Source organism: Zophobas morio, unplaced genomic scaffold, assembly GCF_036711695.1.
Source record: "Zophobas morio isolate AGI-343-1 ecotype UQ-CSIRO unplaced genomic scaffold, CSIRO_AGI_Zmor_V1 ptg000012l, whole genome shotgun sequence".
Taxonomy (NCBI): domain Eukaryota; kingdom Metazoa; phylum Arthropoda; class Insecta; order Coleoptera; family Tenebrionidae; genus Zophobas; species Zophobas morio.
In genome coordinates, this window is record NW_026972117.1 from 3,430,023 (window position 1) to 3,560,857 (window position 130,835).

The window sequence follows — 130,835 nt, forward strand, 5'->3', positions numbered from 1 at the left end:
ATAAATCGAAATTAAACTGAAACTGCTCATCTTTTGTGGAAGTAGATGCAACAGATTCATGTATGGTCTGCTGTTTAATTTTAGAAACTTCAAACATTTTCTTCCTTTCTACATGAAGAGTCGTTCTGACATGTTGCGTCACGTTATATTTTTATCACTTTGAATCTAAAACAACGTACATATACAGGATTAACAAAGGAAAATAGATAAAAAAAAAATTACTGGGCTTACGGTTTTCACACAAGCTCTGCAGAATATTTTGTTGTTTTCTAATTTTAATTCTGGAAAATCCCTTATCCACTCATCCGGCGTCGATTTTACTTTCGGCATTCTTTTAAAATATTAGTAATATTACCAAAAAGAACTCAACATGTAACAAGGGAGAACCACGTATAACACTGTACTACGACAGATGCGATAGACTGATGGTTGTGAAATAAACGGTTCATTTACTTAGAAGTTTCCATTAGAAAAATTTTAAGGTAGGTAGTTGGGTACAATAATCCTTTTTTCTAGAAAATCTTCAACGGTCTTGCCGCAAAATGCCGAAAAAAAAACATCTGGTTAAAAGCTTTAATTCATTATCAATTCAGTAAAACTATTTTAGGCATTTTCTTTTTAAATCATGTCGCAATGATCTGTGAATCTGTCACAATGACAAATTATCTATGCTGACAAAATTCAAAATATTGCGTCTAATAATTCTGATCTAATAAATGAAGTAGAAAAGTGGCAATTCAGCTCGAAGCAAACGTCAATCAGACTACTGACAGACAAAAAACTAAATCATCAAATCAGTTTATGCAACTCAAAGAAAAAATATCAACACGTTGGATATAGTGGAAATCAGTCTCCGGAATTTTTTTGTTATAGTGGGGCTATCCAAGGCTCCAATTTGATTCCACTCTTGTTTATTATATTTTTCAATGATATACATAAATACGTTAGTTGTAAGTTTTATATTTATGCAGATGATTTGAAGATTATTAACGTTATAAATTCTTATCCTGATTGCATTAAGTTACAAGACAGCGTTGACTCGTTTACTGATTACTGTGCTAGAAATAATCTTCACATCAATTCCTCAAAATATAAAATAATGTCGATAACTAGAAAGGTTCAAACAAATAATTTTTATTATAATATGAGTGGTAAAATATTAGAACGTTGTGAGCAATTTAGGGAACTTTACTACCCAAATTTTCTAAATACTTGTTTTTCAAAACATTTGGACATTAATTACCCTCAAATCCATTGTACCCAAAAATGTTTATTAAGTCTTGTAAATGAAACCTCTTTAATGACTTTGTTATTCACTATTATCTGTCTTAACGAGCGCGGAAAACCTTCTCACTCAACAAAATAAAATACCTTCCTCTATTTTTTGCTAGCCTGGCTGAGTAAGCACGAAAATATTCACTTTCGTGACTAAAATAACAATAGAAAAGTGACGTTTTCCACGGCACTTGTTAATTCCAGATAATTAGATAATTATAGATTTCATAACCGAGCACACTATCTGTACTAAAAATGCGCCAATTTCCGCCCCCGAAGCCATTAAATTCGGCGCTTTTCCAGCATCCTGCCGCCGACTGAATTTCCCCGTCAGCAGCGCAGCGAGTGCAATCGCCTTTGCCTCCGCCGTTCCTTTCTTCGGCAGTGGGTGGTGGGGTGGCTGTGGCCGTCGGAGGCAGATCTGCGACGACGAATCACCGCCGTTTGCCCACCACTCCGGCAGTGGGTGCTTTGGACGGCCGCCGGAACAGCAGTCGGTAGCCGACATCACAGAGGTGAGAACGCTTACCACTGCGGCTTGCAACTCGTATTCTGCGCGAACACCCAGTGCTAGTGATGTGACACTCTGTGCGAACGCCGTCTTTTTCTTTCGTTTCTTTCGTTGGATTTTTGAGGATTTCTTTGCCTGGCCGGCCGTCGACTTTCGTTTCGGCTTTTCGAGATTTTCCGGTGAGTAGGACTGAGTAGGTGGTGGTTGGCGGCGACTAGTGACGGCGACGACGGGCTGTTGTCTTTGTCGGAAATGCACGCAATTGTTGCATAATTTGTGGCTAAATTGTATGCAGCGGCTTTTATTTAACCCGATTTCGTGCGTCATTGTCGGCGGTACACGTGTTTACGGGATTTGGAGACGCGGTTTTGGGTTGGTAAAGGCGGATTTGGGGGCAACTTGTTGCTGATACAAGAGGGTTGAATTAAAATACACGCACTTTGTTTGCGAAGTGTATTAATATCGGGTTAAAAATCGTTTATTTCGAGCTTGTAGAACTACACCATTAGTGCTGTCTCATTATCATATTATTTTACCATTAACTAGTTTATGTTACAAACCTGAAAACGTTACAAAGAAACCAAATTGTTGTGTTATTAGTGTATTAAATTATCAGTGTGATGTAATGGACACCGAGATTAGTTTTCGCGTCGGTTTCACCCACAGTCAAAAATTTTTTTACAATAGTTATGAGATAACTTATTTTTTTCTTACATACACTTTTGACACTCAAATCAAAAAACTAAAACTAACAATAGTAATATTTTTGAAAATTTTGTTTACGTGCATTTTAATGCTAATAAATTCATTAAGAGCTTGAAAAGGAACAAATAGCATGAATAGCAAATACATTTCATTGCATAATTAACTCATAGGTGTTTGTTGTTGATTTAAAACGAAATTATTGGTCAAATTTATCATGGCTAGCTCTCGATATTTCTACGTCGGTGTACTACCGAAATTTTACAATCTGTGTGTATATTTTTTTTTTGTCAAATATGTGTTACATTTTGTTGTGAACTTTGTATCTTCTGAAAATAGCTTATTGGAGTATCTCCTGAACGCCTGGTATGTGTTATTGGATATGTTTATCAAGCACTGTTCTTATATAATTTCAAAACAGGAAAAATATTGATTACAAGCTTCTTATTTATTGACAATTATAGCTTTAAATTTTTAATGAAATTGTCTCAGTTAAGATAACTTAATTTTACATAGTTTTAATTTTATTTACCATTGTATGCATAAAAAATTTTTGATTTTTCCTAATTACATATCTCGATTTATACAACTTGGTTTCATATTTTTGACACTATTTGATGTTCGAATCCATATCTGACTAAGAAAGCAAATTTTTATTTTTTAAAACTAAACTTCGTCTTCTCAACGAATTTTTGTTTCACAATACACTGACAAAAAATTTGGGGTAGATTATAGAAAGACAATTTTTGAGTAAATTTTGACAGAATTTTTTAATTTAATTGTGTTGTTGACAGTTTTTAAGTACATACTTTGATTTGGAATATTTATTGACAACGTTAACAGCCCGTCAATTATCCATTTTATATACAGGGTGTTTGATCGATATGTACATTTGACCAATACCTAAATATTAAGTAGAAAATTCATGCACCGTTCAGACTTTTGGAGATTCAACTTTAATAAATTCCAACAGACAACAAATTCCTAATTTTTAGGATATCGATATTTTCAGTTTATAAATTTTACCTCTATTTTTTTTTGTTAGATATTTTTAATTTTCTTTACAATTATATGTAGCCTAAATTTTTGATTTTTCATTATTATCACGTTTGATAAAATTTAGTTTCATCATCAGGGGCTCCTAGATTTATGATTTTCACAATGTTTTAGAATCTCCGGGGTTCATATAGTGTTATGATTTTCAAAATGTTTTAAAGAAGCTCAGCGGTTCCTAGTATTATGATTTTCACAATGTTTTAAGAAATCTCTGGGGCATCTAGTGTTATGTTTTTCAAAGTGTTTTAAAGAATTTCAGGGGCTCCTATAGTGTTCATCGAGAGACAAAATCTGTTATTTAGAACTGTACATTTTACCAATAAATATTAAGTAGAAAATTCATGCACCGTTCAGACTTTTGGAGGTTCAACTTTAATAAATTCTGACCAACAACAAATCCCTAATTTTTAAGATATCGAAATTTTCAGTTTATAAATTTTACCTTTTTTTTTTTGTTAGATATTTTTAATTTTCTTTACAATTATATGTAGCCAAAATTTTTGATTTTTCATTATTATCTCGTTAGATAAAATTTAGTTTCATCATCAGAGGCTCCTAGATTTATGATTATCACAATGTTTTAAAGAATTTCAGGGGCCCCTAGTGTTACGATTTTCACAATGTTTAAAGAATCTGAGGGGCTCCTAATAGTGTTATGAATTTCACAAGGTTTTAAAAATCTCAGACGCTCCTAGTGTTACGATTTTCACAATGTTTAAGTATCTCAGGGGCCCCTAGTGTTACGATTTTCTAAATGTTTTAAAGAATTTCAGGGGCTCCTATAGTGCTCAACAAGACACAAAATCTGTTATTTAGAACTGTACATTTTACCAATAAATATTAATTAGAAAATTCATGCACCGTTCAGACTTTCGAAGGTTCAACTTTAATAAATTGTGACAAACAACAAATCCCTAATTTTTAAGATATCGAAATTTTCAGTTTATAAATTTTACCTATTTTTTTTTGTTAGATATTTTTAATTTTCTTTACAATTATATTTAGCCAAAATTTTTGATTTTTCATAATTATCTCGTTTGATAAAATTTAGTTTCATCATCAGGGGCTCCTCGAGTTATGATTTTCACAATGTTTTAAAGAATCTCACGGGCTCCTAGTGTTATTATTTTCAAAATGTTTTAAGAATCTCAGGGGCCCCTAGTGTTATGATTTGCAAAATGTTTTAAAGAATCTCAGGGGCTCCTAGTATTATGATTTTCACAATGTTTTAAAGAATCTCAGGGGTCCTAGTCTTATGAACTTCAAAATGTTTAAAGAATCTCAGGGGCGCCTAGTGTTACGATTTTCACAATGTTTTAAAGAATCTCAGGTTTTTTTAGTGTTATTTATGATTTTCACAATGTTTTAAAGAATCTCAGGGGCTCCTAGTGTTATGAATTTCACAATGTTTTAAAGAATCTCAGGGGCTCATTGTGTTACGATTTTCACAATGTTTTAAAGAATATCAGGGACTCCTAGTGTTACGATTTTCACAATGTTTTAAAGAATCTCAGGGGCGTTTAGTGTAACGATTTTCTCAATGTTTTAAAGAATCTCAGGGGCTCCTTGTGTTACGATTTTCACAATGTTTTAAAGAATCTCAGGGGCTCCTAGTGTTACGATTTTCACATTGTTTTAAAGAATCTCAGGGGCTCCTAGTGTTATGATTTTTACAATGTTTTAAAGAATCTCAGGGGCTCCTAGTGTTATGATTTTCACAATGTTTTAAAGAATCTCAGGGGCGTTTAGTGTAACGATTTTCTCAATGTTTTAAAGAATCTCAGGCGTTCCTAGTGTTATACGATTTTCAAAATATTTTAAAGAATCTCAGGGGCGTTTAGTGTAACGATTTTCTCAATGTTTTAAAGAATCTCAGGCGTTCCTAGTGTTATACGATTTTCAAAATGTTTTAAAGAATCTCAGGGGCGTTTAATGTAACGATTTTCTCAATGTTTTAAAGAATCTCAGGCGTTCCTAGTGTTATACGATTTTCACAATGTTTTAAAGAATCCCAGGGGCTCCTAGTGTTACGATTTTCACAATGTTTTAAAGAATCTCAGGGGCGTTTAGTGTAACGATTTTCCAAATGTTTTAAAGAATCTCAGGGGTTCCTAGTGTTACGACTTTCACAATGTTTTAAAGAATCTCAGGGGCTCTAGTGTTACTATTTTCACAATGTTTTAAAGAATCTCAAAGGCTCCTAATTTTATTATTTCCACAATGTTTTAAAGAATCTCAGGGGCTCCTTGTGTTACGATTTTCACAATGTTTTAAAGAATATCAGGGGCTCCTAGTGTTACGATTTTCACAATGTTTTAAAGAATCTCAGGGGCGTTTAGTGTAACGATTTTCTCAATGTTTTAAAGAATCTCAGGGGCCCCTAGTGTTATGATTTTGACAATGTTTTAAAGAATGCCAGGGGCTCCTAGTGTTATGATTTTCAAAATGTTTTAAAGAATCTCAAGGGGTTTTAGTGTTACTATTTTCACAATGTTTTAAAGAATCTCAGGAGCTCCTAGTGTTATGATTTTCACAATGTTTTAAAGAATCTCAGGGGCTCCTAGTGTTACGATTTTCACAATGTTTTAAAGAATCTCAGGGGCGTTTAGTGTAACGATTTTCCAAATGTTTTAAAGAATCTCAGGGGTTCCTAGTGTTACGATTTTCACAATGTTTTAAAGAATCTCAGGGGCTCTAGTGTTACTATTTTCACAATGTTTTAAAGAATCTCAAAGGCTCCTAATTTTATTATTTCCACAATGTTTTAAAGAATCTCAGGGGCTCCTTGTGTTACGATTTTCACAATGTTTTAAAGAATATCAGGGGCTCCTAGTGTTACGATTTTCACAATGTTTTAAAGAATCTCAGGGGCGTTTAGTGTAACGATTTTCTCAATGTTTTAAAGAATCTCAGGGGCCCCTAGTGTTATGATTTTGACAATGTTTTAAAGAATGTCAGGCGCTCCTAGTGGTATGATTTTCAAAATGTTTTAAAGAATCTCAAGGGGTTTTAGTGTTACTATTTTCAGTGTTTTAAAGAATCTCAGGGGCTCCTAGTGTTACGATTTTCACAATGTTTTAAAGTACCTCAGGGGCCCCTAGTGTTACGATTTTCACAATATTTTAAAGAATCTCAGGGGTTCCTAGTGTTATGATTTTCACAATGTTTTAAAGAATCTCAGGGGCTCCTAGTGTTACGATTTTCACAATGTTTTTAAAAATCTTAGGGGCTCCTATAGTGTTCAACAAGAGACGAAATCTGTTATTTAGAACTGTACATTTGACCAATGAATATTAAGTAGAAAATTCATGCACCGTTCAGACTTTTAGAAGTTCAACTTTAATAAATTGCGACAAACAACAACTTCCTAATTTTTAAGATATCAATATTTTCAGTTTATAAATTCTACCTATTTTTTTGTTAGATATTTTTAATTTTTTTTTACAATTATATGTAATTTTTCATAATTATCTCGTTTGATAAAATTTAGTTTCATATTTTTTTGCAGTGTTCTTGACGACGTCAACTGATCGTCAATTTATACATTTGATATACAGGGTGTTCGATTGCTTATCGAAATAGTGTCAAAATTACCACTTGTGTACAACCAAAAAAACCGACTTCGCTTGTTTCGTTTTTTCTTTTTAGTGACATATTTAAATGTGACATTTAACATATTTAAAATCTGGTGTTGACATACTTGATTGTCAAACTAACATTTATTACACCAATGAATGTCATTTTTTTACATTTTACCTACAAACGGGTGTTCGTTTGGTGAGTGATCAACTACCAAAGCTAATTTTTATTTTTAAAAACTGTTATTTTTGTCTTTAACCATTTTTTCATTCAACAAGAGACAAAATCTGCTATTTAGAACTGTACATTTGACTAATAAATATTAAGTAGAAAATTTGTGCTTGGTTCAGAATTCCTAATTTGTGCTTATTGACGAAGAAGTGGCAAAATTTAGTATGCGTTTGACGGAATTGTTCTCAAACTAAAAAAAAAGGAAAAGTTTACAGTTCGTAGGAGTGTGAACAGGAAATGCACATATGTTGTTGTTGCATAATTTGCACTTTAAATTGTATACAATAACAATTATGGAACCTATTTTCGTGCGTCACTATATTTTCCGTTCTGAGTTCATTGGTAATCCACGTGTTTTGACGTTGTATTTTTTTAAATCAAACAACACAATATAATAATATAAAAACTTAAGTAGGTACTTAGTGTTGTTATTTCCCATGAATTAATTTCGGGGTATTCTTAAAATAAATTAACAATAATATGACTTAGATTTTGGTCAAACCCCTCTGAAAACCTTCCTCCAGCGCCGCCTCTGCCTTCCGCCATTTTATTCCATCATCACGCTGTTAGCACAGACTGCCAACTCCACATCCCGATAAAAATTAGGCTCCGAAGGTGTGGACAATTGGATTTTATGTCAATATCCAAGTTAAATAGTTTTATCTCTATGTTTTGCTTAAACAGTTGCTTCTCTTGCACATAATAATTTATTAGAAATTGACACAGAAGGTGCGAGGAAGCCCCGCCACGACCTTAAAAAGGAAGAGGAAATAACTCGCAATTGAATAGACCTCCCAAAGGACCCTTCAGCGCGTCGTAATTTCGGGTTTCGGCTTACAGCAACCCGACACCGCATAACCCAATTAAGAAAAAATCGTGGAAAAACGCGCGTTCGTCGCATGCGCCTCCAACGCAGCTTGCGCAAGGTTAAATAAAATGGATAAATTACAAAATAATTACTTTAATTTGCAATAATTAATACGATTAGTTGTCGCAAGACCCAATGGAATTATGTAACGGATAATTTCTGCCGCGACCAAAATAACGCGCGTACAATGCATCGCAAAAGCGTGGAGCGCGCTCTCGACAAACTCGTTCTTATTAATTTCGCCGATTTTATTTAAGATAACGAAAATTCCCCGATTAATCCAGCCTGAATTTGAATACGGTCGATCGCTTAGGTTTTTTCCATGTCCCGTTTGCTCTAACTACGCGGCGTTTTACCATATTTTTTCTCTTCTCGCAGCGGTACCACCTAATCTCGAATTATCTACATATTTGGTTTAAGGCGAAAATATTGAACGGGTTTGAGCAAGTCATGAGTCCAATTCTCCTATTATAATACTACAACACTATGTCAATGATCTTTGAGAATGGGTGTAGATACGATCTGGCTACCGGTCCTTTGATTGTTTGTATCTAGAAGTCGTTAAATACTAATAACTGCTTTGTCTGCGTATGACATACTTATCATTAGGTACTAATCACTTCTGGTGCAGTAATTAAAGAAACTGGACACAGGTGGTCCAGCCGAAGCACGGGTTAATGAAGGAGATGAAAAAGTAATTAGCGAGGAGTGGGATGATTTATTGGGGCTTTTCGAACGGTCATCGCTGGGTTATTATTGGTACACAAAAAAAGGATTTTTAGTCGAGCGGAACCGACCCAAGTTTAAATTTTCAAAATGGTTTTTAATTTTTTGATTTTTAAGACAATCGTTTCATGGTTTTACCCAACTTACTTTGACTAACTGTTTCGGCTTTCTCTGCAGTTTTATTTTCTCTAATACATACTTAATATTCGACAAACAACTGCTAGGATTCAAGAGAAAGAAAAAAGACACAAATTCAAATCAGGTCATTACGTGAACCTTGTGCTTTAATCAAAGACACTCACGGCTAATCGGTAATTAAATCTAGTAATTAGCGATTCAAGAAGGAAATTTTGTGGGAAGTGGATTTGCAACTTGTTTTCATTTTACGATCAAAATCGAAACTTATGGACTCTAGAATTTTTAAAAAGAGGATGGTTTTCGTCCAGAATTTAATACAAATTAAAATTTCTGCAATTTTTTTGTTTTTGGGATACTTTTGGACCGAGTGCTTGTAAATTTTGTAATACAGTAACTGAATTTTATTTTTTTAGTTACTATTCAAATGTCCATCTTTCTTTACCTAATTTCTTGAAAAAATCTTAAAATTTGCAATATTCTACGGACTAAAAAAATTACCACAATTTTTAACATGTTTTTTTGAAACAAAATTTTAATATTTTTGGTCTTCAGAAGCAGTTTCGAAATGATTTTCTACTTTTTTTTTGTAAAATTTCAGTTTATACATTTTTCTCAAAATTATTTTTTTGATTTCTTATAAATGTTATTGTTTTTAGTTTTATTTCATATTAATTAAATTTGTTCTATTTGTATGAAAATTCCGTATTGTATTTTCGTTCTTGAACAACCACTACACCTGAGTGAAATTTAACATAATTATTTTTGAGCAACTATTTGGACGTGTTTTAGTCTAATTATAAAATTATTATTATAAAAAAAATCAAAATTCATAAAATGATAGTCCCTACAATAATTCCTAAGTGTATACATATGAAGTTTCAAAAGTTTACGTCTAGAATTTACTACACAACGCTCGTAGATACGTTGCAATGCATCATAAGTACGTCCTTCATTCCATATAGTGAAATCTCAATACTAATGTTTAATTTCTTGTAAATTCTTTCTGTTTTTAGGATTATTTTTCTTCTAATGTTTCTTTATTCTGTAATACTGTAGCTAAATTTTATTTATTCAGTTACTGTTTAAATTAGGCATTTCTGAAAATGAAAAAAAAATGCACATAAAATTTCAATGTCTTTTCGTCTATTAAATTTAACCATTTTCGGTGATTTTTTTTCTAAATCTTCGATATTTTTTAGTAAATTATAATTTCTTCAGAAGTACTTTCAAAATGAGTCTTTCTTTATATTGCTTTTTTTTTCTAAAATTTTACTTTTTATACTTTTTTCAAAACAATTTTTTCCACCGAAGATTCGATCATCTGTTTTTGAAAAAGTTTGAAACAATCCCATGGTCCTTAATGTTTTGTTTTTGGGAAAGTTTGCAAGAATCTCAGAGATCTCGAGTGTTCTGTTTTGAAAGAGTCGCAAGGGCTTCGGGTGTTTTGTTTTGAAAATGTTTAAAAGAATATCAAGGGTTCATAATATTATGATTTTCAAAATGTTTTAAAGAATCTCAGGGCACCTGGTGTTTCGTTTTTGAAAATGTCTAATGTTTGAAATAATCTTCCTTTCTAGTGTTTTGATTTTCAAAAGTTTTTAAAGAATCTCAGCGGCTCCCTTGTGTTATGATTTTCAAAATGTTTTAAAGAATCTCAAGGGATCCTAGTGTTATAATTTTTAAAATGTTTTAAAGAATCTCAAGGGATCCTAGTGTTATGATCTTCAAAATGCTTTAAAGAATCTCAGGGACCCCTAGTGTTATGATTTTCAAAATGTTTTAAAGAATCCCAGGGGCTCCTAGTGCTATGATTTTCAAAATGTTTTAAAGAATCACAAGGGATCCTAGTGTTATGATTTTTAAAATGTTTTAAAGAATCTCAAGGGATTCTAGTGTTATGATCTTCAAAATGCTTTAAAGAATCTCAGGGGCTCCTAGTGCTATGATTTTCAAAATGTTTTAAAGAATCTCAGGGGCCCTTAGTGTTACGATTTTCACAATGTTTTAAAGAATCTCAGGGGTCTTAGTATTATGAATTTCAAAATGTTTAAAGAATCTCAGGGGCTTCTAGTGTTATGAATTTCAAAATGTTTTACAGAATCTCAGGGGCTCCTAGTGTTATGATTTTCAAAATGTTTTAAAGAAACTCAGGGGCTCCTAGTCTTATGAATTTCAAAATGTTTAAAGAATCTCGGGGGCTTCTAGTGTTATGAATTTCAAAATATTTTAAAGAATGTCAGGGGCTTCTACTGTTATGATTTTCAAAATGTTTTCAAGAATGTCAGGGGCTCCTAGTGTTATGAATTTCAAAATGTTTTAAGAATCTCAGGAGCTCTTAATGTTATGAATTTCAAAATGTTTAAAGAATCTCAGGGGCTTCTAGTGTTATGAATTTCAAAATGTTTTAAAGAATGTCAGGGGCTCCTACTGTTATGATTTTCAAAATGTTTTAAGAATCGCAGGAGCTCCTAGTGTTATGAATTTCAAATGTTTTAAAGAATGTCAGGGGCTCCTAGTGTTATGAATTTCAAAATGTTTTAAGAATCTCAGGAGCTCCTAGTGTTATGAATTTCAAAATGTTTTAAGAATCTCAGGAGCTCCTAGTGTTATAAATTTCAAAATGCTTTAAGAATCGCAGGAGCTCCTAGTGTTATGAATTTCAAAATGTTTAAAGAATCTCAGGGCTTCTATTGTTATGATTTTCAAAATGTTTTAAGGAATCTCAGGGGCTGTTAGTATCATGATTTTTACAATGTTTTAAGAATCTCAGGGGCTTCTAGTGTTATGATTTTCACAATGTTTTAAGTAATCTCAGGGGCCCCTAGTGTTATGCTTTTCAAAGTGTTTTAAAGTATCTGAGGGGCTCCTATAGTGTTCGCAAGAGACAAAATCTGTTATTTAGAACTGTACATTTGACCAATAAATATTAAGTAAAAAATTCATGCACCGTTCAGACTTTTAGAGGTTCAACTTTAATTAATTCCGACAAACAACAAATTCCTAATTCTTAAGATATCGATATTTTCAGTTTATAAATTTTACCTATTTTTTTGTTAGATATTTTTAATTTTCTTTACAATTATATGTAATTTTTCATAATTATCTCGTTTGATAAAATTTAGTTTCATCATCAGGTAGGAGCCCCTGGTAGGAGTTATGATTTTCACAATGTTTTAAAGAATCTCAGCGGCTTTTAGTGTTATGATTTTCACAATGTTTTAAAGAATCTCAGGGGCTCCTATAGTGTTATAATTTCGAAAATGTTTTAAAGAATATCAGGGGCTCCTAGTGTTACGATGTTCACAATGTTTTAAAGAATCTCAGGGGCTTTCAGTGTTATGATTTTTAAAGTGTTTTAAAGAATCTCAGGGGCTTCTAGTGTTATGAATTTCAAAATATTTTAAAGAATGTCAGGGGCTTCTACTGTTATGATTTTCAAAATGTTTTAAGAATCTCAGGAGCTCCTAGAGTTATGAATTTCAAATGTTTTAAAGAATGTCAGGGGCTCCTAGTGTTATCAATTTCAAAATGTTTAAAGAATCTCAGGGGCTTCTAATGTTATGAATTTCAAAATATTTTAAAGAATGTCAGGGGCTTCTACTGTTATGATTTTCAAAATGTTTTAAGAATCTCAGGAGCTCCTAGTGTTATGAATTTCAAATGTTTTAAAGAATGTCAGGGGCTCTTAGTGTTATCAATTTCAAAATGTTTTAAGAATCTCAGGAGCTCTTAGTGTAATGAATTTCAAAATGTTTAAAGAATCTCAGGGGCTTCTAGTGTTATGAATTTCAAAATATTTTAAAGAGTGTCAGAGCCTTCTACTGTTATGATTTTCAAAATGTTTTAAGAATCTCAGGAGCTCCTAGTGTTATGAATTTCAAATATTTTAAAGAATGTCAGGGCCTTCTAGTGTTATGAATTTCAAAATGTTTTAAGAATCTCAGGAGCTCCTAGTGTTATGAATTTCAAAATGTTTAAAGAATCTCAGGGGCTTCTAGTGTTATGATTTTCAAAATGTTTTAAAGAATCTCAGAGGCTCCTAGTGTTATGATTTGCAAAATGTTTTAATGAATCAGAGTAAGTTCAAACAGTCTCAAGACTCCCTGGTGCTTTTTTAAGTCTGAATAAATTTCAAAGGTTCCTTTTTGATAAAATTTAAAAGAATATCAGAAGGTCCTAGTGTTTTGATTTTCAAAATGTTTTAAAGAATTTCCGGAGACACTGGTATTTTATTTTTGAAAAGTTTACAAGAATCTCAACGACCTCTGGTGTTTTGTTTCTGAAACAGTTTGAAAAAGTGCGAAATCATAATGTGGCCACCTTGAGCTCCTGATTTATCACCACTTTGTCTGGTTTTTACCTAATGGTGTACTTTTTGCCATTTGATCATCAAACCTGTACAATAAATGAAGACAAAATGTTGACGTTATTCACTCCATCAAACCGAGCCTAACCCAGTCGTTAACCGACCCGCTGAACATTTTCACTTTTGCGCAATCCCGCACTCCATCATCCGCCCTAGTCCTCCGTCACAAACCTCACTCTCGTCGTTAAACGCCGCCCAGTGTCGTACTTTTCCTAAGCCGGACAATAAATTCCGATATTTTTCTAATCTTCAAAGTAATCGACGCTGTCACGTTTAATAATTGTTGTCATCTATCAAACGTGACGCACCGAGCAAGAAATTGCGTCGTGCCTACACCATGCAGCAATATCGCGACTTTCATCCGCACCTGACAGCCCGGGCGAATTTTACATGTCCTAATAGGAAATTCGAAATGTCAGCTGGATTATGCTGTGCTGGGATTTCGTCATGTCGCGCAGCGGAAATTCCGAAATTTTCGGCCCGATCGACGGACGCCTCGAAGAGTTATGTAGGCATTTCGGTAATAATTATTGCTCTCAGCGATTTACTTAATTAAAGTTAAATGCAAATTTCCAGTCGAACTCCATCCTAAAATTTAATGGTCTTAATTATGTTTATACTGCTGGTGTTATTATTTATGGTCGACAGTGTGTTAATAATGCAAATTTGGGAGGCGTTTGGCGGCGGGCTGTCAATCAGAGGAGTGAGAGGGGCTTGGGAGGATGGGTGGGTGTGGGTGATGTGGTTTAGAGATATTTTCGAAGATTTTTCGAAGTAATGGAGCTTCAAAATTCATTATTTAAAAAAAAAGGCGTGTTGTAAGTTAGAAAACCAGTTATTCATTACTAATACCGTTTTCCAAAAAACTATTTTCGCGGTTTCCTTTAATTATTATTTAACCTCATTGAGAGCTTCAAACATTGTTTTTTGTTTATTTCGTTATTCTTCAGTTCCACTCCTGTTTTTTCACTTTTCTCGGAAGTGAATCACTTTCTGGGAAATTTTCTGATACATTGTTTTTCTTAGAAATTTTTACGTTTTTCAAACTTCAAAAAGCTCGGACCGCTAAAATTTTATTGCAATAAATATTTGCATATATTTTACATAATTTTAATACAGCGCCTTTTCCTGTCGAATTAATTCTTTTATAATGACTGCTTTCCGAACTTTATGTTTCATATTGTCCTTGATTTTATTCCTAATTATAAAATTGTCCAGTTCCTCTGACTAATCTTTCTTTCAATTCAATGCTGTCATCTTTAGAAATCTATTCAAAGCTCCTATTTTATGGCACTTGTTAAAAAATCCAAAACATTGAGGACTGTGAGAACCTCAGGAAATTTGAAGATTTCGAGAAATTTCATAATTTTGAAAATTTTTATTTTTCCAAAAATATGAAACTCTTTAAGCACTTTAGAAACTTCAAGACTTTAATAATTTTGAGATTTTTGTGAATATCGAGAATTTCGAAAACTGAGAATTTTAGACCCTCGAGATTGTAAGAACATTAAAATCTTTAGGAATTTTAAAGACTTGAGACTTTTGACTTCAATATTCAAAAACTTTAAGGGCTTTGAGAATTTTGAGAAGTTTAAAAACGACTTGAACTTTAAAATCTTTAAGAAGTTTAAAAGCTTTAAGTCCTTTAAGAACTTTAACAACTTTAAAAACCTCAATAATTTTGAAATCTATGATCAACTTCACGAATTATGAAAGCACTTTAAAGAATTGAAGAATTTTGAGATTTTAAGAACCTTAAAACTTTGAGATTTTTGGCAACTTTGGGAATTTTGACACCTTTGACCGCAACATTTCAAAAACTTTAGGAACTTTAAGAATGATTTCAACTTTAAAATCTTTAAAAACTTTATAAGAGTTTTAAGAACTTTAACAACTATGAAAACATTGAGAATTTTGGGAACTTCGAAACTTCAAGAACTTCGAGAATTTAGAAGATTTCGAGAACCTTGTTAAATTTGAAAACTTTGATTATTTCAAAAATATGAAGAACTTTAAAGACTTTGAGAACTTTAAGAACATTAAAAATTTGGAGATTTTTGTGAACTTTGAAAACGTCGAGAACTGCGAGAACTCCGAGAATTTCTAAATCTTTGAGACTTTTAGACCCTTGAGAGCGTTAAAAACGATTTTAAGAACATTAAAAGCTTTAAGAATTTTAAAAACCTTGAGACCTAGAAATTCCAGAACTTCTAGAACTGTTCGAGAACTTTGAGAATGTTGAGAACTTTAAAAACGACTTGAATTCTAAGAGCTTTAGGAACTTGAAGAAACTTAACAACATTAAAAACTTTAACAGCCTTAAAAAGTATAAAAACGTTGAAAACTGGCAATTTTTTAAACTTTGAGAAACTCGAGAATTTGGACACTTTGAGAACGTCGAAAATTTCGAAGTTTTCGAAAAGTTTGATAACTTTGCAATCGATGATCATTTCAATAATATGAAAAACTTTAAGCACTTGAAGGACTTTGAGAACTTTAACTCCTTTAAAAGCTTTCAGATTTTTGTGACCTTTGAGAACGTCTCGAGAACTTCGAAAGCTTATCGAGGACTTTGAGAATTTTGAAAAGTTTAATAAAGACTTTCAAATCTTTAAGAAATTTAAGAAAAACATTGAGAACATTGAGAATTTTGAAATCTTCGAGAACCTCAAAAATTTCGAGAACTTTGAGAACGTCACGAATTTCAAAGATTTCGAGAACTTTTATAATTTTGAAATCTATGATCAAATTCATGAGATTGAAAAACTAAGCACTTTTAGGACTTTAGGAACCTTAAAACTTTGAGATTTTTGTGAACGTTGAGAATTTGACACTATGACTTCAACATTTCAAAAACTGTAAAAATTTTGGGAACTTTGGGAAGGACTAACTTTAAAAGTTCTAGGAACTTCTAGGAAAAAGTTTTAAGAATTTTATTAATCTGAGAATTTTGGGAACTTCGGAAACTTCAAGGACTTGGAGAACCTTGATAAATTTGAAAACTGTGATCATTTCAAAAATAGGAGAAACTTTAAACACCTTTAAAAACTTTATGAACTTTAAAAATTTAGAGATTTTTGAGAACTTTGAACACGTTGAGAACTCTGAGAGTTTCGAGGATTTTGAAAGCTTTGAGAATTTTGAGAACTTTGGGAACTTTAAAATTTTTGAGAATTTTAAGACTCTTGAAAATTTCAAAATTTTACGACTTTAAAAATGTTAAAATCCTTAAGAACTTTGAAAACTTTCAGACATCAATGAACTTTGAGAACTTGAGAAATTCGAAAACGTTTCAAGAATTTGAGAATTTTGAGAAATTAAAAAAGACTTATAATAATAATAATAATAATAGTGCTTTATTACGCCGAAAGATATAAAGGCATTACATAAAGTACATAACAAAATATTAACATAACAATTCATATTAACATAATAGTAACAATTTGCGACATTCTTTCTTGAAGGCGTTGAGGGAGATACCAAAAAACTCTAAAGTGTTGCATTCGTTAGCAATCATCAAAACGCTATTTAGAGGCGAATGTAATGCATAATTCGTTTTATGAACTGGTATAAAAAACAGCCTAGGCGTACGAACCTTACGGATTGACACATTAAGACCTACCAACGCTAGCAATATGGGGGCTTCAATTAAACCATTTAATAATTTAAAAAGAAAACATAGTTTGTGATACTTACGACGATTTTCTAGTGTATGTACTGACAGATAAGATGCAACAAGGTCTGTATCTGCTAACACAATACCATCACCACACAACTTATATTTGACATATTTTAAAAGTTTGACTTGGACAGCTTCAATTCGGCTTATGTGAGTGATATAAAACGGTGACCAGTTGACACAATTGAATTCCAATATCGATCGGACTAACGAATAGTATAATATCAGAATGGTTCTGATGTTACTGAAGTTCACCGTCCACCGCTTTAAACACCCCAAAAGTTTTCTACCTCTAGAAACAACATATTCACAGTGACTGACGAAAGATAATTTAGTGTCTAAATAGATACCCAAATCCTTGGCATTGCTAACTATGTCTAGGGGCGTATTTTCTAGTAGGTACAATGGAACTGAGGGACGACTTTTGCGACTAAAGCACATTGCTTTGCATTTTTTAATGTTAAGAGACATATGATTGAGTTTACACCAATCGTTAAGACATATAAGATCATTTGTCAAAGTATTTATGTCATACATGGAATCAATCTTCTTATATAACTTCAAGTCATCTGCATACAGTAAGGAATTTGAGTTGAAATTCAAGCAGATATCGTTAATGAAGATATTAAATAAAAGTGGTCCTATAACCGAGCCTTGAGGAACTCCAGATGTTGATTCGTAGGTAGATGACTTGAACTTCATTAATTGTACAAAATGTAGACGATGACTGATATAAGATTGAATCCATGAAAGTAAAGGATCACGAACGCCGTAGAGTAGAAGTTTGTGTATCAAAATGGTGTGATCAACAGAATCAAACGCCTTGTGGAAGTCTGTGTAGATGCAGTGAATTTCCGAACCGTCCTCAATTGCATTAAAAATATCATTTATGTATACAAAGAGATTAGATTCAGTTGATCTACCAGAACAAAAACCATGTTGTGACACACTGATTACGTTTCTAAAAGAATCACTTATGAAACTGGACACAATGTTTTCAAAGATTTTCGATAGAACTGAAATTATACTAATCGGTCGATAGTTTTCAATGTCTTGCTTATTGCCAGATTTAAAGATTGGTACCACACGTGCAGATTTCCACAAGTCAGGAAATTTTCCCGAACTTATTGAAATAGAGAAAATTCGTGTTAGTGGTATAACCAATGAATCTCTGCAGTTATAAAAAAAATGTTGGAGGTAACTCATCTGGCCCAGCACCCTTGTTTAAGTTTAGAGCATTAAGTTCTCTTGCTACCAAATCTTCCGTGATATGCACAGAGCTGATGTCAACAAATGAGTCAATTGTGTAAGGATAGTTATAATTACTACTACTGCTGGTATTATTAGTATATACGGAAGAAAAAAAACTGGCAAACGTATCAACTATGTTTTGAAACCCGCAAACATCAATACTTTTATAAATCATTGTATTTGAAAAGTCGCAACTGTTTTTTACACTCTTAATAAAATTCCAAAAATGTTTTGGGTTAGAGTTGATTTGAGATTCGGTGTTCTTAATAAATTTGTTGTAACAGCAAGCGATTTCTTGTTTACATTTGGCTCTAATTAAACTGAAATTATAATAGTCTCTGATATCACGGCTTATTTTATAACGACGATGTAATTTGTTCTTCTCAATCACTAACTTTCTAGTTTCATGGCTAAACCAAGAGGGAAAATTTTTACTTTTAGATTTCCGGATTGGTATAAAATTATCACAAATGAAATATAAACACTGGTAAAAGTCATCTACAATATCACATATGTCATTATCGCTACTAATAAAATCCCAGTTAAAGTTAAACAGGAAAGAATTGATGGCATTATAATCACAGTTTCTGAAATCACGATAGGTATCACAAAATGTATCACCGTAATAATTACAGTTACAGTCAGATATCACAAATTTAAGAGGTGGATGAAACTTATCCACCTTTACAAACTCACCAGTACGACTTACAGTAAGACTATCACAGTTGGAAAAACAAAGGTCAAGAATATTATTATTGCAGTTGGCAATATTGTTAAATTGACAAAGATCGCATGACGCAAAATTGTAGCATATAAGAGTCTCTTTTTCTGATTTAATATTAGTTGGAGTCAAACCTATTGTCTCATCATCTTGAATCCATTGTATGCCAGGCAGATTGAAGTCTCCTAGAACAAAAATCGTATCGGCCAAGTTGTTGTAACATATAGTTTTGAGATTGCCAACATAATCGGCATAGACAGCAAGTGAAACGTCTGGTGGGAGATAAACAGCACTGAAAATAAAAAATCTGCTGTTGACTTGCAACCTAATCCATATATCTTCGACTGAAGAAGGGATGTACAATTTGCTGGATAAAAGATTTTTCCTAACTGCTATCAGGACACCACCACCTATAGATTTTTCACTATTGTTTGATGAACGGTCATTCCTGTACACGACATATCGGTTATCAATAAATTCACTATCATCGATGTCTGGATGAAGCCATGTTTCTACAAAAATAATGACATCAAAGTTCTCACTCAAGCACGATACATAACAATCGGTCAGTTTTGTTCGCATACCGCGCACATTTTGAAAATACACCGTTAGATGGTCTATGTTATGGTTTCTTCTTCTACTGCGTCTAGAAAATTTTTGCGTTCCTTAGAAACTGAAAAGTCATCCTTATTTTTTGATGGGAAAAATCTGCGAACTACCACCCCTTGAGGCCAGATTTGAGGATTCAATATATCGTTAGATTTAGACTGAGGAATACTAAGTTTAAAAGAGCTATAACTTCCCCCTTTAGAGGGTAACTTTGAACATTTGAAATTTTGGAGATTAATCTCTGATTTCAGACATTCTTCCACTTGACTCGACGTCATGTCAGGATCAATTCGGCCAATATAGAAATGGTGCATTTTTTCTACGCCCCGGAGAGATGACGAAGTAGCGGGTTTGACCCCATTGATAATTTTAGGTTTCCTGTCTGCAAAATTCTGTTTTTTTCGTTGATATCTTGGGAAAGTGAAAGTATTCTTATCATTAACAGGAGAACCTTCCACAGATAAGACACTTGCTTTTTCAATCCTTTTATCAATCAAGTCTGCTGTTTTATCACCAACTACAGTTTTTCCTGGAGAAATATCGTTAGAAGGAATTTCAGTGCTGTTCCCGGATTTGATGAAGTGCTGCTGATTACATGCCGAAAGATGCTGAGTCACATGAGAATAGGACACACCTGGAACGCTGACTTTGTTAGAGCTTGTTAGCAACTTTATTAGGTCAATATTGGTCGATTTGACGGCATCCAGTTCCTCTCGAATTCTAGTTATTTCATCAAACAGGACCGAAGTTTCATGCTGCACAATATTTTTGACTATAGCGCCAAATGCATCACTTTTTAAGAACTTGATAACGACGTCACTGTCATCTTGCGTATCTTGCGTTTGTTTGCAACAAATAACTTGCTCACTATTTAAAACAATTACATTTAAACGTTCAACACACTTCGGATGAAACACTCTTTCACAATTTACACATTTAGGCCCCTTCACGGCTTTGACTCTACAGTGTAGACATACAAGAGCGTTAGAAGACATGTTCACGGGCGAACGGATGAACCCGTAATGTTGAACTTTAAAATATTTAAAAAATTTCAAATCATTGAAACTTTCACAGTTTTTAAAGCTTAGAGAACTTCAGGAACTTCCAGTAGCTCGAGAAATTTGAAAACGTTGAAATTTTCGAATATTTCGAGAATTTTGACAATTTTGAAATTTATGATCATTTAAAAAATATGAAAAACTTTAAAGAACTGTAAAAACTTGAGATTTTTGTGAACCTTGAAAACGTTGAGAACTCTGAGAATTTCGAGGATTTTGAAAGCTTTGAGAATTTTGAGAACTAAAATCTTTGAGAATTTTAAGACTCTTGAAAATTTCAAAATTTTACGACTTTAAAAATATTAAAATCCTTAAGAACTTTGAAAACTTTCAGATATTAATGAACTTTGAGAACTTGAGAAATTCGAAAACGTTTCGAGAATTTAAGAATTTTGAGAAATTAAAAAAGACTTGAACTTTAAAATATTTAAAAAATTTCAAATCATTGAAACTCTCACAGTTTTTAAAGCTTAGAGAACTTCAGGAACTTCCAGTAGCTCGAGAAATTTGAAAGCGTTGAAATTTTCGAATATTTCGAGAATTTTGACAATTTTGAAATTTATGATCATTTAAAAAATATGAAAAACTTTAAAGAACTGTAAAAACTTGAGATTTTTGTGAACTTTGAAAACGTTGAGAACTCTGAGAATTTCGAGGATTTTGAAAGCTTTGAGAATTTTGAGAACTTTGCGAACTTTAAAATCTTTGAGAATTTTAAAACTCTTGAAAATTTCAGAATTTTACGACTTTAAAAATGTTAAAATCCTTAAGAACTTTGAAAACTTTCAGACATCAGTGAAATTTGAGAACTTGAGAAATTCGAAAACGTTTCGAGAATTTGAGAATTTTGAGAAATTAAAAAAGACTCAAACTTTAAAATATTTAAAAAATTTAAAATCATTGAAACTCTAACAGTTTTTAAAGCTTAGAGAACCTCAAGAACTTCGAGAAGATCGAGAAATTTGAAAACGTTGAAATTTTCGAATATTTCGAGAATTTTGACAATTTTGAAATTTATGATCATTTAAAAAATATGAAAAACTTTAATAAACTGTAAAAACTTGAGATTTTTGTGAACTTTGAAAACGTTGAGAACTCTGAGAATTTCGAGGATTTTGAAAGCTTTGAGAATTTTGAGAACTTTGAGAACTTTAAAATCTTTGAGAATTTTAAGACACTTGAAAATTTCAAAATTTTACGACTTTAAAAATAATGTTAAAATCCTTAAGAACTTTGAAAACTTTCAGATATCAGTCAATTTTGAGAACTTGAGAAATTCGAAAACGTTTCGAGAATTTGAGAATTTTGAGAAATTAAAAAAGACCTAAACTTTAAAATATTTAAAAAATTTATAAATCATTGAAACTCTCACAGTTTTTAAAGCTTAGAGAACTTCAGGAACTTCCAGTAGCTCGAGAAATTTGAAAACGTTGAAATTTTCGAATATATCGAGAATTTTGACAATTTTGAAATTTATGATCATTTAAAAAATATGAAAAACTTTAAAGAACTGTAAAAACTTGAGATTTTTGTGAACTTTAAAAATGTCGAGAACATCGAGAATTTCAAGAACTTTGAGAACTTTAAAAATGATTTGAAGTTTAAAATCACTAAGAGCTTTAAGAACTTTATGAACATTTAGAACTTTAAGAACTTTAAAAGCTTTGAGATTTTGGTAGCTTTGAAAATTTTGGAAACATTATCAATTTTTTGAAATTAATGATCATTTCAAAAATATGAAAAAAAGGTAAGAACTTTAAACACTTTGAGATTTTTCTGAACTTTGAGAACGTCGAGAACTTCGAGAATTTCGAAAATTTTGAGGATTTCGGAAGCTTTGCGAGTTTTGAGAACTCTGATCTTTTCGAAAATTTCAAAAAACTTCAAAAACTTCAAGAGAATATCGACAACTTCAAAGCTTTACGATTATAAAATTGTTAATAATAAAATCTTTAAGAACTTTAAAAACTTTCAGGTATCTTTGAACTTTGAGAACTTTCATGAATTTGAAAACTTTGATCATTTTAAAATTAGGACAAAGGACTTTAAAGACTAACAACTTTAAGAACTTTAAAAGCTTTGAGATTTTTGTGAACTTTGAGGACGTCGAAAACTTTGAGTATTTTGAGAACATTGGGAACGTTTACAACTCTAAGAACGTCAAAATCTTTAAGAAGTTTAAGACCGTAAAAATTTCGAAAATTTTTCGAGAACATTGAGAATTTCTTGTTTAAAAAAAAGCCCAAGTGGTGCGTTAGGCAACCAGTTATTCATGAAAAATCCCGTTTCCAAATAAACTGGTAATTTTCCGGAAAATGATTTTCCTATTCACTGTATTCGCAGTTTCCTTTAATTTTTAACCTCATTTAACAAATATTTGCATACATTTTAATATCGAATCAATTCTTTTATAATTGCTTTCCAAACTTTTTGATCAAAAATTCTCCAGCTCATTTCTCTCCCAAGCTCTAACTTTATCCCACTCGTTTAAAAAACCCCTTACTCCACACCTCGCGACACTTTACCCACGCCAGACGCTCCAAAACCAAAACAAGTACCAAAACGTCCACATCATCACTCACCTGTCACCTTTGTTTCTTTTTCTCCCTCTTGTTGACCCGTCCCGCATAATCCAGCATTTAATCTCCCATCGCCGTCCAAATAATTTCCAATGTAAATCTCCCCTTTGGACCGCTCTGTTTATCCTCAAACACTCAATTAAAGAAAAATCAATAGCCCGTCTCGACCAATTAGGAAATTAGCTAATTCCTCCACGAAAAAACCGGCGCACCTCAAGGGCCCGCTCAAGCCCCCTCGCTTTTCGTGGGTGGCGGCCGCGGCCGCCCAGGATTGATATCGGCGAAATGAAGTCATAAATATGGATTCCGATGGCCGACGCGCTCAAATCGTTCCCAGGATAGGAACTCGTATCGGCTTCTAGATCATCATAATAAATCAATATTTCGTGTTAAATTGACTACGGCTACCTACACGGTTACTACACTTTCGAGTTAATTACTACCACTAATAAATACAGAAATAAAAGAGTGCAGTTAACGCTCGGTTTGGATTGTAGGTAGGCTCTGGCATGATTTAATGGTGGTAATTCCGTGGGTTCGGCGCTCGAATTGTGGCGGGAAGTGAAAGTGGATTGGGTCGAAATTCGCGACGGAGTTGCTTGGCAGCGTTAGGTGACGTCAGCGGTGTCTTGGTGGGGATGATCACACACGATATAATTAAAGAAATGGATCTGTTGTTGTAGTTCATTTAATTTTTTTACCATTGATTATGAAATATTAAAAACGATGGACAGAAAACCGAACTGTTTAAATATTCCACACAAGAAACTTTTTCGCCCCATCCCCTCTGAATTTTTCACCGCCATCGATCCCATCACCTATTTATCGCGTCAGCTCCTGTCGATCGAGGGTGCGAATTAAATACTTAACCACCTCAGCCACCGTTCTGAATAACCAAATAGCATTAAATTTTCATCGAGTGGCTAAAAACCCATAAATTACCCATGACCTAGCCGCTAGCGCCCATTACCATTCCGTCAAAGCAAACACTTTTACGCGCATTTCACAGTCGTGATGGTAAGATTTATGCAGAGGGTTTTCCTAATCGCGCAAGGGTTACCTGGAATTCGAGATTACCATTCAAATGAAAATAAACGTCTTGGTTTTAAACTTGAACTTTTGCAACACTGCATAAATGTCGGGTGATCAATCTTCGATCTGATAAATATTAATTAATCGGTGCGGAGGTGGGTCGTGCTTGGAGAAAAATGGTTTATGGAGGTTCGCGAGCCCCACAAGGTGCGGTATTTGAATAAAGTTGTATGTTTTAACGTGTGTACTTTTCATATAGTAATGGCTTCTAGAGTATTAGCGTGCTTGTTCGGTCAATAGTGTTTTTTCGTTGTCTTTACATTATTTCGGTTGAGTTTTACCCTTGTCACGGGAGCTGGCAATTCGAGGGAACGGGGGATTAAATATTTGCGCGTTTGGCGATGGGAGAAAAATGATTGGCACACCTGTGTTGGTTGGCGGAGTTGTGCTGGTCGACAAAGCCCGGAGGAAAGTAAAAAAAAATGAAAATCAATATTTTAGTCAAACATAATGGTTTAGATAGTCAATAAAAAATTTATAAAGTTGTTTGCGTTGCTTCTTTATCTTGTTTTGTGAATATACGCAATTTGTGTCAATCGTGCATCAAGGTGCATCGGTATTTTGTTAAAAAAATTGGAAAGTTTTGGTATTTGTCATTAAATCTTTGTTAGAAGGCAGGCAACAATTTGTGATTTGTGGTGAATTTAAATCAAATAGGTGTGGTGTTAAGAGTGGTGTGAGAAAAGGGTCAAACCTAGATCCACTGCTATTCGATATATTTTATAATGACGTTGTGAAACATTTGAACTGTAAGGCATTATAAAAAGTCTTGAAGATTGCATCGCGCTGTAAAATAGTCTGGATAGCTTACTGAGTCAACTGGTGTGAAAATAACGAGCTAAATGTTTAATTTGTTCCTCAATTTTTAGATTTCTAGAGTTCTCAATTTTCAATGATCGGGTTTTCCAATTTTTAGATTTTTCAATTTTTCATTTCTTCAATTTTTCGACTTGCAATTTTTGGACTTACAATTTTTCAAAAATTTTAGGAAATTTAGAACTTTGAAATCTTTAGAACTTTAGGAACGTTTAGGACTTTAAAACATTGAGAACTTGAGAATTTTGGGAGCTTCGAAAACTTCAAGAACTTCGAGGATCTCAGAAATTGTTGAGAATTTTGAAGATTTCGAGAACATTGTCAATTTTGAAATTTATGATCATTTCAAATTATGAAAAACTTAAGGAACTTTAAAAACTTTGAGATTTTTGTGAACTTTGAGAATGTCGAGGACTTCAAGACGTCGAGAACCTCAAGAATTTAGAGAACTTTGGGAACGTTGAGAATTTCGAATGTTTCCAGAACTTTGTTAATCTTGAAATCTATGACCATTTCAAAAACATGAAAAACTTTAAGCCCTTTAAAAACTTGAGATTTTCGTGAACTTTGAAAACGTCGAGAACTTATAAAACTAAAATTTCCAGTTTTTCGAAGGCTTTGAGAATTTTGAGAACTTTGATTATTCAAAAAATTTCAAAAATTTTTAGAATTAGTTACCATTAAAAACGTCGAAAACATCGAGAATTTCAAGAACTTTGAGAAGTTTGACACCTTTGACATCAACATTTCAAAAATTTTAGAAACTTTAAAACCTTGAGTACTTTAAAAATGACTAAAATCTTTAAGAGTTTTAAGAACTTTAGGAACTTTAAAAACATTGAGAACTTGACAATTTCGAAGATTTCGAGAACTTTGGCAATTTTGAAATTTATGATCATTTCAAAAATACGAAAAATTTTAAGCACTTTAAGAACTTTAAACACTTTGAGATTTTTGTGAACTTTGAGAACTTCGAGAATTATGAAAGTTTGGAGGATTTTGATATTTTTTTTTAGTTTTTGGTTTTTCAGTGTTCTAATTTTACAGGTTTTTGTTTTGTATGTGAAAATTTAAAATGTTTCGATTTGCAAGTTTTCGTTTCTGATGTTACATTTTTTTTTTATTTTTGTATGTAATTTTTTTCAATATTTGGACTTCTCAATTTTTCGATTTCTTAATATTTAATTTCTCGATTTTTCGAGCTTTCAGTGTTACAGTTTCCCGACTTTAGAATTTTGAGGATTCTTTAATTTTTCGATTTTTCAATTTTTGAGTTTTCCAATTTTTCATTTCTTGAATTTTTGATTTATAATTTTTCGATTCCGCATTTAATTTTCTTTTTTTTTAATTTTTCGGTTTTCCACTATTCTGTTGTTTTTTAATTTTTCGACTTGCAGTTTTTGGACTTTTTCATTTCCGCGTTTAGTTTTCTTTTTTTTAATTTTTCCGTTTCTCTGTTTTTATATCTGAAATTTTTGAATTTTTGGATTTTTGAATTTTTCGAATTTCAATTTGTAAATTACTCGTTATATAATTTTTGAATTTTTCCATCTCTCAGTGTTACAGTTTTCGACTTTACAAATTTGACGATTCCTTAATATTTCGGTTTAACAATTTTTTGAGTTTTCCAATTTTTCTATTCAATTGGTTTGCTCTTCTTTCAGATTTTTGGATTAATTTTTTTTTTTGAGTTATAAGTTTCTCGATTTTTCGTTTTTTAGTGTTTCAGTTGTTCGATTTGCAATTTTAGATTTTCCACGTTTTCGATTTGGCAATTTTTCGTTTTTTCAGTATTCCAATTTTTCAAATTTTGTCGATTTTTTAGTTTTTAGAATTTTAATTTTTTGTATATATTTTGAATATTTTGAATAAAAAAAAATGGAAAAATTACGAAGTATAAAAATGTAAACTTTGGAAGATCTAAAAATTGAAAATCAAAATGTTGAAAATTGAAGAAACGAAAAATTGAAAAATCGAAGAATCAAAAATTAATAAACTTAAACATCCATAAAGTGGAAAATCGAAAAAACGGAATATATTAAATTCAAAATATTGAAAATTAAAAAAATCTAATAATGGAGAAATCCAAACATTGTAAAATTGAAAAATTAAAATATCAAAGTTTGACAATAGCGATTTTTCATATTTAGTATACATATAAAAAATTATAAATTTTTCTATTTTTCAATGTGGAATTTTTCAATTTTTAAACTTTTCGTTTCTGATTTTTCGTTTCTGCTTTTAATTTTCTTTTTTTCAATTTTTCGGTTTCTCAACGTCCTGATTTTAGGGTTTTGTTGTTTTTCTATGTGAAAACTTCAAATTTTTGAATTTTTCAATTTTTCGATTTGCAATTTTTCCATTCCTCGATATTTAATTTTTCAATTTTTCGATTTCTCAATATTTAATGTTTCGGTTTTTCGAGCTTTCAATGTTACAGTTTCTCGATTTTCCAATTTTGACAATTTTTTAATCTTTCGATTTTTCAATTTGTCATTTCTTCGATTTTTCGATTTTCAATTTTTCGCTCCCGCTTTTAATTTTCTTTTTTTTTAATTTTTCGGTTTTTCAGTGTTTTGATTTTACAGTTTTTCTGTTTTTATATGTGAAATTTTTCACTTTTTGGATTTTTCAGTTTTTCGATTCCTCGACATTTAATTATTCAATTTTTCAACTTTCAATTTTTCGATTTTTCGAGCTTCCAATGTTTCAGTTTCCCAACTTCACAATTTTGACGATTTTGAATCTTCCCATTTTACAAATTTGGGGTTTTTCAGTTTTTCAATTTTTTTTCCGTTTTTCAATGTTATGATTTTACTTTTTTTTTGTTTTTGCATGTGAAATGTTCCAATTTTTGGATTTTTCAATTTTTCGATTTTTCAATATTCTGATTTTACAGTTTTTCTGTTTTTGTATCTGAAATTTTTCAATTTCCGGATTTTTCAGTTTTTCGAATCCTCGATATTTAATTTTTCAGTGTGTTTCGACTTTCCAATTTTGACGGTTCTCTATGTACTTTTTCGATTTCACAATTTTTGGGTTTTCCAATTTTTCGAGTCGATTCCTTTTTCCTTCTTCCAAATTTTTGGATTCACTAAATTTTTTCGAATTTTAAGTTTCTCGATTTTTTGTTTTTCAGTGTTTCAGCTTTTCGTTTCTGGAGTCGTGCGATTGGCAATTTTTCGATTTTTTTTTGCAATTTTTGTGGATTTTTTAGTTTTTAGATTTTAAATTTTTTGGCTTGTCAGTGTTTCGAATTTTCAGCTTTTCAAATCAAAAAATTAGAAAAAGTGCGAAGTATAAATGTAAACTTGAAAAAATCTAAAACTTGGAATTTAAGAAGTTGAAAAATTGTAGAAAAAAAATCGAAAAATCCAAGGATCAAAAATTGTGAAACTTAAAAATCGAAGAAGTGGAAAATTAAAAAAACGGGATATATTAAAAGTAAAATCGAAATATTTTAAATTAAAAAAAATTAAACTAGGAAAAAATAAAAAATCAAAGTTGATAATTGCCATTTTTCAATTTTTCATTTTTTATTTCTTCAATTTTTATTAACATATAAAAAAAATTTTTTTTCTTTTCTTCAATGTGAAATTTTTCAATTTTAATTTTTTTAATTTTTCATTTGTAATTTTTCGGTTTTCACTTATTTTTGGATTTCTCAATATGTAATTTTTCGATTTTTCGAGCTATCAGTGTTACAGTTTCCCCACTTTACAATTTCTACGATTCTTTAATTTTTCGGTTTGCAATTTTGCGTTTCATCTTTTAATTGTCTTTTTTTTCAATTTTTCTGGTTTTCAATGTTCGGATTCTAGAGTTGTGTTTTGCTATGTGGAATTTTTAAATTTTTTAATTTTTCAATTTTTCTGTTTGCAATTCTCGATTTTTAGTTTTTCAATACTTCAGTTTTTTGTTTCTTCAGTTCTTCGATTTCCAATCTTTCGATTTTCCACTTTTTCATATTTTCAGTTTTTTGGTTTAAATTTTTTTCCGATTTTTTGGTTTTTCGATTTTTCAACTTTTCGGAAAAAATGTAAAAATTAGAAAATTGTAAAGTCGAAAAATCGAAAAATGAAAAAACGAAAAAGTATTAATTTAGCGATATAATTTGAAAAATAAGCACTTTTCGGAAATAATTAATGTAAATGTAGTAAGTAATCATACAAACATGTATGTATCCATGAAAACAATTTATATTTCGCTATTAGTTTCTAAGGATGTTTATAATTTTTGAAATTTTTGAAGTTGGAGAAAAAACAATAAGTGGAAAATTTTGATTTAGCTAACTCCAACTGTTTAATTAAAACGAATGATAATTTTACGATTTCGAGAAAGTACCACTAAATTTTCTAAAACTATCTATATGAACGATTAAAATTGCAGAAACCTTAGAAAAACTTTAGTAAAATTCTCTTTCACAACGTCGACAACACCACAAACTCGAAATTTGAATATATTGTAGCAATAAATCCGACCATCTAAGCTTTTGCCAAAACTTCTCCGTGACATTTCACTCAGCAACCCGTCCGTCAAAATCCGGCCCATGCCCGCGACTGGATTTTTCTGCGTGCCGGTAATTAGTCTATGTTTATCCATACGGGTCAAAGTCGTCCACGTGACGCAAGAGGCCTGAATAACGTGTCCATTTTGGGCTAGAGGCCGTTTCACGGTCCGAAAATCGCGTCGTCCCTCGCCCCCCGGCTCACGTCGCTCGAGCAATGAACAACAAAAAGCAAAAGCCGGCGAGTAAGTTGAAGTATTTGCCTTTGGTAGTACACATCCACACGGTCAACATGTCGAAACAACCTTCCTAGGTCGAGTCGAGCCGCTAGCACCTAAGCAAACACACCACATAAACATTTATGGTAAGAGCTAGTAACGTTTAGCATGCTAATGACTCGAAGGAGTGAAGTGTGTACCGCGCCAGTGTGGGAGGTCATATTTTTATTTCGACACGTTTATAGCTTGTCCTGTTACACCCACTTTTTATATTTTTAATCAATTCAATTTATCGGGCGTTTTTTCGCGGCCGCGTTAATTAGACGCTTTGGCGAATTTCATTAATTAAGCACCGGAGGAAAGCGCACTTACGTAACTTGTTTTCGATTCACTTGGGCTATATTTAAAGGAAAATCGTATTTTCGGCTTCTATTCTATTTAAATCAAGCTATGACACATTTTGTTTCGCGGTCTTTAGCTGCAATTTATCTGACGGGGAATTCGCGAAAGCTTAGACACTAGTGAGCTTTCGAGTGAAAGCTCGACGTTGCGAAAAAGTCACGTGGACGGTCATTAGAGCCGGTGTTGAAAGCGGCCCGAAACTAGAACGGTAATTTGTAGCTTATTCAGAAGTCCGGCGGTGAATGATTTCGCCGATCATAACAATAACTAACATGAATGGGCGGATGCGGTCGAGAGAAATCGATTTGCGCACGAATGTCATTCAACACTTTTTTACATTTCGGATTTTTTACCACAAATTCGAAGGTTCAGAAGCTGAATCATACGAGAATCTTCAGCGTGGTGTACCTATGTATATTTTTGGAAACTGTTTTTCGATCTTCGTTGAAAGATATTTTCCGGAAAAAATCTGTCAACTGTGAGATTTATGAACATTCTTAATTATTTGATTTTTCTATTTATTATTATATTGAAATTATATAACACCATTGAAAACCTTTGGAAGGAAAATCAACTAACTTAATGGCGATGTATTTAAAAATGAAAGCATTTTAACTTCAAAATTGAACGACAACTTGATCACTTTTTCAGTTGAATGCTGGTTAAAAAATTTCGGCATTTTCAAAAATTTAGTACCTATTTTGGCTTATAACTGCCTATTAAATTGCAACATTAGTGACTTAGTTTGATAAATCCTTAAATTTTAGAAAGTCAGAATTTCAACAAATTGCAAAAATTAATTTAAAAGAAATTAAATTTTTTTAAATTCGTAACGTTAACTGTATTTTTTGAATAACACGATATTCAAAAACATGTTTTTTATTTCTTGTGGAGAAATAACGATTTTGCAATTAAGCTGCGTTCCCTTAGCTCACGACGAATAAAAAAATCATCACAATTGAGACTGGGCGGGTGGGCGGGGCTTACATTTTGCCTATTTTCTTAATTTGTGTAGTCATCTTTTCACAACAAGAAAGTTAAAACATATTTAAAATGGTGAATTTGTATAGGAAAATATCGATTTTGCAATTACGCTCCGCCCCTCGGTCTGACAACGAATGAAAAATTCGCCACAATTGATGGGGCTTAGATTTTGCTTTTTTTTTCCTTAATATAGGTATGTCATCTGCCAAAATTCGTCTTATCTTGGCAAGTACTAGCCCCGCCCACCCACCCTCTATTTTCTTAGAAGGTATGTCATCTGCCAAAATTAGTTTTATCTTGGCAAGTACTAGCCCCGCCCACCCGCCCTTTATTTTCTGAGAAGGTATGTTATCTGCCAAAATCAATCTTATCTTAGCAACTACTAAGCCCGCCCACCCGCCTCTTATTTATTTGGTATGTCATTTCTCAAAATCAGTTTTACCTTGGCAAATATAATACTTATATTTTGTCTTTTTTTTTTCATACATAGCCATCTTTTCACAACAAGAAACTTAAAACCTGGTTAAAATGGTACATTTTTGCAAGAAAATGTGGATTTTGTAATTATGAGGACGAGCCTAAATGCAAAATCGATATTTCCTTATACAAATTTTCCATTTTAAACCTGTTTTAAGTTTCATGTTACGAAAAGATGTCTACAAATATTAAAACAAAAAACCAAAATGTCCGCCCACCCGCCCTATCTCAATTGTGATGATTTTTTTTATTCGCCATGAACCAAGGGGGCGGAGTTTAACTGCAAAATACTTATTTCTTTACAAGAAATAAAAAATTCGTTTTGAGGATTGTTCAAAGAATACTATGTATATTAAGAAAAAATTAAAACCAAAGATTAAACTCCACCCATATCTACCCCGATCTAAATAACTAGTAATGAAGTTTTCATTCGTTGGCAGACCGAGGGGCGGAGCCTACCATTTTAAACGTGTTTTAGGTTTCTAAGAATTAAAAAAGATCATTACAATTGAGATGGGGTGGGTGGGCGGGGCTTATATTTTGCCATTGTTCTTAATATACGTAGTATTCTTTGAAGAACATGATACTCAAAACATGGTTTTAATTTCTCGTATAGAAATAGGGATTTTGCAGTTAAGCTCCGCCCCCTTGGTTCATGGCATATAAAAAAATCATTACAATTGAGACTGGGTGGGCGGGCGGGCCTATATTATGCCTTTTTGTTCTAATATGCGTAGACTTCTTTTCAAAACATGAAACTTAAAACATGTTTAAATTGGAAGGAAATTGCAAAACCCATATTTCCTTACAAAAATGTACTATTTTAAACATGTTTTAAGTTTCTTGTTGTGAAAAGATGGCTATGTATATTAAGAAATAAAAAAGGGCAAATATAAGCTCCGCCCACCCACCCTGTCTCAATTCTGATGATTTTTTTTATTCGTCGTAAGCCGAGGGGTGGAGCTTACTTGTAAAACCCTGATTTTTCTACGAGAAATTACCATGTGAAATATGTTTTTAAGTAATCGTGTTAAACAAAGAAAACCGAAAAAGAAGCCCCACCCATCCGTCTCGACCTCAGTCGTGATGAATTTTTCATTCGTTGTCAGACCGAGAGGCGGAGCCTCATTGCAAAATCGGTATTTCCCTATACAAATTTACCATTTTAAACATGTGTTGTTAAGTTGTGAAAAGATGACTACACATATTAAGCAAAAGAGGCAAGATGTAAGCCCCGCCCACCCGCCCTATCTCAATTGTGATGATTCTTTTTTATTCGCCGTGAACCAAGGGGGCGGAGTTTAACTGAAAAATACTAATACGATGTATATTAAGAAATGAAAATAGAGAAATTGCGAAGTATAAATGCAAACTTTGGAAAATCTAGTAATTGGAAATTAAGAACTTGAAGAATTGAAAAATTCAGAAATCGAAGTATCAAAAATTGACAAACTTGAAAATCGAAAAAGTGGAAAATCAAAAAAAACGGGATATATTAAAATCGAAATGTTGGAAATTAAAGAAATCCGAAAATGGAAAAATGCAAACATTGCAAAATGAAAAAAATGTAAAATAGGAAAAATTAAAAAATCAAAGTTTGATAATTGTGTTTTTTCAATTTTCATTGTTTTATTTCTTCAATTTTGATTAATATGTATATAAAAAAAATATAAATTTTTCTTTTTTCAATGTGAAATTTTTCAATTTTTCGACTTCTCAGTATTTAATTTTTAGATTTTTCGAGCTTTCAATGTTTTTCTGTTTTTATATATGAAATTTTTTAATTTTTGGATTTTTTAATTTCTCCATTTGCAACATTTCGTCTCTGTTTTTAATTTTCTTTTTTCAGTTTTTCGATTTTTCAATGTTCTGATTTTACAGTTTTTCTTGTTTTATGTGTGAAATTTTTCAATTTTTGGATTTTTCACTTTTGGATTTTCAATTTTTTCTATTTCTTAGTGTTTAATTTTTTTATTTTTCTAGCTTTCACTATTTCAGATCCCCAACTTTATAATTTTGACGATTGTTTAAACTTTGGATTTTACAATTTTTGGGTTTTCCAATTTTATAATTTTTCATTTCTTCAATTTTTCGTTTCCGCTTGTAATTTTCTTTTTTTCAGTTTTTCAGTTTTTGAAGGTTCTGATTTTACAGTTTTTTTGTTTTTATGTGTGAAATGTTACATTTTTTGGATTTTTCAATTTTACGATTTACAATTTTTCATTTCCCCTTTTAATTTTCTTTTTTTTAATTTTTCGGGTTTTCAATGTTCTAATTGTACAATTTTTCCGTTTTTATATCTGAAATTTTTGAATTTTTCTATTTTTCGGATTTCAATTTTTCAATTCCTCGAAATTTAATTTTACAATTTTCAATCTCTTAATCTCTTTTAAAGTTTTTCGACTTTACACTTTTGACGATTTTCTAACTTTTTGGGTTTTCCAATTTTTCGTTTCGATTTGTTTTTTCTTCTTTGAAATTTTTGGATATATTAATTTTTTCGATTTTTCGTTTTTCAGTGTTTCAATTTTTCATTTTTGTAGTTGTTTAATTTGCAATTTTTCGATTGTCCACTTTTTCGATTTTGCATTTTTTCGTTTTTTCAGGTTTTCGATTTTTCAATTTTTTTTACATTCTTACGCTCCGGAAGTATTGTAATCGAGTCCGTCGACCGACTCTCTTCTATTGCGTTTTCTCGACCTCTCATGACCCTTACAGGACAAAGAAATAGGTCTCCTGTTTCCGTCTGTCCGTCTGTCTGCTGTCACGGATTTTATTAGACAGATAATCTCCGAAATTACTGGGCCAATTGTTGTCAAATTTTGTATTTATAAGCGTGGTTTATGTATGTTTTTGGACACGGTTTTTCAAAGAAGTTGAAAAACTCTCCGGAGTTTCTGGTTATTTTAACTATACGTTTTAGATTTTTCTTTAAACTTTCAAACATTTAAGCAATTTTTTCTTATAAGTCAAATGAATTAACAGTTACGATTTCAGAAAATTAAGAGGCGTTTTTCCGGAAATCAAAAATTTTTTAGAATCATAGTTAAGACCGACCTGTGCAAACAATCCGTCGAGTACCTCTCTGTACACGCCAAGGTGAATCCTGCCACTCGAAATTTATGAAGTACCATCCTCCCAACAGATTGCTGCCAACAATACATTACGAATATGAAAGAATAGCTCACATGTTAATTCTCCCGAGATGATTAATAAGCCCTGACCTAACCGCAGAAGGGACAATAGTGGAATAGTGCCATACCGATGACTAATTGCGAATAGGAAGAGCAAAACTGCCTTGCCATCTCAAAACTGCGCAAACAAATTTATGGCGGACTTGGTTTTGTTCGAGAATTTATGACTCCTGCTTACGAACGTGCGACAATGTGGCGGAATGTTTGATGTAATTATTATTCTGGTCGAAATTCAAAAAGTCGCTCCGGAGCCGAGAAATAATGGCTACCTACGAACCCGACAATTTTTAATGGCTCGAGTGTTGGTTGCATAAATAGTTGAGATTTATTTCCACGGTATCACGTATTCACCGAACTATTCCTAGTGAAATTCAACACTCGTTGGCGTGTGCTGCTCATTATGTAGATAATATGACAATAATTGCTGGTAACACCAACACCTGACCAAGACATATTACGGCGACGTCATGCCATATAAAAGCTGCGATAATTTATGGATTCGTGTTACCTACGAAAAATGTATTGTGTTGCAGTATTGGTTTCATCACGGACCGCTTTCGTGCAAAAACTAGGCGTGTGGAGAGGTGAACCGTGATCGTTGTTAAAATCATAGAAAAACGCGCGCCTCAAAACCGCCCCTGACTCTCTTAGTCCAGTCAAATTAGCGATCAACCTCGGAATGAGAGATAATAAGCTGAATTTTCGTATATACCTTCATTTTAGCGTTCTAAATGTTGTCTCAAAAGTCTCATAAAATCTCGTGTCTGCGTCGTCAGTTATTCAAGGTCAAAGGTCAAGAAAAACAGTTTTTTGCGATTATCCCGGTTTCTATTGCTCCAAAGATGTTAACACCTATTATCATAATTGTAGAGCACAAAGTTTGGGACAAATTTTATTTGAAACATTTTTTCATGCGCTCAATCGTTTATGAGATAGAGGGCAGTGAGCGCGCAGCGCTCATCCATACGTACTGTAATGCAATCAACCGTGAATATCTGTGAATACTATCTTGAATTTTGAATAATTTGTATTATTTATCAATTAATACGTTGTATTTAATACCATTTTACATATTTTTAATACATTCATTTAATTATACTTACCTACTTTGTGGAATTAAAAACTCTTTAAATGAAATACTTATTGTAGGTATATCTTAATTTATTGAAAGTAGATTTTAAGTAGAAAAATAATTAAGTACTTTATCTTTCAAATGTGTAAGTTTTTAGATATTAGATAATATATTATACTTGTTATATTATTATATATCTTAAAGTTATATTAATTTTTTCAAAGTAAATTTTAAGGAAGTAAAATGAGTTAATATATTTTAATTTTACCTTTGTTCAGGAGTTGTACATTTCTTACGATTGAAATTGAATTGCAGTGAAAATCTATAAAACTTTAATATTTAAAGAACAAAAGTATTAATTTTCTTCTTCTTCATCATCATCATCTTCGGTGCCCTGAATCGTTGTTTCCAGACCTTCCACAATCATGATAAAAAAATAAGTATTTAAAACCTTACACATTTTAAAGATATAAATAAATTGAGCAATACAATAAGTATTTCATTAAATGAGTTTTTAATTACACAAAGTAGGTTAGTATTATTCAATAAATATATTGAAAATATGTAGAATGTTTAAATACAATGTATTAATTGATAAATAATACAAATTATTCAAAATTCAAGATAGTATTCAGATATTCACGGTTGATTGCATTACAGTACGTATGGATGAGCGCTGCGCGCTCACTGCCCTCTATCTCCTAAACGATTGAGCGCATGAAAAAATGTTTCAAATAAAATTTGTCCCAAACTTTGTGCTCTACAATTATGATAATAGATGTTAACATCATTGGAGCAATAGAAACCGAGATAATCGCAAAAAACTGTTTTTCTTGACAATTGACCTTGAATAACTGACGACGCAGACACGAGATTTTATGAGACTTTTGAGACAACTTTTAAAACGCCAAAATTAAGGTATATACAAAAATTCAGCTTATTATCTCTCATTCCGAGGTTGATCCCTTTTTTTTCCTAAAATGACTGGACTATCTCCGTTCCGGCGTCCTATGCAACGTTTTCCGGGCACCGAAGCGTGACGTTTATTTTAGAACTGGGTGGCATTCGCCGTGACGTCCACAAAACAAGGATCTAGGATTCTAGGGTACAATAATTGCGTCCGTACGTCATTGTGACGATCGCCATTAATTAATCTCCGTAACGAAGTGGAATCTCCGAGAATAGATCTGTTCGAAACCGGGCAAGAAGATCCGCTGACCATACGATGTCCCGTCATTCCGCGTCTAATTTTAGCGTTTAAGACAAATCTATTGCGTTCCCTTTGTTCTTGCACTCTGCTGAGGAACGAACGTTCGTTATTTTTAATGCGGCCGCTCGAAGATCTCGTGGATAATGCGCTCGTAAAAATATTTGCGGCGAAGATCGACTTACTCACGCTTATTTAAAGAATCGCCACGAAATTAAAAGGTAAAAACGTCGATGCGACGGTCGATAATTTTGATTTGGAGGTGTTTAACGAAAACGGGAAATCGGGGCCGGACGGTTAGAGCTCGTAATGCCGATCTTATGCAAATCAGATTTCGTTCGGATTTTTATCAACAAACTGCTGTGATTTTTATTGGATTCCGCTGCCATTCCGCTCGAATAACAAGAAGCGGCTCCGAAATGGCTTGTTTGTACGAATTATCGAAATGGGCTGTTTTTTCACAAAAAGCGTGTTCGGGGCCGGTTCTGGGAACCACTCCGCTCGAAAACAAGCGATTTGGAACTTTTTACCGAGAGCTTAAGCGCGAAAAGTAACGAAACACAGTTTTCGGGACGTTTCGTAACCTCTAAATTGTTCAAAAGTAGGCCCCCCATTTCCTGTGTCCGTCGTTTTCCTTTTATTGGCGGTTTTATTACATTGATTGGTCAAAAGTTATTTCGACAAAATTTCCCTTACCCCTGAAATAGAGTCCAAAAAAAACTTGAACTTGCCACATATTCACTTGAATTTTTGTTCTAAATTTCTTTTTACTTCAGAGGCATAAGGTGATAAATACATATTACAAGGTATTTTAATTTTATGTTTTCTCAACGTTTCGTAAATCTTAGAACATGAAAAAGTAGTTTTCCCGTTTTGTCTATCTGTTATCTGTGGTCTACTGACGATTTTATTACTCATAAACTATTGATCTAACTGTTGTGAAATTTTAGATATTATATAGATAATAAAACGCTAACCATAATTTGTCTTACAATCTCAGAAATTTGATGACGCCATCTCATTTTACAACCACCTTCGACAATTAGCTAAGGACTTTTTTTTTAGTTCGACTCTCAGAAGTTATTTTCGGCTCCATTTCTTTTAAAATGATTCTTTAAAACCCTAAAATTTTTAAAAAATCAAAACACTATAGGAACCCTGAGATTTTTCAAACTGTTTTAAAATCAATATATTAGGAGCCCCTGAAATTATTTAAAGCTTTTTCAAAATCAAAACAGTAGAAGCTCCTGAGATTTTTTCAAACGTTTTCAAAATCAAGACTCTGGGAGCTCCTGGGAATCCTTCAAACTTTTTCAAAAACAAGAGTTTAGGGACCCCTGATATTCTATAAAACTTAAAAAGCGCCAAGAATCCCTCAAACTATTTAACTTTTTTTTTAATAGAACACCCAGATTCTTTAAAACTTTTTCAAGATCAAAACAGTAGGAGCCCCTGAGATTTTGTCAAACATTTTCAAAATCAATAGACTAGGAGCCCCTGAGATTATTTAAAGCTTTTTCAAAATCAAAACACTAGGAGCGTCTGAGAAACCTTCAAAAAACAAAACACCAAGTGCCCCTGAGATTCTGTAAAACTTTTTAAAGATCAAAACGTAGAAGCCCCTTAGATTCTTTCAAACGTTTTCAAAATTAACATACAGGGAGTCCCTAAGAATCCCTTAGCTTAAAAAAAATACTTGGGGCCCTGAGAATCTTTCAAAATCTTTCAAAATCAAGACTCTGGGAGCTCCTGAGAATCCTTCAAATTTTTTCAAAAACAAGAGTTTCGGGACCCCTGGAATTCTTTAAACCTTAAAAAGCACCAAGAACCCCTCAAACTATTTAACTTTTTTTTTAATAGAACATCCAGGGTCCCTGAGATTCTTTAACACTTTTTCAAGACAAAACAGTAGGAGAACCTGAGATTTTGTCAAACATTTTCAAAATCGATAGTCTAGAAGCCTCTGAGAATGCTTCAAAAACAAAACATCCGGTTCCCCTAAGATTCTGTAAAACTTTTTAAAGATCGAAACAGTAGAAGCCCCTGAGATTCTTTCAAAATCTTTCAAAATCAAGACTGTGAGCTCCTGAGAATCCTTTAAACTTTTTTAAAAACAAGAGTTTAGGGACTCCTGAAATTCTTTAAACCTTAAAAAGCACCAAGAACCCCTCAAACTATTTAACTTTTTTTCTAATAGAACATCCAGGGTCCCTGAGATTCTTTAACACTTTTTCAAGATCAAAACAGTAGGAGAACCTGAGATTTTGTCAAACATTTTCAAAATCGATAGACTAGAAGCCTCTGAGAATGCTTCAAAAAACAAAACACCCGGTGCCCCTAAGATTCTGTAAAACTTTTTAAAGATCGAAACAGTAGAAGCCCCTGAGATTCTTTCGAAATCTTTCAAAATCAAGACTGTGAGCTCCTGAGAATCCTTTAAACTTTTTTAAAAACAAGAATTTAGGGACCCCTGAAATTCTTTAAACCTTAAAAAGCACCAAGAACCCCTCAAACTATTTAACTTTTTTTTTAATAGAACATCCAGGGTCCCTGAGATTCTTAAACACTTTTGCAAGATCAAAACAGTAGGAGAACCTGAGATTTTGTCAAGCATTTTCAAAATCGATAGACTAGAAGCCTTTGAGAATGCTTCAAAAAACAAAACACCCGGTGCCCCTAAGATTCTGTAAAACTTTTTAAAGATCGAAACAGTAGAAGCCCCTGAAATTCTTTCAAAATCTTTCAAAATCTTTCAAAATCAAGACTGTGAGCTCTTGAGAATCCTTTAAACTTTTTTAAAAACAAGAGTTTAGGGACTCCTGAAATTCTTTAAACCTTAAAAAGCACCAAGAACCCCTCAAACTATTTAACTTTTTTTTTAATAGAACATCCAGGGTCCCTGAGATTCTTTAAGACTTTTTCAAGATCAAAACAGTAGAAGCCCCTGAGATTCTTTCAAAATCTTTCAAAATCAAGACTGTGAGCTCCTGACAATCCTTTAAACTTTTTTAAAAATAAGAGTTTAGGGACTCCTGAAATTCTTTAAACCTTAAAAAGCACCAAGAACCCCTCAAACTATTTAACTTTTTTTTAATAGAACACCCAAGACCCCTGAGAATCTTTAAAACTTTTTCAAGATCAAAACAGTAGTAGCCCCTGAGATTTTGTTAAACATTTTCAAAATCAATACACTAGGAGGCCCCTGAGATTCTTTCAAGCTTTTTCAAAATCAAAACACTAGAGGTTCTGCGAATCTTTAAAACTTTTTCAAAATCAAAACACCAAAACTGGTTGCATATAAAAATCTCTTTAAATTGAGATGGGGTGGGTGGGCGGGGTTTATATTTTGCTATTTTTTCTTAATATACGTAGTATTCTTTGAACAACATGAACTCAAAAACATGGTTTTAATTTTTCGTGTAGAAATAAAGATTTTGCAGTTAAGCTCCGCCCCTTGGTTCACGGCGAATAAAAACATCATCACAATTGAGATAGGGCGGGCGGGCGGGCCTACGTTATGCCTTTTTGTTTTAATATGCGTAGACTTCTTTTCACAACATGAAACTTAAAATGGAAAATTTGTGTAGACGGAAATATCGATTTTGCAATTAGGCTCCGCCCCATAATTGCAAAACCCATATTCCCTGTTTTAAGTTTCTTGTTGTGAAAAGATGGCTATTTATATTAAGAAAAAAAAGGCCAAATATAAGCCCCGCCCACCCACCCTGTGTGAATTCTGATGATTTTTTTTTATTCGTCGTAAGCCGAGGGGTGGAGCTTAGTTGTAAAACCCTGATTTTTCTACGAGAAATTACCATGCCCCTGAGATTCTGTAAAACTTTAAATATCAAAACAGTAGAAGCTCTTGAGATTCTTTAATTTTCAGAATCAAGACACTTGGGGCCCTTGAGAATCCCTCAAACTTAAAAAAAACACTTGGGGCCTTGAAATTCTTTCAAACTCTTTCAAAATCAAGACACTGGGAGGTCCTGAGAATCTCTCAAACTTTTTCAAAAACAAGATGTCAGGAACCCACGAAAATCTTTAAAACTATTTCTAACTCACAATACTAAAAGTTCCCGAAGTCCATTAAACTTTTGGACAATCAAAACACTTCAAGGGCCTAAGATTCTTTCAAACTTTATCAGAATCAAAGCACTAGGGATTCTGTGAATCTTTAAAACTTTTTCAAAATCAAAACACCAAAACTGCTTGCCTATAAAACTCTCTATGAAAAAGTTAAACTTAGCCCCGCCCACCCACCCGTTCTCTATTTGTTTTTCTTCTGAAGTGAGAAATAATGCAACAAAACAAATAGTACTCTGCAGAAGAATATAGATCAAACCCCGCCCACCCATCCGTCTCCATTTCGGTGATTAATTTTACAAAAAAAAGTACTAGACCAATTGAAGAAAAGAAAAAGAGGAAACTTAAAACATGATTAAAATAGTAAATTTTTGTAGAAAAATATGGATTTTGCAATTAAACTCCGCCCTCTATCTGACAACGAATAAAAAATTCATTAGAACTGAGATCTGGGCGGGTGGGTGGGGCTTAATTTTGTCATCTTTTTCTTAACCTATACTTATTTTCGACAACACGATATTTAAACCATAATTCTAACTTGGAATTTACCATTTGATATTTGAAGTATTTTATTGCTGAAAGAAGACTATAATATCTACTAAGAAACTCGGAAAATTAAGCCCCACCCACCCGCCCCGATCTCTATTGTGATGAATTTTTTATTCGTTGTGAGATTGAGGGGCGGAGCTTAACTGCAAAGTCCATATGTTCAAGACATGATCGTATTGTAGAAAATAGACTATTTTGGGAAAAAATTCTCTCAAAAGCTAAAGGAAATCGAAAGAAGACAAATTTTGTTTTTTTTTTTCAAAAATCTAGTTGTCTAGGGTAAAAACTTAACACGGTTTCATAAAACACAATTGCAGGTGTATATGTTATTCTATAAAATTTAAATTACATTTAAGTACTATGGTAAATTTTGGAGATGATGTTATCCCATCATTCACTACATACAATAAAATTTGACAACAATCGGTCCAGACGGCAGACAGGCGGAAATTGGGACGTAATTTTTCGTACTCTAGGTGCCACAAACCGTCGAAAATTAAAAATGACTTCAAAGTTTTTTTGGCCTGCCTCTTTAAAGCAAAAGTCAATTTGGGAAGCTCGTCACCTCTTCTCACTTTCGGGCATGATTTATGACCGCATCCATTGTAATTTGACGGTGCTAATTAGATTTTTAATACGTTAGAACGCTCCGTAAATGAAATTAACATAAAAGTGGTTTTGGTGGCCGGCCCATCATGGTCTCTGTTACATAATGAGCTCGGAAAAGATCCTTTCAGACTTGACAATTCACGCCATTGTGGCGTAAATTCGATGCATAATTAATTTGTAAGGAGGTTATTCCACGATTAATTACAGAAGCGAGAGCTCGCGGCTAGAGCTACTTCAGGTGCTGGAATTAAACTCACTGGGGACTTGTCACTCTGGACGTGCGGAGGCGGCGACCTTATGGCAACGTGATGGATCTCAATTTAGTTTATTTCATGTACTTAACAGTCGTGGACATCCAGTATATTTCACGCTACTTTGAATTTGTTTATTCGTTAGTTCGTGTGCGCATTTTCTAAAACTGTCACTTTCGCACTTCGACGTAGTGCATCCCGCACGAGTTTAACTCTCTGACGCGGTCCCCTGACGTCATGAGGAGGTGTGCGTCCCACTCCCGAATTTTTCGACCCGTATACCTTCAGCCAAATTCGCTGTGATTTACGGCCCGCCGATTGGCCGGCGTTTCGCGCCGCGATCGATCTAATTGGCCCAATAAATCCGGCGTCGCGCGTCACGTCACGTGACGCGGCACGCGAATCGCGCGAATTCCGAACGGCCCTTGGTCTTCGGCGCGTCGCAGCTGATGCGGTATTTTTCACTCGTCAGTCGGTCAAAGCGTTTCTATTCGGGTGCGTCTGTGCTAAATTTAGGACGTTAGAATGCGGCGCGATTCCACCAAATGGCCAGGTGTAGTTGTGACATGTTATGTAAAACATTTGCGTCACGGTCTTAGGCCGGGCATCCATCAAACGATGATAACCCGGGAGACGCGGCTCGGCGTCGTGGGCGTGCGCAAAAAGTGAAAAATTTTATGGGTGTCTAGTCGTGACAGCTCTGTTTTGACTCACCTGGTTTATATAAATTACCACTATTATGTAGATTAACATCTTTATCTTTTTCGTTTTACTCGTCGAAGTGCCAGCGCGGATTGCTGCGTGGGACGCTATCTGATGCATTCTGCTCGAGTCGCTACTAAAATAGGCACTGCTTAATCGCCGGGGGAGGAGGTTTGGGCGACACATTTTTGACTGGAATTTTACAAGAAACTTTGGTTTCGTCGAGGTTTTTTCAATTTCTGTATTTCTTTTTCAAAATGCGCGCAAAATTTAAAAATAAAGCTCCAGTGGTCCCAAATACAATAAGGGCAATCGACATTCTTTCAAATTCGTCTTGTTCAAAAAATTCTTTAAGCAATAAAAAATCAGCAGATCCGAGATTCTACCAAATTCCTTAAAAAAAATTAAATGGAGGTCACTGAGGTTCTTTTAAGTTCTTCAGAAAAGCAACTTATGATGGGCGTCCGAATTATTTTCAATATTTTTCAACAATAAAATATCGAAGGCCGCCGATTCTTTCAATTTTTGTAAAAAAAATAAACCAATACACGTCCCTGACATTTTTCCAAATTTTTCACATAAGATTCTTTTAAATTCTTTAGAAATAAGCAACTTATCAGGGATCTCTGAGATTCTTTCAATATTTTTCAACAATAAAACAAACGGGGGCCACCAGATTTTTTCAAATTTCTCAAAAAATGAACCAATCGAAGTTCCCGAGATTCTTTTAAATTCGTCAGCAAGGCAAACCAATAGGAGCTCCAGAGATTATTTCAAATTCCTCAAAAAAATTAAAACAATAGAAGCCCCCGAGATTCTTTTAAATTCTTTAGAAAAGCAATTTATCAAGGGATTCTGGGATTCTAAAACAATAGAAGCCCATGAGATTTTTTTAAATTCTTTAGAAAAGCAACTTATCAGGGATCTCTAAGGTTCTTTCAATATTTTCCAACAATAAAACAAGCGAGGATCACCAGATTTTTTTCAAATTTCTCAAAAAAATGAACCAATCGAAGTTCCCGAGATTCTTTTAAATTCTTCAGAAAAACAAAATAATAGGAACTCCAGAGAGATTCTTTCAAAATCCTCAAAAAAATTAATACAATAAAAGTCCCTGAGATTCTTTTAAATTCTTTAGAAAAGCCACTTGTCAAGGGATTCTGGGATTCTAAAATACCAGAAGCCCATGAGATTCTTTTAAATTCTTTAGAAATAAGCAACTTACCAGGGATCTCTGAGATTCTTTCAATATTTTTCACCAATAAAAAATCGGGGACCACCAGATTTTTTCAAATTTCTCGAAAAAATGAACCAATCGAAGTTCCCGAGATTCTTTTAAATTATTCAAAATACCAAAACAACAGGAGTTCCAGAGATTCTTTCAAGATCCTCAAAAAAATTAAAACAATAGAAGTCCCTGAGATTCTTTTAAATTTTTTAGAAAAGCAACTTATCAAGAGATTCTAGGATTTTAAAATAATAGAAGCCCATGAGATTCTTTTAAATTCTTTAGAAATAAGCAACTTATCGGGGATCTCTGAGATTCTTTCAATATTTTTCACCAATAAAACAAGCGGGGACCACCAGATTCTTTCAAATTTCTCAAAAAAATGAACCAATCGAAGTTCCCGAGATTCTTTTAAATTCTTCAGAAAAACAAAATAATAGGAGCTCCAGAGAGATTCTTTCAAAATCCTCAAAAAAATTAATACAATAAAAGTCCCTGAGATTCTTTTAAATTCTTTAGAAAAGCCACTTGTCAAAGGATTCCGGGATTCTAAAATACTAGAAGCCCATGAGATTCTTTTAAATTCTTTAGAAATAAGCAACTTATCAGGGATATCTGAGATTCTTTCAATATTTTTCACCAATAAAACAAGCGGGGACCACCAGATTCTTTCAAATTTCTCGAAAAAATGAACCAATCGAAGTTCCCGAGATTCTTTTAAATTATTCAAAATACCAAAACAACAGGAGTTCCAGAGATTCTTTCAAAATCCTCAAAAAAATTAAAACAATAGAAGTCCCTGAGATTTTTTAAATTTTTTAGAAAAGCAACTTATCAAGGAATTCTGGGATTCTAAAACAATGGAATCCCCTGAGATTCTTTTAAATTCTTTAGAAAAGCAACTTATCACAGGTCTCTAAGATTCTTGCAATATTTTTCAACAATAAAACAACTGGGATCACCAAATTTTTTTAAATTTCTCAAAAAAATAAACCACTCGAAGTCCCCGAGATTCTTTTAAATTCTTCGGAAAAGCAAAACTGCAGGAGCTCCAGAGATTCTTTCAAAATTCTCAAAAAAATTAAAACAATAGAAGTCCCTGAGATTCTTTTAAATTTTTTAGAAAAGCAACTTATCAAGAGATTCTAGGATTTTAAAATAATAGAAACCCATGAGATTCTTTTAAATTCTTTAGAAATAAGCAACTCATCAGCGATCTCTGAGATTCTTCCAATATTTTTCAACTATAAAACAGCGAGGACCACTAGATTCTTTCAAATTTCTCAGAAAAATTAACCAATCGAAGTTCCCGAGATTCTTTTAAATTCTTCAGAAAAGCAACTTATCAAAGGATTCTGGGATTCTAAAAAAATAGAAGCCCATGAGATTCTTTTAAATTCTTTAGAAATAAGCAACTTATCGGGGATCTCTGAGATTCTTTCAATATTTTTCACCAATAAAACAAGCGGGGACCACCAGATTCTTTCAAATTTCTCAAAAAAATGAACCAATCGAAGTTCCCGAGATTCTTTTAAATTCTTCAGAAAAACAAAATAATAGGAGCTCCAGAGAGATTCTTTCAAAATCCTCAAAAAAATTAAAATAATAGAAGCCCCTGAGGTTCTTTAAAATTCTTTAGAAAAAAAAACTTATCAAGGGATCCTGGGATTCTAAAACAATAGAAGCCCATGAGATTCTTTTAAATTCTTTAGAAATAAACAACTTATCGGGGATCTCTGAGATTCTTTCAATATTTTTCACCAATAAAACAAGCGGGGACCACCAGATTCTTTCAAATTTCTCAAAAAAATGAACCAATCGAAGTTCCCGAGATTCTTTTAAATTCTTCAGAAAAACAAAATAATAGGAGCTCCAGAGAGATTCTTTCAAAATCCTCAAAAAAATTAAAACAATAGAAGCCCCTGAGATTCTTTTAAATTCTTTAGAAAAGCAACTTAGCAAGGGATTCTAAAATACTAGAAGCCCATCAAATTCTTTTAAATTCTTTAGAAATAAGCAACTTATCAGGGATATCTGAGATTCTTTCAATATTTGTCACCAATAAAACAAGCGGGGACCACCAGATTCTTTCAAATTTCTCAAAAAATGAACCAATCGAAGTTCCCGAGATTCTCCTCAAAAAAATTAAAACAATAGAAGTCCCTGAGATTCTTTTAAATTTTTTTGAAAAGCAACTTATGAAGGGATTCTGGGATGCTAAAACAATAGAATCCCCTGAGATTCTTTTAAATTCTTTAGAAAAGCAACTTATCAGAGGTCTTTAAGATTCTTCCAATATTTTTCAACAATAAAATAAGTGGGGTCACCAGATTTTTTTAAATTTCTCAAAAAAATAAACCACTCGAAGTCCCCCAGATTCTTTTATAATCCTCAGAAAAATAAGAATAATAAAACACTAGGAATCTGCGTGGTTTTTAGGGACCTCCGGCATTATTCCAAATTCTACTCTAGTAACTTTGTAGATAAATGTATTGAATTTTTTTTATCTAAAATTATGTTCCTTTATAACACTCTAGGGGGTTCAAATGTGCTTGAAAGGAATTATAAATTATTTAAATTATTTTACGAAGCTTTACTTTTAAGTACCTATGTAGTTCCATTTTTAGGAGCGTGAAAATATTCACCCAACCCAAAATACACGTTTCAGAATTAACCGAGGAATTTGCATATGAGTTAAACAATTTTTGATCTATGTTCTGGGGCAACATTATATATTTAATATGCTAATGATCTCACACAATATGTTAGAAAAAAAAACAAAAATAAAAATATCTTGGTTTCCAATAAATTCTGTCAAAATCAAAAAGCTGCTACCCAGCGCATCTCCTCGCTCCCAGCATCACCTCCTGCCACTCCGACATCGAAAGTAAACATTTTCCCAGCCATGATGAATGGGCCAAATTAAGGTAGCGCCGATGGGCGGTCGTCATTCGGTCATACAAATGCACAACCACACATTAGGGCGTTCCAAATCCGTCGCACCTAGATACGTTTTTGTGCTCGCGAAAAAACCTGATTAGCGTTTTTTCCATCCCAAAAGCCGGAACGCAAGGACAGTAGCAGCACGAAGTAATTACAAGGCGACCTGATTGATGTAATTTTAGTTGGCTTTCCACCATTAATCTCTCGATTTTGACACGTGTCTCGCGGCGAAAAAACGCTTTTTGTCATTATTTTAAGAGTGCGACGAATCGATTCCGCGCAACAGTTTCGTAAAGGGTCCTAAAAAGTCCTCCTCGAGCGATCGAGGCGGGAGCCGGCTCCGAATTATGTGGAACTGTTGGTTTTGCGTTTTTGCCCACTGGAATATTCGCGCAAAAACGATTTTGTTTATAAATGAGGGAAAAGGTCAGAGGCGGATTGTTTGCGTCATTGCGCTTTTCTCCTTCCTGCCACACATTATCCTTATACGCTCCGGACACAATTGCAACAAATCTCTCGGAATTTTTTCTTGTTCGACGTCGAGGTACAAGAAAATTGTATGTTGTAAAGGCATTTGATGTCTCATAGAGAGTGACAAGTGGCCTTAATAACCCATTTGTCGATAGAAAACCGTAAGGAACCTCCCAGGTCAAACCGGAACAAGCGCGGACATCGTATGTGCGATTAATGGAAGTTCCTTATTTAAGGAATACGCAAAAATGGTCTGACGTCGACCGTAAAAGCCTACACTCGCAAAAACTCGCTCTCGAGATGTGTAAAGACGTTACTCAAACGAACGACCTGGAATAATTCGACGGCGGTTTTTTTGGGACGAGATGCACGGTTTCACCGCTGGAGGCGCTGCTGTCGCGTAACTGGACACGTTACGCGCCGCCAGGTGGCGCTGAAAAGAGTCATCACTGAAGCGCTGACTAATAATGCCATGGAAGCAACACACTCCACTCTAGTCCGCTAAATTCAAAATTTTCAAAAGTATTTAATATTCTTAATTACGTTGACTGATCGTCCAGATCGTCCACATAAACTGTCAACAAATCGTGTCCCCGAGTAAATCCTTACAGCACTCCAGCGCACTTCGTAGCGCCACCTCTCCTCGCATCTATAAATAATAATCCAAGTTATTAATATCAACAATTCCTTCATTTCTGGTCCAAAAATAGCATCGAAGGTTGTCCCCGCAAAAAATGGAAGCGACGCTTTTGTTCATAAACAGCACCTGGCCTTTCATAAATTTCGACGGGGGCTCATCGTCGCGATCCACCTCTGCTCTCAAATTAATTATTAAAGTCGTCGGATTGCGCAAAGCGCACACACCTCCGGAGGCGGAAGATTTCGCTTTGTTGGGTTATTACACCAGCGCGGGTTTTATTAAAATTAATGTAAAGGCGCGACTACACAATTAGCGAACGGGGGCGTCTGGCGGGAAGATCAAAGCGCTGCGAAAGGGGGTCGCTGCCGCATTAAAAACCAATCCGGACGGATTCCGCTCGGGCCCCGGGGGCCCTTCCCCGACAATTATTTTCCTATTTCGACTTTTTCCCGGAGGATAGCGCTGGCAGTCGATGTAATTACGGCTTGATTTATGTGGGCAATTTGCGGGTTGCTATCGAAATGCGATTGTTGGGAAATTGGTCGGGCGAAATTTCTAGAGCAGAAGGTTATCGATTTGGCGGTTTCGGTCGTACTCCAAGACGAACGCGCGACTGAGGCGAAAAATATTTTCACAGTAAGAATCATAGCATTTCAAGTGGTTTAGATTTTTTTCTTAAACATTAAAGTTAGCGAAGTACAAGACTTAGTAATAACATTATTACACAAATGAGGCTTGAAAGCGGCTGCTAACATTAACGTTAAGGTCCAACTAGGACATGAAAGGAACTAAACATGAAATACAAAAGGAAGTTGAAGACATTTAACGAATGTTCTAGAACTAAAAAGGTAATTGGTTCCATCTATCAAGTATTCTACAAATTTAATTCTATGGATTGTTCTATAAATACCTAGTAAAAAAAATTATATAGAGTTATTAAAAATTAATAATGTCTTTTGAAAAACACAAATTAGTTTGGGATCTCTAACTACTTCAAACATTTCAAGAATTGAGAGTAGTGCTTTTGTTTAAAACATAAGACTTTAATATTATTAATAGGGTGAAAGGAATGTCCAAATTCTGACATGTGGCAAAAAAAGCTAAATTTGTGTTAGTTATAGCACTGTTTGAATGTTGAATGATCAATCACTTTAATTTGTAAACACCCGGACGAGAGAAACAAGGAAGAAAAATTTACGATTTCAGTTCAGTTTCTTGTTGGAAAAAGAAGACTACGTAAATTAAAAAAAAAAGGCAAAAGAGAAGGCCCGCCCACCCACCCTCATCTCAATTCTGATGAATTTCTCATTCATTGTCATACAGAGGGGCGGAGTTAATTGCAAAATCTGTATTTCTCTTCAAATTTTACCCTTTTAGAAACATATTTCACATGGTAAGTTCTTGTAGAGAAATGAGGATTTTTTGCAACTAAGCTCCACCCCTCGCTTCACGATGAATAAAAAATTCATCACATTTGAGATCGGGTGGGTGGGTGGGACCTATATCTTGCCCAACTTTTCTTAATATGCGAAGTTTTCTTTTCCCGACAAGAAACTGAAAACATGTTTAATTATTATCGTGTTGTCGAAACAAAACTCTATATAGGTATTTAGAAAAAACAAAAAAAGTTAAGCTAGACGCACCCGTCTTGATTTCAATTATGATGAATTTTTCATTCGTTGTTAGAGCTAGAGGTGCAGGTTATTTACCAAATCCATATTTCTCTGCAAAAATTTACGAATATAACATTTTAAACATCGTTTCAGTTTCTTGTTGGGAAAAGAAGACTACGTATATTTAAAAAAAAAGGCAAAAGAGAAGGCCCGCCCACCCGCCCTCATCTCACTTGTGACGAATTTCTCATTCGTTTTCAGATAGAGGGGCGGAGTTTAATTGCAAAATCTGTATATGTATTTAATCCCTACAAAATTTTACTCTTTGAAAAACGTATTTCACATGGTAAATTCTTGTAGAGAAATGTGGATTTTTTGCATCTAAGCTCCGCCTCTCGGGTCACGATGAATAAAAATTTTATCACAATTGAGAGCGGGTGGGTGGGCGGGGCTTATATTTTATGCATCTTTTCTTAATATATGAAGTTTTCTTTTCCCAACAAGAAACTAGAAACATGTTTACCTATATCGTGTTGTCGAAACAAAGCTCTATATATTAAGAGAAATAAACAAAGATTAAGCAGGACTCACCCGCCTCGATTTCAACTATGATGAATTTTTCATTCGTAATTAAAGCGAGGGGCGGATCTTATTTTCAAAATCCATATTTCTCTACAAAAAATTAGGATTATAACATTTTAAACATCATTTCAGTTTCTCGTTAGGAAAAGAAGACTATACGTATATTTAAAAAAAGGCAAAAGAGAAGGCTCACCCACCCGCCCTCATCTCACTTGTGAAGAATTTTTCATTCATTGTCAGAGCGAAGACGGAGTTTTATTGCAAGATCTATTTTACCCTATTAAAAATATATTTCACATGGTAAGTTCGTATAGAGAAGTGAGGATTTTTTGCATCTAAGCTCCGCCCCTCGGGTCACGATGAATAAAGAATTCATCACAATTGAGAGCGGGTGGGTGGGCGGGGCTTATATTTTGTCCTTTTTTTCTTAATATACGAAGTTTTCTTTTGCCAATAAGAAACTGAAAACATGTTTAACTATCGTGTTGTCGAAACAAAACTATATATATTAAGACAAAAAAAAACACAAAGATTAAGCAGGACCCACCCGTCTCAATCTCAATTATTATGATAAATTTTTCATTCGTAATAAAACCGAGGGGTGGAGTTTATTTACAAAATCCATATTTTTCTACAAAAATTTACGATTATAATGTTTTAGACATCATTTTACTTTCTTGCTGGCCAAAGAAGACTATGTATATTTAAAAAAAAACGGCAAAAGAGAAGACCCGCCCCCCGCCCTCATCTCATTTCTGATGAATTTCTCATTCCTTGTCAGACCGAGGGGCGGAGTTTAATTGCAAAATCTGTATTTCTCTATAAAATTTTACCCTTTTAAAAACATATTTCAGATGTTCAACTACACTTGTTGCCGAACAAAGCTCTATTTATTAAGAAAAAAAAAAAACACAAAGATTAAGCAGGACCGACCCGTTTCGATCTCAATTATTATGACGAATTTTTCATTCGTAATCAGACGTAGGGCGGAGCTTACTTACAAAATTCATATTTCTCTACAAAAATTTACGATTATAACATTTTAAACATCATTTCAGTTTCTTGTTAGGAACAGAAGACTACGTATGTTTAAAAAAAAAGGCAAAAGAGAAGGCCCACCCACCCGCCCTCATCTCGCTTCTGATGAATTTCTCATTCGTTGTCATACAGAGGGGCGGAGTTTAATTGCAAAATTTGTATATTTCCCTACAAAATTTTACCCTATTAGAACCATATTTCACGTGGTAATTTCATGTAGAGAAATTACATTTTTTTACAACTAAGCTCCGCCCCTCGGCTCACCATGAATAAAAAATTCATCAGAATCGAGAGGGGGTGGGTGGGCGGGCCGCTTATATGTCGCCCGGCTTTTCTTAATATGCGTAGTTTTCTTTTCCAAATAAGAAACCGAAAACATGTTTAACTACCGTGTGTGGAAACAAAACTCCATATATTAAGAAAAAAAAAACACAAAGATTAAGCAGAACCCGTCCGTTTCGAGCTCGATTATTATGATAAATTTTTAATTCGTAATTAGACCTAGGGGCGGAACTTATTTACAAAATCCATATTTTTCTACAAACATTTACGATTATAATATTTTAGACATCATTTCAGTTTCTTTCTGAAAAAAGAAGACTACGTATATTAAAAAAAAAGTGAAAACAGAAGGCCCACCCACCCGCCCTCATCTCACTTCTGATGAATTTCTCATTCGCTGTCAGACCGAGGGGCGGAGTTTAATTGCAAAATCTATATTTCTCTACAAAATTTTAAGTAAGTTCTTGTAGAGAAATGAGGATTTTTTGCATCTAAGCTCCGCCCCTCGGCTCACGATGAATAAAAAATTCATCACAATTGAGAACGGGTGGGTGGGTGGGGCTTATATTTTGTTCATTTTTTCTTAATATACGAAGTTTTCTTTTTCCTTAAGAAACTAAAAACATGTTTAACTACCGTGTTATCGAAACAAAACTATATTTATTAAGACAAAAAAAAAACACAAAGATTAAACAGGATCCACCCTTTTCGATCTCAGTTATTATCATGAATTTTTGATTCGTAGTCAAACCTAGAGGCGGAGCTTATCTACAAAATCCATATTTCTCTACAAAATTTTACGATTATAACATCTTAAACATTATTTCGGTTTCTTGTTGGGAAAAGGAGACTACGTATATTTAAAAAAAAAAAGGCAAAAGAGAAGGCCCACCCACTCGCCCTCATCTCAGTTCTGATGATTTTTTCATTCGCTGTCAGATCAAGGGGCGGAGTTTAATTGCAAAATCTACATTTTTCAATAAAATTTTACCCTTTTAAAAACGTATTTCACATGGTTAGTTCTTGTAGAGAAATGAGGATTTTTGCAATTAAGCTCCACCACTCGGCTCACGATGAATAAAAAATTCATCACAATTGAGAGCGGGTGGGTGGGCGGGGCTTATATTTTGTCCATTTTTTCTTAATACACGAAGTTTTCTTTTGCCAATAAGAAACTGAAAAAATGTTTAACTACCGTGTTGTTGAAGCAAAACTATATGTACTAAGAAAAAAAAAACAAAGATTAAGCAGGACCCACTCGTCTCGATCTCAATTATTATGACAAATTTTTCATTCGTTGTTAGACCGAGGGGCGGAGCTTATTTACAAAATCCATTTTTCTCTACAAAAATGTACGATTATAACACTTTAAACATTACTTCAGTTTCTTGTCGGGAAAAGAAGACTACGTATATTTAAAAAAAGGCAAAAGTGAAGGCCCACCCACCCGCCCTCGTCTCAGTTCAGACAGAGGGGCGGAGTTTAATTGCAAAATCTACATTTCCCTACAAAATTTTACCCTTTTAAAAATATATTTCACATGGTAAGTTCTTGTAGAGAAATGACGATTTTTTGCAATTAAGCTCCGCCTCTCGCCTTACGTTGAATAAAAAAATAATCACAATTGAGAGCGGTTGGGTGGGCGGGGCATATATTTTGTCCCCTTTTTCTTAATATACGAAGTTTTCTTTTCCCAATAAGAAGCTGAAAACATGTTTAACTATATCGTGTTGTCGAAACAAAACTCTATATAATAAGAAAAAAAAGGTTAAGCAGGACGCAGCCGTCTCGATCTCATGCAATTATGAATTTTTTATTCGTTGTTAGACCGAAGGGCGGATCTCTACGAAAATTTACGCTTATCACATTTCAGTTTCTTGTTGGGAAAAGAAGACTATACGTACATATAAAAAAAGGGCAAAAGAGAAGGAGCGTCTCAGTTTGGATAATTTTCTCATTCGCTGTCAGACCGAGGGGCGGAGTTTAATTGCAAAATCTAAGGCCCCGTTTATAGAACGTCGTGTTAAATTTTAACAGTGAGTTAAGTTAAAGCATTCCCATTGGCTGAAGTACCTGGTTTTGACCAATGAGATGCCAGCATTCCAAATTAACTGGATGTTAAAATTTAACACGCAATTAAATATTTAACTCGCGTTCTATAAACCGGCCCAAAATTTCCCTACAAAATTTTACCCTTTTAAAAACGTATTTCACATGGTAATTTCTTATAGAAAAATGAGGATTTTTGCAACTAAACTCCGCCTCTCGGGTGACAATGAATAAAAAATTCATCACAATTGAGAGCGGGTGGGTGGGCGGGGCCTATATCTTGCCCAACTTTTCTTAATATACGAAGTTTTCTTTTTCCAACAAGAAACTGAAAACATGTTTAAGTATTGTGTTGTCGAAACAAAACTCTATATGTTAAGAAAAAATTAAAAACGCAAACATTAAGCAGGACCCACCCATTTCGATCTCAATTATTATGATGAATTTTTCATTCGTAATCAGACCTAGGGGCGGAGTTTATTTACAAAATTCATATTTCTGTACAAAAATTTACGATTATAACATTTTAAACATCATTTCAGTTCCTTGTTGGGAAAAGAAGACTACGTATAATTAAAAAACGGTAGAAGAGAAGGCCCGCCCACCCGCCCTCGTTTTACTTCTGATGACTTTCTTATTCGTTGTCAGACAGAGGGGCGGAGTTTAATTGCAAAATCTGTATATTTTCCTACAAAATTTTACCCTATTAAAAACATATTTTACGTGGTAAGTTCTTGTAGAGAAATGACGATTTTTTCATCTAAGCTCCGCCCCTCGGGTCACGATGAATTAAATATTCATCACAATTGAGAGGGGGTGGGTGGGCGGGGCTTATATTTTGCCCAACTTTTCTTAATATATAAAGTTTTCTTTTCCCAACAAGAAACTGAAAACATGTTTAAGTATCATGTTGTCGAAACAAACCTCTATATATTAAGGAAAAAAAAAAAAACAGAGATTAAGCAGGACCCAGCCGTCTCGATTTCAATTATTATGATGAATTTTTCATTCGTAATCAAAGCAAGGGGCGGATCTTATTTACAAAATCCATATTTTTCTACAAAAATTTACGATTAAAACATTTTAAACATCATTTCAGTTTCTTACTGGGAAAGAAGACTACGTATATTTAAAAAAAAAAACAGGCAAAAGAGAAGGCCCACCCACCCGCCCTCATTTCACTTCTGATCAATTTCTTATTCGTTGTCAGACAGAGGGGCGGAGTTTAATTGCAAAATCTGTATATTTCCCTAAAAATTTTACCTTATTAAAACATATTTCACCTGGTAAGTTTTTATAGAGAAATGAAGATTTTTTGAAACTAAGCTTCGCCACTCGGCTCACGATGATTAAAAAATTCATCACAATGGAGAACGGGTGGGTGGGCGGGGCTTATATTTTGTCCATTTTTTCTTAATATACGAAGTTTTCTTTTGCCAATAAGAAACTGAAAACATGTTTAACTACCGTGTTGTCGAAACAAAACTATATTTTTTAAGACAAAAAAAAATACAAAGATTAAGCAGAACCCATTCGTCTCGATCTCAATTATTATGACGAATTTTTCATTTGTTGTCAGAACCATGGATTGAGTTTAACTGGAAAGCCTAAAATTTTTTAAGTGTATTAAAAAAAAGGGCAAAATATAGATCCCGGGTTAGGTTAGTAATTAATTTAAGGGAATCTGAAGGGAGAACCGAAGGAAAGAGATTCGAAACATCAAAAAAGGCAACGAATGAACCTGGAGAGATGATTAAATGTTTCAAAAACCTTTCTGATACAGTTTTTTCGGACAATGACTTAGAGGTTCTTCAAAGAGGACTTAAGTATAAACCCCCTCAAAGGATTGGCGATAAAGATGTACATAAGCACTTTTATAATGACCATAAACTTTTAGTAAATCCGATAATAAATTCTGTCCTACAAAACTCACTTAAACCAGTGGTTGGAAGTAATTCAATTACAAGTAATTAATTACTGTTCAAGCAATGAGTAATTATAACGAATTACGTATTTTGAGTAATTCGGTCACCTGTTTACCTGTCCTGCTGGGATTATTATACCTGGAGGTATAATACCACAAAGAGAAGATTAACCCAGTAGGGAGTGAAAGTCTAAAATAAGTTTAGCACAGAATTTGTTAAGAAACCAGGTAATCATAATATGCATAAGCTCTTTATCATTTTAAGGGTGAGCTAAATCATATTCTAGCATAGGGAAATACATATAAACTTTTGCCCAAGTTTTTGCCAAAAGTATACGTCCGATTGTAATAAACTTCACGCCGTTGAAATGAGTGCAAAAAATTCTACTCAGACTGCTTTTGCGTTTTTTAAATTTTGTTGTCAAAAAAAAAACTACAACTCGTTAAAATTGTGATGAGTATGAGATTTTCTGATTTTCACTATTTATGGATCAATTTTAAATTTTCAAAAAGGTACATTAGTAGAAATTGTAAAATAAAAATCCATTGATTGCGCTTTACAGAAATAAATATCTTAATAAATAATACAGTAAACAGCGGAAGAATATTTAAAATTTGTGGTCAAACAAACTGTAGTCATTTTTCTGGTCCACTCAAATCTATAACAGGTAACGGTATTTATTTGTTTTATTTTACTTACTGATGATCACTGATTTGACACACGTAAATGTTTAATAAAAATATTATATATAAAAATCTTTGCAAGTTCTTAGAAGTCAAAACAAATAATCTTGGAGATAGGGTTTTCCTCGCAGTACAGCGCCCGTTGTTTGCCGCTGTCGGCGCCGCGACGCCCTCCGCCCGAGTCCCGCCGGCCGACAGGTGGCGATCGCCATTACAATACGGGTGAATGCCGGCGTGCGTTGGCTGCATCGATCCGGCTGCCGCTGCCGGCGACCCTGCTCTTGGTCTGGGTTGTTGCCGCTCCGCTCCGGTGTCAAGGTCTCCGGACCGACTGAGGCCTTCCCGACACCCGGCACGTGTCCGCTTTGGCGGTCACGGACGCCCTTGGCTGCGTCGAGGGAAAGTGGGTTTTCCGGGAGCGAGCAGGGTGCGAAGGTCGAGGTCGGGGTATAATTACGCGGGTTCGCACGACTAGACACAGCGCCGAAACTGGAGCTTTTATCGAGCGCTCGAGACACCCTGTAGAGTCGAGGCTGTCGAAAAAATAACCCAGTGACTCCTTCACGCTTTCGTGATAATGCCGGCAATAAAATTCAATCATTGGAAGTAAATCAAGCAGGTGCAACACTATACGATCGTCATAAAAATTATTAACTGTAATAATGAATACTCATTTGCGGTTTGCCGGGACTGTCAACGCTGGAAGTCGAGAACTGGTACCAGATATCGGCATTCCAGCGCTTTCAGTGATGGTGAATGTGGGAGAGGAAAAATTTTTGAAAGTGGTGGTGGAGTTGGATGGATGGTGTTGTAGTACTAACAGTACTGTTTTTTCAGGTGCTGCCGTTTACTTCCGAGCGTCTACGACCATCATCAAGTAAGTTGCAACTGCTAATTATCGACGATGGTATTTTTCGATGCAATTAATTCGTACTTGCGGCTTTTACAGTCTAGTAAATTCGAGTAATTATTATTAATTTTAATTTGAAGCTCGAGTGCATACACAGATAACCTTAATCGGAAGTAGGGTCTTTCTTATTCTAATGTGGGGGCTTTGTTTTAATTGCGTGAAGGAGCGGCTTTTCAAGACGATCTTCTAGGAAGCAATTCAACATGTCAAACTAATTCAAAGCCCGAAAACTATTGCCAATTCAATTTTTTTTTTTTTTTTTAGCATTACATAAGCGTCAATTTTTTTGATGGCCTTACTGAACTCGGTGAATATTATTCGCCTCTCTATCCCACTAAGCTCTGACCTAAAATCTCCATTACCTAACTTATACGTGATCCCATGTAAAACCTTCACCTGTAATCAAAATAAATGTTTGTGGTTTCGCGACCGCAAGGAGCGCAGCGATGCCTAAAATTTTTCCCTGCATTTGTTCCATGTTCCACATTCGATAAGTCTCTGAACGCTCAACCTCTAGATCCTCCGAAGGAGCAAAACTGGTATTTATCTAAGCTGCTAAGTGCCACAGGGCTCCGTCTATTAGAAATTCATTAGAATTATTCATCATCTGGTAGTCCGGAACGCTTAATTGATTAAAGAGGCAAAGAAGAGACTTTGTCGTTTACCTGACTCGTGTTTAGATATTGCCGCAATAAATCAAGATGGGTTTTTTACAAAGAAATGTTAAATGTCCGTTGGCAACTGCATTATCCATTACACTAACACTATTGTGTGGTAATTTTAGGCCAAACTTTCCTCCGAGCACCTTTCAAAGTCCCCGATGTAATTAACTCGTAGGTACATAAAATCTCGTAGCGTCGAAAACCGTGAAAATTCACTTTCCCGACTCCTCTTTATCGTAAATCAATTTAATGACTTGATGATAGTTGCATTAACGAGTGTCGGCGGTATTTTCGTTTTTGAGCGGGTAATCTACTTCATTACGGTTAATAAGGCCTGTATGTTTTATTTATAAAATGGGCCGATAATAATATAAGATAAGGCTGCAGCGCTGCCACTTGCCAGTATTCGTCTCGGTCGCCATCGTCTGAAAACAATAAAAATTTACTGGTTCTAAAACTGGAATGGTTGCAAGAAGTGGTAATTCTTGTGCCCTGAATGTTATTTTATGCGGCAAAAACGGACGTATTCAACGAGGATAGCGCGTCGTAAGTCATGCTGAGAGGAGATCGCGGTTTGATTGCCGTTCACCCGCACAAGCCGGGAAATTCGAGCGGGGCACTTTTACGAGACGAAAGTGTCTTAATTTCGCGTTTTCGCGACGGTCCGCAATGACAAATTAGTCAAAATCTTACTTTAGTCCAATCATTCCATCATTTCGTCTTTAGAAAATATTCAAGTGCAAGCTCTAGGTTTCGAAAAGCGCTCACGATTACGTTACAGCCCTTTTTTGAAGTCAGTTCGGGTGTCATTTATACTCGAACGGTGCAATGGAAGTCCGTCCGAAAACCATCGAAAATTCGACGGGGCCCCATCACAGATGGGCTGCTACGGGCCTGCACCGTCTCAAAATTTCTGACGTTTAAATTACATACTTATAGATACATCTTGATTAAAAGTCGGCTAAACCTTTCAGGGAAATGGGCACTAGTCATGGATGGACAGAGATTCGTGGTTGCCTAATTGATATTCTTAAGCTGATATGTCTTAAAAGTAGCCAAAAGTACAAAAAGATTAACTATAATTACGGCCAGGAACGAGACGCAAATCCGCCATTTTGTTCGAGGCAACTACACGGCGAGCACTTAGCTATAACTGACATCCGCTGCGGCTTTAACTGTCACCGTTAATAGGTTTATAAACGCTGTTTAACTATAACTGAACAATGTTGATAACGTAAGTCATTACTTTAGTTATTGTCGGTTAGTAATCAGCAGATGGTTTTAAAATTCATACTTTGACAATAAAATTAGCTAGTTGTGAAAAATCAACTATCAGTTATAGTTAATAGATCGAAAACTAAATAGAAAACACGTTCTGGTGGTTTTTTAAAGAGCGTTGATGGTCAAGTCGAAAATACAAAAATAAACTTAAATCATGTAAAGCAAAGGTTGTTGGTTATATACAGTGAGTCACTAAACACCCTTAAAAAAACCTTAAAAACGCCTTAAAACCCGAACACTCTATATAGTATACAGTTCTCCAAGAACTATATAACTTAGGTTTTCACTTTTATTCTAATTCTAATAGATAATGAAATATCGAGGACCGCGCGCTTAGTGACTCACCCTGTATAACTGAAGCGGGAACGTTTTTAAAAAAATGAAATGACGTCATTAACTTTCTAGGGGGGTAAATATTAATCATGCAGATCAACTTTCATCCAAGGATAGGGCTTGAAACTCTCTCTGAACGTACATGTTCTAAGTTTCTTGTTCTAAAAAAAAGACTAAGGACATTAAGAAAAAAAGGCAAAATATAAACCCCGCCCACCTACCCTAACTCAATTGCGACGAATTTTTCATTAGTTGTCAGACCGAGGGGCGGAGCGTAACTGTATAATCGATATTGCTCTACAAAAATTTACTATTTTAAATCAGTTTTAACCACAAGAAACTTCCATGTGAAAGAATCCAATGAATAACCCCCACCTATAGCTGCTCCGATCTCAATTGTGATGAAGTTTTTATTCGTTGCCAAACTCAGGGGCGGAGCGTAATTACAAAATCCATATTTCACTAGAAGAAGTTACCAGTTTAAATATTTTTTAAGTTTCTTATTGTGAAAAGAAGACTACATATATTAAGGGAAAACAAATGCAAAATATAAACCCCGCCCACCCACCCCATCTCAATTGGGACGAATTTTTCATTCAAAGTCAGACAGAGGGGCAGAGCGTAATTGTAAAATCGCTATTTCTTTACAAAAATTTACCATTTTAAACATGTTTTAAGTTTCTTGCTCTGAAATGAAGATTACGGATATTAGGGAAAAAAGGTAAAATATAAGCCCCGCCCACCCGCCCTATTTCAGTTGTGACGAATTTTCCATTCGTTGTCAGACCAAAAGGTGGAGCGTAATTGTAAAATTTACAAAAATTTACCATTTTTTACATGTTTTAAGTTGTTTGTTCTGAAAAGAAGACCACGAACATTAAGAACAAAAAAAGGCAAAATATAAGCCCCACCCACCCACCCGTTTCAGTTGTGATGAATTTTTCATTCGTTGTTAGACCGAGGGGCGGAGCCTAATTGCAAAATCGATATTTCTCTACAAAAATTTGCCATTTTAAACATGTTTTAAGTTTTTGGGCTTGCCAAGGTAAAACTGATTTTGGCAAATAACATACCTTCTAAGAAAATAAAGGGTGGGTGGGCGGGGCTAGTACTTGTCAAGATGAAACTGATTTTGGCAGATGACATACCTTCTAAGAAAACAAAGGGTGGGTGGGCGGGGCTAGTATTTGCCAAGATAAGACGGATTTTGGCAGATGATATACCTATATTAAGGGAAAAAAATGCAAAATCTAAGCCCGCCCACCCGCCCTATCTCAATTGTGACGAATTTGTCATTCCTTGTCAGACAGAGGGGCGGAGCGTAAATGCAAAATCGATATTTCTGTACAAAAATTTACCGTTTTAAACATGTTTTAAGTTTCTTGTTCTGGAAAGAATACTACGGACATTAAGAAAAAAAAGTCAAAATATAAACCCCACCCACCCGCCCTATCTCAATTGTGACGAATTTTTTAATTCGTTGTCAGACTGAGGGGCGGAGCGTAATTGCAAATTCGATATTTCTCGACAAAAATTTACCATTTTAAACATGTTTTAAGTTTCTTGTTCTGGAAAGAAGATTATATACATTAAAAAAAAGCAAAATATGACCCCCACCCACCCGCCCTATCTTAATTCTGACGAATTTTTCATTCCTTGTCACACGGAGGGGCGGAGCGTAATTGCAAAATCGATATTTCTCTACAAAAATTTACCATTTTAAACATGTTTTAAGTTTTTTATACTTCCCAAGGTAAAACTAATTTTGGCAAATGACATACCCTCTAAGTAATGAAAGGGTGGGTGGGCAAGGCTAGTAGTTGCAAAGATAAGACTGATTTTGGCAGATAACATACCTTCTATAAAACTAACGGGTGGGTGGGCGGGGCTAGTGCTTGCCAAGATAAAACTGATTTTGGCAGATGACATACTTTCTAAGAAAACAAAGGGTGGGTGGGGGGGCTAGTACTTGCCAAGATAAGACGGATTTTGACAGATAACATACCTTCTAAAAAACTAACGGGTGGGTGGGCGGGGCTAGTGCTTGCCAAGATAAAACTGATTTTGGTAGATGACATACCTTCTAAGAAAACAAAGGGTGGGTGGGCGGGGCTAGTACTTGTCAAGATAAGATGGATTTTGGCAGATGATATAGCTGTATCAAGGAAAAAAATTCAAAATCTAAGCCCCGCCCACTTGCCCTATCTCAATTGTGACGAATTTTTCATCCCTTGTCAGACGGAGGGGCGGAGCGTAATTGCAAAATCGATATTTCTCTAAAAAAATTTACCATTTTAAACATGTTTTAAGTTTCTTGTTCTGAAAAGAAGACTGCGGACATTAAGAAAAAAAAGGGCAAAATATAAGCCCCGCCCACCCACCCGATCTCCATTGTGACGAATTTTTCATTCGTTGTCAGACGGAGGGGCGGAGCGTAATTGCAAAATCGATATTTCTCTAGAAAAATTTACCATTTTAAACATATGTTAAGTTTTTTGTACTTGATAGGGTAAAACTGATTTTGGCAAATGACATACCCTCTAAGAAAATAAATAACTGGTGGGCGGGGCTAGTACTTGTTAAGATAAGACTGATTTAGGCCACTAATAAGTATTTATAAATTCCCATTAATAAAAAAGGACCAGTTACATAGTAACCAATAATGTCGCACCGAACATTCAGTTTTTCTGCATTTGTGTTACACCAGTACCTGCAGTTGTGTCTGTTCCCAGTAATGGCAATTATGTCGATTCATAGTTCCATTATTATTAAAACGAGTTTCATCTGACCATGAAATATTACTTATGTTATCCTATTCACGTGCCTCCTTTAGCCAAGCAAGAAAAGCCAATTTTCTTTCAAAATCAAGTGGTACTAAAGCTTGATGTAAATGAATTTTATAATCATGATATTTGGCCGTTTTTAAAATTCTTTATATTTAGGATTTTGAAATATTCGTTCATATTAACCTGATTGTTCTAAATGTTTTGGTAATCTTGCACAACTTTGTTGTTGTCTCTCCGGAAATCTTTCTTCAGATAATATTGTGGATTGTCTTCCATTTCGCCTACACTCTCCTTAAATAAGTATCATATTGAACTTTTCGGCATTGCTGAATCTTTCGTTTTCCATTTTTTCAGACTACAATATTTTATTTATTTTAATCTAGAAGTGACAAGCCAGAACACGAAAGAAGAGGAAACGTTGCGTTACAAGCGTTTTAAAGCTTCTAGATTAATAAAGTGCACCAAAACATAAATGCAAACGCCGTCAAGTATTTTATGAGGGGTATTTAGTACTTTAGACCGCAAGCTGCAATAAAACCATTAGGAATGCATTTACTAGATAACAAATATGGTCCTAGAAAGGTACGAGGGTAGCGACTAATTTTGATTGACAGCTTTACTCGGGTACAGCTTTGAAAGCCACTGGAGATTTACAGCGGCAATACTCATAATATAATTGGAGTCATTTGCATTTATCTTTTGGTGGACTTTACTGTTATATATCAGTCATATATCATTGAAAAGCAAAAAAAAAATGCTTTCTTTTATATATAGTACTACAAACTGTACTCTTTTAGATTTAGAAAAAAAAGTATAGGTAGAATTCTATGTTGTTATTCACCAGATTCTTTCCCATTTTCTCGGCATTTCAGCGTCCGGCCCTGTCTCTCTTTCTCCACGCCGCAGCAACAGGTTGTTTCTCTGTACAGCGGCTCTTTTCGAACAAGGAGCTATCCTCACATCGAGTTGTAGCCGGCGACTAGGAGACAAATTTATCGCTCAGTCAATGCATAAGTTATCCGGTGGACACCGTATAGAGGAGTGAATGTCTCCCACACAACGTAAAAAAAACGTTGCAACAATGACGTCTAGGACGAGTTGAGCTCATTAGTGGCGCCCCCGCTGCTTCACTCCGGCATTCCTTCCAGCCAGGCCTAGATAATTCAAGAAGCTCGACGTTATTTGTCATCGGATTAATTATTCATTAATTGAAAGCGTTTCCTCTTAGTCTGCGTATTTGCATTCCGGACAGATAACAGATAACTGAACTGCGGCGCAAAAATTACGCAACAAATTGGCGCACGCACCGGAAACTCCCGGATTTCGTGAGAGTACGAAAAATTATTTTCGTTTCCGATTTTATTATCAAACATTTTGAAACTGTGTGTATATTTTACAAAAGTGCCTCCAGCCAAAGCACAGTTTTCGTTCCAGCAAACCCGCAAGCGTCCGGTTAACTGTGAACATGACTCATGTAACATCTTCACACATCCTCGACACCGCCGCCTCCTTCGTCCACGACCTCCGGCTAGTCGAAAACCGCCCCCAGGCGGTCGGACCTACGCCAACCAGCCAATCGATTCTTTTCTTTCACTTTCACTCTAATTATTTCGAGCCGAATTTTCCAAGAGCTCTTGAAGCTGCTCGTCCATCCGCGGTTCAACGAACCAGTGCCGTTCGTATTTGAATTTGCGAGTTCAGGTACGCTAACCATATTGCGATTTCGATAAATTCCAACTATTGTTAAGGTTGTTGGCTCGAGTAAAAACTCTAATTACTCTGCTCTGGCAAAATTCCACTTTTGGAAATCCCGAGGCGGTGACGTCAAGACTTTCGCCGCCGTTCTTCCTCGCTGCGCAAAGGCTGGGAGGGCCAGTGGCGGCCCGTCCTCGAAAATCTAGATTAATGCGACTTTTCGAGGTTTGTGGTGAATTCGTCAGTCGGCTCCCACAACAGGGGTGCAATTATCGTGGAGACAAATAATTTATTTTGGGGTATTTTGTCTACTGACAAAGCCGCCATAAATAACCGGTAGTTAACGAGCAGGTAGGCTGGATGGTAGCTTAAGGGACTACCGTCTGATGTAAATGAGGCAAGAAGTGTTCTTGCAATAGAAGGAAGTCGGTTATCTTCGCATCTCCAATACAGGTGCACAATTAAGTAATTTCGGTTCGTGAATTAAGAATTTGTGTGATATTTATGTATCTTAGTGCGACTTCTGTCTGTACCCACCAAGGTCCAGGACCGTATCTAAAATAAGTATTCATTTTTTCTAATACTACTAGGTTTTTTTCAAGATTTATAAAAAGTTTCTTTCATAGGCAAATTTCGTTCAAAACCATCGTATTATTCCAAATAGTGTGACATCTGTAAAGACATTACTTTTTGGGAAAATTTTCGGTAATATGTAATTAGGATTTCAGGACTTCAGCGCTCCAGTTGAATATTTGCTATTTGAATTTGCGATTTTGTTAAAGAATATCATGAAAGGGCGCTTTTCGAAAAAATCTATTCCTTTCCACAGAACCCTTTATATTCATTAAATTAACAGGATTTAAGGAACGTGAAGGTAGGAATTGATGAAATTTCGAGCTTTTCGAAAAAAATATGCCTAGATTCTTCGTTATTGATTACGGAATATTCTGTTTAAAAAACCCTTTCTATTTTCATTGATGTGATAACATTGGAACAATCTCTAGGTTCCTAAGTGTTAATTTCTTGGCGGAATTTGAAAGAATCTCTAGGGTTCCTTTGTTCCGTTTTCGGAATTTGCAAGAATCTCAGGTTTCTTCTTTTTGTAAAAATTTAAAAGAATATCTAGGACTCGTAGTATATTTTTTGGCGAAATTTGAAAAAATCTCGGGGACTCCTGGTGTGTTATTGTTTGAATAATACGTAAGAATCCCGGCCGCCCTTCGTGTTTAATTTTTCTCTAAGTTTCATAGTGTTCTGTTTTTTGCGGAATTTGAAAGAATCCCGGGCGCCTTCGGTGTTTTATTTTGGCAGAATTTCTGGTGTTTTATTGTTGAAAGAATTGGCAAGAATCTCGGGCAGCTTTGGTGTTTTATTTTTCGAAAAATTTGAAAGAATCCCGAGGGCTCCTGCTGTTTTATCATTTGGAGAATATGAAAGAATCTCTACGATCACTAGGGTTCAGTTTTTGGCGGAATTTAAAAGAATTCCAGGGTTTCCTGGTGTTTTATTATGTGGAATCTTGAACACATTTATTTTGACGGAATTTGAAAGGATCTCCGGGCCTTTGGTGTTTTATTTTTTGAAAAATTTGAAAGAATCTGTGTTTTATTTTGACGGATTTGAGCGTATTTCCAAAATCCGTATTTCACTATAAGAAATTACCATTTTAAATATTTTTTTTTAATTTCTTATTGTGGAAAGAAGGCTACCTATATCAAAGAAAAAAAAATTCAACATATAAGCCCCGCCCGCCCGCCCGCCCTATCTTAATTGTGACGAATTTTTTATTCGTTGTCAGACCGAGGGGCGGAGCGTAATTGTAAAATCGATATTTCTCTACAAAAATTTACCATTTTAAACATGTTTTAAGTTGTACTTGCCAAAATAAAACTGAATTTGGCAGATGACACAACCTATAAGAAAATAACGGGCGGGTGGGCGGGGCTAGTACTTGCCAAGAAAAACCGATTTTGGCAGATGACGTACCCTCTATGTAAATAACGGGTGGGTGGGCGGGTCTAATACTTGCCAAGATAAGACTGATTTTGGCAAATGACATACCCTCTAAGACAATAAAGGGCGGGTTTTATCGTTTGAAGAAAACGCAAGAATCTCGGACCCCCTGGGTCTTTTATTTTTAGAAAAATTTGAAAGAATCTCTAGGGTTCCTAGTGTTTTATTTTGACGCATGTTGAAAGAATCTCGGGGACTCCTGGTGTTCTAAATACGCAAGAATCTCGGGCGCCTTTGGTGTTTTATTTTTTGAAAAATTTGAAAGAATCTCTGGGGTCTCTAGTGTTCTATTTTGACGGATTTTGATTTTGATTTAGGGGCGGAGGGTATTTCCAAAATCCATATTTCACTATAAGAAGTGACCATTATAAATATTTTTTAAATTTCTTATTGTGAAAGAAGACTACCTATATTAAAGAAAAAAAAAATGTATATAAAATATAAGCCCCGCCCACCCTATCTTAATTGTGACGAATTTTTCATTCGTTGTCAGACCGAGGGGCGGAGCGTAATTGTAAAATCGATGTTTCTCTACAAAAATTTACCATTTTGAACATGTTTTAAGTTCCTTTTTCTAAAAAGAAAACTACGGATATTTAGAAAAAAAAGGAAATTATAAGAGCGGGTGGGCGGGCCTAGTACTTGCCAAGATAAGACTGATTTTGGCAAATGACATACCCTCGAAGACAATAAAGGGGTTTTATTGTTAAAAAAAAACGAAAGAATCTCGGGCGCCCTCAGTGTTTTATTTTTGGAAAAATTTGAAAGAATCTCTGGGGTCCCTAGTGTTTTATTTTGACGGAATTTGATAGAATCTCGGGGACTCCTAGTTTTTATTGTTTGAAGAAAACGGAAGAATCTGGGGCGCCCTTGGTGTTTTATTTTTTGAAAAATTTGAAAGAATCTCTAGGGTCCCTAGTGTTTTATTTTGACGGATTTTGATTTTGATTCAGGGGCGGAGCGTATTTCCAAAATTCATATTTCACTGTAAGAAGTTACGAATTTAAATATTTTTTAACTTTCTTACTATGAAAAAAAGACTACCTAAAAAAAATACAAAATATAAGCCCGCCCGCCCACCCTATCTTAATTGTGACGAATTTTTCATTCGTTGTCAGACCGAGGGGCGGAGCGTAATTGTAAAATCGATATTTCTCTACAAAAATTTACTATTTTAAACATAAGTTTCTTGTACTTGCCAAAATAAAATTGAATTTGGCAGATGACACACCCTTTAAGAAAATAACGGGTGGGTGGGCGGGGCTAGTACTTGCCAAGATAAAACTGATTTTGGCAGATGACATGCCTTCTAAGAAAAGAAAGGGTGGGTGGGCGGGGCTAGTACTTGCCAAGATAAGACTGATTTTGGCAAATAAAATACCCTCTGAAAGGGCGGGTTTTATTATTTGAAGGAAACGCAAGAATCTCGGGCGCCCTCGGTGTTTTATTTTTAGAACAATTTGAAAGAATCTCCAGGGTGCCTAATGTTTTATTTTGACGGATTTTGAAAGAATCTCGGGTACTCTTGGTGTTTTAAATACGCAAGAATCTCGGGCGCCCTTGGTGTTTTATTTTTAGAAACATTTGAAAGAGTCTCGAGGGTTCCTGGTGTTTTGTCTTTTGGAGACTATGAAAAAATCTCTGGAGCCCTAGTGCTTTAATTTGTTTTTAGTGAAGTTTGAAAAAATCTCGGGGACCCTTAGTCTATTGTCTTTTCAAAAATACTCAAAAATTTCAGGCACCATTGGTCTTCTATTTTTGGAAAAATTTTAAAGAATCTGTAGGGTTTCTAGTATCTTGTTTTTGGCGGAATTTGAAAGAATCTCGGCGACTCTGGTGTTTTACTGTTTGAAGAATGTTCTAGAGTTTCGGGCGCCCTTTGAGTTTAATTTTTGGAAAAATTTGAAAAAATCTCGAGCGCCGCTGGTGTTTTATTTTTGGAAAAATTTGTAAGAATCTCTAGGGTTCTAGGATTCCTAGGGCTTTAACTTGTTTTTAGTCAACTTTGAAAGAATCCCGGAAACACTGGTGTTTTGTTTTTTCAAGAATACTCAAGAATACTCAAGAATTTCGAGTACTCTTTGTGTTTTATTTTTAGAAATATTTATACGAATTTCGAGGGCTCCTGGTGTTTTATCCTTTGGAGAATATAGAAGAATCTCCAGGATTCTAACGTTTCGTTTTTAGCGAAACTTTAAAGAATCTCTGGGATTCCTGGTGTTTAAATATTTGAAGAATACTCAAGAATCTTGAACCCCTCAGTGTTTTATTTTTGGGAAAATTTGAAAAAATCTCGTGGACTTCTGGTGTTTTGTCTTTTGGAGAATATGACAGAATTTCTGGCGTCCCTAGTGTTTTGTTTTTGCAGGAATTTGAAGGAATCTTGGAGTATCCTGGGGTTTTATTTTTTGAAGAATATGAAATAATCTCGGGGGTTTCTTACGCTTCCAGCAAAATTTCTTGTGTTCATTGTTCAGTCCAGAATGAAGGAAGTAACGTAGATTCGCTTGAATTATTAACCAACCTGCCATTCTTCCTTTCACTACTTCCATTTTGTTGACGACTATGACTTACAGACATTCTTCTCTGAATATCATTTTTATGCAAAATTCTTCGAAGTCACGCTTAATATATTCTGTTCCACTATCTGATTTACTGCATTTTATTCTTCTCCCCGTTTTGTTTTCCACAATCATTAAAAAAATTCTTATAGTTTTGAAGTTTCAAAAATATAAGAAATATAAATTTTCAAACTCTTGGTCGTTTAAGACCTCAGTCGCTGCCGCACTTAAATCGCCTCTAGAACCGTCAAGCCCAACCGGCAAACTTGTGAAAAACAGAACAAAGAAGTGTCTATACGGTATCGCGCCGTAACGCGAACACTTTGCATAGACATTTGAATATACCGCACTTATGATAAATATCAACGATATATTCTCTCCGCAAACTTAAGCCTTACATAATAAAAACATTTCCATTTGAACCGCGCACATTTCGTCTTCTGACACGACCTAATCAAGCATCTCGCATCTGTTAAACCTCCACTGAATTAAATTTCTTTATGGTTATGATAGTCATTCCTATCACCATTTATTTTCCGACCTCTCATGCACATCTAATTCGTCTGGAATGCGGACGATTGATTCATCGAACCCACACCGTCCCGACGGGATTCTTCCCAGTTTTCGATCCACCGCAAACGCCGGGTTTATTGTCGTTATTACGTATTAAATCCACCTCTGGGAAAGCGGCTAACAGCCTACAAACTATTTTGATTGACAGTTTCACAGTGGGTTAAATAGGCAATAAAATCCGTACACCTACACAATCGCATAGCTACGAGTTGATTCAAACTATAACTATTACTATTAGCGACGAATCGTTAGTCCGGAAATCGCCAAACTGGTTGATGCACTCTAAGAACTCTTGAACTGCAAATTACATCACCACCATCTTGTCTTACATTGTCTCCAGCTGTCTTCAAACTGGACACAACCTTAACAACTAGTGTTTTCTAGCCACATTCCGAAAACCTGCAGGTGTGTTTAAACCCCGCCGAATCCTCCCCATCATCTTCCACCGACCCATTAACACCCACAAGCCCATCGCCACTTACCCGACCTTAATTACAATTAGCCATTCCCGAGTAGCGGCTATTTGTTTAGTTATCTCTCTAAATCGGGCATTCTTCTTTCGGAACCGATTTTTAGGTAACAAGCTAGAAATTCCAGAGCTACACCTACGATCCATCAAGCCGGAGCCGTTCTAATTGGCCGCTCCTATCTGTCGAACACCTGGCCGCGAATGCACCTGATCCTGCGACCTGCGCTATGTTTACGTTGCGCTTACGCCGAAATTATGACGTCTCCGGAATTTGCGGAATGAGTACTCAGCACAGTTTTAAGATGACGTCTCAACTCTGGAAGGGATGAGCCGTCGCTTGTTTTCAAAGCCGCCCGAGATCACAAATTCGCTCCAATTACAGCACACCCATTGTTCTTTTAATAGATCCGAAGCAGCCAAGCCGCGTATTGAATAACCTCTAATAATAACACTACCATTATCATAATCTAACACTATAACAGTAATTATTGTGTTGAATAGCGTGATTCACTTGCAAGCGCACTCAATTAAAATTATCGACCCGCGATAACTGAAAAGAGTGTTTAGATTCGAACAATCAATTATGGACACCGACTTTCATTAACAACGAAAACGGAAATTACGCCAATTATTAATAATAATGGCATGGAATCTTAATTATAATTTTTACTGAAGCGGTGGCCGTAACAGTATCGAGTAAACACTGTTTACCCACAATTAACTGTAACTGGAGAACACCTCAGGGGTCACCACTGGACCATTCCCGTTTCCGATTTTCACCAACGACATTTTTTTCAATTTATATTCCGCTTCTTCCCATTATTACTGTAAACCCGGTTTGCATATCGCCTAATCCGCGAAAATCTAAAATCCAACCCGTCGGAATCCAATCCCGTTACGCATTTCCCAATTAAAACCCATTAACTCCTAACGGAGAACAAGCCCGAGCCGACCCGTAAAAACGCCGGAATTATCCATTATTCCAGTGCTAACAATAATTTCACACTTGATCGCCTCCACTTACCAACTTTCAAATTTGAAATCACCCGAGGACGAGCCGGAAGGCGAGCGCGTCTGCGGTTTTCCATTGTCGAATAGAAATTTTCAATTGGCGGCAAGTGTGGGCCCCGCGGACCGACCTGTTGCGCTTTTATTGGGTCAAATTTTGTAAAGATGCACGAACGTAGCTCGGAGCAGAGAAACTGATGCGTGTCGCAGACAATTGACCTTTCGGTTTTCGCGCAAAACGAAAAAAAGGGTACACTCCCACAAACTGGACCGCGGTAAGTCACGTGCCGGCCATATGGGACGCTTTCCACGGGTCGGGGCGGCGAAATGACGCGTATGCGGTCAGCGGCGCGAGTTTGATAAGTCGTACCGTTTTCCAAACACCTGTTTCCACGAGTTGCGGGGAGTGAAACGGCTTGTTAGTGTCTTGGGATGACGTAAAAGCAATCGCCGGCGCGGTGGCACCTCAAATAACAAATTGATAAGTAGTACCAATGGTAAGTCACGCGGCCATATGGGACACTTTTCGCCGCGTTTACCGTAAGCCCGGGCATTGACAATTAATTTGATGCAGAGCAGAAGGCGATCGCGGGTACCACATGCTCGTCTTTTTTACAATCGCTTCTAACGTTTCGGATGAGAAAGTTACATCATCATTCACCCAACCGCCAATTATTTTCGTAATTACACTCGCTGATTCGTTCTAGTGAAGAAGATACAACTGTAATCGTTTTGTGAATCACCTGGTACTATGGTCGTTAGTACCGAAATGAAGACAATGTTTCGATTTCGATGGAAATTTGATCGTTCGGCGATAACGATCTTAATTTTACGGTGTACACTCGAAAAATCCTGCTTCTAAGGTTTCCGGAGAGATTTATAACATGTTTATTTATAACGGCGTAATAGAAATGTCTGCTCCCAATGAAAATGGGGATTGTAATTACCTATCTGGTTTTAAAATAACACAATTAAGTGTTTTATTCTCGATTTGTTTGGATCGAGTGGTTTTGGATGGGCGCGCCTGGGTTAATGAGTGTTTGATTTGGACAATGAGTACTAATGAGATATGCGAATACCCCGCCTTTGTGATAAGGTACAGATAAAATAGTAATTATGGACGTAATTATTTAACACTAGTTGCTCGTTTTATCCCGTAATTATTTAATTATGCAGATAAACGGACTGGTTTTATAGTACGAGAAGTACCGAGATAAAAGTACTAACGATAACCCTCAAACTTGGCTCTCAGCTCAGGCCATTCCCACCGAATGCACTTAATTACACCTTTCGAAACAACAAAAACACTATTGAAAATTACTTATAACAATACGAATCGTTGCAAAATAGTGTCACAAGACAGCATAGTACCCACACCAGTCCAAAGTACAAACTAATTATTATCAAATTACGAGCAAATCTTTACACCTAACTTTCCCCAAAACGCACCTCCGCCAATCATCGTCTGCACGAAAAACCTAATAACTATCATTTTTGCACTGCACACTGGCTGCACTAATAGCATTATTTAGTACTCCTAATGAGAAGTCGCCGATCGTACCGTCCATCTTCCTCCTACGTCGCGAAGAAATGGGCTTTTTTGTAAAAGAACAAGGAATTAAGAGTACACCTGCTGCGGCGAGGAAAAAACGCCCGCTGGTTATTACCGCGGCAGTTGATTGGCACAATTACGGTTGACTTAATAGCGGAATTAGAAACAAAAGTCGTAGGTGTCTCCGGGTGCGATTTTTCAGTCTGTGCCGTCTCCGCAGCGAGTTTGATAAGTCGTACCGACACCTCCGGTTGGTTGATAAGTAGTACCGCGGTGGTACCGAAAACGCTTTTTCGCCTCCAGTCGCCCTTAGATAATCACCGCACTCGTGTTGTGGCCCGAGGTCGGTCGGTGGTACCTCGTATTGATAATCCGTCGCCGCAAAACGACCGAAAAAACCATCTCGTTCGCGTGTTGTGGAAGATGAAATTTTGTTTATTTGTTGTTTCGAGTTGAAAAGATGAACGCATCGTGCAAGTATACATTACAGTACACCGCCTCCTATTAAAGTGTAATTATAGTAAACATCGCTATTGGTAGTCCAAGCACCTGCAACAGAAGCTACCAGTTTGTGTCGTGTTCGACTACAATTTCAGAAAAACAACTGCGCCTACCACGCTGGTTTTTTTTGTGTGTTTTGCGAGTACAGTCGCAGTAATTTGTCGACTTGGATGAAAAAATTAAGTACGACGGTGGCGAGAGTCGAACGTACGAAGTGGTACCTGGTATAGGCTTTACCGAAATGTCGGTAATTACTGGTGTTAAACGCTGTGTTGCGTGTAGAACCGTCGGATTATTTCTAAACTTAACAATTTAATAAGACGTTAGGAGGTATTGAATTGTGTAACAACTTAGAACATAATTAGTTTTTTAGGTTGTTGGTACGCAGCGGCTCGCAATTAGGGGGGCGTTGGGGGCTACTAAGGAAGCAGAAAAATTGAATTGTTTTGGACTTTGTCGTTCGCCGACAATTACCGACGATGCTGGTATTATACTTATCAAGAATGACCAATAACTTTTTATAGACCCCGCATGATAATCCTATTAGGTTTTTTCGATTATTATTCGCGTTTATAGAGTAATTTCTCGATCAAAACCAACACCTTGCAGATATCACAAAGACGGTACGACTAATCGCGATTATCACTCATCGATTAGAATTTTCTTCCACACTTGTCTGAAGCAACAATACAACTTGAACAACTTTCCAGGAATTAAATCATTTCTACACAAACATTTTAATTCGTCTCAGTTTAAACACTGTTGTATAAACACGTCGCATTGCACACACATAAAGGCAGCTACAACACCTTTTCACTTTTACAGTTATTATAATTTATTATCTTTTCTTTCGCGAAGCTTGAAGTGACACACCTTCATAATGTGAACAAATGTGAAGAAGTCATCACACTCTTTCGCTTGCAACAACAAAATAAACCTAAATTTAAATTGACGCCTGGCTCGTTTCGAAGCCCGAGGAGTTGCGACACACCATCTAGGAAGGATGGTTCACAGACAGGATAATAGGTTTGGAATCTAAACACGTAACGTAGCGTAACATGAAGCATCTGTAATTAATCGTGTTTCGCAACTTCACATGTGGATCTTCAGCGTAAACTCCCTGGGACAACTTTAACAAACATTTTTGGTAATCTTCACATTTGAGCCATTTTTGCTTAAAAAATTCGAGAGGAGGTAGCAAGTCTGGAATTTTTAAAAACTTAAACATCTCCTTTAATTGTGTAGACTTTTTAATTAAAAAAACGTAATTATAACATTCCTGGAAAATTTTCTCTTTTTACTAACTGTTTCACTGAAGAACACGGATTCAGAAAACTTGAAATTTCTGAACTGTTGTAGAACTTGACGTCGTCGATAATTCGGTAATTTTCACATTGGAGCCAGTTTTATTGATCTTGGTCCAAAAATTCAAGAGTGCTCACAAAGTCTGGCATTTTTGAACGTTTGAATGCTTCTTTAATTGTTTAGATCTTTTTAATTAAACATTCAAAGTTATTTTGGATTTCTTTTCTATAAATACTTTTACAACTGCTCAAAATATATTAATATGATTAATTAAAGCAGAAGAACGTTGCATTTTGAAGTTTTTCGCTTTTTAAATTGTAGAAAAATCTGCAAGTCGATAACGCCAAGTTGGAAATGTGCTTTAGAATACCTTGAATATCGTTAATAAAATCAGAGAAAAATACATGTTCTAGAGCGCATCTCTGAGATACACCCGATGTGTTCTTCGTCTCGGTCGGTCGTTGGCGTGAGAATCCCGCTGACTAATGACGATAATTCGCGATAATGCGTTCTGCTAACTTTGTCATCTCGCTTTTCACTCCGTCCATAAATCCCAATCCGGTAAATGAGTCAATAAATCATAATATTCTGGCACGGTAGTTGACACCTGTCTCTTGTTAGGTTAACAATAAAGCGAACTAGCAATATTATTAACCTTACTCCTGTACTGTTTCAGAAATGACTTTTGTCACGCAATCCCGCCCACGTCCTTCTCGGCGCATTATCAAGCTGGCAATCGTCGTTATGCTCACCCAGATAAAATGATTTATGTTAAACACATTCGTGATTTGTGCGTAAAGTTATATCGCACGATAATTACGGCTATTTGCCGTGCGCCGTACAATATAGCATGATAATGGCTGAATTCCTACACCTACTGCGATGCCGACTCGCCTAATTAACACCGCGCCGTACTCGGGAAGCCAGCGGAAATAAGTCACAACAAGACACGATTTCAATTAATCGCGCGGCTCGGGATAACGCTTATCTCAATCATACGGTACAAATTTGCGCTTTACATACAAATTAATATGGTGTCGGCGGCTGCGCCTTGCGGGTCACACTCTTTGCACACAATAGAGGCGTAAGTTATGCCCCGGCGACGAGAATAAGGAAGCTTTGTCGTCCTAGACTCCTAGAGCACACATGGCGCGGAACAAAGCCGTTTGCGCCGACGAGTGGGAGCTTGGTTGGAAAATTCAACAATCTTTTTGGTTCAGGTCAACTCCCTGACAATTTTGCATTAATGACGGCGTTTGTTTACGGGCGAAAGTCAAGCTTTGCAGCCGATGGTAATTTGGTGTTTTGCGGCATTACGTTGGCACTACTGATAGTAAAACATATGCTAGCGTGAATGGGTTGGTGTATTTGACAGTTAAGTTGTTATTGTTGGTAGAATAATTGACAATTTCAACAAAAAATGAACTTTGAGTTTGTTTTTGACTAATTTTGTAATTTTCTGAATGATAATAATAGGAATATTTCTCGTAATACTTTTCAGTGTTTTGTTCATGTTGTTTTAGGGTTATTTGTGAGTAGATTTAATTAAGGCAGTAATGATTAAAATATAGAGTGTGTCTAAGCTGGAATAGATCAACACAAGTCAGCTCAGGTCAGGTCATAAGATATAGATCTCGACGAGATGATGTCAAAAATTGAGGATGTTTGTGGTCCTGGAGCAAGATATTACAAATATTTACTTCGACAATTAAAACATTTTCTATAGAAAAGTATTTCAGAATACTAATAACAGTTTAGAAATTTCAAGCCTTCTAAATTCCAGTATTCTACAGTGAAACAATCGATCAATGGAAAATTTTCAAAATCCGACTTCAAATGTTCTATTTTATATCTTTGAACTTCTTCTGATTTTAAAAGTGCCAAATCTTCAAAGAAATAAAAAATATGAGGTATTTTCAACGGTTAAGATTTAATTATTTATTTATTATTTATGCGAAAAAATTGTAGATCTGCAATAATAATTTTAAGTTTTTAGTTAAGAAATTGTAGGGAATTAAACGAGATGTATAAGCTTTTAAAATTTTCAAATTCTCCAGGAACCTTGAAATTTTGATACAAAATCAATAAAACTGACTAAGATATTGAAAACTACGTAAATATTGATGATACTAGAAATATCTAAAATATCTAAAAATTTGACATTTTATCTATAAAATCTTCTAGAGGGAAACAATGAATAAAAAGTGAAAACTTCAAAAGTTCTTTAGCTTTCAATTTCTTCCTACTCTAATATTGTCAAAACTTCCAAGAAGTCAAAAATATGAATATATTTTGACAGCTAAAACGTTTTCTATAGAAAAGTATATCAGAATAATTTATAATTAAAAAAGATCTAGAGAATTAAAGGAGATGTCTAAAAGTTTTAAAATTCCAAACTTTGTAGGCACTCTTGAAATTTTGAACCAAGATCAATTAAACTGGCTGAAATGTGAAAATTACCTAACTATCGACAACATCGAGTATTCTGTGACAGTTTAGAAATTTCAGAACTTCTGAATTACAGTGTTCAACAATTAGTAAAAAGTGAAAATTTTCAAAATCCAAACTTAAACGTTCTATTTTATAGATTTTAACTTCTTCTGATTTTAAAACTGCCAAAGCTTTAAAGAAATTAAAAATACGAGACATTTTGAAGACTTGAAATTTAATTATTTATTTATTATTTATGCGAAAAAATTGTAGATCTGTAATAATTTTAGGCTTTTGGTTAAGGAAATCTAGGGAATTAAAAAGGATGTCGAAGCTTTTAAAATTTTCAAATTCTTCAGGAACCTTGAAATTTTGATACAAAATCAATAAAACTGACCAAGATATTGAAAACTACGTAAATATTGATGATACTAGAAATATTTAAAACATCTAAAAATTTGATATTTTATCTATAAAATCTTCTAGAGGGAAACAATGAATAAATAGTGAAAACCTTAAAATTCAAAAGTATATCAGAATAATTTTTAATTAAAAAAGATCTAGAGAATTAAAAGAGATGTCTAAAAGTTTTAAAATTCCAAACTTTGCAGGCACTCTTGAAATTTTGAACCAAGATCAATTAAACTGGCTGAAATGTGAAAATTACCTAACTATCGACAACATCGAGTATTCTGTGACAGTGTAGAAATTTGAGGACTTCTGAATTACAGTGTTCAGCAATTAGTAAAAAGGGAAAATTTTCAAAATCCAAACTCAAACGTTCTGTTTTATAGATTTTAACTTCTTCTGATTTTAAAACTGCCAAAACTTTAAAGAAATTAAAAATATGAAACATTTTGAATACTTGAAATTTAATTATTTATTTATTATTTATGCGAAAAAATTGTAGATCTGTAATCATTTTAGGGTTTTAGTTAAGGAAATCTAGGGAATTAAAAAGGATGTCTAAGCTTTTAAAATTTTCAAATTCTCCAGGAACCTTGAAATTTTGATACAAAATCAATAAAACTGACCAAGATATTGAAAACTACGAAATATTGATGATATTAGAAACACTTAAAACATCTAAAAATTTGATATTTTATCTATAAAATCTTCTAGGGGGATACAATGAATAAAAAGTGAAAACTTCAAAATTCAACGTTCTTTAGCTTTCAATTTCTTCTAACTCTGTCAAAATTTCCAAGAAGTCAAAAATATGAATATATTTTGACAGCTGAAACGTTTTCTATAGAAAAATATATCAGTATAATGTTTAATTAAAAAATATCTAGAGAATTAAAGGAGATGTCGAAAGTTTTTAAAATTCCAAACTTTGCAGGCACTCTTGAAATTTTGAACCAAGATCAATTAAACTGGCTGAAATGTGAAAATTACCTAACTATGGACAACATCGAGTATTCTGTGACAGTTTAGAAATTTCAGAACTTCTGAATTACAGTGTTCAGCAATCAGTAAAAATGGAAAATTTTCAAAATCCAAACTCAAACATTCTGTTTTATATATTTTAATTACTTCTGATTTTAAAACTGCCAAAGCTTTAAAGAAATTAAAAATATGAGACATTTTGAACACTTGAAATTTAATTATTTATTTATTATTTATGCGAAAAAATTGTAGATCTGTAATAATTTTAGGTTTTTAGTTAAGGGAATCTAGGGAATTAAAAAGGATGTCTAAGCTTTTAAAATTTTCAAATTCTCCAGGAACCTTGAAATTTTGATACAAAATCAATAAAACTGACCAAGATATTGAAAACTACGTAAATATTGATGATACTAGAAATATTTAAAACATCTAAAAATTTGATATTTTATCTATAAAATCTTCTAGAGGGAAACAATGAATAAAAAGTGAAAACTTCAAAATTCAACGTTCTTTAACTTTCAATTTCTTCCTACTCTAAAATTGTCAAAACTTCCAAGAAGTAAAGAATATGAATATATTTTGACAGCTGAAACGTTTTCTATAGAAAAATATATCAGAATAATTTTTAATTAAAAAAGATCTAGAGAATTAAAGGAAATGTCTAAAATTTTTAAAATTCCAAACTTTGCAGGCACTTTTGAAATTTTGAACCAAGATCAATTAAACTGGCTGAAATGTGAAAATTACCTAACTATCGACAACATCGAGTATTCTGTGACAGTTTAGAAATTTCAGAACTTCTGAATTAGTGTTCAGCAATTAGTACAAAGGGAAAATTTTCAAAATCCAAACTCAAACGTTCTATTTTATAGATTTTAACTTCTTCTGATTTTAAAACTGCCAAAACTTTAAAGAAATTAAAAATATGAGACATTTTGAACACTTGAAATTTAATTATTTATTTATTATTTATGCGAAAAAATTGTAGATCTGTGATAATTTTAGGTTTTTGGTTAAGGAAATCTAGGGAATTAAAAAGGATGTCGAAGCTTTTAAAATTTCCAAATTCTCCAGGAACCTTGAAATTTTGATACAAAATCAATAAAAGTGACCAAGATATTGAAAACTACGCAAATATTGATGATATTAGAAATATTTTAAAGATCTAAAAATTTGATATTTTGTCTATAAAATCTTCTAGAGGGAAACAATGAATAAAACGTGAAAACTTCAAAATTCAACGTTCTTTAGCTTTCAATTTCTTCTAACTCTGTCAAAATTTCCAAGAAGTCAAAAATATGAATACATTTTGACAGTTGAAACATTATCAACAGAAAAGTATTTCAGAATAATCTAGAGAATTAAAGGAGAATCATTTTGGATATTTAATTAAAAAGACCTAGAAAAATAAAGGAGATATCTAGATTTTTAAAAATTCCTGACTTTGTGTTGAAACAAAATTAATCTTAAAACTGGCACAATTTTTTTTTAGAGAGATTTTATTTGCCAAAATCAGTGTTATCTTAGCAAGTGTTAGCCCCGCCCACCCACCCTCTCTTCTCTTAGAAAGTATCTCATTTCCCAAAATCAGTCTTATCTTGGCAGCTAGTAGCTCCTAAGATAAAACTGATTTTGGAAAATGGCATGCCTCTAAGAAAAAAGAGGGTGGGTGGGCGGGGCTAGTACCTGCTAGGATAAGACGGATTTTGGCAAATGACTTTAGTAATTTAATTAAATTATTATTATTAGAGGCTCCAAAGCACTTTCAAATTCTTTCCAAGCAGGAATACCTACAACCTCAAGATTATTTTAAATTTAAAAAAAAATGGTCCCAAATTTAACTCAAAAACAGGTCAGGTCAGGATTTTCCAAAAATAGAACACTAAGTCCCCCAAAATTGTTTGAAATAATTTACAAAAAAATCTCCACGGACTCCCAAAATAATACACCATGGGTATCCTAACTCTCCCGAATTAAAAAAAAAAAAACTAAACACTATGGTACTCAAAACTTTTTCAAATTACCGAACCATCGACTACATCAAGTATTCTACAACAGTTCGGAAATTTTAAGAGTTTTGGATTAGTGTCCTACAATGAAATAATCAGTAAAAAGAGGGAAGTGTCAAAGCTTCCAAAAAATAAAAAAATGAGGTATTTTGAACACTTGACGTATATAATATTAATATATAATTATATAATTATTTATTTATTATTTATATTTTTTATATATAATTATCAGATTCTCTGTTGTTTGTTGCCTGCCTTCGAACACAGATTTAATGACAAATATTGTCTTATCAGCTTATCACATATACCAAAACTTTCCACTTTTTTTAAATAAAATAATATATTTAGGCTAAATTAATGGTTTTTACAGAATTTAAAGATCCCTATCCGTTGTCAAGAAATTAGGAGGCGGAGTTTTAGCTGAAACACCTGTATATTTATAATACCAAGGTTTTTCATGATTTTAGATATAAGTATATGCAAGTACAGACTATATTACAAAAATTTAAGGGTTAGAAAGGTTTCTATTGGCGCCCGTGAGCAGACGCCAGCCAAACGGAAACGGGAAGAGGTCGCTTACGCTCGAAAAGTAAAACTCTTCACAATGTGCCGCCAAGAACACATAATAACCTCAAATTAAAGCCTCCAATCGATTATTATCGGAAACGTTTACGCATAAGATTAGATCTAAATTATCTCTAGCGATTTCCGATCGCTTAGCGTTTTCCGGCTCCAAGATAATTCCACTCGATTATAAACCAGTCACTCTAAAAATCCAAAACCTGAATAACTAACGTAAATGTGTCCGGAATTGTTAATCAGACAATGAGAAGCGACCACAAGCCACACTTTACCTTTTAACGACAAAGGGTGCGTCCGATTTACAAACATGTTCGTGTTCGGCTGTTTTTCTCTGATTTGTAGCATCGTTATTCGTTCACACACCAAACACAGAAGAGTTTATTTGGAAAGTGGACCACACAACCTGGTTGATTGACATTTCAAAATTTGATAACCCGAGAGTGATGATTAATTCTCGGACGAACAAAACCAGAACGAACGATTTGCGGCGCTCTAAACAACGATGATTTACAATTCGCTTGCAGTAAATGTTGCTGGAATTGGTGCAAACGGTCGTTGCGAGTTCCATAAATTTTGCTAAGAAAGTTAAAAATCTCGGTATAAAACGGCTCTTTCGAGACATCAATAAACGAGTAGCATTTATCTTTACATAATAGCAACCTCCAACAGTTTGAATAACAGCAGGATAACGTACAGAGAACGAGCTTTTTGCGAGAGGCTAAAGAATTTTGATGAGGTAATACCGATTCTTACTTCTTGTGGAATATTTAATAGTTGAGGTTTACGTACGTATGGGATACATTCTCGGGATACACGTGAGGCAGAATGCGTTCTTGTGTTGGCTTGAAGAAGTTTAAGTAGTGCGGTTGCTTATCTTTTCGCGTAGATGGTATTTATGGATATCATTAGGTTTATGCGAGGATAATTGGACGGTGGAAGGAAGAGCGATACGCGGAGACTGAAACGCTGAAAAGTGCGTAAATCATGGCGATATCAGGTGGCCAGAATGGATTAGGAGGTTCGTGATAATCATAAAATATGAAAAGCTTCAAATTACGACCTAGGAAGTTTTGTTTTATCGATTTTGTCTTCTAGAAGAAACTTTTAACTTTTTCTAGCTCCAAATGTCTCAAAGCTTCCAAGAAGTAAAAAATATGAGTACTTATATTTTCAGCACCTGAATTATTTTTTATTATCTATAGAAAAGAAGTCCAGAGATGCTATGATTTTGAATTTTTAAATAAAAAGAACTAGAGAATTAAAGAAGATGTCATCGATTTCAAAAATTCCAGACTTACTAGCAAGTTTCAAGATTTTGAAACAAGATTTAAAAACTGGCTCAAATGTGAAAATTACCAAGATCTTGACGATTACTGTTGTTGTGTACTAAAACAGTCTAGAAATTTCAACTCTTCTAAGTTAGAGTGTTCACAGTGAAACAATCAGTAAGAAGAAAACGTTTTTAAAATCCGCCCTCAGATATTCTTATTTTCATTTTTTACTTCTAAGCAATCTTAGTAGCAATATTTTTGGGCATATAATATCCTTCTTTTTATACAAAATGAAACTGCCAGTTACTCGTAACTAACAATTGTTTGTATTTTACGCGTTTTCAAAGTAGTCGCTAGTAATAATAATTTGATTTCAGTCGCCCAATTTTTCCAAAATCTGAATTTTTCAAAACCAAATTTCAACCTTTTTTCGACCATCTTCGAAAATTACCTAAAGGGATTTTTTGTAGATTTCGACTCTCAAAATTTGGGCCTCAATTCTTCCAAAGTTCCTCCCATTTTTCCGAGATTAAAATATGGCAATTTTTAGGATTTGAAAAAGACGATTAAATTTCAAACCAAATATTTTATATTCCAATTTTTTTTTGTAAACTTTTATACAAATTTTCACAAGATCAATTTTTAGATATGTTTCCCTTATGAAAATTCTTTTTGTCGATTTCGACTATCAGACGTTATTTTCGGCCCCATTTTTCCAGAATCGCCCAGTGAAATATATCATTTTCTCAAATTAAAAAAAAAAATCAAACCGAGTATTTCTAAAACCTTGTTCCGGAACTATAAACTCCTTGTATTTTTCCAATTAGAACGTCGACATCTATCTACCACAATTTTTTTTTTATTTTCAGACAACTTTTTCAAAAGCTCAATTTATCAGTGCTTCCTATTTTTGAAAATTTTGACTTTCTTTCATTCGAAAAATCACATAAAGAGACTTTTTTGTAGAGTTTGACCACCAGACGTTATTTTAGGTCCTATTTCTTCAAAAACTCTTACCGTTTTTCCAAAATCAGCCAATGAATCGACAATTTTTAAGATTAAAAAAAATTTTTTCTACAACTTTGTTCCAGGACCATAAATACGCTCGACTGAGATGCATGTGACTAAATTCTTGACATCTTTCACAAAAGTTCAATTTTTCAAAATCTCTTGAAAATTTCGAGCTTTTTTCGGCCATTTTCGAAAATTATCTAAACATTTTTTTTGTAGATTTCGAATCTCAGAAGTTAATTTCGGTTTAAATTCTTTCAAAGTTCCTCCCATTTTTCCAAGATAGCCCATTAAAATATGACAATTTTTAGAGTTTTAAAAAAACTGTTAAATTTCAAACCAAATATTTTATATTCCAAATTTTTTTTTGTAAACTTTCAGACACATTTTCACAAGATCAATTTTTAGATATGTTTCCCTTATGAAAATTCTTTTTGTCAATTTCGACTATCAGACGTTATTTTCGGCCCCATTTTTCCAGAATCGCCCAGTGAAATACTCGTATATCATTTTCTGAAATTAAAAAAAAAATCAAACCGAGTATTTCTAAAACTTTGTTCCGGAACTATAAACTCCTTGTATTTTTCCAATTAGAACCTCGAAATCTATCTACCACAACTTTTTTTTTAATTTTCGGACAACTTTTTCAAAAGCTCAATTCATCAGTGCTTCCTATTTTTGAAAATGTTGACTTTCTTTCATTCGAAAAATCACATAAAGAGACTTTTTTGTAGAGTTTGACCCCCAGACGTTATTTTCGGTCCTATTTCTTCAAAAACTCTTACCATTTTACAAAAATCAGCCAATGAATCGACAATTTTTAAGATTAAAAAAAAATATTTCTACATCTTTGTTCCAAGACCATAAATACGCTAGATTGAGATGCATGTGCCAAAATTTTTAGACATCTTTCACAAGGGTTAAATTTTTCAAAATCTCTTGAAAATTTCGAGCTTTTTTCGCCCATTTTCGAAAATTATCTAAATTTTTTTTTCGTAGATTTCGACTCTCAGAAGTTAATTTCGGTTTCAATTCTTTCAAAGTTCCTCGCATTTTTCCAATTAAAATATGACAATTTTTAGAGTTTTAAAAAAACTGTTAAATTTCAAACCAAATATTTTATATTCCAAATTTTTTTTTGTAAACTTTCAGACACATTTTCACAAGATCAATTTTTAGATATGTTTCCCTTATGAAAATTCTTTTTGTCAATTTCGACTATCAGACGTTATTTTCGGCCCCATTTTTCCAGAATCGCCCAGTGAAATACTCGTATATCATTTTCTGAAATTAAAAAAAAAATCAAACCGAGTATTTCTAAAACTTTGTTCCGGAACTATAAACTCCTTGTATTTTTCCAATTAGAACCTCGAAATCTATCTACCACAACTTTTTTTTTAATTTTCGGACAACTTTTTCAAAAGCTCAATTTATCAGTGCTTCCTATTTTTGAAAATGTTGACTTTCTTTCATTCGAAAAATCACATAAAGAGACTTTTTTGCAGAGTTTGACCACCAGACGTTATTTTCGGTCCTATTTCTTCAAAAACTCTTACCATTTTACAAAAATCAGCCAATGAATCGACAATTTTTAAGATTAAAAAAAAATATTTCTACATCTTTGTTCCAAGACCATAAATACGCTAGATTGAGATGCATGTGCCAAAATTTTTAGACATCTTTCACAAGGGTTCAATTTTTCAAAATCTCTTGAAAATTTCGAGCTTTTTTCGGCCATTTTCGAAAATTATCTAAATTTTTTTTTCGTAGATTTCGACTCTCAGAAGTTAATTTCGGTTTCAATTCTTTCAAAGTTCCTCGCATTTTTCCAATTAAAATATGACAATTTTTAGAGTTTTAAAAAAACTGTTAAATTTCAAACTAAATATTTTATATTCCAATTTTTTTTTGTAAACTTTCAGACAAATTTTCACAAGATCAATTTTTAGATATGTTTCCCTTATGAAAATTCTTTTTGTCAATTTCAACTATCAGACGTTATTTTCGGCCCTATTTTTCCAGAATCGCCCAGTGAAATACTCGTATATCATTTTCTGAAATTAAAAAAAAAATCAAACCGAGTATTTCTAAAACCTTATTCCGGAACTATAAACTCTTTGTATTTTTCCAATTAGAACCTCGAAATCTATCTACCACATTTTTTTTTTCATTTTCAGACAACTTTTTCAAAAGATCAATTTATCAGTGCTTCCTATTTTTGAAAATGTTGACTTTTTTTCATTCGAAAAGATTAAAAAAAAAATATATTGCTAAAATATTGTTCCAGGACCATAAATACGCTAGATTTAGATGCATGTGTCAAAATTTTTAGACATCTTTCACAAGGGTTCAATTTTTCAAAATCTCTTGAAAACTTCGAGCTCTTTTCGGCCATTTTCGAAAAGTATCTAAATAATTTTTTTTTTTTCGTAGATTTCGACTCTCAGAAGTTAATTTCGGTTTCAATTCTTTCAAAGTTCCTCGCATTTTTCCAAGATAACCCATTCAAATATGACAATTTTTAGAGTTTTAAAAAAACTGTTAAATTTCAAACCAAATATTTTATATTTCAAATTTTTTGTAAAATTTTAGACAAATTTTCAGAAGCTCAATTTTCAGATATTTCCTTAAAGAAATTTACGACTTTTTTCGACCTCCGAAAAGTACCAAAAAAAATTCTTTTTGTAGATGTCGACCATCAAACGTTATTTCCGGCCTCATCTCTTATATCAATTTCTCAAATTAAAAAAAAAAACTTTCATACCGAATATTTCTAACACCTTGTTCTGGAACTATGAACGCCTTGTATTTTTGGAACTAGAACCTCGAAATTTAACTCTCAAAATTTTTTATGAATTTTTAGACAACTTTTTCAAAAGCTCAGTTTTTCAGTGCTCCCTTTTTTTGAAAATTTTGACTTTAGTAGATCCCATTTGAAAATTTATATAAACGGATCTTTTTTTGTAGATTTTGATCTCCAGGCGTTACCTTCCACTTCATTGTCTGAAAACTTCTACCATTTTTCCAGAGTTGCCAAATTAAATACGGCAGTTTTTAGATTTTTGGAAAAATTGTCGAGATCTGTATTCCTATGTATTTTTCAAAAGTTCGATTTTTCAGTAGAAAATTACGAAAATTCCACTTTTTTGGACCACCTTGGAAAATTACCTAAATAGATTGTTTTTAGCCATATAAAAACTCCTACCACTTAAAAAAAAATATTTTCAATACTAAAACTTTTTTCCAGGACCATAAATCCGTTAGTTTTCAAATCAGCACGTCGAGATACATATGCTAGAATTTTTTGTGAATTTTTAACAACTTTCTCAAAAGTTCAAATTTTCAAAATCTCTTGAAAATTTCGACTTTTTCCGACCGTATTCGAAAATTACCTAATTTTTTTGTAGATTTTGACCTCCAGAAGGTACTTTCGGCCTTATTTCTTCTAACAGTCTTACCATTTTTCCAAAATTTCTCAACGAAATATGGCAATTTTTAACATTAAAAAAATATACATACATTCAAAACCCAATATTTCTAAAATCTTGCCTCCGGACCACAAAAACGTTATATTTTTGGAATCAATACGTCGAGATCTACATATTCCAGAATTTTTTCTGGATTTTCAGACAACTTTGTCAAAAGCTCAATTTTTCAATATAAAAATTTTGGCTTTTTTTCGACGACCTTCCAAATTACCCCAAGAATTTTTTTTGTAAATTTCGACGTCAGGAAGTTACTTTGGGTATTCAGTTCTGCGAAAACTCCTACCATTTTTCCAGAATCGCCCAATGAAATATGGACATTTTTAGGATAATAAAAGAAAATTAAGTTTCAAACCGAATATTTCAAAAATTTTGTTCCTGGATCATAAACACGTTCTATTTTTCAAATCAGTATCAGTAATTTTTTCTGAATTTTGACTTTCTTTCGATCACTGTCGAAAATTATTTAGAAAAATATTTTTAACTCAACAGGATTTATTAAGACAGGTTTAATTCTAGCTGTCAGACTAACAAAAATCCGAAGACAAAATTAAAAGTTAAATTAACAAAAATCTTCTTGCTTTCAGCATTTTGTAAATTACTGAAAACTTCCTGAAGGAAGGTTATGATTTTGGAAATGGGTTTATTTTAGAAAACTTTTGAAAACCTTCAAAACATACACGAAAAATAAGTATAGAAAATGTTAAAAGTAGTCTAAAACTAATAAATAGCATAGGACCGTTTCTAACTTTACTGGAAATAACTCTGTTTTTTTTATTTATTTATCCATTTGAATTTAAAAAAAAAATTGAATTTCAACCTGACCTGACCTGTACATGTGTCGTGCAAGGACTAGGAGAATTCTCTTTAAATATCCTGGATAATCCTTCTTACCTTCTTCTTAGTCAACAGTATTCCAACAGGATCGTGGACTAAGCATGAAATTATTCAGTGGTTGAAACTCCAGTGCTTGAAATCCAGTTTCTTAAACTTGAGCTACTAAATTTAACAAACCAGCATTCCAAGAGAATGCCTTCTTTATGCGTTGTGAATGAATTAAGAGAAATATATGGCTACGAAATGTGAAGATCATACAAACGTAGTAACTATCATAATGAAACCATTGTAAAGATTTCTCTTGGGCAAAAATTCTCAATGCAACTCTGCAACCTCCTCAGTTCTGCAGTTCCCAACATTTGCTCTTTTCCGTCATCTCAATATTGTTCATCCGATTTAGCACTTTACAGCAGCCTAATTACGCCTCATCCTTATTCCCCTCAGAGCAAATCTCGACTTTACTGCCTATTCACCCACAACTTGCACTTTTCTCCGATGGAAAGATATCACCGGTCGTATTTGTATTCAATACGCTGCGTCCTTTTAAATACATACACTGTGTCCAGTTTGTCATACGTATAAGGCGAAGCAGCTTGTAAAATATTCTAGCGTTGAAGGTGGGTGTTTTTTAAAGGATCGATCGGACGGAACTTCTATGGCTTAAAATCATGTACATGATAATATTACTGGAAATACCGTCCATAGCGTGTGCTCCAGCCGAGCCCGTCAGCAGGAAATTTGTTTTCAGCGTTTCAGGAACGACACGTTTTTCATAATTAATCGGCGTGTTTACATCTCTGGGCGTAACAACAATTTGCAAATAACACGTAGTCTTCAGGGAGCAACAAACTTTTTAATTAGTATGATTTCGGAGCGGTCGCACGACACGAAAGTCGCGGGTTAAAGTCGTAAAGTGTGGATGGTCCAGGTACCGAGCTGGTATAAGCAGAGGCATCGATCATCACTCGTCAGGATCATCGGACTTCTCATCAGTGCGGCGTTGAGATTATTATCATTATCAAGTCAAGTAGAAGATGAGCAGACGATTAAAACGGACCACCCTGAATTTTTTAGCTTGTAACTTTAGTCGGGAAGTAATGAATTTGATTATGGTAACGAGGAGATAGAATTTGGGGGAAGAGTGGAAATCCGTTTGAAAAATGTTAATCATTTTTGGCTCCGGTGCTCAAATTCCGGCTCGAATGTCGTTCGATGGAGCGGTTTGGTGCATAATGTGATTTATCAAATTAAATAATGTCGTGATTTTTATAATAGTTGTTGTAAAAAACTCGTTTTGAATCCTACGATAACAACGCTATTAAGTTTTTTTAATGTTTCGTTGTGTGGTGGGGATGACTCGATTACAAATTATGTTGTGTCGAATAAAAATAATACAGATTTTCTGGTCGCATTGGCCTCTAATGAACAAAATAAAATATCTTCTGTAATACGAGATTATTTTTTGTATCATGTTTTACAAATGCTATAAAGTAAACCCCAAAAGTAGGAAAAAATAGGTTCCTGCGAATGATTTAAAATTTTGCAAACATCTTAAGATTAGAATTTTTTTCCTAGACATCAAGATTTTTCGAAACATCAAAATTCTGTAACAATTCATTTTTTCCATTTTTAAAATTTCCGTTGTTTCAGTTTAGGGATTTTTCAATAGATATTTCGAATTTTATATTTTTTTAATTTTCGTTTTTTCAATTTCTCGATTTTTCAACTTGCAGTTTTTTTTCCAATTTTTCGATTTCTCCATTTTCAATTTTTCGTTATTTCAGTTTTGGGATTTTTCAGTTTTTTATTCTTCAATTTCTCGATTTTTCAATTTTTCGATGCCTCGGTTTTCAATTTTTCAACATTTCACTTTTAAGTTTGCTCGTTTTTTCGATTTTTCAATTTCTCGAATTTTCAAATTTTCGATTTCCGCAACTTTTTTTCAATTTCTTAATTTTCCCGTATTTCAATTTACGTTTTTCAATTTTTCGATTCTCCAATTTTTCAATTCTTCAGTTTTTCTGTTTTTATTCTCGATTCTTCAATTTTTCTTTATTTCAGTTTTTGACGTTTCTAAATTTTTCCAATTTTTCGATTTCCCGATTTTCAATTTTCTATTATTTCAGTTTTGGGATTTTACATTTTTTCGATTCAATTTCCCGAATTTTCAAATTTTCGCTTTCTAGATTTTTTCATTTTTCAATTTCTAAATTTTTCTGTACATTTTTTAGTTTTTCAATTCTTCAATTTTTCGATTTTTCCGGTTTTCGATTTTTCAATTTTTCGATTTTTAAAATTTTCGATTTTTCCATTTTTCAATTTTTCAGTGTCTCAATTTTACGTTGTTTCAGTTTGGGATTTTTTAATTTTTCAAATCTTCAATTTTCTCTAATTTTTCAATTTTTTTTATTTATCGGTTTATTAATTTTTCAAAATTTCCATTCTTTATTTTTTCGATTGTTTCTTAAATTATGATTTCTCAATTTTTCGGGAGATTTTTCAGTTTTTTTGTTCTTCAATTTCTCCATTTTTAATTTTTCGATATCTCGATTTTCAATTGTTCGATTTTTCAATTTTTTTGATTTTTTAATTTCTCAATTCTTCTATACATATTTCAGTTTTTCAATTTTCAATTTTTCGATTCTTCAATTTTTCGATTTTTTAATTTTTGGCATTTCTAAATTCTTCCAATTTTTCGATTTCCCGATTTTCAATTTTCCATTATTTCAGTTTTGGGATTTTACTTTTTTTTCAATTTTCAATTTCTAAATTTTTCTATACATTTTTAAGTTTTTCAATTCTTCAATTTTTCGATTTTTCAGTTTTTCGATTTTTTAAATTTTCGATTTTTCCATTTTTCAATTTTTCACTGTCTCAATTTTACGATGTTTCAGTTTCGAATTTTTAAATTTTTCAAATCTTCAATTCTCTAATTTTTCAATTTTTTTGATTTATCGGTGTATTCATTTTTCAATATTTCCATTCTTTATTTTTTCGATTGTTTGTTTTGATTTCTCAGTTTCTTAAATTACGACTTCTTAATTTTGTTGAGGATTTTTCAGTTTTTTTGTTCTTCCATTTCTCCATTTTTTAATTTTTCGTAATCTCGATTTTCAATTGTTCGATTTTTCAATTTTTTTTGATTTTTTAATTTCTCAGTTCTTCAATAAAATTTCAGTTTTACAATTTTTGATTCTTCAATTTTTCGATTTTTCAATTTTTGGCGTTTCTAAATTCTTCCAATTTTTCGATTTCCCGATTTTCAATTTTCCAGTATTTCAGTTTTGGGATTTTACATTTTTTTTTTCAATTTCTCGAATTTTCAAATTTTCGCTTTCTCGATTTTTCATTTTTCAATTTCTAAATTTTTCTATACATTTTTCAGTTTTTCAATTCTTCAATTTTTCGATTTTTCCGGTTTTTGATTTTTCAATTTTTCGATTTTTTTAGTTTTCAATTTTTCGGGGTCTCAATTTTGGCATTTTAAAATTTTTCGAATCTTCAATTTTCTCTAATTTTTCATTTTTTTGATTTATGGGTTTATTAATTTTTCAATATTTCCATTCTTTATTTTTTCGATTGTTTGTTTTGATTTCTCAGTTTCTTAAACTACGATTTCTCAATTTTTTGGGGGATTTTTCAGTTTTTTTGTTCTTCAATTTCTCAATTTTTTAATTTTTCGATATCTCGATCTTCAATTTTTCGATGTTTCAAGTTTTTTCATTTTTTAATTTTTGGCATTTCTAAATTCTCGATTTTTCAAGTTTTAAATTTTTTTATTTTCCTATTTCTTGACTCTTCGTTGTTTCAACTTCTCGTTTTATCGATTTTTCGGTTTTTCAATTCTTTAATTTTTCGATTTTTCAAGTTTCTGATTTCTCAATGTTCGGATTTTTTAAATTTTCGATGTTTCAGTTTCTTGACTTTTAATTTCTCAGTTTTTTAATGTTTCAGTTTAGAGATTTTTCAATCTTCCGTTTCTTCAATTTTTCTTTTCTTTGATTTTTCAACTGTTTCGATTTATCGGTTTTATTAATTTTTCAATATTTTCACTCTTCAGTTTTTCGATTTATTCGTTTTAATTTCTCTATTTTTTAACTTACGATTTTCAGATTTTTTAATTCTTCAGTTTCTCGATTTTCAATTTTTCGATATTCCAGTCTTGGGAATTTTCGTTTTTTCAATTCTTCGATTTCTCGAATTTTCAAATTTTCGATTTCCCGATTTTTTTCGTTTTTCAATATCTCAATTTTCCAATAATACATGTTTTAGTTTTCCAATTTTCAATTTTTCGAGTCTTCAATTCTTTCGATTCTCCATTTTCCAATTTTTCAATTTTTGGATTTTTATTTTCGGTTCGTTAATTTTTTGATTTTTCAATTTTTGGCGTTTCTAAATTTTAGATTTTTCGACTTTTAGATTTATCCACTTTTCAGTTTTTCAATTCTTCAATTTTTCAGGTTTTTGATTTTCCAATTTTTCGATTTTTTAAATGTTCAATGTTCCAGTTTCTTGATTTTTTAATTTCTTTTTTCGATGTTACAGTCTCGAGATTTTTCAGTCTTCCGGTTCTTCAATTTTTCTTTGATTTTTCAATTTATCGATTTAATAATTTTTCACTGCTTCAGTTTAGGAAATTTTTTGTATTTCGATTTGTTCAATTTTTCATTGATTTCTCGTTTTTTTACATTTTCGATTTTCAATTTCTCGATTTTTTAAATTATCAATTTTTGATATTTAAATTTGTCGATTTTTTAAATTTTACATTTATTGATTTTTCAATTTTTTCGGTTCGTCGTTTTTTCTGTTTTTCACTTTTTAAATTTTGTAATACATATTTTTGGTATTTCGATTTATGCATCTTTGGATTTTCGATTTTCGGTTTTGAATTTTTTAATTTTTCGAGATTTTGATGTTTCGACTTTTCAATTGCTCAGTTTTCACAACTTTTCGACTTCTTAAAATTTTCGATTTTGGACTATTCGAATTCTCGGTTTTTCAATTTTTGGCGTTTCTAAATTCTTCCAATTTTTCGATTTCCGGATTTTCAATTTTCCATTATTTCAGTTTTGGGATTTTACTTTTTTTTCAGTTTCTCGAATTTTCAAATTTTCACTTTCTCGATTTTTTTTCATTTTTCAATTTCCAAATTTTTCTATACATTTTTCAGTTTTCCAATTCTTCAATTTTTCGATTTTTCACGTTTTTGATTTTTCAATTTTTCGATTTTTTAAATTTTCGATTTTTCCATTTTTCAATTTTTCAGTGTCTCAATTTTACGATGTTTCAGTTTGGGATTTTTAAATTTTTCGAATCTTTATTTTTCTGGAATTTTTCAATTTTTTTGGTTTATGGGTTTATTCATTTTTTAATATTTCCATTCTTTATTTTTTCTATTGTTTGTTTTGATTTCTCAGTTTCTTAAATTACGATTTCTCAATTTTTGGGGGGATTTTTCAGTTTTTTTGTTCTGCAATTTCTCCATTTTTTTAAATTTTTCGATTTCCCGATTTTCAATTTTCCATTATTTCAGTTTTGGGGTTTTACATTTTTTTTTTCAATTTCTCGAATTTTCAAATTTTCGCTTTCTAGATTTTTTCATTTTTCAATTTCTAAATTTTTCTATACATTTTTCAGTTTTCCAATTCTTCAATTTTTCGATTTCTCAGGTTTTTGATTTTTCAGTTTTTTCTGATTTCTCAATGTTCGGGTTTTTTAAATTTTCGATGTTTCAGTTTCTTGATTTTTTTTAATTTCTCAGTGTGACAGTTTTTCAATCTTCCGGTTTTACAATTTTTCTTTGATTTTTCAACTATTTCGATTTATCGGTTTTATAATTTTTCAATATTTCCATTCTTCAATTTTTCCATTATTCGTTTTGATTTCTCTTTTATTTAACTTACGATTTCTCAATTTTTCGATATTTCAATGTTGGGATTTTTCGTTTTTTCAATTCTTCAATTTCTCGAATTTTACAATTTTCGGTTTCTCGATTTTTTTCATTTTTCAATATCTCATTTTTCCTATAATACACATTTCAGTTTCACAATTTTCAATTTTTCGAGTCTTCAATTTTTTCGATTCTGTAATTTTTCGATGTTTCAACTCTTCGATTTATCCACTTTTCAATTTTTCAGGTTTTCGATTTTTAAAATTTTCGATGTTCCAATTTCTTGATTTTTTAATTTCTAAATTTTTTGATATTTCAGTCTAGAGATTTTTCACTCTTTCGCTTCTTCAATTTTTTTTGACTTTTCAATTTATCGATTTATTAATTTTTCACTGTTTCAGTTTAGAAAATTTTCGGTATTTCGGTTGTTCAATTTTTCGATTTTTTAAATTGTCAATTTTTCGAATGCTCAATTTTTGATATTTAAATTTGTCGATTTTTTAAATTTTAGATTTTTTGATTTTTCAATTTTTTCGGTTCGTAGTTCTTTCTGTTTTTTACTTTTTCGAATTTTTAAATTTTAGATTTTTTACTTTTTTTCGATTGCTCGTTTTTTTCGACTTTTCTATGCTGCGACCTCTCAGTTTATCGATTTTTTAGTTTTTCAATCCTTCTATTTTTTATTTTTCAATTTTTCGATTTTTAAAAATTGCGTTTTTTCAATTTTTGTAATTTCTAAATTTTGGACTTTTCGATGTTTCAAGTTCTCGACGTATACAGTTTAGATATTTTTCAATCTTCCGGTTCTTCAATTTTTCTTTGCCTTTCAATTTTTTGATTTATCGATTTATAATTTTTCAGTATTTTAGTTTAGGCAATTTTCAATATTTCGATTATTCAATGTTTCGATTTTTCGTTTTGATTTCTCGGTTTTTCAATTTAATTTATTTTAATTTTATTTTTAAATTTTAGATGTTTTGATTTACATGTTCGTCGATTTTTTCTTTTACATTTTTTCGACTTTTTAAATTTGTGGATTTTTTAATTTGTTCAGATTTCGATGATTCGATCTTTCAATTATTCAGTTTTCACAATTTTTCGATTTTTTAAAATTTTCTAATTTTTAATTTTTCGATTTCTCGAATTTTCAATTTATCGCTTTTTTAATTTTTTCGACTTTTCATAAATTTTCCAATTTTTTGATACTTCGATTTTTCAATTTTTCGTTTTTTTAAATTTTACATTATTCAGTATTTTAATTTTCTTATTTTACGATTTTTGATGTTTCGATTTCTTGATTTTTTATTTTTTCTATTTGAATTTCCCGATTTTTTGTTTTCTCGCTATCCGGCTTTTTGATTTTAAAAATTTTTCATCATTTCGTTTTTTTTAAATCTTGATTTGTCAAGTTTTTGACTTCTCAATTTCTCAATATTTCAATTTTGGGAATTTCTTAATTTTTTTATTATTTATAATTTCAATTTTTGGATTTTTTAATTTTTCAAATTTTTGGAAAAACATTTTGCTGTTGTTTATCTGCTTTAAATATATTTCATCTTGTATTTACGTCACTGTTTTTTCTTTATAAACGTTTTTGTAAAAATTGGTAAAATTTTTCAAAGAAGCGATATTTAGCGGACCACACTTCAGGTGCGAGGGAAGTTCCGTCGAAATAACTTCCTAGTCGCTGCATGTTTCCTTTTTGATAAACTTCATCCTACGTCCATTTTTCGCCTCGAGATCCAAGCAAGCCCTCGAGTCCGCCTCTCCCGTTCGATCGCCCCGGCCGCGGCCCCCATAAATCAAACTCCTCTCCCATCGCCCGGTCACGTCCCAAACCGTCCGCCGCCGGCACTAAATAACCGCGACTGCCGCAAGCACTGTGTAAGTCGGCGCAATGCACCGCAGTTGCACTCGCCGCCGCAGTCGCCGCCCCCGCCGCATTGCACCACGTGCACCGGCCGAAGAGCAGAAGCCGTCCGGGAGGCAGTGAGTGCGCGTCTGGCATGTCTCCATTCATATTTCATAACGAGGTCAGCTATCAGGTGTCGGCGGACAATAACAGGTACTCGCCGCTCGCAGGTATCGCGTAACTACGGCCTCCGACAAGCCAGCACGTTCGGCACGATATCACTACCACTTTTTGCGGTCTGGCCGGAGGCGGGCGACGAGGAGCGGCCGCTTCGAAGAAACGCCGCCGAGAGATGGGCGAAAAAGTCGACGACGGCCGCTGAGGTTATGGGCGAAATCGGCGACCAAGTTCGTTGTACGTTGCACGAGCGCGCGGAAGGGGAAAGTTGCGGGCGCGTAGCGTAAACACCTGTTTTTGGGGTCACGTGCCGGTCGAGCGCCAATCGCAGGCGCGGCGGCGCAGCGCCCATTGGCGGACGGCGGTCACGTGACGCGGTGACGACCGGACGATTTTTTCTCGACCGACAATGACAGAAATTGACTGCGCATCGGGGAAGCGTCGAACGTACGAGAAATTCGGGTAAACATAATTTTAGTGGTGAATTATATTGTCTACGAAAGGTTCAACTAAATTTGGAATTCTTCAACACCCCCATTTGGGTCCCACTTTCTTCCCGTTACACATAAACGATATAAAAAAAATTATATATTTGTATATTTTCTGTCGAATAGCACATATTTTTCAATTTTTCATTTCTTCAATCTTTCGATTTGCTTTTTCCGTTTCGGTTTTTCATTTTCTCTATTTTTTTCAAAGTTCCTGTTTTTCTATCTTCCGATTTTATAATTTTTGCTTTGTTGTAATAATTTTGAATGTTTAATTGGAAAATTGAATAAAAGAAAAACTATGAAATCGCTAGAGGGTTGAAAAAACAAAGGAATTTAAAAAACAAAAAAATTGTGAAATAAAATCGAGAAAATAAAAATTAGAAAGTCGGAAAATTTCAGGAGTTTTCATTGTTTCGATTTTTCAGTTTTCATTCCTTCAATTTTTTTTTGATTTGCTCTTTTCAGTTTCGATTTTTTTTTTCGCATTTTCAATGTTCAGATTTTAAAATTTTTCCTTTTTTCGTTGTGAAAATCGTCAATTTAAGATTGAAAATTAGAAAAATTTAATAAAAGAAAAGTTATAAAATCGCTAGAAGCTAACAGTTAAAAAGTCGGAAAATTTCACCAGTTTGAGTATTTGGATTTTTCAGTTTTCATTCCTTCAATTTTTTATTTATTTTAGATTAAAAATTAGAAAAATTGAATAAGAAACATTGAAAAAAGGAAAGGGAATTAAAACACAAAAAACAATTGTACAAAATTGAGAAAATGTGAAATAGAAATCAAGAACTTGAAAAGATTGAAAATTTGAAAAATTGAATAAAAGAAAAATTATAAAATCGCTAGAAGTGTTGAAAAAACAAAACAATTTAAAAAACTAAAAGTTGTGAAAAAAATCGAGAAAATGAAAATTAAAAAGTTGGGAAATTTCTTGAGTTTCGATGTTTTCCATTTTTCAATTGTTCATTTCTTCAAATTTTCGATTTGCTCTTTTCCGTTTCTGTCATTTATGTTCCTCATTTTTAATTTTTCGGTTTTTCAGTGTTCTTATTTTATAATTTTTCCTTTTTTAAAACTAAAATTTTTCAATTTAACACTGAAAATTTGATAGACTAAAAACAAAATGATAAAATCGTAAGGAACATTGAAAAAAACAAAAGAAATGAAGAAACGAAAAATTGTAAAATAAAATCGTGAAAATGAAAATTAAGAAATCGAGAAATTTCACAAGTTTTCAGTTTTTCGATTTTTCGATTTATCGTTTCTTGAATTTTTCGATTTGCTTTTTTCGTTTCGGTTTTTTATTTTCTCTATTTTTTTCAAAGTTGCTGTTTTTCTATGTCCTGATTTAATAATTTTTCCTTTTTTCAATGTGATAATTTTCAATGTTAAATTATATAATTTAAATAACGAAAAATTGTGAAATAAAAATCGAGGAAAGAAAAGTTAAAAAGTCGGAAAATTTCAGGAGTTTTCAGTGTTTCGATTTTTCAGTTTTCATTCCTTCAATTTTTTATTTATTTTAGATTAAAAATTAGAAAAATTGAATAAAATACAAATTATGAAATCATAAGAAACATTGAAAAAAGCAAAGGGAATTAAAACACAAAAAACAATTGTACAAAATTGAGAAAATGTGAAATAGAAATCAAGAACTTGAAAAGATTGAAAATTTGAAAAATTGAATAAAAGAAAATTTATAAAATCGCTAGAAGTGTTGAAAAAACAAAACAATTTAAAAAACTAAAAATTGTGAAAAAAAATCGAGAAAATGAAAATTAAAAAGTTGGGAAATTCTCTGAGTTTCGAGTTTTTCCGTTTTTCAATTGTTCATTTCTTCAAATTTTCGATTTGCTCTTTTCCGTTTCTGTCATTTATTTTCCTTATTTTTAATTTTTCGGTTTTTCAGTGTTCTTATTTTATAATTTTTCCTTTTTTAAAACTAAAATTTTTCTATTTAACATTGAAAATTTGATAAATAGACTAAAAACAAAGTGATAAAATCGTAAGGAACATTGAAAAAAACAAAAGAAATGAAGAAACGAAAAATTGTAAAATAAAATCGTGAAAATGAAAATTAAGAAATCGAGAAATTTCACAAGTTTTCAGTTTTTCGATTTTTCGATTTATCGTTTCTTGAATTTTTCGATTTGCTTTTTTCGTTTCGGTTTTTTATTTTCTCTATTTTTTTCAAAGTTGCTGTTTTTCTATGTCCTGATTTAATAATTTTTCCTTTTTTCAATGTGATAATTTTCAATGTTAAATTATATAATTTAAATAACGAAAAATTGTGAAATAAAAATCGAGGAAAGAAAAGTTAAAAAGTCGGAAAATTTCAGGAGTTTTCAGTGTTTCGATTTTTCAGTTTTCATTCCTTCAATTTTTTATTTATTTTAGATTAAAAATTAGAAAAATTGAATAAAATACAAATTATGAAATCATAAGAAACATTGAAAAAAGCAAAGGGAATTAAAACACAAAAAACAATTGTACAAAATTGAGAAAATGTGAAATAGAAATCAAGAACTTGAAAAGATTGAAAATTTGAAAAATTGAATAAAAGAAAATTTATAAAATCGCTAGAAGTGTTGAAAAAACAAAACAATTTAAAAAACTAAAAGTTGTGAAAAAAAAATCGAGAAAATGAAAATTAAAAAGTTGGGAAATTTCTTGAGTTTCGAGTTTTTCCATTTTTCAATTGTTCATTTCTTCAAATTTTCGATTTGCTCTTTTCCGTTTCTGTCATTTATGTTCCTCATTTTTAATTTTTCGGTTTTTCAGTGTTCTGATTTTATAATTTTTCCTTTTTTAAAACTAAAATTTTTCAATTTAACATTGAAAATTTGATAAATAAAATAAAAACAAAATGATAAAATCGTAAGGAACATTGAAAAAAACAAAGAAATGAAGAAACGAAAAATTGTAAAATAAAATCGTGAAAATGAAAATTAAGAAATCGAGAAATTTCACAAGTTTTCAGTTTTTCGATTTTTCGATTTATCGTTTCTTGAGTTTTTCGATTTGCTTTTTTCGTTTCGGTTTTTTATTTTCTCTATTTTTTTCAAAGTTCCTGTTTTTCTATGTTCTGATTTAATAATTTTTCTTTTTTAAATGTGATAATTTTCAATGTTAAATTGAAAAATTCAATAAAACAAAAATTATAAAATCGCTAGAAGCGTTGAAAAAACAAAGGAATTTAAAAAACGAAAAATTGTGAAATAAAAATCGAGGAAAGAAAAGTTAAAAAGTCGGAAAATTTCAGGAGTTTTCAGTGTTTCGATTTTTCAGTTTTCATTCCTTCAATTTTTTTGATTTGCTCTTTTCCGTTTCGTTTTTTTTTTTTTTTTCGCTTGTTCAATGTTCATATTTTATAATCTTCAACTCAAGAGTAAAAATTAGAAAAATTGAATAAAATAAAAATTATAGACTCATGGGAAACATTGAAAAAATCAAAGGAAATTAAAACACGAAAAACAAATTTTAATATCGTAAAAACTATGATGAATTTTGGGGCCCTTGGTATTTTTTGCACAAATTTTAAGGGTTCTGCTTTTTCGAGAATTTAAACAAATTCTGAGACCCTTAGTGTCTTTTTTCGCATAATCTTGAGGCCCTTAATTTTTATTTTTGGAAAAATTGTAAAAATCTCTAGGAAGCTCAACGTTTGATTGTTTAAAAACTTTAAAAAGAGTGTCGAAGGTCCTTAGCGTTTTACTTTTGAAAAATTTTGAAAAAATTTAAATTTCAAAGATTCGCGACAGTCTGTTCTTTCAAGACTTGAAACAAATCCTGAGGGCCTTAGTATCCTTTTTAAAGAGTTTTGGGGCCCTTGGTATTTTTTGAACGAATTCGAAGACTTTTACAGACGTTTATTTCTTGAGTCTTAGTGTCTTTCTTAAAGATTTTTAAATAGTTTCAAGGCCCTTTGTGGTTTATTTTTGAACGAATTTGAAGATGAACACCTGTATTTTTAAATTTGTTCTTACTTCACGGGCATGTACTGGAATTGCACGTTTTTCCGAAGTTTGGTTAATTTTAGAATGTGAAAAAGTAGATCTTCCGTTTCGTCTATGTGGTCTCTGTGGTCTACTGATGTTATTATTTTTTGTATTAGGTTCTCTGAAACTATTGATTTAACAGTTGTGAAATTTCTCTGACTACTCCCACCAAAAATTTGATCTCATTTTTCAACCACCTTCGAAAATTAGCTAAGGACATTTTTTTGTAGTTCGACTCCCAGAAGTTATTTTGGGCTCTATTTCTTTTAAAATTGCTTGTAAGATTTTGAAAGAAATTGACTTTCAAACCGAATATTATTTTTATTTTTGCTATTTTTTTTAATAATATAACCTTGAAACGTTGCGAGATTGCGGAATTAAAAACTCAACACGGATTCATAAATCACAAGTAGTGGAGTGTGTTATTTTATAAAATTTAGCAATATTTTTTTAATTTGGATTTTTGCGTTGTTGCAGGACACCCCCCGACGCCCCTCCCCGTAGCATGCCCCTCGCCCCCCGCCCCGCACTGCAGGATCCGCGGCCCTCTGCCGCCACGAGCTAATGACTATGGCCGAGACCGCCGTCGAGTCTTCCACCGCGCACGACAAAGTCAACAACAACCACCCGCTGGTGGCCAACCACAACCACCGCCCCGCCGCCAAGCAGCGCAAGCGCAAGCGCCTCAGCCAAGTTCTGGACAAGCTGACCGCCTCCAGCGCCGACATTCCAAGCGCGGACGATGTCGCCGCCGCCAATAATAATAACAATGAGGAGGAGGAGCGCATCACCAAGCAGCGCCAGTGCACGCCCGATGTCTTCAAGTTCGACACGCCGGACACCGCCAGGTACAAGGCGGCCAGCGAGGACGAGGACGTCTTCAGCCCGGCGAGCTCCAGCAACAAGAGTCCGCACAGCAGTACCGAGTCGCCGCGGATCAGCTTCAGCCCCTTGAGGCTCAAGGAGGAGGACGCCAGCTGCAGCCCCCCGTTGTCTTTGCAGAGGACGGGCTGTCCTTGCTACCAGTGCGTGACGGTGGGGCACCACACGCCGCCGCTCCACCCTTACGACCGGTACTTCCCGGCGTCGCCGGCCTCGCCCTCCAACTTCGAAAGGTACTACGACTTACTACCCTTTACTTTTTGCAATGTTAACACAGTGTGTCTAGGTATTTCCACTCGAAGTACCTGCCAGACATCTTCAGGAGGCGGAGCCACAGCGACTCGGACCTCCCTTTGTGGTTCGCGGACCGGACGAAGCCCGCGTGGCCCCACCCCTTGGCCCTCCCTCCGTCCAAGCCGGCGTCGCCGCAGGACTCCCCGCTCGACCTGTCGCTCAAAGCCAAGCCGCCGTCGCCCCTCCCTCCGCCCCTCCCCCTGTTCTCGCCGGGCTTCCTGCCGCGGGTTAACGTGCCCGTGGTCAAGGGCGACGTCGCGTCGCCCACCACCAAGGAGTCGGTGGCGTCGCGGTACAACCTCGAGGTGTCGCCGGTGGTGGAGGAGATGCCCCCGGGCTCCGACGTGGCGTACGTGTGCCCCGTCTGCGGGCAGATGTTCAGCCTGCACGACCGCCTCGCCAAGCACATGGCGTCGCGGCACAAGAGCAGGCAAGGGGGCGGCGACGCCGCCGCCAAGGCGTACCTGTGCGACGTGTGCAAGCGGTCGTTCGCGCGCAGCGATATGCTCACGCGCCACATGAGGCTGCACACGGGGGTGAAGCCCTACACGTGCCGGGTGTGCGGACAAGTCTTCTCGCGCTCGGACCACCTGTCGACGCACCAGCGGACGCACACGGGGGAGAAGCCCTACAAGTGCCCCCAGTGCCCTTACGCCGCCTGCAGGCGCGACATGATCACGAGGCACATGCGCACGCACGCGAGGTACGAGCCAGAGCCTCTTCCGGTCAAGACTGAGAGCCACTGATGTGAGGAAGTTCGGGGGGCGGCGAGCCCCACTTTTTCTTAACCATGTACAAAATGTCTAGTCGAAGCGTTTTGGAGGACTCGCCGCCCCCGCCGCCGCCACGCGATGTCGGAGATCTCATTTCATTCCAGTGCGTCGTTGCCAAGCCGGAGATTTTTGTGCCAAATACGATGGCCAGGTATCACTTGTTTTTGTACACTTGTTTTTGCGGAGGGAGGGCTGGAGGAGGCTTAGGCTGTTTCGTTGGGAGGTCGGGCACGGGAGCGAGGTCCAGGTCCGAATAAAAAAAAATAAAAAATTCAGGCTCTTAACTATAATTGACAGACTATAATTTTTAATGATATAACTAGTTAAATTATACTCATATAATGCAAGTTTACACCTTCCAGTATTAACTATCACTGATATTTTTGAATTTGCATCACCACGAATACACACTTTATTGTATAGTTAAGATCTTAACTAGATATCGCTAGCGAATAATACTTTTTGCTTATAACTATCATACACTTTTCGACAACTCATATAATATGCTCTAATTAACCTTTATTTTCCAACTAACTATTTTTTGAACCTCGCCATGTATTTATATTCTACAAATTTGAACACATGGAAGATAAATGTTATAACTGAACACATATTCATCATAATCAACTCACTATCAACTATAACTAGAACGGTTTTTGTATTTATTTTTCGATCTGTTAACTATAATTGATAGTCGATTTTTAACAACTAACTAAATTTATTTTCACAGTACAGATCTTGAAACATGTGTTGATTACGAACCGACAATAACTAAAATAATGCTTACGTTATCAACATTGTTCAGTTATAGTTAAACAGCTTTCGGATGTCAGTTATAGCTAAGCGCCCGCCGCGTAGTTGCCTCGAACAAAATGGCGGATTTGCGTCTCGCTCCGTGGCCGTAATTATAGTTAATCTTTTTGTACTTTTGGCTACTTTTAAGACATATCAGCTTAAGAATATCAATTAGGCAACCACGAATCTCTGTCCATCCATGACTAGTGCCCATTTCCCTGAAGGGTTAGCTGACTTTTAATTAAGATGTATCTATAAGTATGTAATTTAATCGTCAGAAATTTTGAGACGGTGCAGGCCCGTAGCAGCCCATCTGTGATGGGGGCCCCGTCGAATTTTCGATGGTTTTAGGACGGACTTCCATTGCACCGTTCGAGTATAAATGACACCCGAACTGACTTCAAAAGAGGGCTGTAACGTAATCGGGAGCGCTTTTCGAAACCTAGAGCTTGCACTTGAATATTTTCTTTGTCCGATTTTTCTTTAGAGAGGGTCGTAGTGATCGCGCGTTGAATTTCCTTGCCTAAAGACGAAATGATGGAATGATTGTTATTGTTTTGAACAAGATGCTTTAATATAATTTTATTACTTAGTAGATACGTAATTTTAGATTTGACGAGATACGAATACTGTGATATTTGTACATTTCGTTATTACTTTAATTTTAACGAGAGTAATAACTTGATTAGTTATATATTTTTGATATCGAATTTTAAATGATGATGAAAAATGTTGTCTTAAAGTGAGCTTCATTATCGATAACATCATTTTCATTGGGCATTGACTAAAGTAAGATTTTGGCTATTTTGTCGTTTCGTGCCACGAAAATTCTGTTGTTACCTGTTTTCTATTTTCCGTGTAGAAATTTTTACGATGATTGTGCCACTTTGTTTTGTAATGTTAATGTTAAACGATAAACGTATGTTTAATTTTTACTGTGTACGTAAGTTAGATAAGTATTCACATTGTTAATCTTAAACCGGTCGGTTTTAAACTGTCTTTTTTATTATTTATGTATATTTATTTTTCTCTTTTCAGAAAAGTGTTGTCATTTTATGTTATTGCATGTACAAACACATGGCTACTTAATTATTTAATTTGTTATTTTTTTATGTACCTATTTAAGTTTGAAAGATTCTGTGAATCTCAGTTTTTGAAAGCGACTTCTGTTATTAGTCAAAGAATAAATTTCTTTCAGAAAAAAAACTCGTTCTTACTCCGACAACCTCTCTCATTATTGTCCAAGCGATAAACCAAAACCGCATTTCCTCGCTAAATGTTAAAGTTCACAAACGCCAAGTATTTTCACTTTCCAGAGCCCTCTCAAAACAACCTTCTAGTAATTTTTTATTCGGGGGCTAGAAATTGATTCCCAGGCAGTTATCGCTAACAATCATCAGATAATTAATGGTCCGAATGATTTAGAATATCCGTTGCACCACCGACTACCTACTAAATTTCGAACGTTTAATTACGAGCTCTGGTGCTACCGATGTGCCCATTTTTAGTTTCCGTTTCAATTAGTGTAATGGCTAAAAGGCGTTCCACTTTTGATAGATAATCAAGAAGCTCAAATTTTTAACGGAGAACATTGAGGCAGGCTCGGTTTCATAAAATTAATTGGAAACAGTACTAATACTAATAATTTTATCAACCTATTTGTTCATCCCCGTCGTCGCAAAAATTATTAAACGAACGTTAGTAAAAGAACTCAAATATGCGTCGAATTCCACTCGATCAATTAAAATCCGACACCTCGTCCGCCAATAAAGCAATTAAAACACCTGAATAATAAAAGCATCACCGAGTGAGATTTTTCGGATTCCCGCCTCCAGGTGCCAGATCGGGTCGAAAAAGCGCGCCTTAAAATTTTCCTTTCGTGTCGTAAATTTAACTACAATTAGCAAACCATTTCCGAAGGAGGTAGCCGCGATTTCCCCTGTGTTATCGCTGTCGGTGTCAATTTCCGCGAATTCCTCAGTTTCTGGTCGTAACCTTCGTTATCAAGACGAGCGTTATGTCATCAACCGACAGAGATAATTTTCAAGCGAGCTTTCTCCGTAGCGCTACGATAAAATATTCAATTAGCCGGTGTCTAGTTACATCCAGGAATGTTCTTTTGTGGTGGTACTATTTCCAGCCGGAGGAATTAATTTTATGGAGTCAGCACGCACTTTAATGGCGATCTTATCGCGATGAGCGTGTTATTTTTGAGAAATGGGACGAATTTCCAGGAGGACGTTGAAAGTTGATGTTTTCGGGGGAAAATTAAGAGATGGTATCTGGACTGTGTACTATAAGATTTCGTGGTGGTGGGGTGTTGATTTTATGATAGCGTGGTGGTTTGTTTCGAATTACGGCTGCTTAATAAAGATTCAGCTTTTTGAGTAGGTAGCCATCGAACAATGGATTGTTGAAGGCGGTTGGGTCTGGAATAGCAACTAATCTGATAAAGTTATAGTCTTCTCTTTGCGGTTCGGATTTCTTAAGAGGATATTATCTAGCCACCTGTCGGTGCTATTAAAATGGAGCAAATTTGCTTGTAAATGGTGCACTCCGTCAAGTTGATTTTAGTGCGGCGGGGATTAAAGATTAACGTTATTGAAAAAATATTTCATGAGTTTTACTGCTTCCTACCCTGTTTTATTTCATTGTATGTAAAATTCGTAATTTCTTATTCATCCAGATAGCGCGAAAATTATGCTCTGCTAATAAATAATGTGTGTCTGCAAAAATCGGCGCGGAAGGAAAGGAAATCGGGATTTAAAGGTTAAGTGGTGCCATTAGGCTTTATGTATCGGTGTCTTACTCAGTGTATTGTGCCTTATTTCTTCAATTCTTTTATTCTAAATTGATATAAAAATTCGGGTCTTAAGGGAGAAGGAGCTGTATTGTACAAATTGTTACTTAACGACATGATAAATATGTTTGTTTCAACAAGAACTCAAACATATCTTCATTATTTTGAATTTATCAAACGTTGCGATGTTTCATTTCTCAAAATTTTATTTTCGATTTTTCAATTTTTCGTTTCTTCAATTTTTCGATTTTTTTTATTGTGTATTAGATTATTTAATTTGTCAGTTTTTGGATGTTTCATTGTTATAATTTTTAGGTTTTTCATTTTGGTGGTTCAATTTCTCGTTGTATCGACTTTTGAATTTTTTCGATATTTATTTTCTTGATTTAACATTTTTCGATTTTTCAAATTTTAGTTTTTTTTTGTTCGTTGTTTTTAATTTTTCAATTTTTTTGTGTCCAAATTAATTTTTAAGTTTTTCAATTTATTTGTATTCAATTTTTAGTTATTTTAATTGTTTGTTTTCAATTTTGTGATTTTTCGTCTCTCAATTTTTAATTTTTCGATTTTTCCGATTTTTGAATTAATTTTCTATTATTACTTTCTCGAATTTAAGTTTTTCGTTTTTTTCAATTTGTAGTTACTTTAATTTTTCATTACTGAAGTTTTTCGATTTTTCAATTAGATTTTTTCATTCTTCAATTTTTTTATTTTCTGTTTCTTGAATTTCAACTATGGAACTTTTCGGTGCTTCATTGTAATTTTCTATTTTTCAGTTTTTCAATTTTTCCATTTTTGTACTTTTTGAATTGTTTTTCGGCTGTTAATTTCTCGACTTTAAGTTTTTCACTTTTCAATTTTTAGTTGATTAAATTGTTTTTTGTTTTCAATTTTGTGATTTTTCGTTTTCAATTTTTAATTTTTCAATTTTTCCTGTTTTAGAATTATATTTCGATCTTTCCGATTTTTGATTTTAACTTTCTCGAATTTAAGTGTTTCGAATCTCCAATTTTTAGTTATTTTAATTTTTAGTTGTTTTCAATTTTGCGATTTTTCATCTTTCAATTTTCAATTTTTCGATTTTTGAAATATGTATTAGACTTTTTTTCATTTTTCATTTTTGGTCATTCAATTTCTCGTTGTTTCGACTTTTAAATTTTTTCGATATTTATTTTCTTGATTTAATATTTTTCGATTTTTAAAATTTTGCTTATTTTAGTTTTTCGTTGTTTTTAATTTTGCAATATTTTGTATCCAAATTTTTAATTTTCAAGTTTTTCAATTTAGAATTTTGAATTTTTAGTTAATTTAATTTTTTGTTTTCAATTTTGCAATTTTTCGTATCTCAATTTTTAATTTTTCGATTTTTCAAATAGATTTTTACATTCTTCAATTTTTCGATTTTTCATTTGTTCAATTGTTTGATTTTTCTGATTTTTGATATATTTTTCGGCTGTTTCTCGACTTACAGTTTTTCAAGTTATCAATTTTCGATTTCCAGTTAATTAAATTGTTTTTTGTTTTTTTTTTTTTGTTTTCAATTTTGTGATTTTTCGTTTTACCTGTTTTTGAATTAATTTTCGATCTTTCCGATTTTTGATTTTAATTTTCTCGAATTTAAGTTTTTCGATTCTCCAATTTTTAGTTATCTTAATTTTTCGTTGTTCCCAATTTTGCCGTTTTTCATCTCTTAGTTTTCAATTTCTCCATTTTTCAAATATTTATTAGACTTTTTAATTTTTCAGTGTTTGGATGTTTTATTCTTACAATTTTTAGGTTATTCATTTTTGACTTTTCAATTTCTCAAAGTTTCGACATTCCATTTTTTCGAGTCTTTAATTTTTTCGGTTTTTGATTTTCTTGATTTCACGTTTTTCGATTTTTCAAATTTTATTTTTGTTAGTTTTTCGTTGTTTTAAACTTTTCGATTTTTTTTGTGTCCAAAGAAATTTTTAAGTTTTTCAATTTATCAATTTTCAATTTTTAGTTATTATAATTGTTTGTTTTCAATTTTGTGATTTTTGGATCTTTCCGATTTTTAAATCAATTTTCTATTATTACTTTCTTGAATTTAGATTTTTCGATTTTTCCCTTTTTATTTACTTTAATTTTTCATATCTCAATTTTTCCATTTTCTGTTTCTCGAATATCAATTATGGAACTTTTCGGTGTTTCATTGTAATTTTTCAATTTTTTTATTTTTCGGCTGTTAATTTCTCGATTTCAAGTTTTTCATTTTTTCAATTTTCAATTTTTATTTAATTAAATTATTTTTTGTTTTCAATTTTGTGTTTTTTCGTCTCTCAATTTTTAATCTTTCGATTTTTGCTGTTTTCGAATTATTTTTCGATCTTTCCGATTTTTTAATTAATTTTAGATTATTACTTTCTCGAATTTAAGTTATTCGATTTTTCAAATTTTCGTTATTTTAATTGTTTGTTTTCAATTTTGTGGTTTTTCGTCTCTCAATTGTTAATCTTTCGATTTTTCCTGTTTTGGAATTATTTTTCCATCTTTCCGATTTTTGAATTAATTTTCAATTATTACTTTCTTGAATTTAAGTTTTTCGATTTTTCAAGTTTTAGTTACTTTAATTTTTCACATCTCAATTTTTAATTTTTCGATTTTTCAATTAGATTTTTACTTTCTTCAATTTTTCGATTTTCTGTTTCTCGAATTTCAATTATGGAACTTTTGTGTGTTTAATTGTAATTTTTCGATTTTTCAGTTTTTCAATTTTTCAATTTTTCTGCTTATTAAATTATCTTTCGGCTATTAATTTCTCGACTTTAACTACTTCAATTTTTAGTTAATTAAATTGTTTTTTTTTTCAATTTTGTGATTTTTCGACTGTTCCTGTTTTGGAATTATTTTTCGGTCTTACCAATTTTTAATTTTATTTCCCCAATTTAAGTTTTTCTATTTTCCAATTTTTAGTTGTTAGTTTTTCGTTGTTTTCAATTTTGCGATTTTTCATCTCCCAATTTTTAATTTTTCGATTTTTCAGATATGTATTAGACTTTTTAATTTTTTTGATGTTTTGCAGTTTCTCGGAGTTTCAACATTCCAATTTTTCGATTATTTAATTTTTTCGATTTTTATTTTCTTTATTTCATAATTTTAGTTTTTTTAGTGTTTAGTTGTTTTTAATTTCTCAATTTTTTTGTGTCCAAATTAATTTTTAAGTTTTTCAATTTATTTATTTTCAATTTTTGTTATTTTAATTGTTTGTTTTCAATTTTGTGATGTTTCGTCTCTCAATATTTAATTTTTCGATTTTTCCGGTTTTCGAATTAATTTTCTATTATTTCTTTCTCGAATTTAATTTTTTCGATTTTTCAATTTTTAGTTACTTTAATTTTTCACATCTCAATTTCTAATTTTTCGATTTTTCAATTAGATTTTTACGTTTTTTAATTTTTCGATTTTCTGTTTCTTGAATTTCAATTATGGAACTTCTTACTGTTTCATTGTAATTTTTCGATTTTTCAGTTTTTCAATTTTTCGATTTCTCTGCTTTTTAAATTATCTTTAGGCTGTTAATTTCTCGACTTTAACTTTTTCATTTTTTCAGTTTTCAATTTTTAGTTAATTAAACTGTTTTTTGTTTTCAATTTTGTGATTTTTCGATTGTTCCTGTTTTGGAATTATTTTTCGATCTCACCAATTTTTAATTTTATTTCTCGAATTTAAGTTTTTCTATTTTCCAATTTTTAGTGATTTTATTTTTTCGTTGTTTTCAATTTTGCGTTTTCATCTCCCAATTTTTAATTTTTCGGTTTTTCAATTTTGCGATTTTTCAGATATGTATTAGACTTTTTTTTTTTGATGTTTTATTCTTTTAATTTTTAGGTTTTTCATTTTTTACTGTTCAGTTTCTGGGCGTTTCGACATTCCAATTTTTCTATTCTTTAATTTTTTCGATTTTTATTTTCTTGATTTCACATTTTTCGATTTTTCTGATTAGAATTTTTTAAATCTTACCATTTATTAAATGTAAAGTTCAATTACACCATCAAAAATTAGTACGTATAAAGTTGATGTTAACTTTAACAAAAAAATGTGTTTTTGTGGCAGTGGGTTCGTAAATGAAGATGAGGGGATTCGCTAAATTGTAGAAGAAGAAGAAGCCTAAAGGTTAGAATTTTGCATTTATTTTATATTGGGTGTTGTTTTTTAACTGTTTTTTTTTCGTTTTATGAAGGCTATTTTGATCGGTAATTTTGTCTTATTTTCGGTTTATCAAAAATTTTGTGAGGTCTTTTTTTTACATATTTTATAAGTATTTTATTTTACTTTTTATGCACTCTTTTCCTTATGTGCTATGTTCAGACAATTTCTTCCTTTCGATTTTTCGTGCACGAGAAAACAAATACGTCTTTTTTTTAGTTTTCTCCCAAGGATATTTCAATTATGTATTATTAATCGTTTATAAACCGTGTTATTTAGTGTTTAGTGGTCTAATTAGTGAACATTTTCATTTATACAAAAAGTGGTAAGTGAATACTGAATAAGAATTTCTTTCGCCCTAAATATTATTGAAATATTTTTATTTTACTTTATCTACTGCTTCTATAAAATACGTTTTTCTTTTCTTTATTTAAACGCCAACCTTCTATACTGTGTCAGGATGAACTCGTTTCGGGATAAAATTTTCCAGATTCTTCCAAGAAGACAAAAATATGAATATATCTTGAACAGATGAAAAATTATCTATAGGAAGGAATTCCAGCAAAACTTTGGATTTGCAAGTAAAAAGATCAAGAGAATTAAAAAAGAACACTGAAAGTTTAAAAATTCCGAACTTTCTTCCAACTCATCAAATTCTGAACCAAGATAGACAAAACTGGCTCAAATGTGAAAATTACCTAAATATCGGTAAGACTGACTTTTCTGCAACAGTTTAGAAAAAATAAAAATTTTCAAAATCCTTCCTCAAATGTTCCATTTTTTAACTTTTACATTCTGCGAGTTCTAAAATTGTAAAAACTTGCAGAAACTAAAAACTATTACGTATTTTGAGTACTTGAGATTTAAATATTTATCTATTGTTTATATAAAAAATGTGTAGATGTTTAATAATTATACATTTTTACTTAACAAGATACAGGGAATTAAAGGAGATGTCTAAGTTTTCAAAATTTTTAAATTAGCTAGAAATTTTGAAATTATGATACAAAATCAATAAAACTGATCAAGATATCGAAAACTATGTAGAGAAATAAGGAATTGACAGTTGAGCTCAGCCCTCTTGGCTCACGACGAATAAAAAAAATCATCAGAATCGAGACAGGGTGGGTGGGCGGGGCTTATATTTTGCCTCTTTTTTCTTAATATGCGTAGCCATCTTTTCACAATAAACTTAAATCATTGTTAAATGGTACATTTTTGCAAGGAAATATAGATTTTGCAATTCTGGGACAGGGCCTAATGGCAAAATCAATATTTCCTTATACAAATTTTTCATTTTAAACATGTTTTAAGTTTCATGTTATGAAAAAATATTTACACATATTAAAACAAAAAGGCAAAAAGTAAGCCCGCCCACCCGCCCTATCTCCATTCTGATGATTTATTCTTTTATAATATAAGATCTTCTAAAATAAAAAGGAAAAAAATTCAACGTTGTTTTGCTTTGAACTTCTTCCAAGAAGATAAAAATATGAATACATCTTGTACAGGTGAAAAATTATCTATAGGAAGGAATTCCAGCATAATTTTGAATTTGGAGGTAAAAATATCAAGAGAATTAAAAAAGAACACTAAACGTTTAAAAATTCCGAACTTTCTAACAACTCATCAAATTCTGAACCAAGATAGATAAAACTGGCTCAAATGTGAAAATTACCTAAATAACGGTAAGACTGACTTTTCTGCGACAGTTTAGAAAAAATTAAAATTTTCAAAATCCTACCTCAAATGTTCCATTTTTTAGCTTTTACATTCTGCTAGTTCTAAAATTGCCAAAACTTGCAAAAACTAAAAACTACGACGTATTTTGAGTACTTGAGATTTAATTATTTAGGTATCTATTATTTATATAAAAAATTTGTAGATCTTTAATGATTATAGATTTTTACTTAACAAGATATAGGGAATTAAAGGAAATGTCTAAGTTTTCAAAATTTTTAGATTAGCTAGAAATTTTGAAATTATGATGCAAAATCAATCAAGATATCGAAAACTATGTAGAGAAATAAGGAATTGACAGTTGAGCTCAGCCCTCTTGGCTCACGACGAATAAAAAAAATCATCAGAATCGAGACAGGGTGGGTGGGCGGGGCCTATATTTTGCGTCTTTTTTCTTAATATGCGTGGCCATCTTTTCACAATAAACTTAAATCATTGTTAGATGGTACATTTTTGCAAGGAAATATAGATTTTGCAATTGTGGGGCACAGTCTAATGGCAAAATCGATCTTTCCTTATATAAATTTTTCATTTTAAACATGTTTTAAGTTTCATGTTGTGAAAAGATATTTACACATATTAAAACAAAAAGGCCAAAAGTAAGCCCGCCCACCCGCCCTATCTCGATTCTGATGATTTATTCTTTTATAATATAAGACCTTCTAGAATAAAAACGAAAAAAATTCGACGTTGTTTTACTTTGAACTTCTTCCAAGAAGACAAAAATATGAATACATCTTGAACAGGTGAAAAATTATCTATAGGAAGGAATTCCAGCATAATTTTGAATTTGCAGGTAAAAAGATCAAGAAAATTGAAGAAGAACACTAAACGTTTAAAATTCCGAACTTTCTTACAACTCATCAAATTCTGAACCAAGATAGATAAAACTGGCTCAAATGTGAAAATTACCTAAAGATTGGTAAGACTGACTTTTCTGCGACAGTTTAGAAAAAATAAAAATTTTTAAAATCCTACCTAAAATGTTCCATTTTATTGCTTTTACATTCTGCTAGTTCTAAAATTGCCAAAACTTGCAAAAACTAAAAACTATGACGTATTTTGAGTACTTGAGATTTAATTATTTATCAATTGTTTATATAAAAAATTTGTAGATGTTTAATAATTATACATTTTTACTTAACAAGATGCAGGGAATTAAAGAAGATGTCTAGGTTTTCAAAATTTTTAGATTAGCTCGAAATTTTGAAATTATGATACAAAATCAATAAAATTGATCAAGATATCGAAAACCGTGTAGAGAAATAAGGAATTTGCATTTGAGTTCCGCCCTCTTGGTTCACGACGAATAAAAAAAATCACCAGAATTGAGACAGGGTGGGTGGGCGGGGCTTATATTTTGCCTCTTTTTTCTTAATATGCGTAGCCATCTTTTCACAAGAAACTTAAATCATGGTAAAATGGTACATTTTTGCAAGGAAATATGGATTTTGCAATTGTGGGGCAGGGCCTAATGGCAAAATCAATATTTCCTTATACAAATTTTTCATTTTAAACATGCTTTAAGTTTCATGTTGTAAAAAAAAAGTCTACACATGTTAAAACAAAAAGGCAAAAAGTAAGCCCGCCCACCCGCCCTATCTCGATTCTGATGATTTATTCTTTTATAATATAAGATCTTCTAAAATAAAAAGGAAAAAAATTCAACGTTGTTTTGCTTTGAACTTCTTCCAAGAAGACAAAAATATGAATACATCTTGAACAGGTGAAAAATTATCTATAGGAAGGAATTCCAGCATAATTTTGAATTTGCAGGTAAAAAGATCAAGAAAATTGAAAAAGAACACTAAACGTTTAAAATTCCGAACTTTCTTCCAACTCATCAAAATCTGAACCAAGATAGATAAAACTGGCTCAAATGTGAAAATTACCTAAAGATTGGTAAGACTGACTTTTCTGCGACAGTTTAGAAAAAATAAAAATTTTTTAAATCCTACCTAAAATGTTCCATTTTATTGCTTTTACATTCTGCTAGTTCTAAAATTGCCAAAACTTGCAAAAACTAAAAACTATGACGTATTTTGTGTACTTGAGATTTAATTATTTATCTATTGTTTATATAAAAAATTTGTAGATGTTTAATAATTATACATTTTTACTTAACAAGATACAGGGAATTAAAGAAGATGTCTAAGTTTTCAAAATTTTTAGATTAGCTAAAAATTTTGAAATTATGATACAAAATCAATAAAACTGATCAAGATATCGAAAACTATGTAGAGAAATAAGGAATTGACAGTTGAGCTCAGCCCTCTTGGCTCACGACGAATAAAAAAAATCATCAGAATCGAGACAGGGTGGGTGGGCGGGGCCTATATTTTGCGTCTTTTTTCTTAATATGCGTAGCCATCTTTTCACAATAAACTTAAATCATTGTTAAATGGTACATTTTTGCAAGGAAATATAGATTTTGCAATTGTGGGGCACAGTCTAATGGCAAAATCGATCTTTCCTTATATAAATTTTTCATTTTAAACATGTTTTAAGTTTCATGTTGTGAAAAGAAATTTACACATATTAAAACAAAAAGGCCAAAAGTAAGCCCGCCCACCCGCCCTATCTCGATTCTGATGATTTATTCTTTTATAATATAAGATCTTCTAGAATAAAAGGGAAAACAATTTAACGTTGTTTTGCTTTGAACTTCTTCCAAGAAGACAAAAATATGAATACATCTTGAACAGGTGAAAAATTATCTATAGGAAGGAATTCCAGCATAATTTTGAATTTGCAGGTAAAAAGATCAAAAGAATTAAAAAAGAACACTAAACGTTTAAAAATTCCGAACTTTCTAACAACTCATCAAATTCTGAACCAAGATAGACAAAACTGGCTCAAATGTGAAAATTAACTAAATATCGGTAAGACTGATTTGTCTGCCACAGTTTATAAAAAATAAAAATTTTCAAAATCCTACCTAAAATGTTCCATTTTTTTGCCTTTACATTCTGCTAGTTCTAAAATTGCCAAAACTTGCAAAAACTAAAAACTACGACGTATTTTGAGTACTTGAGATTTAATTATTTAGGTATCTTTTATTTATATAAAAAATTTGTAGATCTTTAATGATTATAGATTTTTACTTAACAAGATATAGGGAATTAAAGGAAATGTCTAAGTTTTCAAAATTTTTAGATTAGCTAGAAATTTTGAAATTATGATACAAAATCAATAAAATTGATCAAGATATCGAAAACTATGTAGAGAAATAAGGAATTGACAGTTGAGCTCAGCCCTCTCGGCTCACGACGAATAAAAAAAATCACCAGAATTGAGACAGGGTGGGTGGGCGGGGCTTATATTTTGCCTCTTTTTTCTTAATATGCGTAGCCATCTTTTCACAAGAAACTTAAATCATGGTAAAATGGTACATTTTTGCAAGGAAATATGGATTTTGCAATTGTGGGGCAGGCCCTAATGGCAAAATCGAGATTTCCTGATACAAACTTTTTATTTCAAACATGTTTTAAGTTTAATGTTGTGAAAAGAAATTTACACATTTTAAAACAAAAAGGCAAAAAGTAAGCCCGCCCACCCGCCCTATCTCGATTCTGATGATTTATTCTTTTATAATATAAGATCTTCTAGAATAAAAATGAAAAAAATTCAACGTTGTTTTGCTTTGAACTTCTTCCAAGAAGACAAAAATATGAATATATCTTGAACAGGTGAAAAATTATCTACAGGAATGAATTCCAGCATAATTTTAATTTGCAGGTAAAAAAATCAAGAGAATTGAAAAAGAACACAAAACGTTTAAAATTCCGAACTTTCTTCCAACTCATCAAATTCTGAACCAAGATAGACAAAACTGGCTCAAATGTGAAAATTACCTAAAGATTGGTAAGACTGACTTTTCTGCGACAGTTTAGAAAAAATAAAAAATTTTAAAATCCTACCTAAAATGTTCCATTTTATTGCTTTTACATTCTGCTAGTTCTAAAATTGCCAAAACTTGCAAAAACTAAAAACTATGACGTATTTTGAGTACTTGAGATTTAATTATTTATCAATTGTTTATATAAAAAATTTGTAGATGTTTAATAATTATACATTTTTACTTAACAAGATACAGGGAATTAAAGAAGATGTCTAAGTTTTCAAAATTTTTAGATTAGCTCGAAATTTTGAAATTATGATACAAAATCAATAAAATTGATCAAGATATCGAAAACTATGTAGAGAAATAAGGAATTGACAGTTGAGTTCCGCCCTCTTGCTTCACGACGAATAAAAAAAATCACCAGAACTGAGACAGGGTGGGTGGGCGGGGCTTATATTTTGCCTCTTTTTTCTTAATATGCGTAGCCATCTTTTCACAAGAAACTTAAATCATGGTAAAATGGTACATTTTTGCAAGGAAATACGGATTTTCTAATTATGGGGCAGAGCGTAATGGCAAAATATATATTTCCTAATACCAATTTTTTATTTCAAACATGTTTTAAGTTTCATGTTGTGAAAAGAAATTTACACATATTAAAACAAAAAAGCCAAAAGTAAGCCCGCCCACCCGCCCTATCTCGATTCTGATGATTTATTCTTTTATAATATAAGATCTAGAATAAAAAGGAAAAAAATTCGACGTTGTTTTGCTTTGAACTTCTTCCAAGAAGACAAAAATATGAATACATCTTGAACAGGTGAAAAAATATCTATAGGAAGGAATTCCAGCATAATTTTGAATTTGCAGGTAAAAAGATCAAGAAAATTGAAAAAGAACACTAAAGGTTTAAAATTCCGAACTTTCTTCCAACTCATCAAATTCTGAACCAAGATAGATCAAACTGGCTCAAATGTGAAAATTACCTAAATATCGGTAAGACTGATTTTTCTGCGACAGTTTAGAAAAAATAAAAATTTTCAAAATCCTACCTCAAATGTTCCATTTTTTAGCTTTTATATTCTGCTAGGTCTAAAATTGCCAAAACTTGCAAAAACTAAAAACTATGACGTATTTTGAGTACTTCAGATTTAATTATTTATCTATTATTTATATAAAAAAATTGTAGATCTTTAATAAGTATATATTTTTACTTAACAAGATATAGGAAATTAAAGGATATGTCTAACTTTTGAAAATTTTTAGGTTAGCTAGAAATTTTGAAATTATGATACAAATTCAATAAAATCGATCAAGATGTCGAAAACTGTGTTGGCAATAAGGAATTTGCAGTTGAGCTCCGCCCTCTTGGCTCACGACGAATAAAAAAAATCATCAGAATCGAGACAGGGTGGGTGGGCGGGGCTTACGTTATGCCTCTTTTTTCTTAATATGCGTAGCCATTTTTTCACAAGAAACTTAAATCATGGTTAAATGGTACATTTTTGCAAGGAAATATGGATTTTCTAATTATGGGGCAGTGCGTAATGGCAAAATCGATATTTCCTAATACCAATTTTTTATTTCAAACAAGTTTTAAGTTTAATGTTGTGAAAAGAAATTTATACATATTAAAACAAAAAGGCAAAAAGAAAACCCACCCACCCGCCCTATCTCGATTCTGATGATTTATTTTTTTATAATATAAGATCTTCTAAAATAAAAAGGAAAAACATTCAACGTTGTTTTGCTTTGAACTTTTTCCAAGAAGACAAAAATATGAATATATCTTACTTATCTAAGCTTGTTGTCCTTTTCACCCTTCGTAAGACGTGTTTTAAACTCTCTTATTAACAAAAAATGTGAAATTTCTATTTCTTAATAATTAATGGATTGAAAGGTTTTAAACATTCGATTGTAATCATCACAATTAGATTAGGTTCCAGTGTTTAACTGTTACGTAAATTTGTGTGGTTTGAATATATTTATCTTGGCTTACCGCAATCAAAATTTCTAGTATTTTATGTTTATATTTATATCTCAAATAGGAATGTCTGTTCCTAAGTTTAAACACTTTTTTTTCACCGGATTGGAAAGTTTATTATCCTAAGGTATACATAATAAACATGAGTAACAAGTCACAACATCTCGAAAAAACGAATCTCGAAAACAAAAAGAAACACATTTTCGCTACTCAGTGACACTAATAAAATTCGCGACAAATCAAAAATTTTTTGATGTAGTGTTTCCACGTCCGGAAGACAACAAACATCTTCAGTGTTAAGTTTGTGCTTACGCCCACGTTCTGTCCTCATTTGAAACTGTCAAGATTACCTTAAAAAAATTGCTTGCTGCTGCTTTTAAGGATCTTGAAAGCGCCTTGTGTCATTATTTATTTAGTAAACATTCAACTACCGTAATTATTCCATCGAAATTTATTCATTTAAATTCAGTTTTCACAAAAAAAGCATTAAACTCAAATGAAAAATCTGCAGCAGCGTGCGCACCGCAAATTATCTTAATTATATAACAGCACGAGCCCTTGACCACGTCCACCTGAAATCTCCACCAATTCGAAAAGAACTGCGTATTCTAGTTCGTTTATGGCAAAACTCGCCTACCGTTCGCATAATTGGCAAAATTAATCAAACGGCAACCGCAACAATTATTTACCATTGCAGCGTGTTCGTACAAAAAGCACAATGTAAAGAATAATTATCGCACGCTGGGAGAATGATGACTCGTACTGGGAACGTCCAACTTAATAATGCATTAGATAAAATAATAATAAGCGAAATAATAACGTCGCTGGCACGGTTTTCGGGCTTTGTGAAAAACTATATCAATTTAGAATTTCGTAGCGAAAAATTTATAAATAGCGGATTTTCTCTGTCCGTTTTTTTCGTCATAAGTCCGACAACCGAATGTTTCTCGAAATTTTAATTTTCTCTGAATGGAGCCGCGCTACCGTATTTTTTGTAAGTCATTTATCACGCGGAAAACGAAAGTTATTGTCTGCATACCTATATACGGCTGGAATTCTCGTAAGTGCGCTATAGGTAGAGCCAATTAGATAAAATAGGCATTCACCGTATTTTTTTCTATTAAGATTAGATCTCGATTCTTTGAATTGGCTCTTTTAGCTCTAATGATCATTTGTATGGAAGTGTAATAGGATTTTTTTTATTCGTACGGCATACAACAAAAGGCGTGTATTTGTTTATAATTGTTTTTTATGCGGTGATTAATGTAGCGGACATTCGGTTCGACATTCTCTCTGGGCTTTGCATAAAAAACACACGAAAGTTGCAGCTGATAAGTCATTTAGATATGAGAGTTAAAATAGTTAAGCGGATTGTATTTATTTTTATCTGGGGCTATTTTGTCGAACGTTGGCACTCTGGCGACATCTAGCGGTGAGAGTGCCGCTCCAGAACGGGATCAGAGGCGGCGCACGCGTTCAGCAGGAAAGCGGTTTTTTGTACGACGTACTTATCGTATTTAAACATTATAAATAATATTAATTATGTTTAAATATTATTTAATTATATCGTGAAAATTTATAGCTTTGATCGACCAACTTCAATCGTTTTGAAAATTTCCCCAAAATTTAAACTTTGTCGAGTAAACTAATCACGAAACCTGATAAATTGAAACTGAAGTCCTACTTACCTTGTTTTCGGTCCTTTTCGGAAAAATATCCATCTTCGTTCGTGTGATGACGCTTATCAAAGAAACGACTCCTATCAAAGGTAGAAGTTGCCGAGGAAAAAAAGAAAATTAAGGAAAAATTTGTTAATAATTTGTCTTCACATTTGTCCTTATAAATAATAAATTAAATGTAATATATTTTTGTTTCCTTAAGAATACAAAGTTAACTAAGTTAGTTGAGTTACAAAAGTCTCTTTTGCTCCACGTTGGCCACCAACGAGCGATTTTCAAGGTTTTTGTGAAACTTTGCTGGTTTTGAATTTGAATTATCTGTCCTCGATAGTTGATGCTCAGCAAGAACCACGGGAAGGTCTGGAGCAGATCTCGCTAGGAAAGGAGAGGGCTAGGATTTGTTAATGAGGGATAGAACGTTATACAGTACAATACAACAGAAATACAATACAGGTACCTACAATCTAACTACAATACAGAATACACTACAGATACAGATACAATTCAGATACAATACAAATGTTAGTACCCAATACACCAGCGGAAGAAATTGCACCAAAAATTGAGAATGTTGCAAAATGAAAACCCAAGCAAGCACATCGATGGAACTCGGAACGAAATCTATTGGTCGCAGCCCTCACACGCCCAAGGGAGAACGCAGCCGCATAAATCCAAGGCCGACTGACCTCATCCTTATCGGATGATGCGACCCAGCGTCTAAGGGCCAAAAGAACCCCCCCAGGCCAGAGCGTTTGACGACATGGAGAATTCAGACCCGGAACCAAAGAATGCACTGTTGCAAAATTAAAACCCAAGCAAGTGCACCGTAAAAACAAAGCATTTGCACCACAGGAGCTAAATTGGCAAGACCCAAGTTAAGTTAGTAACACATACAATATACAGCACAAAATGCTTCAATTACAAAAGTTACAATATACAAATTTCTCCACGTTTGCCGCCAAAGAGCGATGACTTTGCTCGCTCGTTGCTGTTGCCCAGCAAGAACCAAACAATACGAGGAGGTCTGGAGTGCGTCTTGCCATTAAAAGAGAGGACTATGGTTTGATAGCATGGGTGAAGGACACCGTATTTTGTAAATTTGGACGCTGTACTTTAAAAATGATGCATACGGTATTTTGTGAATTATGAACGCAGTACTTTGTATATTCTAAAGCCGTACTCTATCGGTGCTGAATGCATGTTATTAACAACAAATTAAAAAAAAAATCGGGCGTTTTTGGAAAAATATCCACTTTCCTTCGTGTTCACAGCACTTAACACAAAACATTTTCGCTAATATTTATTAACAATAAATTAGATATTCGCGAACACGTGCTACTTTTAACCAAAAACGGAGCTCCAGTGTTGTTGCTATCAGACCGGAATCAAAACTAAACACAGAGGACGGAAAAATGGACCTTTTATCAGGTAGCTCACGTGACAGTGACGTCATTGTACGTCAGGATGAGATTGCAAAATTATTTCTCATATTTTAGCTCAAAAATTGTACATTTTCGGGGTTAATTTAACAATGTTTAAACAAACTAATTTGTTTTTGCTAACCTTGTGTTTCTAGGAAAATGATTTTCGGTTTAATTATCATATATTGATAGTTGTTATATTTAAACATTATGAATTGTATTAATTATGTTTAAATTTTATTAATTATATCGCGAAAATGTATAGTGTTACGAAATACACCCTTACGCCGCCCCAGTACGACGCCTATGGCGGTCGAGAGCCTTCTGGACGTACGCACGGCGCTGATGGGTGAATCATCGCTGTTGACGGCCGAGAGGCGGGCGCATAAAGACAGGTCTGGAGCGTCTCGAAGCGGCGTCCAGGGGAGTCTCGAAGCGGAGTCGCGATGGATGTTCGTGAAGGATCTCGATCAGAGACTATGGGTTTAAATAGAGGCGACCGTAGGTAATGGATTCATTCATCCAGTGAAGACAGTCGAGAGCGCCGGAATAATTTCTGTACATATTCGTCGCAATAGATAGTGTTGTAATTCGACCTGAAGAAATAAATTTTTTGAGTTTTACCAACACCCGATTTATTATTCGTCCGTCAATCGTAACAATAGCTTGGACCCACCAACTTCAATCGTTTCGAAAATGTTTCCAAAATGTAAACATTGTCGAATAAACGAATCACGGAATCCGATAAATTAAAACTGAAGTGGTACTTACCTTATTTTCGGTCCTTTTCGGGAAAATATCCACTTTCGTTCGTGTTCACAGTACTAACACAACACGTTTTCAGTAATATTTATAAATAATAAATTAGAAATTCGTGAAAAGAACCCTACTTTTATGACAAAACTGCCATCCGATGTTGCTGCCACCAAACCGAAATCAAAACCAAACACAGAGGACCGAAAAATGTGACGTTGTATCAGGTAGCTCACGTGACAGTGACGTCATCGTAGGTCACGTTTCATATTTTGGTCGTGAAAATGCACATTTTCGGGGATAATTTAACATTGTTTTTGTTTTTAATAACTTCGGGTTTGTAAGAAAACGAGGTCCGGTTTAATTATCATATATGAATGCTTATCATATTTAAACATTATAAATGATATTAATTATGTTTAAAATTTATTTATGTTTATCGCGAAAATGTATAGTTAAACATTGTCGAGTAAACAAATCACGGAACCCAATAAATTAAAATTCAAATCGTACTTACCATGATTTTCGGCCTTTTCGGAAACGTATCCACTTTCCTTCGTGTTCACAGCACTTAACACAAAACATTTTCGCTAATATTTATTAACAATAAATCAGAAATTCGCGAACACGTGCTACTTTTAATCCAAAACGGAGCTCCAGTGTTGTTGCTACCAGACCGGAATCAAAACTAAAGACAGAGGACGGAAAATGGACCTTTTATCAGGTAGCTCACGTGACAGTGACGTCATTGTACGTCAGGATGAGATTGCAAAATTATTTTTCATATTTTAGCTCAAAAATTGTACATTTTCGGGTTTAATTGAACAATGTTTAAACAAACTAATTTGTTTTTGCTAACCTCATGTTCCTAGAAAAATGATTTTCGGTTTAATTATCATATATTGATAGTTATCACATTTAAACATTGTGAATTGTATTAATTATGTTTAAATTTTATTAATTATATCGCGAAAATGTATAGCTTGGACCCACCAACTTCAATCGATTCGAAAATGTTTCCAAAATTTAAACATTGTCGAATAAACGAATCACGGAATCCGATAAATCGAAACTGAAGTCGTACTTACACCGTTTTCGGTCCTTTTAGGAAAAATATCCATTTTCGTTCGTGTTCACAGCACTAACACAACAAATTTTCCGTCATATGTATTAATAATAAACTAGAAATTCGCTAAAACGCTCCACTTTTAGGCCAAAATGAAGCGACGATCTTGCCGCCATCAAACATAAATTAATACTGAACACAAAGGACCGCAAAACGTGACCTTTATACAGGTAGCCCACGTGACATTGACGTCATCGCACGTCACGATGAGACTGCAAAATTTATTTTTCATATTTTGGCCGGGAAAATGCACATTTTCGGGGATAATTTAACATTGTTTAAACAAATTGATTTGTTTTTAATAATTTCGTGTTTGCAAGAAAACTAGGTCCGGTTTAATTATCATATATGAATGCTTATCATATTTAAACATTATAAATGATATTAATTCAGTTCAAAATTGATTTATTTATATCGCGAAAATGTACAGCTTTGATCAACCAATTTCAATCGTTTCGAAAATCTTCCCAAAACATAAACATTGTCGAGTAAACAAATCACGGAACCCAATAAATTAAAACTCAAATCGCACTTACCATAATTTTTGGCCTTTTCGGAAAAATTTCCACTATCCTTCGTGTTCACAGCACTTAACAAAACATTTTCGCTAATATTTATTAACAATACAATGGAAATTCGCGAACACGTGCTACTTTTAACCCAAAACGGAGCTCCAGTGTTGTTGCTACCAGACCGGAATCAAAACTAAACACAGAGGACGGAAAATGTACCTTTTATCAGGTAGCTCACGTGACAGTGACGTCATTGTACGTCACGATGAGATTGCAAAAATTATTTTTCATATTTTAGCTCAAAAATTGTACATTTTCGGGTTTAGTTGAACAATGTTTAAACAAACTAATTTGTTTTTGCTAACCTCGTGTTCCTAGAAAAATGATTTTCGGTTTAATTATCATATATTGATAGTTATCACATTTAAACATTGTGAATTGTATTAATTATGTTTAAATTTTATTTAATTATATCGCGAAAATGTATAGCTTTGACCCACCAACTTCAATCGTTTCGAAAATGTTTCTAAAATTTAAACATTGTCGAATAAACGAATCACGGAATCCGATAAATTAAAACTGAAGTCGGACTACCCTGTTTTCGGTACTTTTCGGAAAAATATCCATTTTCGTTCGTGTTCACAGCACTAATACAACAAATTTTCCTTAATATATAATAATAATAAACTAGAAATTCGCTAAAACGCTCCACTTTTACCCAAAAATGACGCGACGATCTTGCCGCCATCAAACAGAAATTAAAACTGAACACAAAGGACCGCAAAACTTGACCTTTATACAGGTAGCTCACGTGACATTCACGTCATCGTACGTCACGATGAGACTGCAAAAATTATTTTTCATATTTTGGCCGGAAAAATGCAGATTTTCGGGAATAATTTAACATTGTTTAAACAAATTGATTTGTTTTTAATAATTTCGGGTTTGCAAGAAAACGAGGTCCGGTTTAATTATCATATATGAATGCTTATCATATTTAAACATTATAAATGATATTAATTAAGTTTAAAATTTATTTATTTATATCGCGAAAATCTATAGCTTTGATCAACCAAATTCAATCGTTTCGAAAATCTTCCCAAAAGTTAAACATTGTCGTGTAAACAAATCACGGAACCCAATAAATTAAAACTCAAATCGTACTTCGGCCTTTTCGGAAAAATAACCACTTTCCTTCGTGTTCACAGCATTTAACACAAAACATTTTCGCTAATATTTATTAACAATAAATTAGAAATTCGCAAACACGTGCTACTTTTAACCCAAAACGGGGCCCCAGTGTTGTTGCTACCAGACCGGAATCAAAACTAAACACAGAGGACGGAAAAATGGACCTTTTATCAAGTAGCTCACGTGACAGTGACGTCATCGTACGTCACGATGAGATTGCAAAAATTATTTTTCATATTTTAGCTCAAAAATTGTACAATTTCGGGGTTAATTTAACAATGTTTAAACAAACTAATTTGTTTTTGCTAACCTCGTGTTCCTAGAAAAATGATTTTCGGTTTAATTATCATATATTGATAGTTATCACATTTAAACATTGTGAATTGTATTAATTATGTTTAAATTTTATTTAATTATATCGCGAAAATGTATAGCTTTGACCCACCAACTTCAATCGTTTCGAAAATGTTTCCAAAATTTAAACATTGTCGAATAAACGAATCACGGAATCCGATAAATTAAAACTGAAGTCGGACTACCCTGTTTTCGGTCCTTTTTGGAAAAATATCCATTTTCGTTCGTGTTCACAGAACTAATACAACAAATTTTCCTTAATATATATTAATAATAAACTAGAAATTCGCTAAAACGCTCCACTTTTACCCCAAAATGACGCGACGATCTTGCCGCCATCAAACAGAAATTAAAACTGAACACAAAGGACCGCAAAACTTGACCTTTATACAGGTAGCTCACGTGACATTCACGTCATCGTACGTCACGATGAGACTGCAAAAATTATTTTTCATATTTTGGCCGGGAAAATGTAGATTTTCGGGAATAATTTAACATTGTTTAAACAAATTGATTTGTTTTTAATAATTTCGGTATTGCAAGAAAACGAGGTCCGGTTTAATTACCATATATGAATGCTTATCATATTTAAACATTATAAATGATATTAATTAAGTTTAAAATTTATTTATTTATATCGCGAAAATGTACAGCTTTGATCAACCAATTTCAATCGTTTCGAAAATGTTCCCAAAACATAAACATTGTCGAGTAAACAAATCACGGAACCCAATAAATTAAAACTCAAATCGTACTTACCATAATTTTTGGCCTTTTCGGAAAAATTTCCACTATCCTTCGTGTTCACAGCACTTAACAAAACATTTTCGCTAATATTTATTAACAATAAATTAGAAATTCGCGAACACGTGCTACTTTTAACCCAAAACGGAGCTCCAGTGTTGTTGCTACCAGACCTGAATCAAAACTAAACACAGAGGACGGAAAATGGACCTTTTATCAGGTAGCTCACGTGACAGTGACGTCATTGTACGTCACGATGAGATTGCAAAAATTATTTTTCATATTTTAGCTCAAAAATTGTACATTTTCGGGGTTAATTTAACAATGTTTAAACAAACTAATTTGTTTTTGCTAACCTCGTGTTCCTAGGAAAATGATTTTCGGTTTGATTATCATATATTGATAGTTATCATATTTAAACATTATGAATTGTATTAATTATGTTTAAATCTTATTTAATTATATCGCGAAAATGTATAGCTTTGATCCACAAACTTCAATCGTTTCGAAAATTTTTCCAAAATTTAAACATTGTCGAATAAACGAATCACGGAATCCGATAAATTAAAAATCATGTCAGACTTACCCTGTTTTCGGTCCTTTTCGGAAAAATATCCATTTTCGTTTGTGTTCACAGCACTAACACAAGAAATTTTCCGTAATATGCATTAATAATAAAGTAGAATTTGGCTAAAACGCTTCACTTTTACGCCAAAATGAAGCGACGATCTTGCCGCCATCATACAAAAATTAATACTGAACACAAAGGACACAAAGGACCGAGAAACGTGACCTTCGGACAAATAGCTCAGGTGACAGTGACGTCATCGTACGTCACGATGAGATTGCAAAAAATATTTTTCATATTTTGGCCGGAAAAATGCACATTTTTGGGAATAATTTAACATTGTTTAAACAAACTGATCTGTTTTTATTAATTTCGGGTTTGTAGGAAAACGAGTTGCGGTTTAATCATCATATATTGATGCTTATCATATTTAAACATTATAAATGATATTAATTAAGTTTAAAATTTATTTATTTATATCTGGAAAATGTATAGCTTTGATCAACCAAATTCAATCGTTTCGAAAATCTTCCCAAAAGTTAAACATTGTCGAGTAAACAAATCACGGAACCCAATAAATTAAAATTCAAATCGTACTTACCATGATTTTCGGCCTTTTCGGAAAAACATCCACTATCCTTCGTGTTCACAGCACTTAACAAAGCATTTTCGCTAATATTTATTAACAATAAATTAGAAATTCGCGAACACGTGCTACTTTTAACCAAAAACGGAGCTCCAGTGTTGTTGCTACCAGACCGGAATCAAAACTAAACACAGAGGACGGAAAAATGGACCTTTTAACAGGTAGCTCACGTGACAGTGACGTCATCGTACGTCACGATGAGATTGCAAAAATTATTTTTCATATTTTAGCCCAGAAATTGTACATTTTCGGGGTTAATTTAACAATGTTTAAACAAACTAATTTGTTTTTGCTAACCTCGTGTTCCTAGGAAAATGATTTTCGGTTTGATTATCATATAGTGATAGTTGTCATATTTAAACATTATGAATTGTATTAATTATGTTTAAATCTTATTTAATTATATCGCGAAAATGTATAGCTTTGATCCACAAACTTCAATCGTTTCGAAAATTTTTCCAAAATTTAAACTTGTCGAATAAACGAATCACGGAATCCGATAAATTAAAACTGAAATCGTACTTACCTTGTTTTCGGTCCTTTTCGGAAAAATATCCATTTTCGTTCGTGTTCACAGCACTAACACAACAAATTTTCCGTACTATGTATTAATAATAGACTAGAAATTCGCTAAAATGCTCCACTTTTACGCCAAAATGAAGCGACGATCTTGCCGCCGTCAAACATAAATTAATACTGAACACAAAGGAGCGCAAAACGTGACCTTTATACAGGTAGCCCAAGTGACATTGACGTCATCGCACGTCACGATGAGACTGCAAAATTTATTTTTCATATTTTGGCCGGGAAAATGCACATTTTCGGGGATAATTTAACATTGTTTAAACAAATTGATTTGTTTTTAATAATTTCGTGTTTGCAAGAAAACTAGGTCCGGTTTAATTATCATATATGAATGCTTATCATATTTAAACATTATAAACAGACAAATAACAGTTCAAAATTGATTTATTTATATCGCGAAAATGTATAGCTTTGATCAACCAATTTCAATCGTTTCGAAAATCTTCCCAAAACATAAACATTGTCGAGTAAACGAATCACGGAACCCAATAAATTAAAACTCAAATCGTACTTACCATAATTTTTGGCCTTTTCGGAAAAATTTCCACTATCCTTCGTGTTCACAGCACTTAACAAAACATTTTCGCTAATATTTATTAACAATAAATTAGAAATTCGCGAACACGTGCTACTTTTAACCCAAAACGGGGCCCCAGTGTTGTTGCTAGCAGACCGGAATCAAAACTAAACACAGAGGACGGAAAAATGGACCTTTTATCAAGTAGCTCACGTGACAGTGACGTCATCGTACGTCACGATGAGATTGCAAAAATTATTTTTCATATTTTAGCTCAAAAATTGTACAATTTCGGGGTTAATTTAACAATGTTTAAACAAACTAATTTGTTTTTGCTAACCTCATGTTCCTAGGAAAATGATTTTCGGTTTAATTATCATATATTGATAGTCATCATATTTAAACATTATGAATTGTATTAATTATGTTTAAATTTTATTTAATTATATCGCGAAAATGTATTGCTTTGACCCACCAACTTCAATCGTTTCGAAAATTTTTCCAAAATTTAAACATTGTCGAGTAAACGAATCACGGAATCCGATAAATTAAAAATCATGTCAGACTTACCCTGTTTTCGGTCCTTTTCGGAAAAATATCCATTTTCGTTCGTGTTCACAGCACTAACACAAGAAATTTTCCCTAATATGCATTAATAATAAAGTAGAATTTGGCTAAAACGCTTCACTTTTACGCCAAAATGAAGCGACGATCTTGCCGCCATCATACAGAAATTAATACTGAACACAAAAGACACAAAGGACCGAGAAACGTGACCTTCGCACAAATAGCTCAGGTGACAGTGACGTCATCGTACGTCACGATGAGATTGCAAAAATTATTTTTCATATTTTGGCCGGGGAAATGCACATTTTCAGAGATAATTTGACATTGTTTAAACAAATTGTTTTGTTTTTAATAATTTCGGGTTTGTAGGAAAACGAGTTTCGGTTTAATTATCGTATATAGATGCTAATCATATTTAAACATTATAAATAATGTTAATTATGTTTAAATATTATTTAATTACATCGTGAAAATTTATAACTTTGATCGACCAACTTCAATCGTTTTGAAAATTTCCGCAAAATTTAAACTTTGTCGAGGAAACGAATCACGGAACCTGATAAATTAAAACTGAAGTCGTACTTACCCTATTTTCCGTCCTTTTCGGAAAAATATCCATTTTCTTTCGTGTTCACAGCAATAACCCAACACATTTTCCCTAATATTTGTCGACGTTTAAGAAAAATCATCACAATTGAGATAGGATGGTGGGTGGGGCTTATATTTTGCATCTTTTTTTTGTTCAAAATATATATTGAAAAAATATTAGGAAAGCAATACCGATTTTCAAATAAGTAAAAAGCGAAAACACATAATTATAATCGTGTAAAATTTTCAGTTTTTGCGAAACCTGACGAAAAGAGAATTAAAAAGACTACATTTATAAAACTAAGTTTGATAAATTCGCTCGAACGAAACAGCTTTTTATGCGGTTTTATCTGAACAAGCATCTGCACTGTCTGGATTTCACAACTGTCATCTTATTAACATTGAATTGACACTGAATTCGAACCTATGAAATAATTAAAAGCAAAATATTTTCACTCGACTTGATACGGATCGATGTGTGGCATCTATAATGATTTCAACTACAGTTTCAATTTGCATTTCTAAGCCACGAATTCTGGAAAACGGAATTATGAAAATTAAAAACTCTCTCGAGTACTAATTACCGTTTTATATTATAATTTCAAACTTTTGAGAATTATTATTATTATTATTATTATTAGTTTATTACGGAATAACTCCAATTACAAAAAGTAAGAAAATTAAACTTACAAATACATAAGGTATATGATTAACTTAATTAATTATCTTTATAACAATGATCATACAATAAACACAAAAAGAAACAATTTTAAATTATCCGAATTATACAAGATTATTTATCATTCTCTTAAATACAACAAGGTTTGAGTTAAAAATATCAAATTTTACAAAATTAGATAGTTCGTTTGCTTGTTTCATCATTCTTCGCAATGGGTGGTTAGTTGACATATTAGTAGATGCTTTGTTAATTCTGAAAATTTTACAAGATCTAGTAGTTCTGCAGTTTTTATTTGGAACCCTAAACATTAGTTTGGCTAATAAGTCATTACTATCTATATGGTTGTTAATAATGGCGTGAAGAACACATAAATCCGTTATATCTCTACGTATCTCCAAGGATTTAATATTGAGGAAGCTCATGACCCATTCATATTCACCTTGTTGATGTAGATGATGTTCTTTAAATTCAATAGACCTCAAAAACTTTTTTTGAACACGCTCTAACAATGAAATATGAGTGTCGCATGTTGGATGCCAAACTGAAGAAGCATATTCCAGAACAGAACGCACGAGAGAGCAATATAGCACTTTAAGTGCATGAGAGCTCATATCCTTGCAATGGCGCCAAATCAATCCCCACATCTGCAGAGCCTTGTTAAATATGTATCGATAATGACTTTTGAAAGAGAGTTTATTATCAAAAAGTATGCCTAGATCTCTAATTTCACTAACAGGCTTGAGCAAACTTTTCCCAATATAATAATCATAATCGATCATATTTTTTTTGTTAGAAAATGTAATTTTATGACATTTATTTAAATTCAGTTTTAAAAAATTTGTTTCACACCATTCATATATATTATTTAAATCCTTTTGTAATTCCTGACAATCAGTTATGGATGAAACTTGTTTATATATCTTTAGATCATCTGCATAGAATAGAAATTTTGAAGATTTAATACAATAACTCAAGTCATTTATAAAAAGAAGAAATAAAATTGGACCACAATGTGAGCCCTGGGGTACTCCAGATGTAACTTCAAAATAATCAGAAATGTGGTTGCCAATTTTAACCTGTTGCCACCTATTAGTAAGAAACGATTTAACCCATTTTATGGAATATTCTCTAAAACCAAGTCTATTAAGCTTTGAAATTAATACATTGTGATCCACTCGATCAAATGCTTTTGCGAAATCTGTATAAACAGCGTCCACTTGACATTTATTCGCAAATGATTCATTGAGAAACGAATAATATTCCAAAAGGTTGGATAATGTTGACTTATTTTTACAAAAACCATGCTGTTGATTAGTAAGTAATTTTGAAACTGCCCACTGTAACTGCTTAGCTATGATGGAATCGAAAATTTTAGGGATAACCGATTGATTGGAAACACCTCTATAGTTGTCAACTTTGTTCCTTTGACCAGATTTAAAAATAGGTTTAACATAACTCAGTTTCCAAACATCAGGAAATACACCAGTATCCAAGGACTTGCTGAATAACATAAATAGTGGTATTGATAAAGTACATATACACTTTTTTAAGAATACATTGCTTAAACCGTCTGGTCCAGCATT

General features: G+C 33.2%; 1 protein-coding gene across 1 annotated transcript; it reads left to right on the forward strand.

Annotated features, from left to right (window-relative positions):
* Window positions 1-1,749: 1,749 nt before the first annotated feature.
* LOC135128274 (zinc finger and SCAN domain-containing protein 10) lies at window positions 1,750-102,627 on the forward strand. The gene is made up of 4 exons (XM_064055174.1): window positions 1,750-1,965; window positions 57,807-57,846; window positions 100,518-101,155; window positions 101,209-102,627. The coding sequence occupies exons 3-4, from the start codon at window positions 100,605-100,607 to the stop codon at window positions 101,960-101,962; spliced, it is 1,305 nt and encodes a 434-aa protein (XP_063911244.1). The 5' UTR covers window positions 1,750-1,965; window positions 57,807-57,846; window positions 100,518-100,604; the 3' UTR covers window positions 101,963-102,627.
* The last annotated feature ends 28,208 nt before the right edge of the window (window positions 102,628-130,835 follow it).

Coding starts and splice junctions, on each gene's coding strand:
- LOC135128274 (XM_064055174.1), top strand. CDS start 100,605: ATGACTATGGCCGAGACCGCCGTCGAGTCTTCCACCGCGCACGACAAA. Junction 101,156..101,208: donor TCGCCCTCCAACTTCGAAAG/GTACTACGACTT, acceptor CAGTGTGTCTAG/GTATTTCCACTCGAAGTACC.